Source organism: Pyrus communis, chromosome 2 (assembly GCF_963583255.1).
Source record: "Pyrus communis chromosome 2, drPyrComm1.1, whole genome shotgun sequence".
NCBI lineage: Eukaryota > Viridiplantae > Streptophyta > Magnoliopsida > Rosales > Rosaceae > Pyrus > Pyrus communis.
Genome location: NC_084804.1, coordinates 882238 through 1010000, shown reverse-complemented (window position 1 = coordinate 1010000; position 127763 = coordinate 882238). Strand labels below are relative to the sequence as shown.

Genomic DNA, 127763 nt, shown 5'->3' with positions numbered 1-127763 from the left:
CCATCATTCGCTGCAAGTTTTCATGCGATCGCCTCAGTTCTTCAAATTCGTCTAGTTGATAAATATTTTCCATGAGAGCAGTTCGCCTACCACGATTTGCACGCCCTCTCACCATATTGGTGGAGAAGCAAAACGTGGCTTTGACACCACTTAAGGCAGGGAAGCCAACAGAAAGAGTGGAGAACAAATACGATCGTAGCTCTGGGAATCACTCAACCAGGCAAGAAACTGTGGGGCTCACTCAACCAGAAAATAGAACGAGCAAAGTGTTTGCTAGAAGTTTTCAATTACATTCAAAGTCTGACTGACAATCCTTTTTTAGCATAAGAATTATAAAGGCTTACAATATTAAAAGACTCCTACTTTCTATGAGACTCTTACAATCTCCAACAATAACTTGACAATTTCTAAGGGACAACTTTAATTAAACCTTGTACTCCCAATACACATGAACTTGGCATTTAAAGACTGTCTGCTGCATCATTTAATATAATTTCTTCTGCATGATTGGATGGGGCAACATGAAGAACTAAACAAGTCATTAATTTAGATGAATGGAATCTCTCCACTTCCTTTTATAATCTAAAACTTAGAAAAAAAAAAAGGACTCTAGCAAAAGCACTTTTTGTACCTAAACCATATAAGCACTTTAATCAAATAGGTTTTCGGCAATGTTGGGGAAATGTTTAACTACAAAAAATTATTCTCATCTCATAAGTGCTTTTATTAGAAGCAAAATTTTACTTAAAACAGCTCTTCCAAATGCTTTTAAAGTCTTCTTGACAATCAAGAACTTACGACTACATTTGACTAAAAATGTCAAAAGTGCTTAGGAATCATAAAGCACTTTCTAGAGAAGAACACGTTATGCGTTTCTTTTTCTTCAACAAGAAACACTTCAAAGTGACTTTCCAAAAAAATTACTTTATATTTATAATAAAAATTTCAAGGTGTTTCTAGTAAGAGCTCTTCTAATCAAGCGCTTACGAAGATAAGTACTTCCTACAAAAGCAATCCCATACGGAGCCTTCCAAACAAGCTCTCATGGAATAGAACCACTACTTTTCATGTTAACCAAACTCCTCAAAAGGATGTGCCAACTAACAGTAATTAGACCCTACAAAATAAACTATTAAGCATCATGATTACTGGCTCGATTAACTAAAAGAATGTTCCCCATTTGCCTTCTTGCATTCACCAACTCATCTATTAAAATGTTGTAAAACACAAGACACAATCATGATTAACAAACCCCACAAATGCCAAGGGTGCATAAATGATTAATTTGGCACAAAACTTCCTTCAAAGCTCCAATTCAAACCATGTCTAAAACGAAAGCCTCCTCCAAGAAGCAACGGAGAATATGCAAGGCATTGTGCTGCAGCACCTGCCGGCTTAGTGTGTCTTCGTCTAGCTCGGAGGAAGTAGCCAGCTCTAGTTCCGATAGGTACCCTTCAATATCAAGCCTATCGCATGCCATGGTTCAAGAGAGACTCGACCAGATGATCAGGGAAGGGCAGGAGGGCTCGAGGCATGTTGATCATCGGAGAAGAAAGCAGCGAGCTGGTGATGATCATGATCAACTTCAAGCAGGAGGAGGGACTAAATTTGCTGTAATGGTTGCGATGGAGATGTGTTCTTATGATCCGAGGGAGGATTTCAGGGAGTCCATGGCGGCGATGATAGTGGCAAACCGAATACAAGAGCCTAAAGATCTTCGTAGCCTCTTGAATTATTATGTTTCGATGAATTCAGATGAGTATCGTGGGCTCATACTCGAGGTGTTTCATGAAGTTTGCTCTGATTTTTTCTTATGTAAATTCCATTAACTGAGGAGCATATTCTAATTATCCAATCCAATCCAATCCAACTATGGAAAAGCGGCTTTGAACTTGAGTGCATAGAGGGAAACACACCGCTCTTTCTAATTTGCCCATAGTTTAAATTTAAGACAAAAACAAAATTGTGACATTATATTGGGGAGAAAAGAAGACGAACCCATATGAAATATTCAAATGATAACTACAAATCTAACAATAACTTATGTTGCAAAATTTTGAATCTGCACCACATATTCTGCCGCGACGAAAGTTTATGTGATTCTTGCCCTTTATTGATCTCCTCTTGGGAAGGCCAAGAAAGCGGAGTAAGGCTTTGAAAAACCAGGCATCAATTGCCTGAAACATGACTTTGGAAGACTGATACATATGAAATTGAAGCAGGCCGAATAGAGGGACTGGGAAAAAAAGGCAATAGGGTAAAGTAGAGACTTTGTCCATTTCATCTCGACGCGAATCAAGAGCAAAATGGTGGCGGCAAAGGCGAGCATGGTGGTTGCCATGGACAAGAAGAGCAAGACGAATCCACTCATGACCTCGCAAGGAAGGCTGCTGCTGAAAAGCGGGTACTCGGGTGGAGAGGAGAGGGCAGAGAGAAAGAAAGCCACAGAAGACAACGAGCAGGAGATGGCCACAACGTCCATGCATGTGAAGAGCAAAAATAGAGGATTGTAATGGAAAACAGGACGGACACTTTGGTGATTACCCCCAGGATAGCGTGGGCGGTTGCAAAGTCCATAGTGGCCACTAGCACCGCCACGGTTGAGCACGACTCCGCCGTTTCTTTTATCCATTCTTGCACCGAGTTCAAAAGCTCGTTATGCTCATGATGGTAGAACAGCTCCTCCGCTGTCTGATCCTTCTTGTTGTGGTACATGCCGTAATGAGGTGGTAGGATCTCTACCACACGCTGATAAAATCAAAGTACATATTTACCAAGTCGATCTCATACTCGGTAACATAAATATCTGTTTGACAACGTAAGTCTTTTATCATGTCAACAGGCTTAATTAGTTACATAAGCAGTCGTCTGACAACATAGGTCTTTTATCAAGTCGAGAAACTTAGTAGTAGCATAAGTATTTGTCTGACAACGTAAATCTAGCAATGGAACATTACCATAAACCAGCGCAGCTCTGCCTGCAACTGCATGGCAGGACCCATTAAATTCTAAGACAATGTTATAGAGTGGAAACTCATATCTGCAGCATGGTGCAATATAGTGTTTCCATCGCAGTTGATCCTCTCATTCAGCATTCAAATACAGTTGGTTTGCTTTTGATAAGCTTAAGAATTGGTTTCTGATGGTGCTTAATTGCCAAATGAAAAACGTTGCGTTCGTTATATATAGATAACGTGCTCGACTGCCTGAGGATGCTGCTCAAGTATCTCCTCCACAATGGGCACAATTCCTGTAATAGTTGGCCGAGGTAGCTGCTTAATTAATATAGGATAATGTGAGGGAGATCAGGGAGAGGTGATTAAAAAGAGAAGGAAGGTGACTTCTGACATGGGATATGCCGCCATATCCCAGGCCATGCATCACCTTCTTTCTCTTTTCAATCACCTTTCTTTGAGTTCAAATCTTTTGCCCTCATTAGTTGTTGTTAAATTCGTTTAAACTTAAGATTTGTTTCTTAAATTAATTAAATCAAAAATTTTAATGGTAACCAATGAGGGGTGAACAAAAAATGCATTATTTCATATATTTTTCTCCTTTTCAACTGAGAAAAACATTATGAAGTCGCCATGCTAGGTGGATGGGTAGACCAAATTGACAAAAGCATTGACCTCCGCCACTGCCTATGAGGTAGCCCTATGGCCAAGTATAATCACTTAATTATCATGGATATGTGAGTGTTGGTGTAGAAGGGAAGCAGATCAGTCTAACCACTTGATTACGCTTAAATATGATTTATTTTTTATTTATCAATTTTACTGCAAGTGATATTATTATCCACCAAAATAATCCATCACTTGATCAAAGATGACATATAAATACAAATAATGATTACAAATCAATAAAACCATGCAAGAGACATAATCTTTAGCATACAATTTTGGACTAGCCCTTATTGCCCATACTTGTAAATGAAGACCCAATAAAAATGTGAAAATAGGAGAGAATATGAAAAATCCAAAATATTGAAATGATAACAACAAATAAATACTTGTGTTGCAAGCCTGTGAATCTGCACCACATAGTGTGCTACGATGAAAAGTTTATGTGATTCTATATGCCTTACTCAGTGCCCCATATTGATCTTCTCTTGGGAATGCCAGTAAAGCGAAGTAAGGGTTTGAAAAACCAGGCATGAATTTTCTGAAACGTGACTTTGAAAGTTTGATACATAGGAAACTGCAGCAGGCCGAATAGAGGGACCGGGAAGAAAGCAATAGGGTAAAGTAGAGACTTGGTCCATTTCTTCTCTACACGAATCAAGAGCAAAATGGTGGCAGCAAAGGCCAGCATGGTGGTTGCCATGGAGAAGAAAAGCAAGACGAATCCTGTCAAGATCTTGTTTGGAATGCTGTCAACGAAATATGGGTACTCGAGAGGGGAGGAGAGGACCGAGAGAAAGAATGCCACAGAAGATAATGAGCAGGCGATGGCCACAACGTCCATGCAGGTGAAGAGCAAAAAGAGAGGATCGTCCCGAAAAACAGGAAGGCCACTTTGGTCATTAGTACCCCCGGGAATGGCGTAGGCAGCTGCAAAGACTACAGTGGCCACTAGCACCGCCACGGTTGAGCATGCCTGAGCCGTTTCTTTTACCCATTTTTGTGCGTCCTCCAGAAGTTGGTCATGCCAATAGTTGAACATCTCCTCCGCTGTCTGATCCTTCTTGTTGTGGTGAATGGTGTAATGAGGCGGTACTATCTCTCTTACACGCTGACACAAACACGTACGTACGCATTAATCATGGCCACGTATACATAGATTTTGTAATAGAAGTATTTGTCTAACAACATGAGTCTTTTACCAAAGTGAACAGACTTAATTAGTAACATAAGTATTTGCCTGACAATATAAGTATTTGATAAGATTGATGGACTTAATCGGTAATATAAATATTTGTGCAACAACATTAGCAAGAGAACATTACCAGGAACCAGCGCAGCTCAGCTTGCAATTGCATGGCAGGGCCTATTAATTTCTGAGACAACGATATAGAATAGTAACTCCTATCTGCAGCATGGTGCAAAATGGTGTTTCCATTGCGGTCTATCCTCTCATTCAGCTTCGACTTCAAAGTTGGTTTGTTTTGAATAAGATTAAGGATCTCTGTCTGACGGTTCAGAATGGCCAGATGCAAAATGTTCTGTTCGTCGTTGTTAAGGTGCTCGACTGCCTGAGGATGCTGCTTAAGTATCTCTTCCACAATGGGCATAATTCCTTTGATAGTTGCTATAAGCAATGGGGTAGAGTTGTAAACTTCAATCTTCGCCCCCTTACCCGATTTGGTTGCTTCCTTTCCTATTTCGCCACCGGAATCACCATCTTTATTCACTGGCCCCACAGAAACAGCCTTGGGCTTTGCGTCCTTGTTAGTAATGAACCAAGAATGGTCATCCTCAACGAGCAATTCGATGAGTTTCTTTAGTGATTTTTTATTTTTCTTGTCCTTCCATATCCTATATATTATGCCGCCCTGCAGGCCTCCTTCTTCTATTTATCACATGATCAAGCATATGTATACATTAGTGTGTCATAATTAGACAGTTGTTATTGGCACTCCAACGAAGTCATCATGCACTCTTCTTTTTCTATCGTAAAATCATAAGAAACAAGTGCGTAATGACTTTTGTAGAGTCCCAGTAACAAGAGTTCGCCTGGATAAAAATACGCTGAGGCAAAGGCAGAAAGTAAACAAACCTTTAGCAAGAGATTTCTTTAATGAATAGTAAGCCTTCACAACAACTGCCAACCATTTTATGCAAGCAACTTCGTTAGGAACATTGAAAAAATCCAACTGAAGTAAACGATTTAGCTAGGTAGCCGTTTAATTATTCGATCAATTAATTAGATGACCTGCAAACTTGTTCCGAAAGATGGATTGACGGGGATGGTGGCTATCCGTGCTGCTCTCCACATCATCCTTCTGATTTGGTGTGACCACATCACCTCCATCAGGAAGGCCTGCATATATAACAATAATTAACTATAAGATTAATGCTTTACAAAGAAAAGGCGCGCACAATCATACTCTTGTACATAGCAGTCGAGTAAGGATACGTACAATGATAAATGAGCATCTTCCATTGGCTTTCTTGAAACCGTGGCTCAAGGGCAGTTGGCATTTGGGCTAACAACTGAAGGCTTGTCAATCCTTCTGCGTCTCTCTTTTTTCCTAGATTCCTGTACCTCTTTAGCAACCAATAAGCAGTCTCTGCATTGTGGAAGACAAAAGAGCAAAAGTTATTAATCTGCATCTCTCCATATATATTACGTGTTGTGAGTCAATGTATGCATTTTTGAGGGAGAGAGAGACCAAAATGTTGGGCGATGACAGCAATATGAAGAATGGAGATTTTGTCGGATCTCTTGAACTGCTTCTTAATTAGATTGTCCGGACTTTCTGCCTTCAGTTTGTCACAGTAAAACTTGACCAATTTAGTGTGACCGAAAGCAGCCGTTCTGTACAGTGGAGTTTCTCCTAATTTGTTCCGAGTCCACAGCAGCGGCTGCGTATCATTCTCTTCATCAGTATGACAAATGTCTGGGACAGGGTCGTTGTATTTGTTCACCAAGAACTCAGCCGCTTCCACACTCCCGGACACGGCCACCTGGTGAAGAACATTGTTTCCGTCATTATTCGGAATCCTCAAGGAACAACTCATGTTGCTGGTTGAACCGCTGCATATATCAGTAAGAAATTTGAGGTCTCTTTGACAGTTGCTGCTGCAAGAAGCCGCAAGGTGAAGTACATTGTTCCCGTTCAGCGTCATTGGCCTGAGCAATTTTGCCGGATGCCTCTCATAGTATTTCTTCACGCCTTCCCAGTTACCCTGTATGAAATGTTCATAAGGGATTTTCATGTCTTCTAATCTTGCTACCTTATTCTTTAGGTCGTCTTCCTCATTTTGACATGGTGGAACAGTGGGCGTTCTCTGGGACTCCATCTGAGTACTAGCCAGCTTGGTGAGTTTAATGTGGTGGTTTTCGGTTTGATTTATAGTCCATCTGAGTAAAGCTTAAAATGATCGAATATTTAAAGTTACCATTTTCTAGCTGGATATTTAAAGTTACCATTTGCTGTGTGTTTTACTTAATTAAGCAACAAAGAATCTTGAATAATAAAGCATAAAGGAATCGAAGAGTTAAGGTTACTAACGTACTGTTTCTTAGCTCTTTTTTGGAATCGCAAAGAGATGGAGAGGATCGCGAAGAGGCGGTTAAGCAAAGGCATTTGATACCATATGAGAATTGTGAATTGTTCTGTTTTCATTAATTGAAAGAATCTTTACAACTGTGTATATATACAACTGTCAAAAATGATTAGCACCTAATCAAGTGTAACTAATTACATTAAGACTACAATTAGTTACACAAAGTAAACAGAAAACTATTATGATGAGCTGGTTTGTGTGTCAATAATTGTTTCTTAGCTATATGTGCAATCACCTCTTAGGGGGCCATGCATGGTTCCTGAAGCGTGCAATGGGACTGTTGGTTAATTGCCTTTCGATGTAGTTTGTACTGTTAATTCGGCGGTACCTGTTGAATCCCAGTTTTTTTCTTAAAGGCTCGATCGAACTAAAATATTGGTCTCTGGCATAATGAATGAAAAGGATGCCGCACCTGATGTGCGAATTATTTTATGAGAATTTTCTTTTAGTGAAACATTTCCAAGCATGCCCAAAAGCCAATTTATTAAAGTGCTTGTATGTGGTTTAAATACAAGTGCTTATGCTAGAGTCTCCTTTAAGTTTTAGACTGAATCGATTCGATTATCTCCAATTCCGATTTCATTCTCCAATTCCTTATGTAGAGATTCCATCCCAACTTGTTTAGTGCTGCAAGTTGCCTTGTCCAATTATTCAGAAAATCAGACAAAGATATTTACACAGCCGATGACGGCAGCCTCACACCCTTCAAAGGTTTACCCATCTCGAGTGGCAATGCCCGGTCGTGGTTGCTTACAATGTACCTCGACGGAGAGCTCCAGATTATGAGGAGAGGCAACGGCAACATATTCGTGCTACTCAAGGAAGGCCGCAACCCCTCCTGACTCCCTGATCAAAGCTCACCAGAGCAACTTGTATCGTGTGTTATATATATTTACGTACGTGTTCAAGGACATGAGATGAGATGTAATTTTCTACATAGAAAATGATGAACAAACATCTTTGTTACGTTCTGTCGGTTGTTTCTGTTTTGTTTATATTATACTAATACATCCCTCAAATAAAACAATTAAATATATATATATATATATATATATATATATATATATATATATATATATATATCGAGGCATGTGTTGCATGCTTTCAAAGGTAGTTGCTTGTACGGATAAAGCATATTGAAAAGGGAAATGGATCTTCTTTCAAATCCCTTCCACCAAATCCATTAATCTGGATCCTTGAAATTTAATTCAATGGCCAAAAATAGGGAGTTTCATTGGAAGTTAAAATAATTTTAACCGTTAGATCAAATTTTAAGAGTTCGAATGGATGGATTTGGCGGTTTTATGCTTTCCAACATTCTTTGTTAATTAATTAATTAAGCAAAGCAAAGCAAAGCATATATTAAGTACGTAGAAGCAGCAGTAGTAGCAGCTAGCCGGGCCTAAAACCTTGATTTATTAAATCAAAGCAAAAACCACCACATTGACATTAAACGCCGCAAAGCTAGTAACCTTGACTCTTCGATCCTTTGTGCTTTATTATTCAGCATTCTTTGTTACTTAATTCAGCAGCAGGAGCAGCTGGCCTATAATCAAAGCAACAAGCCACATTACATGCCCCAAGCTATCTGGTACACTACGAATGGAGTATCAGAAAATGCCAACGGTTCGGCCGGAACAAAACGTGGTCCAGCCGGATCAGAAAGAAAGAGAGGATAGCTTAAGGAATATGAACGAGTTGAAACTTTTCCCTATGAAGATGTCATGAGGAGAAATTGTTAGTGTTTGAGTTACCTTTTGAGCTAGATTTCTCTAAGTAATTGTGATTAATTCGACGAGAAATTGAAATGAATTTGTAGAGGGAATAACAGAGATGAACTTTCAAGAAGGATAGTACGTTGCTTTCTTTGAATTCACGTTGGATTCGATCCCACAAAAATCACCTGCAAACTCGGCTATATAGCTGTTGTAATTACATCAAAGCACCGTGACTATGATCACGTGCAACACACATGCTTTCACTTAATTTCTAACTAACTGGACACGTGGCAAGATACACACCATTAAGATGTTTTAATCTTGTCTGTTCAATACACAATTTGATTGAACAATTTCAAGCTTTTTCTTCTTCTTCATTGCTGCAACCTTGAATGATTGAACCAGCTGCCATGCTTATGCTCCAATACTCCCTTCTAAGCTGGTAGCTAGTTTAACTTCGAGCTTCTCCCTGAGTGCACAAAAATGATCTTTGGGAAGTGCCTTGGTGAAAATATCAGCAAGTTGATCTTCTGATTCGCAGTAGATCAGTTTGATAATGTTTGACTGCAATGCTTCTCGAATGTAGTGATACCTTCTTCCAATGTGCTTTGTTCTTTGATAGAACAATGGATTCCTTGTCATAGCAATGGCAGATGTATTATCACAGTAGATGGGGGTAGCTTTAGCTTGTTCTTCACCAAAATCTTGGACTACAAACCTTAACCACACAGCTTGAGTGGTTGCTTCAGTTGTACTCATGTACTCAGCTTCAACTGTTGACAAAACAACACTATGTTGTTTAACCGAGGCCCAAGAGAAGGCCCACTTCCAAATGAGAATGTATATCCAAAAGTGCTTTTCATATCAGTTTCATCACCACTCCAATCACTGTCATAATAGCCTATGAGAATTGATTCTTTGCCTTTCTCATATTTAATTCCATAGTTTAATGTGCCTTGTATTATATCTGAGCACTCTCTTTGCTACTCCCAAATGCTTCTTTGTTGGTCCATGCATGAATCTAGCAAGTAACCTGGCTGCAAACATGAATATGGTCTGGTTGCAGTTAGATATAGAAGACTTCCAACCAATTGTTTATAGACATTTTCATTTGTTTTCTCACTCTCATCATCTTTCTTGAGTTTGTCACTCACCACCAATGAAGTGCTAACAGGTTTGCAGTTCTTCAACCCAAATTTTTGCAGTAAACTCACTGTATATTTCCTTTGGTTAATGAAAATTCCAGATTTAGATTGAAGAATTCCCATTCTAAGAAAATTATATAGTAGTCTGAAGTCTATCATTTCATATCTTCTCATCATGTCACACTTAAATTCTTCCAACTACTCAGTGCTACTACCTGTGTAGATAATGTCATCTACATAGATAAAGACAATAATGCTTTCATTTTCTCCTATTGACTTCATATACAATGTTGCTTCACTAGGACTTCTGGTAAATCCATAGTTATGCAAGTGAGCATCAATTTCTTCATACCAAGCCCTTGATGCTTCTTAAGCTTGCAGACCTTATCTTCTACACCTTGCACAACATAACCCTCTGGTGATCAATGAAGACTTCATCTTGCAATACACCATTTAGAAAAGCTAATTTCACATCTAATTGATACAACTTCCACTTCTTTTGAGCTGCTAAATCTATGAGTGTTTTGATGGTATCCAATCTTGCAACATGAGAAAAAGTTTCATTGAAGTCACCCCTGGCTTCTGTGTATACCCCTTGGCAACTAGTCTTGCCTTGTGCTTCTGAATTGTCCCATCCATATTTAATTTGGTCTTGTAGATCCATTTCACTCCAACAAGGGGTTTGCCTAATGGTTTATCAACCAATTCCCAAGTCTTGTTCTTCCCAATCATCTCAATCTCAGCATCCATTGCTTTCTTCCAAGCTATATCAGTGGCAGCATTAGTGAAACTCTAGTTCAATCATGTTTACATTGTATTTAGCATAGATTTCACTCAATGATCTCTCTTTGACTGGTGTAGCTTTAGTTGTGCTTGATTCACCACTATCAAATTGAGAATCTGTGAACTCATGTGTTGTACACTTGCTCCCTTCTAGATGAACTCCATGATCAATCTCAGGTAGATTGATATTAACAGGAAATGTTAGCTTGTCATAATTCTATGCATCCCAATTCCAAGTACCCTTCTCATCAAACACAACACTTCTTGACAAAAAAAATCTTCTTGGTACTCAAATTAAAAATCCTGTATCCTTTCTCCATCTTTCCATATCCAACAAATATACCTTTCATAGAGGCTTCATCAAGCTTCTATATATCTTAATTGTCCAGGTATATGACCAAAACAAATACTTCCAAACACTTTTAAGTGTTGAATACCTGGTTTTTTGCCACTGAAGGCTTCAAAGGAAGTTTTGTGTTCCACAACCTTGGTTGGACACCTATTGAGAAGATACACAGCTGTGTTGACTGATTCTCCCAAAATTCATAAGGCAAATGCTTGTCATGAAGCATACTCTTAACCATTTCAACAATAGTTATATTCTTCCTCTTAACATCACCATTTTGCTGTGGAAAATAAGCCACTGTCAACTGTTTCTCAAGCCCCAAATCTTCACATAACTGATTAAATTCATGAGAGTTGTACTCTCCACCTCTGTCACATCTTAACTTTAGACTTTTGTAGCCACTCTACAATACAACCATGACTTTGAATTTCTTGAACACTTTGAACACTTTTGATTTGTGATTCAGAAGATAACCTAACACATTCTAGTTGCATCATCAATGAAAGTCAAGAAATATATGTTTCCTCCAATTGTTGTGACCTATATTGGTCCACAAACATCTGAATGGATTAATTCTAGAGGCTTGCTTGCTCTTCAAGTCTGTGCTTTACTGAAGGTATCTATGTGCTGCATTTCTACAATGCACCCTTACTTGCTTGAGTTTTATTAGTCCCAGCACCATTTCCTTATCTAATAACAACTGCAAGTTGTTGAAATTTAAATGCTCCAGTCTTTTGTGTCATTCCCGAACATCACCTTCACAACTAGTTTTTAGTGCAGAACATATCATCCATGAGCAGTGGAAGACACCTATTGCTAGTCATTTGTACTATAACAACATGACTCTCCAAACTTCTATTGATGGATGTAGCTGTATAATATAAACTAAATGGAAACAACCGCAGAACGTAACAAGGGTGTTTATTTATCATTTTCTTTGTAGAAAATTACGTCTGATGTCCTTGAACAGGTACATACATATAAACAACTCATGATACAAGTTGCTCTGGTGAGCTTTGTCCAGGGAGTTAGAAGGGGCTGCGGCCTTCCTTGAGTAGCATGAATATGCTGCCGTTGTCTTTCCTCGTAATCTGTAGCTCTCCGTCGAGGTACATTGTCAACAACCACGACTCGGCATTGCCACTCGAGATGGGTAAACCTTTGAAAGGTGTGAGGCTGTCACCGGCTGTGTAAATATCTTTGTTTGATTTTCTGTATAATTGGACAAGTCAGTTTGCAGCACCAAACAAGCCATTTTAGAGGAATGGAATCTCTTGACAAGAATTGGAGAATGGAATCCGTTCACTTAAGGAATGTTAAGAATCCCACATTGGTGGGTTCAAAGAAACCTAATGGGTTTAAATAGGATTATCCTACTTTAACTGATATCAAGGTCTTTTGTGGTAAAACCCCACACCTTACGGATTGGACATGTGGTAAAGTTGGGGACTATATCGGTGTTAAGAATCCCACATCATTGGGTTCAAAGAAACCCAATGGGTTTAAATAGGATTACCCTACTCTAACTAATACCGATGCCTTTTGTGGTAAAATCTCACACCTGACAGATTGGGTTTAAATAGGATTACCCTACTCTAACTAATACCGAGGCCTTTTGTGGTAAAACCCCACATCTGATGGATGGGGCAGGTGATAAAGTTGAGCACAATATTGGTATCGTTAGAGTGGGGTGGGCCCAGCAATCGAAAATTCAACATGGTATCTGATAGGATTAAAAACACACCACAAAGTATCACACAAATGTCCTATTGATTTTCCTTATTAACATTAAGATTTGTCAATTGTAGCATTTAAAATGTCACAAAAACTGGGTTGCTGTCCTTACTGATCAGCCATCGAAAATTAATTATTAGAACCACTTACACTTATCTAAAGTGTACAAAATTTTATATGCAGATACTAAACACACAGAGATACTCTCACACAAATTTTTGGGATTTTTGGAGTTGCTTTGCTATTTAAATTAAATCGAACAAAAACATGATAGAAACATATTTTAAATAATAAAAATAGATTGTAGTTCACAAGATAAGAAAACAAGTTAGGGAAATTGCTATCCACCACCAAATAATCATGCAAACATGTTATGTTTCATTCAAATTCTTTTTATTTCTGGATGAAGATGTTCAAGTTGGCTCAATGTTAGAACTCAACCTATTACTCTTTCTTATGTAGTATGTTAAGAGAATGATGTTTTCAACTTAACTTAGTCTCTAACATGCAATCTAGAATGGCGTGTTCATAGATTTAACAAGTAGAAATCATTAAGAATGAAAAGAGTTTGAGTCATCACATGGCATCGTAAGTACTAGCATTGTCTACTTATCCTAGAAATTGGTTCACATGTTAATCGCAATTAACAAGTACTACTCTAGAACATATGTAGGTCCTCATTCGACAAGGGCAAACACACATATATTCATAACGTTAGAATCCTAGATATGCTTACTAAGTATGCATTCGTAGAAAACACATAAAAAACTCATCACTGACATAAGTAGTGAACCAATTTCATCAATTCATAAAAGTAATTCAAACGAAATGTCATAACAAACTTGCAATCATATTCGGGCCTTCAAAACGGCCCCTAAGTACTAAAAATTTAGTTACACATAATCCTTAAATAAAACCAAAAGAAAGACATGAGTTTGAGAAGATAAAACCGAAAGAAGAGAATGCCAAGATTTTCTCCTTCCTTCTCTATTGCTTTTTCCGTTAGCTCCCCTTTTGTTTCCCTTTTTATTTTTGTTCTATTTTTTTCTATCCTTCCACCTTGCCGCTGCAACCTGCAGCCTATTTCCCTTTTTATTTTTGCTGCCTCATTTTCTTCTCCTTAACTCACCCAGTAATAGCCATTTAGTGATGACAATAAGTGAGAGGAAATGGTAACACAATTGTAACATCCTCATCTTTAATTCCATTTTCTCTGATAATTGAATAGGTATCAGTTGACTTGTTCTTAGCTGCATTAGTTTTGGCTGCTAGATTTATTGGGTTTATTGCTTTCATTGCAGTTACAAACTGCTCAGTCTTTTGTAAACCTTTTAGTGTTAAAATGACCATAACTTCTTCTAGAAAAATGATATTAACAATCCGTGAAATGTTCCAAAAAATAGACATTTGTAGCTTTCCGAGCATATAAGGCTCATTCTCTAATTCATTATGAGCTGTTCGTAATTTGCTTCCAACGTCAGCTGATCTGCACAGGCAGTTTTGACGAATTTGTTATTTAAAATCTCACTTGTGCTATTTTTCTTTTCTTTGCTTGACAAATCCTACAAAATACGAAAAACAAAGTAAATAGCTTAAAAATATAAGGAACTAACTTAGAAAAGACAAGTGAATTTGATGTAAAATATATATATATATATATATATATATATAAATATGAGCTGATCATTATCAGAGCCCACGGTTGCGCCTGTGCAAGCCAATGAGCTTGTGTGCAAGCCAACGAGCTTGTCACCCATAACACAATAAGTCTGAACTCTTGATATAGAGACGACCACTGAGTTCCATTGAAAACAAGTGGGCCCAACGTGAGCCGACCTCTGAGTTTCAATTACCGATGTAGATCTCTACGTGTGAACCACTAAATGGTGTTACACGTGAGGGGGAGTGTTAAGAATCCCACATCGGTGGGTTCAAAGAAACCCAATGGGTTTAAATAAGATTACCCTATTATAACTAATACCGAGGTTTTTTGTGGTAAAACCCCACAACTGTACACCTGATGAATTGGGTAGGTGGTAAAGTTTGAGACAGTATCGGTGTCCTTAGAACAAGGCGGATCCGGCGATCCAAAATTCCAACAAGGAATTGGAGATAATCGAATTGATTCAATCTAAAACGTAGGAGACTCTGGTGAAAGAACTTCATATTTAAACCATATAAGCACTTTAATCAGTAGGCTTTTGGGCATCCAAAAAAAAAAAATTCGCACATCAGGTGCTGCATCATAAAAAAAAATTCACATAAAAAGAACTTATTAGCTAAAAAGAACTTATTCACATAAAAAAAACTTATTAGCTAAAAAGAACTTATCAGGTGCTGCATCATAAAAAAAAAAATTCACATAAAAATTCACATAATAAGTTCCACTAAAAAGAACTTATTCACATAAAAAAAAATTCGCACATCAGTTGCTGCATCATTTTCATTCACTATGCCAGAGACCATCTTTTAGTACGATCGAGCCTATAAGATTAAACGTCCCATTGGCTAAGTTATAACTGGGGCCAGTTACATGATGTACAAGTCCATGGAAGCCATGAAATCGGCTGCAACTATTGCACACTTCAGGAACCATGGATGGCCCTCTAAGAGGGGATTGCAGTGTAAACAAAAACAGACACTGATTCAAGACCCAAGACAGGGAGCGTTACAAAATACACACACACACACACACACACACACATACGAGTGTGTGCACATCAATGCGGTTTAAACTTGTATGCTTATAAGAGCACTTCCACCCCTAACAAATGTGCTAGCCCAAAGTCTATTTTTAAGGCCAGTCCCCAAAAAACCCAGTCCACCCCACCCAATAGGCTAGCCCAAAGTGAAGGCCAGCTTTGAGTCTAGCACATAATGGATTGAGCAAGAGACCGGCCTACATTGCGCTAGGCTGATGTTAGCCATGTGATTTTTTTTTTTTTTTTTTTTTTTTTGCAATTGGCATGTGGGCGTGTGTTCTAGCATTAAGAAAAAAAAATATTGCCAAAATCTTACCGTGGGCCACGTGTCCACTTTGGACAGTTGGATTTCATTTTTTTTGAAATCCAACGGTCTAGATCAATTAACTTAATAAAAAATTATTTAAAAATACAGAAAAAAAATATTATATATATAAATACCTAACCATCTTTCACAAAATTGTACTTCAGAAAATGACACGTGGTGTAACAAGATTGGTTAAAAATTCTATCCGAAATTAAAAATAAAAATATTTTTTATTATTTTATAAAATTTTTAATAATATTTTAATACAAATTGACTAGACTGTTGCCTAGCTCATTTTTTAGGGGTAGAGATGCACTTGGCAATTACCGTTCATTGGAGTCAATTACTATTCATTTGGGTGGATTAAATAGATTTTGGGCCAGTTCATTTTTTAGGGATGGAGTTGCTCTAAGAAGCACGCATATATAGATTATGTAACATTACCTGTAATTCTTCGTACAACAGGTTCAATCCAAGAGTCTAGATTAATCTAATCAACTTGATTACGCTTAAATAAGATTTATATTTTATTTCTTAATTTTATTACAAGTGATATCATTATTTAATTTATGTGAAGAGAATAGGGTTTGAACCCGGGTAGTGATGATTACAAATCAATAAAAGCATGCAAGAGACATAATTTTTAGCAACAATTTGTGAAAGCCTTTATTCTTCACTTATTGCCTGTACTTGTGAATGAAGACACAATTAATAACATTGTTAAAATAGGAAGAAAATAAGAAAAATCCGAAATATTCAAACGATAACAATAAATAAAATATTTATGTAGCAAGATGGTGAATCTGCACCACATATTGCATGTGCTCCGACGAAAATTTTATGTGATTCAATGCGCATTAATCTTCCTCCAAATTAATTTCTTCTTGCGAAAGCCAAAGAAGCGGAATAAGGGTTTGAAAAACCAGGCATCCATTATCTGAAACATGATTTTGACAGATTGATACATGGGAAACTGAAGCAGGCCGAATAGAGGGACCGGGAAAAAAGCAATAGGGTAAAGCAGAGACTTGGTCCATTTTTTCTCGATGCGAATCAAGAGCAAAATAGTGGCAGCAAAGGCGAGCATGGTGGTTGCCATGGACACGAAGAGAAAGACGAATCCTATCATGACCTTGCGAGGAATGCTTTTAACGAAATTTGGGTACTCGAGAGGGGAGGAGAGGACCGAGAGAAAGAATGCCACAGAAGATAATGAGCAGGCGATGGCCAAAACGTCCATGCTGGTAAAGAGCAAAAAGAGAGGATTGTTCTCGAAAACAGGACGACCACTTTGCTCGTTGTTACCCCCAGGAATGGCATAGGCGGCTGCAAAGACCACAGTGGCCACTAGCACCGCCACGGTTGAGCATGACTGAGCCGTTTCTTTTACCCAATCTTGTGCGGACTTCAGAAGATCGTCATGCCCAGCATTGAACAACTCCTCCGCTGTCTGATCATTGTCGTTGTGGTGCATGATGTAATGAGGTGGTAACAGCTCTTTTATACGCTGCCACAAACACACGTACACATTTATCATGTCAACGTATAGATTTTGTAATAGAAATATTTGTCTAACAACATAAGTATTTATAAGGTCGATAGACTTAATCAGTAATACAAATATCTGTGTGATGAGATAAGTCTAGTAAGAGAACATTACCTGCTTCCAGAGCAGCTCTTTTTGCAATTCCATGGCAGGGCCTATTACTTTCTGAGACACTGCTATAGAGTAGTAAGTTCTATCCGCAGCCTGGTGCAATATGGTGTTTCCATTGTGGTCTATCCTCTTATTCAGCCTTGACATCAGTTTTGGTTCGCTTTGGATAAGATCAAGGATATCTTTCTGACGGTTCTTAATGGCCAGATGCAAAATGTTGCGTTCATTTTCGTTAACAAGCTCGGCTGTCTGAGGATGCTGTTCAAGTATCTCCTTCACAATGGTGGAAAATCCTGTGATAGTTGCTATAAGCAATGGAGTAGATTTGTTAGCTTCACTCCTCGCCTCCTTTTTTGATTTGGTTGCTTCCTCTTCTTTTTTACATCTATCCGATACGGTTATCTCCCTGACCCCAGAGAGATGCTTATCTGCGGCCGCCTTTCCTTTTTCACCTCCTTCATCACCATTTGTCTTATCCGATTTGGTTGCTTCCTTTTCTTTATCAGGTTTTTCCCCTGACCCTAGAGAAATGGTCCTGATATTTGGTTGCTTATTAGTAATCAACAAAGAATAGTCGTCCAACTTGACGAGCAATGGGATGAGTTTCTTCAGTGATTTTTTGTTTTTCTTCTCCTTCCATATCGTGTCGATTACATCTTCATGGGGGCCTCCTATTCCTATCCATCACATGGTCAAGCAGAAGATGTTATCAGCACTCTAAATAAGTTATCATGTACTCTTCATGTTGTCACATAAAATTATAAGGAATAGGATGAACTGTCAATTAGTCCTTGAATTATCATCTTAGTAAAAATTAGATCTCTAAACTATTTTTTCAGAAAAATCATTCTTTGAATTATAAAAATATGCCAATTACATCCCTAATATTATAGTCAAGGCAACTATATTCAATTTTCCGTCAATTTAAGTCACGGTACTTGCAAGTAATATACATTGGAGAGTAGATTGATAGTTTTTCATAAAGAAATGGTGTAAGTAGTTAACTTTGAAGGGTAAATTAGTAGTTTTTCATAAGAAATAGTGTAAGTTAACTTTGGAGATTGAATTAGACGTTAGATTCGCAACCTATATGAAATGTTAAGGGTTTATAGGCGAGAAAATGACGGTATTACACTCTAAAGTGTGTCAAGTGATTTAAGTTGACAAAAAATTGGATAAAATAGCTTTGAATATAATAGTAGGGATGAAATTAGCAATTTTTAATGAATTTAGGGACTTATTTTACCAAAAAAATAATTCAATGACCTAATTTTTAACGAGGTGATAATTCAGGAACTAAATCGGCACTTCACAAATAAATAATTTTTTTTTTTTTTAGAGTTTCAGTAACAAGAGTTTGCCTTGATAAAAATGAGGCGGAAAATAAACAAACCTTTAGCAAGGGTGTCCCATAATGAATGGTAAGCCTTCATAACAACTGCCAAACATTTAATGCATGCAACTTCGTTAGAATAGTGAAAAAAATTCCAATTCGATCAATTAATTAGATTACAAATTTGATTACCTGCGAGCTTGTTCCGAAAGATGGATCGACGGGGATGGTTGCCATCCATGCCGCTCTCCACATCATCCTTCTGATTTGGTGTGACCACATTTCCTCCGTCGGGAAGACCTGCATATATAATGATATTAAGTATGAGATTACTGCTTCATTAAAAAAAAAAAAAAAAAAAAACATGCTTGGACCTGTGTATATATAGCATGCGTACGTGCGCACACATAGCAGTTTGTAGAGTAATGGTACGTACAATGATAAATAAGCATCTTCCATTTGCTTTCTTTAAATTTTGGGTCAAAGGCAGTTGGCATTTGGGCTAGCAAATGAAGGCTTGTCAATCCTTTATCTTCCTTAAGGCGCGCTAGATATGGGTATTTCTCCAGTAACCAAATAGCTGTCTCTGCGTTGTGGAAGATAAAGAGCAAAAGTTATTAATCTACATTGCGAGTTCTGAGAGAGAGAGAGAGAGAGAGAGAGAGAGAGAGAGAGAGAGAGAGACCAAAATGTTGCGCAACGACTGTGATATGAAGAATGGACATTTTGTCATCTCTGTGGAAGTGCCTCCAAAGATTGTCCTCCTGATCCTGTAGTTTGTCGGCATAAAACATCACCAAGTCAGTGTGACCGAGAGCAGCCGCCCTGAAGAGCGGAGTTTCTCCTAAATAGTTCCGTGTCTCCAGCAGCTGCAGCGCATAATTCTCTGAATCCCGACCCTCCAGATCCAGCAGCTTCCGCGCATAATTGTCTTTATCAGTACTACTAGTACTGATCATCCTGACCTCTTCTGGAACAGGCTCGTTGAATTTGCTCACCAGGTACTCTGCCGCTTCCTTATTGCCGGACACACTCACCTCGTGGAGAGTATTGTTTCCGTACTTATTAGGAAACCTTAGAGCCTTTATCTTTTCATTGGTTGAATTGAGTATATTGATAACCTTTTCGAGGACTTCTTTACCTGATTTGCTGCTGCAAGAAGCCGCAAGGTGCAATACAGTGTCCCCGTCCACTGTCATTTCATCAAGCAGTTTTTCCGGATGATTCTCGAACTTTTCCTTCAGCCGTTCCCATTCCCATTCCTTATTCATGGCATATTTATAGGAATCTTTCAAGTCTTGCATTTTGCTTAATCTCTCTTTCTGATCCGGCCGACAGCTATCCACTCTCTCTTTTATCCGATCCGGCCGATCCGTTAGCGTTTTCCAGTACTCCATTTGTAGTGTACTAGATAGCTTGGGGCATGTAATGCGGCGGTTGTTGCTTTGATTTATAGGCAGCTACTACTGCTGCTGTCATATGCTTTACTTAATTTAGTAACACAGAATATTGAACGATAAAGCATAAAGGATCGAAGAGTTCAGGTTACTTCCTGCTTTTTAGCTGTACGTGCTTTATCCGTACAAGCATCGACCTTTGCTTATAATATTAGGTTTTAATTATGGCTAATGTTACGGAGATCAAATTTTGAAACTCAATTTTGTAAACTAAATTATGTAGTTGTTGATAATTTGATTGTATATAATGTTAAAGAGACTAAACTTTTAAATCAAATTTACAAATTAAATAATGTATTACAAATAAAAAATAAACACGTTAATTAATACTTAATATCCAATCACCAATATCCAAGTGTGAAACACGTCTAGCTATAACGTTACCTTCAGGTATAAATTGTTTTCACAAAGTGTGAAACACGTCTAGCTACAATATAAATTTATAATTTTATATATTAATTCGAAAGACTGTTGGGAATCGTAAAGCATACAACGATCGAATATTTAAAGGTTAATCGCCATTTAATAGCACCCCTTTTAAATATGCTTCATCCGTACAACCATGTACCTTTGCAAGCATGCAACACGTGCCTCGATTAAATATATATATTTTTTATTTGAGGGATGCAGTAGTATAAAAATAATATTATAGAGATTAAATTTATAAATTAAATTATGTGTCATCAATAAAGAATAAATTTTAATAAGAAATAAGCACATTAATTAACATTTAAATGATAATCATATCATCAATTTTTATATCATTTAATTTACAAAATTTAAAAACTCTCTCGCATCATCCAGTAGTATAATATAAACAAAATGGAAACAACCGACAAAATGTAACAAAGTGTGTGTTTATCATTTTCTTTGTTAAATTTACACCTCATGTCCTTGAACAGGTACATACACATACATAACACACGATAAATTTTACACGATAACAAAAACAATAAGGAAAGATTTACCATACCCTGTCTCCTTTCCACGTCCATTAATGAAATCAATGCCGTTCCGCCAACCGTCCATTCTTCCACAGGGGCATCCAAATTCCCAACCTGGATCCACGTCACGAAAAATAACATGCATAAAAAGACTTGATATTAAGAAATAATACAAGTATGACAATGGAATATGGAACAGCAACTAATACAAGCCTAATTAAGAAAAAATATACTTTGGCACACTGAATAAATGAGATAATGGATAGAGGTACAAACTGATGATATCAACCCAGTTTTTCCACTCTGAAGGAGAGCTCCAGCGGCATAACCCAATGCATAGCAGTATAGGTAGAATCGAAGTTGGTTGGTAAACCACATCTTTCTTCATACCTACAAAAAACAAAAAAAAAAAAAAAAAAGACAACAGGTGAACAAAATTAGGGATGCGAACATTAATCAATATCTCCGATACACAATCACTAAACCCGTATCCTGATCAATCCATGCCAGCGAACGAATCAGTTACCCTCAAAGCCCCAACACATGGGATGGACGTATTCTTAATCATTGAAACCACATTTAGCCGAAGGATTATGTCGTTAGGTTAAAAATTAAGTACCCGAAAAAGTGAGACTGTCCTTGGAACTGGCCATTATATGAACCTTCCTGCTTCCTCTTCTCCAAGTCTGTCTCAACCATTTGAATAAGCATCTTCTCTGTTTCTATTTTGGCAACCTAGTGGTAAAAACAAAGATTAGCATGCATGCTGCATTGATGTGCCCAGAACATCCCCGGACAGATTTAAGTCAAATTGGAAAATGAAAAATATACCTGAACATTTCCATGAGGATCTCTTTCAAGCATCAACTGCTCTTGGATTGCTTCAGGTAGGAAATCAAAAAAGCTCTAGAGATTGGCTTGTAAGTTTCTTTTTCCACAGCCCATCTTCATCTACAACCTCATGGGCCAGAATTTCATTCAATTCAGCAACAAGTTGCTGCACCTGCAAACGGAAAGGTTAAAAACATTATATGTTAGTCAATGCAGTTATTTGAGTGTGCATCTATGTGTGAAACAGTAGAACACTTGCTTTCCAAGTAAACAAAAGAACATGAATAAAGAAGGGTTTCAAGTTATTATATTAAAGATCAAGAATAATACCTCAGGACTGCAATCAATTAGACCCTCAGGGATAAGTATGACACCATAGTTATAACCCAGCTCAGCACGCTTCAAGATTACATTCACAATGTGGTCAGTGACATTTTTCAGTGTCAGCTTCTTTGCAGCAACCTGAAGAAAGATATGTCAGATGCATTCGGCAAGTGGATATCTTTTGGTTGCACCAATAGATTACCTAGCACCATATTACTTTCCACAAGAAAACATAATGAATATTAGAAAATAAGTGTCAATCAAGTTGTGACAGAGACACCAATGCTTAATGTGTTAATAATCCCACAACACCAATTTAATAAATAAAAAATCGATATAAGCAATTTGAATATGAATAACAATATAACCGAAGGACCTCTTCTCCAATAATTGTAATGTTGGATGAGTTTGCAAAGCACATTCTAATGTAATGTGTGAAGCCGCACGCCCCATAAGTCGTACAACTGCAGACAGATACACAAGATTTTATTTTATACCGCAAACATAAGCTTGAAAAATTTAAATATGTATCTGGTAGACATTTGATTTACTTACAATGATAATATTTTCCAGTTGACCGGGCATCTGTCATGACATTGCCAATCATTTCTGCATATATCTGCATAAATTTTTTAACAACCTATTACAATTATGCTAAAATAAAGGATTTTAGCTAAATGTATCAAATAAGGTGTCTAAATGCTCATTGACCTCCCGTGGTTAGGAAGAATTTACACGTGACACTTTAGGTATAGGAATTAAAGGTGCTTTCCTGTTTGTGATAGGAAGATGAAAATTAATAACAATACAAGCAGCGGCCCGCCCCTACTGCCATACATTGTGCTTCCTTTGGCGCGGTCTTGCAAGTAATCTAACACCAAAACACCGATCGAAATCAACCAAAATTCGAAAAGCAATACAAAGTTTACGAAACATATAACAAATTGATAATTAAGACCCTCACCGAAAATTCCAGAAATCACATTGTGCCCTCCGGGTGCTTGGCCTCCAGATAAAACAACACCGATCTTCAACTTCTGCTCCGGTAGACCCGAATCGGAATCGCTTGGCGCCAGGACCGAAAACATTAGGAAACAACTTCGCGATCTCCTCTGAGAAACCGAAACGAGAGACGATCAAATACGGAGTAGAAAATCCAAAAAGCACAAATTCTACAGTCTTCTCGCTAAATCTAATCGACTAAAATTGAACTTCAAAATTTCTCCGAGATCAAACGCTAGAAACACGCATGGCTCCGAGCACAAAGCGGAAGAAGAAGAAAGAATAATAAACTGACCTGGATTGCCGGCGGCGGAGCTAGCGGGACCGTCGACGACCTTGAAGGGCATTCTGAGCACGGAAGGGAGAGGTAGTGCATGGTCGATAAGACTGGCCTGGACCTCGCTGTAGACGGAGACGAATCGGCCGGTGACAGGTGCTGGAACTAACTCAGCACCGGCAGCACCGCCGTTATCAACGAGTGATGGTGGAGCCACTAAAAACTAACACGCACAAACAGTGTCTCCGAGATCTTCGAGTGTTTAGGTGCGACTGCGAACGGAGAGTGAAATCTATCGAATCGCGTTTGACTCCCGAGAGTGAGTGTGGGCGTTTAAACGAGGAGATGAGAAGGGTAGGAACGTCATTTCAGGTCATTGGACTTCCGTCGTGGAGCGGGATGTTAGGTGGCCCGTTGGATGCGAGGGTGTTTCGGGAATTGGACGGACGAGATTTGGCGATGTGGTGGTGTATGGTCTGTTATGGTGGTCTAAACCGCAGCGGTTGTTGGTGGCGGGTTTTGCGTAGGTGGACACCTTACCTTCCCGTGGTTGGTGGGCGCCAGAAATCTAGACGCGATTTGGCATATTCCGGAATCACGGATCTTTCGTTTGCGTTCGAAACAGGGGCGTTTGGTGACAAGATTTGATTGGCAATTGGGTATCAAACTATTAGGCCCAATTGTTTGGCCGACATTTGAGTTTCCAAATTGTAGGCCCAATTCAAAACCAAAATTAATGGTTCACAAGTCATAATTATGTGTCCCCTCACTACAAGCGTGCTAAATGAGAATCGGGCTAGTTTTTTACATCCACGGTGGATAAGGCATTTCTTTCATCTTACTGCGTTTCAGATTCAAATATTATCCTCTTCATTCAGTGTAAAGTAAAAATTGTTTGTAATCAGAACTAGATGGTTTTTCAAGTAGAGCTGAATTCTCTCTCTTCCTAATTCTCCTTCCTCTCATCCCCTTATATTTGAATGGTCTATTAGGAGCACGTACGAAAAAAATCAAACAAAATTTAGCAAAAGCGAATGAACTAACAAGTTAAACTACGAGCCCCTTCATCGAGTTGACAACTTTAGCTCCCATGAGGCAAAAAGCAATAATTAAAGTTTCGTGTGCATAGAAAAACGCTATTAATCAATTAAGCTATAAAGCTCTTGTTTGACGACTTTAGCCAGCATATCACTTTAATCTTAGGCTGCTATGCTTTTCTCTTTGCTTTATTAGTTACTAATGATCATTATCGCAACATCATCGACTCGTTTTAACAACTTGATTACCAGTAAATGATGCTTTTCTACATATGGATTAAAGATGATCATCCATATTAATCCAAACAATGTGTTAATGATGTAATTTAATTTAATTTTTTCTGCATAATTAGATAGGGCAACATGAAGAACTAAACAAGTCAGTAATTTAGATGAATGGAATCTCTCCACGTCCTCTTATCATCTAAAACTTTAAAAGAGATATAGCAAAAGCACTTTTTTGTACCTAAACCATATAATCACTTTAATCAAATAGGTTTTCGGCCATGTTGGGAAATGTTTAACTACAAAAAATTATTATGATCTCATAAGTACTTTTATTAGAAGCACGTCAAAATTTCACTTAAAAAGTTCTTCCAAATACTTTTAAAGTCTTCTTGACAATCAAGAACTTACGACTATATTTGGCTAAAGTTGTTAAAAGTGCTTATGGATCATAGAGCACTTTCTAGAGAAGAACACGTTATGTGTTTCTTCTGCTTCAAAGTGACTTTCCAAAAAAAATAAAAACCTTTACCCTTTTCTCTTGTATTATGAGGAATTAGGTATATGTTCCCCGCGGATACTTTCTACAATAGCAATCCCATACGGAGCCTTCCTAACAAGCTCTCATGGAATGGAACCACTACTTTTCATGTTAACCAAACTCTTCAAAAGGATGTGCCAACTAACAGTAATTAGACTCTACAAAGTAAGCTATTAAGCATCATGATTACTGGCTCGATTAACTAAAAGAATGTTCCCCATTTGCCTTCTTTCATTCACCAACCCATCTATTAAAATGTTGTAAAACACAAGACACAATCATGATAAACAAACCCCACAAATGCCAAGGGTGCATAAATGATTAATTTGGCACGAAACTTCCTTCGAAGCTCCAATTCAAACCATGTCAAAACCGAAAGCCTCTTCCAAGCAGCAACAGAGAATATGCAAGGCATTGTGTTGCAGCAGCTGCCGGCTTAGCGTGTCTTCGTCTAGCTCGGAGGAAGTAGCCAGCTCTAGTTCCGACAGGTACCCTTCAATATCAAGCCTATCGCATGCCATGGTTCAAGAAAGACTCGACCAGATGATCAGGGAAGGGCAGGAGGGCTCGAGGCACGTTGATCATCGGAGAAGAAAGCAGAGAGCTGGTGATGATCATGATCAACTTCAAGCAGGAGGGACTAAATTTGTTGTAATGGTTCGAATGGAGAAGTGTTCTTATGATCCGAGGGAGGATTTCAGGGAGTCCATGGCGGCGATGATAATGGCAAACCGGATAGAAGAGCCTAAAGATCTTCGTAGCCTTTTGAATTATTATGTTTCGATGAATTCGGATGAGTATCGTGAGCTTATACTCGAGGTGTTTCATGAAGTTTGCTCTGATTTTTTATTGTGTAAATTCCATTAACTGATGAGATCTTGTCAACTTTAGACTTTTTTTGTTTTTGTCTTTTGTACTTAAAAGCTGGTTTGGTATTGCTGTGATTTGAAAAAAAACTGCTTCTACTGTGCTGTGAGAATAAGCAGCTATGAAATAAAGCAGCAGAGTGTTTGGTAAACTTTTTTGTAAAAGTGCTTTTGGAAAGAAAAAAATAGTATGATAGTGTTTGGTAAACTTTTACGTAAAACAGATGTGACTGTATGAAATGACAAAAAAGGGTATAATACTATATTATTATTATGATATTTTATTTAATATTATTATTTTTGTGTGGCCGTGGGGCCCACATCCTATTTCCCTTATCCCCGTGTCTTCCTTTCCCTCTACATTCCTGAACTCTCTCGAAAACTCTCAGCTCTCTTTCTCTCTCTCTGCACTCTCTCCTCCACCAAGACAACCCCACACACAAACCTTCGATCTCAGACCATCTCACCACCAGATTATCATCATCTCCACCCCTACGAATTTAACCCCAAGTTTGGGTTACGGGAATCATGTTTTGGGTGTTGGGGATAAGAAAATTTGAGAACTCAAATCCCTGAGCTCTTCGACAAGAATCAAACAAAATCAGTCCTTTCCATTCTGCCCATTTCCCCCCATCTCTCAGATTTCTTAATCCCCAAACACCAAAACAAACCCACCTCTTGGATCTCATCGCCCCTCCCTCCTCTACATATCCCTCCCCCACCATTCTCATTCCCCTTTTAGATCCCACCTACCCATTTCCCCATTTCCCCATTCCCAATTCCTATCTCACTACGGGAATCAAAACGAGGAGCTCACTTTGGTTTTGCTTTGCTTCACCGCACACTCCAATGGCTTCCTTCACTGTCCCTTGTCCCAAGGCATGAGGCCTTGTTACCCGCCTCGATTCCTCCGCCCACCTCTTGGATCTCATCCCCCCTCCCTCCTCTGCATATCTAGCGAAATAAGAATATCAACTATGAAGATTCGATCTTCAACCCAGCAAGAAGGAGAAATGGAGGAGAGTATATTTGAGATTGTGAAAGTTTCATTAAATTCTACTGTTCACCCACTTCTTGAAAAAAAAAAAAGATCTGGTTTTGAGAAGCAGCATTTTGCTGCTTCAACTTTTTGCCATTTTTTAGCTTAAAATGTGACATCCCACATCGCCCTGGGAAGTGATCCTTAAATGTATATTTTCATCCCTACCTAGCACGAGGCCTTTTGGGAGCTCACTGGCTTCGGGTTTCGTAGGAACTCCGAAGTTAAGCGAGAAGAGGGCTAGAGCAATCCCATGATGGGTGACCCACTGGGAAGTTGCTCGTGAGTTCCCAAAAACAAAACCGTGAGGGAATGGTAAGCCCAAAGCGGACAATATCGTGTTACGGTAGTGGAGCGGGCCCGAGAAGTGATCCGCCCCGGGCCGGGATGTAACATAAAATGATAGTGACTTTGAAAATAAGCAAAGTTACCAAACACAAATTTTACTCTAGCTTTTTTTCATCCCTACTTTTTTTTTTAAGCACCTCAATGCCAAACCAGGACTAACTCAAATTATTGTATCATATTCTAAAATCTAAATCCAACCCAAACTATGAAAAGTGGATTCGAACTTGAGTCCAGAGAGGGAAACACACTGCTTTTTATAATTTGCCCATAATTTAAAATGAAGACACAATAAAATTGTGTTATTATATTGATGAGAAAAGAAGAAGAACCCAACTGAAATATTCAATTGATAACTGCAAATCTCACAATTTCTTATGCCGAAAGATTGTGAATCTGCAGCACACATTATGCCGTGATGAAAAGTTTATATGATCCAATACTCCTTACTCCCATATTGACCTCCTCTTGAAAAAGCCAAGAAAGCAGAGTAAGGGTTTGAAAACCCAGGCATCAATTTTCTGAAACATGACTTTGAAAGATTAATACATAGGAAATTACAGCAAACCGAATAGAGGGATTGGGAAAAAGGCAATAGGGTAAAGTAGAGACTTGTACCATTTCTAGCAAGCATGGTGGTTGCCATGCACAAGAAGAGCAAGATGAATCCGGTCACGACCTTGCGAGGAAGGCTGCTAATGAAAAGCGGGTACTGGAGTGGAGAAAGAGAACAGAGAGAAAGAGAGCCATGGAAGACAATGAGCAGGCGATGGCCACAAGGTCCATGCAGGTGATTAGCAAAGAGAGAGGATCATCCTGGAAAACAGGACGGCCACGTTGTTCATTAACCCCATGAATGGCGTAGGCGGCTGCAAAGACCACAGTGGCCAGTGGCCACTAGCACAGCCATGGTTGAGCATGACTCAACCGTTTCTTTTATCCATTCTTGCGCAAACAACAAAAGCTCGTTATGCTCATGGTAAAACAGCTCCTCTGCTGTCTGATCCTCTTTGTTGTGGTGCATGCCGTGGTGAGGTGGTAGTATACTGCCACACGCTGACACAAACACCATGCACGTTTATCAGTCGATCTACATATTCTGTAACATAAGTTTTTGTTTGACAACATAATTTTTGTTATCATGTCAATGGACTTGATTAGTAACATAAGTATTCGTCTGACAACATAGGGCTTTTATCAAGTTCACAACTCAGCAGTAGCACAAGGGATTTGTCTGGCAACATAAATTTAGCAATAGAACGTTACCATAAACCAGCGCAGCCCTGCTTGTAACTGCATGGCAGGACCAATTAAATTTTGAGACAATGCTATGGAGTAGAAACTTCCATCCGCAGCCTGGTGCAATATGGTGTTTCCATCGCAGTCCATCCTCTCATTCAGCCTTGACAAATACAGTTGGTATGCTTTTAATAAACTTAAGAGTCGATTTCTGGCGGTGCTTAATTGCCAAATGAAAAATGTTGCGTTCGTCATAGTTAACGTGCTCGACTGCTTGAGGATGCTGCTCGAGTATCTCCTCCAAAATGGGCACAATTCCCCTGATAGTTGCCTGAGGATGCTGCTTAATTAATACATATATTATGCCGCCCTGCAGCCCTATCCCAGGCTACGCGTCACCTTCGTTCTCTTTTCTCTCACCTCACTTCGAGTTAGAGTAATGTTATTCTTACCATAATTTTATACTATATTTTTTTTTATCATCATAGATGACAGATGAGTTGGACAAGTTACATCATTTAATTTCAATCTTTTTATTAATTAAAATACTTAAATAATCTTAGGTGAAAGAATGAGACTTCTCATATCACAATCATCATTTAATTAACAATCATTTTATTAATTATCAATTAACATTTTGATTAAATGCTAATTAATTTAGATGATGTGGTTGTCCAACTCATCTGCCATCTCAAATGGTAAAGAAATGTGGTATAAAATTGTGGTAAGAATTGTAACAACCCGTTCCGGAATTTACGTGAGAAAATGGGTATTTTTATATTTTCACTAAGTTTGAAGGATACCTTCCTTTTTAAAATTGTTTTTGAGTTTGGTGAGCCCAAGGGCCACCACCCTGTTTTGTCCCCGGTTCCCTTTTCCTTTTCTTTTTTTTTTCCTGAAAAAGTCTCTTCTCTCTTCTCTCTTCTCTTTCTCCTTTGTGATTTCTCCATCCCCCCTCTCGGTGCTCTTTCCTCCGACAAGAACACACACACACACACACACCCGTGCCCACACCTATAGCTCTTTTCTAACCCCGTGGTTGTGTTTTGGACGTCAAACCACGAAGAAACCACCTCGGAGACATTTCCCAGTTTTCCGGCGAGCACCGCCCCTTTCGAGGAAATTTCCGGCCAAACCACGGCGAGTTAGCCGGCGTGCAAGGTATCAATCTCTTTGTCTCGCTGAGTACTACAACTTTCCTTTTTGTTTCACCTAATTTCATTGAGTGTTGAAGAAGTTATGCTCATTTGAATCTTACCCAGTTCCGACGGACACCCGTGGCTTCCAGGCTGTTTTCCGGCCAACTCCGACCACGATGACGGGAACCAAGGGTATATTTCGATTCCTTACCTTCGGGGCTTCAATTTGGTATATTGAATGACATGTTTTGGTTGAGTTTTGAGCTCCATCGGAGCTTGGGAATTCTCCGGCCGAAATCCGGCCTTCTCCCACCTGGAATCCGGCGAACACCCAAGGCCTTTGGGCCTTTCCTGCCAAGCCCAAAACCTTGGTTGCAGCTCGAACCCATTTCCCCTTTTAAATTAGGCCTTGGGCCGTGAGATTCAAAAACCCAAACCCATTTTCTGTTTTTACCCAAACCCAACCCATTTAAAACCCTAGCCCAAAACCCTAACCCAAAACCCTAAAGCCCTGACCCGTGACCCGTTGACCCGTGACCCGTTGACCCGTAACCCTGACCCGTTGACCGTTGACTGGGTCAACGGTCAGCGTTGACTCTGACTTTGACCGGTCAACGGTCAACGTTGTTGACTTTTTGGGTTTTTGTGCGAGACCCCTCCTAGGCTAATTTCGACGTTCTGAACCCGTTTTCGATTTCCGTTTTCCCAAATTCAATCGTTTGAGTAGAGTTTGACTAAATGTACCCTTTATGTGCTTAGGGGCAACTATATGTGGCGTTTCCTTCTTCGCTAGATGGCGTGGCTTTTCGACGGCGAAGTACTGTGAGTGAACCCCTTCTAAAAATGCATGTTTTAATGATAGAATTGCATACACAGAAAGGCATGACTTTACGATTATGTTTTATGAAACGTTTTGAGATAACACGCTTACTGAGGCTAGTTTGAATTATTACTATTTTTCATATAACCCATGTTCTTATAGAATATCTGATGGATGACGATATGATATTTAGAACATGTTTAGAACACTTCTTTATAGTATAGATGATGGATGACTTTATACTATGAAGTTGATTTTCAATATATGTATGTTCACTGGTTTTGTACTTACCTAGTGGTCCTTTCCGCTACGGGACGTAGGGATAGATCCGGTCCGTCCCGGGCGACGGTTTGGTGTTGGCATAAGGCCTAAAGTGTGTTTTCCTCTGACTGTCTGCTCAGAGACGGGGAGCCGGCAAGGGGCCTGAAGTGTGTTTTCCTCTGACTGTCTGCTCAGAGACTGGGAGCCGGCATGGGGCCTGAAGTGTTATATCGAACATTCACTAGTGTTTATTGTTTATGCGAATTATGATTTGAGACATTGCACGACATGTTAGGTTTCGGAAAACCTATGTTTATCATTATATTTGTGTTTTCATAAAACCTGGGGGTTAGACATTGCACTCATGTTTGTTTTGCGCCCCCTTCAGGACTTAGAATCGAGGCATACAATCCCGACGTCCAGACACTTCTGCATCGACATCTTCGAGTCCTCTCGGTGTAGGACCCACTCCTTGGTTTCATTCAATTTTATATTATTTTCTTTAGTATTCTAGATTAGAGGTGTGCTCTGAACACGGTCCTTATTTGCATATTAATTATTCTTTTATATTTATAAACCTTATTTATCCCTTGTTTTCAGCATTTGCACTCAATAAATGGCTTTCGTCACCTTCGGGTGTCGGCCAGCACGTGCTTATCCTGGTATTCGGGGAATATCGGGGTTGGGGCGTGTCAAGAATAACATTATTGGAGTTCAAATCTTCTTATCTTATTGTTTATTGCTAGATTAATTTAAATTTGAGATTTGTGCCTTAAATCAATTAAATCATCAAATTAATCTAACGATACCCAATGAGGGGTGAATATCAACCCCACTTTATGGGGTGAGCAAAATGCACTCACTATTGCAAATATTTTTCTACTTTTCAACGGAGATAAATATTGTGAAGTCGCCATGCCAGGTGGACCGTCAGACCAACTTCACAAAAGCATTGACCTCCGCCGATACCTATGAGGCAGCCCTTTAGGCCGGCACCCAGCTATATTATTGGCCAGGCACCCAGCCAATCCACTCTAGTAGAGTAGATAGGCTGGCACCCAGCCCAAGCTGGTCTTAGGCCGGCTCAGAATGTGCTGAGCTCTTGCCCGGCCTACATGACGTCAGGCGATACCGTCATCCTCCCTCGACCCGAATTCGATTCCCTGGGTGTGGAGCACCTCCTTGGTGAGCTCCAGCGAGGAGACGACGAAGAAGCAGAGAGTCCAGAGAGAAGAAGAAGAAGGGAAGAAGAAGAAGGGCAGCGTGATTCTCGACCCCGAGCTCAGCAGCAGCGGCGGCACTGGCGGCGTCGAGGCTGAGTCCCAGAAGCTCCCTTCCTCCAAGTACAAAGGCGTGGCCCCGCAGGCCAACGAACGCTGGGGTGCCCAGATTTACGAGAAGCACCAGCGCGTCTGGCTGGGTACCTTCAACGAAGAGGACGAGGCCGCCAGGGCCTACGACATTGCTGCACAGCGCTTCCGTGGTCGCGATGCCGTCACCAACTTTAAGCCCTCATCCGTCGAAAAACTGTGCTTGACCGCACAGTTGGAAAATCAAGGAAGAAAGTGGGAAAAGTGGGAAGGCCGAAAAACTGTGCTTGACCGCACAGTTGGAAAATCAGGGAAGAAAATGGGTCAAGCATAGTTGGAAAATCAGAGAAGAAAGTGGGAAAAGTGGGAAGAAGAAAAAGAAAAAGAAGAAGAAGAAAAGAAGAAGTCATAAATTTAAAATTAAATTATTATTTTATAATAAAAATAATAATATTTTAATAAAATGGACTAGGTTATTTTTTTTAGTGGTGGAGATGCTTTGACCTATTACTGTTCACTGTGGTCTATTACTGTTCACTTGAGTGGACAAATGTGCTGGGTGCTGGCGCAAAGTCCTTAGGGGTGGAATTGTGGCCAAGTATAATCGCTTAATTATCATGGAGGAGGATGCGAGTGTTGGTGTAGAAGAGAAGCAGATTAGTTTAACTAATTTGATTACGCTTGAATATGATTTATTTTCTAATTTTATTACAAGTGATATTATTATTTTATTTTATACAAAGAGAAAGGGGATATGATCTAAACCCAAGTTGAAGAAGAATGTTCAATCTACCAAAGCAATCCACCAATTACTTTTTTTTTTTTTTTCTTTTCTTTTTTTTTTTAATAAAATCCACCACTTACTTAAGGATGACATATAAACACAAATGATGATTACAAATCAATAAAAGCATACAAGAGACATAATCTTTAACATACAACTTGTGACATTCTTCACTTATTGCCCATACTTGTGAATGAAGACACAATAACACTGTGAAAATAGGGGAGAAAATAAAAAAAATCCAAAATATTCAAACGATAATAACAATAAATACTTATGTTGCAAGATTGTGAATCTGCATCACAATGTGTTGTGACGAAAAGTATGTGTGATTCAATCCGCCTTACTCTTGCCCCATATTGATCTCTTCTTGGGAAAGCCAAGCAAGTCGAGTAAGGGTTTGAAAAACCAGGCATTAATTTCATGGAACACGACTTTGAAGGAATGATACATAGGAAATTGAAGCAAGCCGAATAGAGGGACTGGGAAAAAAGCAATAGGGTAAAGTAGAGACTTGGTCCATTTCTTCTCGACGCGAATCAACAACAAAATGGTGGCAGCAAAGGCGAGCATGGTTGTTGCCATGGAAATGAAGAGCAAGACGAAACCTGCCATGATCTTGTTAGGAATGCTGCTAACAAAAAGTGGGTACTCGAGAGGGGAGGAGAGGACCGAGAGAAAGAATGCCACAGAAGATAATGAGCTGGCGATGGCCACAACGTCCATGCAGGTGAAGAGCAAAAAGAGAGGATCGTTCTGGAAAAGAGGAAGGCCATTTTGGCCATTAGTCCCCCCGGGAATGGTGTAGGCAGCTGCAAAGACTACAGTGGCAACTAGCACCGCCACGGTTGAGCATGACTGAGCCGTGTCTTTTACCCATTTTTGTGCTTCCTCCAAAAGTTCGTCATGCCAAGAGTTGAACAAGTCGTCCGCTGTCTGATTGTAAAGGCTGTGGTGGATGGTGTAATGAGGCGGTATTATCCCTTTTACACGCTGACACAAACAGACGTACATATTAATCATGTCCACATATATAGATTTTCTAACAGAAATATTTGTCTTACAACATAAGCCTTTTACCAGCTGAACATACTTAATTAGTAAACATAAGTATTTTCCTGACAACGTAAGTATTTTATAAGATCGATAGACTTAATCGGTAAAATAGATATTTGTGAAATAACATAAGTTTAGCAATAGAACGTTACCTCAAACCAGTGCAGCTCTTCTTGCAATTGCATGGCCGGGCCTATTAATTGCTGAGTCAATGATATAGAGTAGTAACTCCTATCTGCAGCCTGGTGCAATAAGGTGTTTCCTTGGTAGTCTATCCTCTCATTCAACATCGACATCAAAGTTGGTTTGCTTACGATAAGCTTAAGGATCTCTTTCTGGCGGTTCTTAATGGCCAGATGCAAAATGTTGTGTTCCTTATGGTTAATATGCTCGACTGCTTGAGGATGCTTCTCAAGTATCTCCTGCACAATGGGTACATTTCCTTTGACAGTTGCTATAAACAATGGGGTAGATTTGTTAACTTCAAACATCGCCATCTCTTTCAATGCCGATTTGGTTTCTTTTGTAATTGCCTTTCCTGTTTTGCCTCCACCATCACCATCTTTCTCAGGATCTTTCCATGACCCCAGAGAAATGGTCCTGCTGTTTTCTTCACCAGTAACCAGCCAAGTCTCGTCCCTTAGGACGAGCGATTTGATGAGTTTCTTTAGTGCATTTTTATTTTTCTTGTCTTTCCATATTCTGTAGATTGTGCCAGCAAGGCCTCCTGTTCCTATCCATCACATGATCAAGCATATGTATACATTAACTAACATGTCATAGGAAGATGTATCGGCATTCTAAAGAAGTTATCATGCATTCTTCATCTTCTCATGTAAAATAATGAGGAATGAGTAAATAATGTTTCTTTTTTAGAGTTCCAGTAACAAGAGTTCGCCTTGATGAAAATGATCTGAGGCAAAGGCGGAAAGTAAACAAACCTTCAAGGGAGTCCAGTAATGAATAGTAAGACTTCATGACAACTGCCAAACAGTTTATGCATGCAACTGTGTTAAGAACACTGAAAAAATCCAATTGAAGAAACGCTTTATCTAGGTAGCCGTTTAATTATTTGATCAATTAATTAGATTACAAATTTGATTACCTGCGAGTTTCTTCCGAAAGATGGATTGACGGGGATGGTTGCTCTTCATGCCGCTCTCCACGTCATCCTTCTCCACATCTTCTCCATCCATCTCCACATCTTCTCCATTAGGAAGGCCTGGATATACAACAACAATCAAGTACGAGATTAATGCTTCAAAAGGAAACGTGCATGCACACAAACATACACGTGTACTTAGTGAACAAATTAAGTTGAGGTTTCACCATAAAACCAATTGGCAATATGGGGAGTAGCCCAACCTCTTATAAGCCCATGCAAGTTTCCTCCTTCCATTAATGTGAGACTCATTCTCAACACATAACAATAGAGCAATGATACGTACAATGATAAATGAGCATCTTCCAATGGCTTTGTTGAAAATGTGGCTCAAAGGCCTTTGGCATATGGGCTAACAATTTAAGGCCTGTCAATCCCTCCTCATCTGGCATTTCCCCCAGTAAAGTGAAGTTCTTGTGCAACCAATGAGCAGTCTCTGCATTGTGGAAGACAAAGAGCAAAAGTTATAATCTGCATCTCTGCATATATATATATATATATATATATATAATAAGTGTTGTGAATCAATGTATGCATTTTTGAGGGAGAGAGAGACCAAAATGTTGGCCAATGACAGCCATACGAAGAGCGGTCATTTTGTCATGTCTCAGGAAGTGCTGCCAATAATCTTCCGGCTTTTCTTCCATGTAAAACTTGACCAAGCCATTGTGACCGCGAGCAGCCGCTCTGTAGAGTGGAGTTTCTCCTAAACCATTCCGAGTCCACAGCAGCTTCCGCGCAGGGTTATGTTTCTTTTCATCATCAATACTAGGGTAGTTCAGATTGGGAATACTTGGATCTGCGATAGGCTCGTTGAACCTCCTCACCAAGAACCTAGCCGCTTCCACACTGCCGGACACACTCACCTGGTGAAGAGCATTGTTTCCGCCTTTATTTTGAACCCTCAAGGACCATCTCTTGTACTTATCGGTTGAATTGCTGTCACTGTCATTGACGCATATATCAACTAAACATTCGAGGACTTCTTTGCATTGTAATTTGCTGCAAGAAGAAGCGGCAAGGTGAAGTACATTGTCCCCCTGCAGCGTCATTTGGCGGTGCAACATTCTTGGATTCTGCTTATAGTATTCCTTCACCTCGTCCCATTTATCCTCTAAGACAAATCGATAGGGGGTTTTCAACTCTACAATATCTTCAAATTGGCCTGAATTATCCTCTTCCTCGTCTTGATCTGGCTGACCAGTGTGCGTTATCTGGGATGCCATCGGAGTACTAGCTAGCTTGGCGAGTTTAATGTGGCGGTTTTCGGTTTAATTTATAGTCTAGCTGCCGCTACTGCTTCTACTGATATGCTTTGCTTGATAAATTAACAAAGTATGTTTAAACCAATAAAAGCTTAAAATGATCGAATATTTATTGTTACCATTTTCTGGCTGGATGCGCTTTATCCGTACAAGCAGCAGCGGCAGCTAGACTATAAATTAAACCGAAAACCGCCACACTAAACTCCCCAAGCTAGCTAGTACTCCGATGGCATCCCAGATAACGCACACTGGGACATAAATGCCCCCCAAACAAAAAAGTTCAAAAACTACCCAAAATAATACAGGGGTAATTTCGTCATGGTACTTTTTTTTTGTCATAGATTTTTTATTTTTTTAAGTAGTATCCCATTATTACGTGGAATATCCAATGGGTTTCTTTTAGCATGGTCTAATATTATTCATTTAGTTCAAACCTTCTCACAATGCAACAAGATTGTTTCATACTTTGTGTAATTAAAATTGATCCCTTAATTCAAAAATGAGACGCTTGCCAAACATGTGGTTTGGACTTTGGACATACATAAAAGATCTTTAGGGGTGCGTAGCACCCGTAATAAAATGTGTAAGTCACGCGTAGCGAACCTTAATTCAAAAAATGTCTTTTGCACCAGTGTGAGCCAAGGTTCTAAAAGACGCTAGGCGTTAGTCGGACGGAGGGCTGGGGCTTAGCATCTAGGCGGCTAGGCGAGGTCTAGGTAGGCGACTAGGCGGACTAGGCGGATTTAATTAAATTTATTATATTTCGTGTAAATAAGTATTTGTTTATACTTAAAATATATATGATTCCATCATAAACCACAAAATAAAAGATATATATATATATATATATATATATATATATATATATATATATATATAGGTAATGTAAGAATTTTAAGTACATAATTTGAGAAAAAAGAAAAAGATAATAATATACAATATATTTGTTTAATAGTGAAGTAGGTAACTTTTTTTTAATATAGTTAATAAGCTTAGGAAATTGCAAGGCTTTGGAAATAGATAATAATATATAATATATTTGTTTAATAATGATGGAAATCTATTTGACAGAGGGGAGTCATTATTATCGTTTCCAGGAGTGGTTTTTGAAGCCTTGGAAATCGGCAAGGCCTTGGAAATATATAATGATATATAATATATTTGTTTAATAATGTTAGAAATCCATCTGACAAAGGGGAGTCATTGTTTTCTTCCCCGGGAATGGTTGAAGGCTTGGAAATCAACAAGGCCTTTATTTCGGGGTTTCTCGTTTCCTCTCCCTTCCATTCTTCTTAAATTGCTTCGCTTGATTTCCCATCTTCTCCGCCTAATTTCCATCTTCTTGCTCTGTATAATTTCCAACAAACTAATCATGAGTCTTGTCAAATTCCTCAAGCACAGCGAAGAAATCTTCTCCGGCAAAGAAATCTGAAGCTTCCAGGTCAAAGTTCTCGTTTTTATGCAATTGTGCTATTATTCTTCTTCCTTCTATAGATCTCTCTCACGCTTACTCTTCCCTCACCTTTCTCTATTGCTCTTTTCAAATTTTATGTCGTCACCCTCGCGGTGTAACGAAACGATGAAAGTATAATATTTTAACAGAACCATCGCGGAGGTCGCATAGCCTGGCGCCTAGCACCGCCTAATACCCTTGCCAATTTGCTGAACGTTTTTGAAATAATCGCGGAGGCGGCCTGACGCCCAGCGCTTAGGCGTCAATGGGTCTTGAACCATTTGAATTTACTAGGACGTGAACCCCACCGTCGACTTAGAGTTGACTTTTGGTCAATAGGTGTTGAACCATTTGAATTACTAAAATTAGTATTACTAGAGACTTAGTGAGGCTTTGCAGACTTGTCTTGGTGAGTGACTTTAATATATGTGATATGGTTATTACCCTGTTTTCTTATATTAGTATCCTTTGTGGATATGACTTGGTTTTATAAATGTGTTTTCTATTAAAATGTGATTTTTATAATTGACCATCGATCTATTATATCAAATGTGATTTGATTCATGGATTGGAAATATTTGGGAAAAATTGATTTGAAGTGCATATTGAAATGTTTGTTAAACTGAGGGCTAGTAGGGGACCGTTACCCTAGTGTCACGGGGTTAGGTGATACCGAGTCTGCACCATGTAGCTGTGGTACATGGATGGTCTTGCTTGGTTAATCCATGATAGGGGACCATACTATTTATGGATCGCGCTTGGTTAATCCACGATGGGCGATCCTTATGGTCATGTATACTTAAGAGTGATCATGTTTGGTTAATCCGCGATGTGTGATCACTACCTAACCATTCTGTAGGTGTGACTTTGCTTAATCAATCTACAATGGGAGGTCACTACCTACTTGGTTATCTTGACCCTGCTTGGTTAATCTGCAATGAGGGGTCACTAGTGGTCCTCTTTGGTTAATCCATGATAGGGGACTGTATTATTTATGGATCGTGCTTGGTTAATCCACGATGGGCGATCTTTATGGCCATACATACTTAGGGTGATCATGCTTGGTTAATCCGCGATGGGTGATCACTACCTAACAGATTCGTAAGGCTGACTTTGCTTGGTTAATCCGCGATGGGGGGTCACTACCTACATGGTTACTCAGGGGGGCTCTGCTTGGTTAATCTATTATAGGGGGCCACTTCCTGTTTGGTTACTTATGTAGGCTTCGGCCGAACTGCGTCCCTCTAGCCTAGTTTTTAATGTACATATGAACAATGGTTTTGAAAATCTTGTGGTTTGAATTAGAAAAACCGTTGGCTGTCTAGGTGACTTCTTCAGAGTTTTCAGCGACTTGATTATGATTTCATAAAGCATGATTCTATACTTGATGTTTATAGATTGTGATCGATGGTCTGTTTTTATTAAATATCGCATACTTGTATTATTGTCACTCACCCGAGCCTCGCAACTTATCTGAGTGCTTGATTTGCTCAGTGTACCATTCCTATAATGTAGGCATTGATTTTACATGTGACAGGTTTGGGTAGACTACGAGAAACCGCTTGATATTTTGGTTCCGTTGAGTGGTCTGGAACCCGATGTAGTTGGATTCCATTGAGTGGTCCGGAATCCTTGCTCTTGCTCATTTCCATAAGTTATCTTAGAATCCTAGATTCAAGTGAATGGGAATTACCCACAATAGTCTTGTGAATTTATATACCATGTTATTACTCAAAATCCAAGTAGGGAAGTATATAGAGCTTTTTAATTAAATTCGTGAAATGATTTGTTATCTCATTGATTGATTAACAAAGTTAAAAGTCAAAATCATGCATCTTTGATTCAAGAATTGATTAAGTGATGGGATTGTGGAATGACGTTGGATATGATTGTTATTAGTATAATTATTTTAGTTGATCAATGTGGCTAGAAAATAATATTGTGCTTGTTGATTCTTTAATATGTTACATGCTATGTATTGTGATTTTATGTGGGGAAACATTGTGATTTATATGATGGATGAAGTGGAAATCTTGATTGTCATGTGATAATTGATTAAGGGATGATATGCCTGTATGTTAGAACGTACTATGATAAACGTCGGAGTATAGTAAATGATGAACTATTAATGACTTGCTTCCGTCTTAAGGTACGTAAGCAGTCTAACAAGGAAATTAGATGGATCCATAAAGTATACGAAAAATTATTATGCATTTGGTTCTCCGGTTATGCTTTGCCCATATCCCGTAGGTGCGGTATGTTAGATATATAGATGCTTGGTGACGTTAAGTGTCAATCCTGGCCGTATGTCGGGATCGGGGCGTGACCGTTTTTCTTTTTCACTTTGTGGATGTAGGATTGTTTTGACAAACGTTATCCACCTTGGGTAAATACCGTCTGCAAGGTAGTATGACCCGTCATATGTATGGCCATTGACTGAATATTTTACTCTGGGTGCTTTTCCTTGCAACACTTCGTCGAAGACTGGAGATTGGGTAAGGACATTTAGGTCATTCTGAGCTCCTGGAACACAAAAAAATGCATGTTAAATCCATGTATCCAATGAAGCCACCGCTTCCAAAATGATATTTTTGGCTCATTTTCTGTCGCCATACGCTCTTTGCCATGCATTTGATCAGTTTTTCCAGGTCTAGTGCATGCAGTCAATGCTTTCAATCATGCCAGGGAAACCTCACATCTCACCATTCCTCAATAGCCTTCACAAATCCCTATGCATAAGTTTTCGGAGGTACTCCTTCGTATAGAGGGTTTCGATTGCGAAGCAAAATTGCATTGGGGACTCAAGAACAGTTGATTTTCCCATCCTCGTTATCTCATTCACTTGATCTGCAAATGCTTGATCTACAGATGCTCCATATGCAAGCATCCACAAGGCAGCAACAACTTTTTGCTATGAAAAAGACCTAGAATATGAAAAACATCTTTTTTTTGCACAAATTATTGATCATGGTTGCAAATAGCACTCATGATTTTGTCAAACAAACTTCATTGCATTCTAAAACGACATTTAAAAACATGATCAAGGAATACACAGTTGGGGATAAAATAATCTTCCAAGAGATTATTACCTCATATTTCCCTCTTTCTATTGAAGTTTGCAGCATGTCTGGGTTTGGATATCTGACCCACAGCTTCCATGACACGGCGGGAATGTGAAGCCATCTGCCTTCTATGGTCATCATCCTCATTCTTTTCCATTGCAAAAGCCTCATCTTCACCTCCATCTTCCTCGAGATTGACCAATTCTTCCTGTTGTGCCAACAATCTTTTCTGTTGCTCCTCAAACTGTTTATACACTCTCCTTGAAAAAGACATTGTAAGGATGGATGTAGGGATAAAGAAGGATTCTGAGCTAAAAAGAATGATTGATTTTGGTGTGAGGATGGATGTAGGGATGTAGTGTTTATATGGACAAAAAAAAAAAAAAAAAAAAAAAAAAGAAAAAAAAGAATGAGGTTCTGGTTAGGTGTTTTTTTTTTTCACACAAAAAGTATATGAAAGCTTTGGTAGAAAGTGTTGAAAATATTGAAATATGGTGTAAGGTGAAAGATAATGGTTAGGTATTTATAGGACAAAAATAACAAATAAATTTAAAATTTTTTCTGTATTTTTAACAATTTTTATTAAGTGAATTAATATAGACCGTTGGAATTGAAAAAGATTCAAATCCAACAGCCCATAAGTATGACATGTGGCTAACAATCACAATTCTGATTGTTAGGTTTTTTTTTTTTTTTTTTTTTAAGCCTAAAAATCGTGGACTGTTGATCTTTGGATTGGACGGCCCAGAACGCGCCACGTCATCTAGCCGTTGGAAATCCAACGGTCCAGAACTGGCCACGTGGCCTCCCCATCAGATGGGTGAGTACGCTTGCTCATGCGGGCCCTGCCTCTGTTTTCTTGTCGGAGACTCGCTCCCAGTCGCGCCTACTTCCCACGCGTTTGGCGCAAAAAAAAAAAAAAAAAAAAAAAATTAAAATGGTCTGTGACGTCAACATGATGTCATGTAGGCTGGGCCTTGGCTCAGCACATTCTGGCCCGGCCTATAGGACATCTTGGTCTGGAAGCTTTTAGCTAGGTGCCGAGCTGTTTGGGGGGCTGGGTGCCAGACTATCAAACCCCGGTGGACTTGCTCCAAAGGAAGGAATTCTTTTTTTTTTTTTCCTAGCTGAATGTGCTTTATCTATACAAGCATTTACCTTTGCTTTGTTTATTAGTTTCCTATTGTAGATTTTGTTCACCAAGTGTGCAACACATGCCTATATATGTACATTATTAGGCATTTTTAAGGGAAGAAATCTTTATTTTTTTCTAGCTGGATGTGCTTTATACAAGCATCTACCTTTGCTTAGTTTATTAGTTTCCTATTGTAGATGTTGTTCACCAAGCGTGCAACACATGTCTATATATGTATATTAGCAGGCATTTTAAGGGAATGGATCCTTATTTTTATTTTATTTTTTGGCTGGATGTGCTTTATCCGTACAAGCATTTACCTTTGTTTAGTTTATTAATTTTCTATCATAGATTCGGTTCACCAAGCGTGCAACACATGTGTGTGTATATATATAGGGTAATGCTAGGGAGACTAAATTTGTAGACAAAATTTTGAAAATTAAAGGATATGGAAGTTGATGATTGGTTTATTACTCAAACGTTGATAAACGTGCTTATTCCTATTAGTGACACATCATTTAGTTGCAAATTTAGTCTCCAAATGTAGTTTTCCTAGCATTACCCGTGTGTGTGTATCATCTTTTATATATAAAGCCGGTAGCCCTTTTTGGGGTCATAGGCTTCACCAAAATAATGGGACAGAAATGCCCCCCTAAACAAAAAAGTTCAAAAGCAGCCCAAAATAATACAGGGGTAATTTCGTCATGGTGGTTTTTTTTTTTTTTTTTTTTTGTCATAGAAAAATTTGTTTTTTTTTTTTTTTTTTTAAAATAGTATCTCACTATTACGTGGAATATTCATGGGTTTCTTCTAGCATGGTCTAATATTATTCATTTAGTTCAAAACCTTCTCACAATGCAACAAGATTGTTTCATACTTTGTGTAATAAAAATTGAGTCCTTAATTAAAAAAAATGAGACGCTTGCCAAGCATGTAGTTTGGACTTTGGACACACATAAAAGATCTTTAGGGGCGCGCAGCGTGCCGTAATTCAAAAAATATCTTTTGCATGCGTATAAGCACGTGTATGAAGGCTAGTATGTATATATATTAGGCCTTTTAAGAGAAGTGATTCTCACTTTTTTTTTTTTTTTTCAAATAAGGGGATTAGTTGTGGACTCATTCCACATAGAACTTCAACAATCTGAATTGTCTATTTTGCAAGTCTCGATTCATAGATCATATATGCAAAAAATCATTTCAATTCGAAACCATTTACCTAGCTAATTGTCACGATGAAATTTTAATATCTCTTAGAACATAGTGTTCGACAATTTCTTTAAACTCAATTAGATGCCTAGAATATTTTCGATTTGGCCAATATCTTGCAAGGATAATCTATGAGGTGCAACTTGAAAAATAGATGGTTCAAATCGTCAAAGTTCGATGTGATATAGGCCCCAAAACTAATCCAATGTTAAAAAAAATGGGAGTCCATTCTCTTAAAGAATATGTGTGTGTGTGCGTGTGTGTGTGTGTGTGTATTAAAATTTTTAATTCAAGGGAAGTTTTAATCTAATCAAAACAATAGAATAGGAGATTCAAATTTGAGTGTAGACTAGTCAACTTTGCTAAGTCTAGGTTTGTCTTTTCTACTGTATTAATTTTCAATAATGGGAACTGTTATTAGCACTCTACAAATCTCATTCTACATTTCTCATAAATGTATTTTTCTTTATAATTATAGAAAATTTGAAGTACAAAATGAGATTTTTGGAGTGCCAATAACAATTTCCTTCAACAATTGCACAACATTATTTCTCCAAGTCTTGTAGTTCTACAATTATTATGTATTCATACCATTATTTGTACCGTCTATAGGGCCCCTAAGAATAGGATTTTCGTTATTTCTCAAGAAATATTCAGTTTTTGTAGAAAATTACATTTCATGTCCTTTGAAAAGGTGTCGGCTGGAGATTGTCTGCAACAGATTAAGCAGTGTCTTTTGCTATATGGTTTGAAATAATAAAGCTTAAACTGATCGAACATTAAGGTTACCATTTTCCAGCTGGATCTGCTTTATCCGTACAAACATCTATGCTTCTTTTTTTTTTTTTTTTTTTTTTTCATTTTTTGTCTTTCGGTCATCTACCTTGCTGTATGCTTGCTTAATTAACAAAGAATGTTGGATAAAAAAGCATAAATGATCGAAGAGTAAAGGTTACTAATTGTTTCTTAGCTATATGTGCGTTATCCATTATCCAAGCAAGCATCAACCTTTGCTTAGTTTATTAGTATCCAATTATAGACTCTTTTCACGAAGTGAGCAACACATGTCTCGCTATAATATAAAACATATTTTTACACTCGAAAGATGTCCGAATCTAAGTCAAAATAATAAATTACTGAAAGGAGATTCCAATTTAGATGTAGACAGTGACGAAGCCAGAAATTGTCGACGGCAGGGATGGAATTTAAAAGGATAAAAGGTCCAAAAATTTTTTAGATGACCAAATCCTTCTAGATAACTACTCGGAATTTTCAAAGAAGGATTTGGACCTACTGTACTATTTGAAGGATGATTTAAACACCATTTCTTATAGTATTAGTCCATTACGGTACAATGACAGAGGAAAAAAAGGTCTTAGTCTTAGAGTTTAACATGTTCACTAACATTGTTCAACTAACATCGTATTAATAAAACGATAACATATTTGATTTGCCTAGCGAATAGTATGTGTTAGATACTTGACAACAGAAAAGTAGGAGTTATACATATTTATTTTGGAAAATCTTATTTGAACCCATATAATCTCACTTTACACCCAACTTAAATTTTAAATATGAGATATCTTTTTTATCATATTGCATAATTACCATCAAGTACAAGATGAAATTAACAATAAAATTAAAATTTATCAAAGTGAACTGTTATTAAGACTCCAAAAATCTCAATATACACTCCTCACAAGTGTATTTTTCCTTCTAATTATAGAAAGTTTGGAGTGCAAAATGAGACTTTTGGGGTGCCAATAACAATTCTCTTTATCAATAAACCCACTAATCAATAAACCATTGAGGGCATTAGGCTCATTTGAATTGAGAAATCTGAAAGAAAAAAGAATGTTGGATAAAAAGCATAAAGGATCGAAAAGTGTGTCGCTATAATATAAAATATATTTTTAAATTCGAAAGATGTCCGAATCTAAGTCAAAATAATAAATTATTGAAAGGAGATTCCAATTTAGGTGTAAACAGTGGCGAAGCCAGAAATTGTCGAGTGCAGGGGTGGAATTTAAAAGGGTAAAAGGTTCGAAAATTTTTTAGATGACCAAATCATTCTAGATAACTATCGGAATTTTCAAAGAAGGATTTGGGCCTACCATATTATTTGAAGGATGATTTAAACACCGTTTCTTATAGTCTTAGTCCATTAAGGTACAATGAGAGAGGAAAAAAAAAGTCTTAGTCTTAGAGTTTAACATGTTCACTAACATTGTTCAACTAACATCGTAACGATAACATATCTCATTTGCCTAGCGAATAGTATGAGTTATACACTTGACAACAGAAAAGTAGGAGTTATACACATTTATTTTGGAAATTTTTATTTGAACCCATGTGTCACATCCCGGCCCAAGGCGGATTACTTCCCGGGCCCGCTCCACCACCTTAGCACGATATTGTCCGCTTTTGGCTTACCATTCCCTCACGGTTTTGTTTTTGGGAACTCACGAGCAACTTCCCAGTGGGTCACCTATCATGGGATTGCTCTAGCCTCCTTCTCGCTTTACTTCGGAGTTCCTACGGAACCCGAAGCCAGTGAGCTCCCAAAAGGCCTCGTGCTAGGTAGAGATTGGAATATACATTTAAGGATCACTCCCTTGGGCGATGTGGGATGTCACAATCCACCCCCCTTAAGGGCCCGACGTCCTCGTCGGCACATTTCCGGCCAGGGATCGGCTCTGATACCAATTGTCACATCCCGGCCCGAGGCGGATTACTTCCCGGGCCCGCTCTACCACCTTAGCACGATATTGTCCGCTTTGGGCTTACCATTCCCTCACGGTTTTGTTTTTGGGAACTCACGAGCAACTTCCCAGTGGGTCACCCATCATGGGATTGCTCTAGCCTCCTTCTCGCTTAACTTCAGAGTTCCTACGGAACCCGAAGCCAGTGAGCTCCCAAAAGGCCTCGTGCTATGTAGAGATTGGAATATACATTTAAGGATCACTCCCCTGGGCGATGTGGGATGTCACACCATGTATCTCACTCTACACCTAACTTAAATTTAAAAAATGAGATGTCTTTTTTATCCTATTGCATAATTACCATCGAGTACAAGATGAAATTAGCAATAAAATTAAAATTTATCAATGTGAATTGTTATTAACACTCAAAAAATCTCAATCTACACTCTTCACAAGTGTATTTTTCCTTCTAATTATAGAAAGTTTGGAGTGCAAAATGAGATTTTTAGAGTGTTAATAATAATTCATTTTATCAATAAAGCCACTAATCAATAAACCATAGAGGGCATTAGGCTCATATGAATTGAGAAATTTGAAAGAAACAATTTGGATTTAAGAAGGGGGCTATCTTTCTTGACATCTTCATTGAATGTAAAGAAGGGAGCTATCTTTTTTGACACTCAAGTCTACTATGTACTTTCAATCTTCTTTCACCTACCTAATTTTGCAGTACTAAAATTGTTGCAGTCAAAGAACAACAAATGTGGTATATCCTTCTTTGTCGACCATGAATATGAGCGGAAGTGGCAAAGGTCGAGAAAACACGCCATTTCACTCGACCAGTTTTTGTTTTTTGTTCATGACTTTTTTTCTTCTAGATGCTTTGCCATTGTTGAAAGGCTTTTTTTCTTCTAAAACTCTATTAGATTAACTTGATGGTGAACTAAGCATCTTATTAGATTAATGTATGGATTCATAAGCTAGTTAAAGAGCCCTCACTATTCTGGTAAGAAGGAACAAGAAATGTGCAGGCAATCACAATGGATATATTCATGGAAATGCCACTCAACAATTATTGTCTAGACGAACTCATGACACTAGCCCTAATACTAGCTTAAGCATTTGGGCCTAATAAACATTACAAACCAGACAAAAGAATTCATTTTGGGGTTAATCTTAGTTTACTATCTTAAAGTTTATTGATTTTCAACATTTCATACATCATCATGTTTTTTTCGTTCTAGTATAGTACCTAAAGTCATAATTTTGGGACACTTTTATACATCCATTAAGTTTTCGTCAGAACCTCTGTTAACTGATAATGTGGCATCCACGTGGACAATGACTTGGCGTCATGTGTCAATATAGGTCCACATGAAAATTAAAAAAAATTAAAAATTAAATTAAGAAATTAAAATTAAAAATAAAAGAATAATAAAAATTAAAAAAAAAAAAAATCCTAAACCTTATTGCCTTCCTCACAATCGCCTTCCTCACCACCACCGCCCAAATCCAAGCCCCTCATCCTCCTCACCTGGCCTGGGTCTCACCCCTCCCTCCCTCCCCAGTGCTCCCTCCTCCTCAACTCCCACTCCGCTGAACCCGACAAGTGGACCTATTCCTCGACCTCTTCATCTTCTTCGTTGATCAACAGTCGGATGATTTTGCGCTCCTGCCCTCAGCCTCCTCGTTCTACAACTCGGGAGGTGGACTCGGGTCCCGGTCCATGACGCCAAGTCATGACTGCTTCGATTCAATGCAGTACGGTTCGGTGGTTACAATGCTCACTCGCCGGTCAGGTTCAAATTCTTAGCACTAAGAAAAAAAATTAGAAAAAACCTTTTTTCTCCATCTGAGGATTGAGAAAAACCCTCATTTTTTTTTCTCCCTTTTGTGTTTCCCTCTTTTGGTATAGAAAATCGTTGAATTTTCCATCTCGGTTTTGGAGAAAAACCATTTTTTTTTCTCCATCTGTGCTTCATTAATGCTTCCTCCTTTAATGTTCTTTTTCCTTTCATTCCTTGTACTCTTTGTTTTCCTAAAAAATAAAAATTACAAAATTTGCCCTGAAGAAGTTCCACTGAATGATTGATTAATTTAATTCCACTCATTTCTCTCACAATAATGGTAGTGGCAGTCCTTTGTCTCTGATAATTGGAAGGTAAGAGATGAAGAAAGTTTGAGGTTACATCATAAAACCAATTGGTAATATGGGGAGTGGTTTAACCTCTTAGACCATCCCTAATTCTTGGAGTAAAGCCTAAAATTTTTAACCCAGAAACAGTTTTTCTGGTACAACCATTTTGGCTTAAAATTTTAACCCCAGATTATTAAAAAATGAATCTAGGCTAATTTTTTTTTAGATTAACTTTAAAAAAATAATTATGTAGACTATCCTAAATTAATTTTATGAACATTTTAACTTAAAAATATTTAAATTTCGATAACTGTTGAAAAATCATTAAATCGACACATGAGTTAAATAATTTTGGATGAATTTTGAGTTAAAATTATTTTAACCGTTGGATTTAAATTTGGGCCATTAGATCTTTTTTTTTTTTTTTTTACCGTTAGATTTGATTATATTCGATTTCAGCATTTGGATTCAATAAATATATATAAAAAAAATTTGAACGTGGACCGTTGGATCAACCAACGGCCCATTTAAATGTGACCGTTGAATCAACCAACATCCCATTTAAATGTGGCCGTTGGATCACAAAAACTAGCCGTTAGGCTATTAGGCCATCTGACACGCGGGGGATATGCCCACATGGGTGAGGTCCCGCTGGTTTTGGCCCTAGCGCATTGAGCGCATCCGAGAGTAGGTTTTGGGCATTTAGGTTTCACATTAGTTTTTTCACTCTCACATTTGGGCTCAATCAGGTGTTTTGGGTTAAATTTTGGGGGGAATTTGTGTTTTTTTTTTTTAGGTTTTAACACTTAACTTAATTTTAGAACATGAGTTGGAGAGAAATGGGGGGAATAGAAGGAAAATTTAGGACTTACTCCAAGGTTTAGAGTTGGTCTTATAAGCCCATACAAGATCCATCCCCTCATCAATGTGAAATTTATACTCAACATGCCTCCTTATGTGTGGCGAATTTTCAAGCCTAACACGTGAACAACATCACGGGGTGACGTGGAGCACGTGTGGCTGTTGAGTTTCACAGGTGAGACAACCTACTTTGATACCATAAAGAAAGTTGAGGTTTCACTATAAAACCAATTGGCAATATAGGGAGTAGCCTAACCTCTTATAAGCCCATATAAGGTTCATCCTCTCTTCAATATAAGATTCATACTCAACAAGAGTTCCCTTTATTTTATTCTATTTTAGCATATGAAATTTAGGTCCTTGATGTTTGAAGTTTTGGGTCTTCTGGTTTGTGGGATATGCAATTTGCGTGAACTAAGGATACCGAAAACTCGTTTTCCATTAGTCAGATAAAAATGTTGTGTTTTAATTTCTCATTGCAGTCTTTGCATTAAACATCCAAATTCATTTAGGGGAAGTGAGAAGCTTGATGTGTTCATATGTTTAAGCATGACAGCTTGAAGCTTTTTCATCTGGGTTTGAAACTTTTACCTCTAATGCCAATTAGGGGTGTCCAAAATGGCGAATCTTGCGTCTGAACGCGGATGTGTGGGTTAGGGTTCGCATGGGTCGGTTTTGCCTGGGTTAACTTGGGGAAAGAGAAGGGAGGGGAGGTGAAGAGGTTAGAGGAGAATGAGGAGGTGGGTTGGGGAGTCGAAGAGGGAGGGGGAAGTTTGGGATTTTTTTTTTTAAATTTAAAATTTTTAAATTTTTAAATATTCATATGGGCTTATATTGATTGCAACCCAAAAAAGGTTGTGAAGGCGCAACAGCAACGCCGTGTGCAGTGCATGTTCAGTTTAAAGAAATCAAAGGGGCGGATTCCTTCTCTTAGGGTTGATTTCCGACGACCATCTATGTAGCTTTGCTAGGGAATGCAGACTAGCCAACTTGAGTACGTCTACGTCTGCTATGTACAACATTGTTTATCAAGACATATTCAATTTTATTTATTCATTGTAGAAAATTACAGATAAGGATCCTTACTGGATCCTTTTTGTGAGGATTCTAAGGATCTTCATATCTTTAGAATGTGAGGATTTTTAAGGATCTTCATAGGATGTGTGGATTTCTAGGATCTCACAAAGAAAATCCAAATGGGATCCAAATCCAAAGGGGATCCAAATCTGAAAATTACAACTCATGTCCTTGAACAAGTACATACATATTAACACACCATAAAAGTTGCTATGCCGAGTTTTGTTCAGGGAGTCAAGAGGGGGCTGCCTTCCTTGATTAGCACGAACACACTGCCGTTGTTTCCCCTCATTATCGGGAACTCTCCGTCGAGGTGCCGGGTTAGCAACCATGATTCGGCATTGCTACTAGAGATGGAGAACTTAAAAGGGTTGGCTGGAGATGGTCTTACAACAGATGAAGCAGTGGCTTGGATAGAGTTGAATCAATAGTTTCATAATTAGTTTCCAACGTCCCAAAGAACCCTAAATTGAATTATGTTTGTTCTTTCAAAATTTAATGAGCTACCTAGCTTTCAAGAGGACATAAACACTTGGACAAAAAATTGTTCTGATCATGCAACAACCATTTCATATTATTCTACCATGGTTCTGTAGTTTACTAGTTGTTAAAAAAAGCTTGGTTCCGTCAATAAAATAGCACGTGAGTGATAAATGTGAGAATAATTTGGGGGTTTTGGAAAGTGTAAAAACATCTCACATTTGCCAAACCCACCATGCACCCACCCTCCACCTCCTCCTCCGCACCCACTACCTGCAACCCAGAAAAAAAAAAAAAAAAAAAAAAAACTCTCCATTTCCATACAACCTAGATCCCGTCTTCCCCAATGAGTGTGGATTTAAGGAGTGGGGTGTGTAAAGGAGGGAAGAGGGTGCGCTGGGTTTTTTTTCTTTTTCTTTTTTCTGAGTTGCAGGTTGGGCTCAGGTTGGAAGGGGGAAGATAGAAAGATGGGTGTGCAGAGGAGGTGGAGGATGGGTGTGGATGAGGAGGTGGAGGATGGGTGCGAACGACAGATAGAAGATGATGAGGCTCCGACATCGCCCCGAGGGGGGGTTGACGGGATCTGGGTTTTCTATTTTTTTTTTTTTTTTTTGGGTTGAAGGTTTACGTATGGGGGGTTTCACCGAGGGAGGGGGGGAGGGGTGGGGGTGATGGGATCTAGTTTTCTAACCTTTTTTTTTTTTTTTCTTTTTCTGGGTTTGGGGGTTGGGGGTTGCAGGGAGAAAAGAAGAGGATGAGGGGGATAAGGTTTCTGTTTTTTGTTTTGTTTATATATATATATATATATATATATATATATATATATATATATTTAGAAGATTTAGGTTTATTTAAAAAAAAATGAATTTTTTTTTGCCACGTGGCAGACATTTGGCAGCCACGTGGCATATATGTGGCAGCCACGTCAGCACTGAACGGATCAATGAATGGAAAATGTAACGGAGATATTATTTTGAAATAAAATAGTACTTAAGGTATGAAAGTGAAATGTTTTGAAGATGTTGTAAGGAATTGAAATAGGCCCCAAACCTGAGGTACGAAAATGTAATTTACCCAATTCTTTTTCTTCATAGATTTTTCTGGTACCTGCTCTCTCAATTTTTTTTTCATAGGCACAACTCTTTAATTCTTCTGCTTCTTCGTCATACTTTGAACTTCATTATGTTTTCAGCTTTGAATTCTGGATGACAAGCTATACATAAGAAGGTAAGCTATTTTAGTTTTTTGTCCATATTCGGAATATCCCCACTTTTGGAATTTTAGGGATATGATTCATTTTCGTGTTGCATGTTTAACGTTGGTCTGGGTGATGATCATTTGAGGATATACGAACTTGAATGGTTGTGAGTATACTTGAATGTGGGCAAATTTGGGTAAGAACTGTGAAACTCCAATCTTAATTTTGTCATCTTTTGAATTTAAAAGCAAAAATTGGTGTCTTTATACCCTTTTTGTTGTGAATCATGCAAATTAAGTGTCTTTGGAGGTATTATGGGTATTTTCTTGGAATTAGGGTTTAGGGTTGATGAATTTTGTGTTATGAAACTTGATTGTGCCTTCTTTTCGGTCCTTGCTAAAATTTATTTTTTCATATCTCAAATAAAAATTGTATTTGCTTATTTTGTTTTTCAAGTTCAAAGGAAAACATAAGTTCTGTCGGTGTTAGTCCAACTGGGCCGTTAATTGACACAAAAGTATGGCCTATTACAGAATGGCCACAAAGGTTATGATGTGACTCAGATCTAGTTTGGTACCGAGATGATTCTGAAAAAAACTGGTATAAAAAAAAACTGAGAGCTGTTTTTATGTTTGATAAACATTCAGCTTCAGCTTTTTTTCATAGTTTTGGGTGAAAAAAAAAAGGCAAAAACAAGAAGCTGCAAAACCCAGCTTTAAAAAACCAGCTTTTTTCATATCTGTTTTATATAAAAGTTTACCAAACATTATAATACTGTTTTTTTTTTTTTTTCAAAAGCACTTTTACAAAAAACTTTACCAAACACTCTGTTTACTTTATTTCACAGCTGCTTATTCTCACAGCATAGCAGAAGCAACTTTTTTTTCAAAGCACAACAATACCAAACCAACCCTCAATGACAAGCTATTAGTTGACAGGCCTATCTGGAAGTAATTTGCTTAAAAGGATATTAATCATACACAAAAATATAGATTGTATATTTTATACTGTATTGTATCTAGATTACAGTATTATACACTGCAAGTTTATTTGTATAAAAGTCATTCAACTAGTGATTCAAGTAGTATATTGCTTATTTTATTTTGTTTGTATGTATGTTTGAGAGATGCTCTCCCTTCACAAGAATAAGACTTAGGGAATTGGTGAAGCTACCTAGAGGAAGGAAAGCAATTGGCTACAAATGGGTTTATGCAAAGAAGGATGGAGAAGATGACAAGAACTAGGTGAGATTTAAAGCTAGGCTAGTGGCTAAAGGATGTGCTTAGAATGAGGGAGTAGATTACAATGAGATTTTTTCTCCTGTGGTTAAGCACTCCTCCATTCAAATAGTGCTTGCCCTAGTTACACAATTCAACCTTGAATAGGTACAACTAGACGTAAAGATTGCATTCCTTCATGGTAATTTGGATGATTCATGCATAATCCTGGAAGAGAGCATTAGAATGCTGCTAAGTAGATACTAAGGTATTTACATGGAACAAGGGACAAAGGTATTTGTTTTGAAAGATGTGAGTTCTCAATTGGATATGTAGACTCAGACTTTGCTGGAGACTTCGACAAGAGAAGATCGACGACTGGGTACGTATTTACCATGGCAAAAGGTTCAATATGCTGGAGATTAATATTACAACCAACGGTGGCACTATCAACCAAAGAAACAAAATACATGGCGATCGCTGAAGCTATCAAAGAAGCAATGTGGATTGGGGTTGTTAGGAGATTTAGATGTAGAACAACACCAGTTGGATGTATATTGTGACAACTAAACTGCCATTTATTTGGCTAGATATCAGGTACATCATGCTATGACTAAGCACATTGATGTACGATGTCATTTTGTGAGAGAAATGGTAGCTGAAGTTGAGATTCGTCTAAAAAAGGTTGCTACATAAGATAATCTAGCTGATATGTTGACAAAAGTGGTTGATGCAGCTAAGTTCGAGCACTGCTTAGATTTGGTGCAGTTGAAGCAAGTTTGATCTTGCAATATGGTGGAGCGACAGAAGTTGTTGAATGCCTCGATTTGGATTTCATGCCAATGTGGAGATTGTTTGATTTGGCATTAAACCAATATGCCTAAACTAAAAAAGATTAGGATATCTTGGACGCAAAATATTTGGATTTGTGTTTCCTAGTTGGTTTAGGATTTGGTTTAGTATAGGATTGGGTTTCCTATATTCTAGGGACTTTGTGTAAACCTATGACATCTATTAGTATAAATAGATGGATGTGAGATAAAGTTTTGAGTGAGTTTTGAGAGGCATAAGTTTGTATACTTTAGAACATTTTGTGTTTGTGAGTTCTCTTGTATTTGTTGGTAATCAATAAAGTTTTCGTTGTTAGAGATGTACTCCTATATTGAAGGAACTCTGAAATCGTTGTGTTTTTTTTATTGCTTGATTGGTTTTTAGTTTAGTTTACAATAATAGGAAGAGTAAGATTGCAAACAAGGGGAAGATAAACATAAAGAAGAAAACAGAGAAGAACCATGAAGTTGCCACTAACCCCAGCCACAACTAGGGCTAGGGGCATGAATTGGCAATAGTTGAAGGCCCTTACACGCAACGATGAGAGACTCTCACAAAATGAGAGAAGTTACACATTCAATTCAAAATCTGCAATGGATTTCGAAAAAAAATTACGTAATGAATTGATAAACATTGTTGATTTCTAGATATCTCGCTTATATTTGGTGAATTTTGCATTTCACCTTTTTTCATATCAAAATTTTTTATTTTTCAGATATTTAATTTAACAAAAATATATACGATTTCGTGAATATTTTAAATAATGATCTAGTGTCAACATCAGTTGACTTGGTCGTTGTGTTGGGCATGCAATGCGTGTATGTACCAATATCATTCATGAATCATTAAAAAAAAAAAAAAAAAAAATCTTAGTCGCGCATGTATCATATATAAAGAATGAGGATCCTCCCTGGATGCTCTTTGTGAGGATCACGTGGTCCTCTAATCATTTATCTTTATCGTATATTGTGCGGTCAGTTTTCGTCATATATTATTTATAGGAAGTGTTATTGGCACTCAAAAAATCTCATTATACACTCCTCACAAATGTATTTTTCTTTCCAAATGCAGAAAGTTTGGAGTGTAGAATGAGATTTTTGGAGTGTCAATAACAATTCCCTTATTTATTTTTAATTTTAAATAAAAGATTTACAATTATTTATGACCGCATGATATACGATGAATAAACGTGATTAAAGGATCTTTGGGATCCTCACAAAGAAGATCCGGAAATAATTCTCATTCATATATAAATAGAAAAATATGAAGGGCACTGCACGTATGTCAAAAGACCCAATATATAATTGGTAGAAAATGAATACAAAATTATGTATTGAATAATGAGGATTTCACCAACCATTGATGACTAATGCTAACAAGAATACTATAAATATATTGTTGTCAACGAATATTGACCACTGGAATTACAAACTAAATCACTAGGATTAACAAAATTAAGAACACTATCAATGCCCATAATCCTTATAATTAAGAGATGATAACCGATGGTCGAGCGGGACCACTTATGCTATGTAACCAACGGAGTCCGAGCAATACAGAGTTGCGTGAGTCCTCTACGTTGCGAAATCACGTTATTAAATTATTAATCACACTATTACATTAGCCTTTGTTATGATTTTCCTCCAGCAATAGGGCTAATCAGCATTATTATTTACTTATTAATCAGCAATGATGTGCTTTGCAAAGTTGTTCTCAATTGCAAACGTGTCTTTTGAAGCGCAATCAATGCAACGAGCTTCAGTTGTAGAGGGACAAACTTTTAGTAGGCACATCGTTTCGCATATCTAATAATGATTGAACTCCCAGGAACTTCTTTTTTGGAAATCTTAGGGATTCTGTGAGTTTGATAGTCCATCGTACATCATGTGTTAGGTATTATTTATATTTAATTTTATATTTTATAATGATTTCTGACAGCACGATATACGATAGACAGTCTGGATCACGTAGAATCCCAAGAAAAAGAATCCAGCGAGGATCCCAAAAAAAAGAATCCGAACTCCCACCAGCTTCACTTAAGATCAACTCCAGCGTTGGAGCCCTCCCCCCTGGCAATACACTATTCAATCCACCTAATGAACAGTAACTGCCCTTAATGAACAGTAAGTAGCCCTGGCAATAGAATTTGCATCTCCACCGTTACACTTCAATAGCCCTGGCAATAGGCAATAAAATATTATTTTTTTATTTTTTTATAAAATAATACAAAATAATTTTAATTGTAATATCGGATAAGATTTTTAATCGTTCTCGTTGCGCCACGTGTCATTATCCGAAGTATTATTAAATAATACAAAATAATACAATTATTGGTGATGGATTTCTGATAAGATTATTAACCAATCACGTCGCGCCACGTGTCATAATCGGTTCACAATCTGTGAGGATAGATTTCCATCAGATTTTTAACGAATGACGGCATGCCACGTGTCATAATCTGTTTACAATCTTTGAGGATAGATTTCCATCAGATTTGTAACGAATGACGGCATGCCACGTGGCATTATGCAGAACCTAATCCTTTCTGAATCCTCTATATAATCCACCATCCATCCTCACAAATCTCACACCAAAATTCTCAAGATCTCTATCATTATTCATAGTTTATGCTTCCTTATTCACAAAAATTTGTATCATTATTCATAGTTTCTGTTTCTTTTTTTCAATGTCGTCTTCTTCTTCCTCAAGGATGATGTGGGAATACAATCAGGAAGAGGAAGAATTGTTTAACGAATCTGAAGCAATCTTCAACCCAGCTAGTACACAACGCAACATCTTCAATAAGCGACCAATTCGTACCTACACCAGTGGTCATTTTGTTGAAAAAAAATGGATTCAAACTTTGAGACAAAGAAAGGAATGTGATTGAAAGTAGTTGAGAAAATATGAAATTGTTGTGTAAGGTAGATGATAATGAGAAGGTATTTATAGAAAAGTAAAAACAATTTTTTTTACAATTTTTTTCAGATATTTTTTTGAATTTTTTACAATTTTTTTTTAAATTTTTATTCAATTACTTAATCTCTGCCGTTGGATTTAAAAAATTTTGAATTCCAACGCGCCAGATTGTGCCACGTGTCACAACGGTAACTTTTCAGATTTTTAAAACTATTTTTTCATTTATTTTTTAATTTATAAAGCATTTTAATATCCACCGTTGATCTCAGATTGAACGGTGGATATTAAATCTGATTTTTTTTTTTTTTTTACCGTTGAGATCTAACGGTTCACATTAAGTGACCGTTGGGATCTAACGCACCGTGGGAAGCCACGTGGCTTCCCAACGGTAACTGACATTTGTTTTTTTTTTTCTGACTTTTGTGTCGGGACGCGCCCCCACGCGCGGGTGGGGTGCACGCGCCTGACACAAAAAAAATAAAATAAGGCGCTAACGCCACCCTGGCGTCAGCATTGCGTCACCCCCACCTCGGGCTCAAGGGCTGGCAATCCCTCACGGGCCCTTTGCTCGAGCTTCCCCCATCCACCGGGCTGGGTCACGCTGGACACCTTCCACCGGCCCTCGGGCCATTGTTTTGGAGCCAGTCCCCCGAGTAATTCCCAACGGTGGGAATGCTCTAAGTCACCTTCCAATTTTATAAGAGATTTTATTCAAGAGAAATGTTAAGATGACTTTTTTTAAAAGTGCGATTTTTTATGAACTAACCGTCACCTCACAATTAATGTTAATTTTTGTGCCAATAGTATAAAATATTATTGAATAAATTGAGATGGCAGAGAGTCGATTGAGAGTTTTACTTTTAAAATAGTCAAATTAGCATTTCTATTTATAGAAATATTTATGGGTTGGGGTTGACCTTAATTTCCCCCTTTGTGATTAAATTGCTAAGCATACGTATTTGAGCATTAACAAGTTAATGATTAACTTGTAGCTCCAAATGGTATCGAACTTTACCAAGTGCACTACGTTTATGACATTGTGCTGTTTTTGTTTCAATCCAGAAGTAAATATAGAAAATGAATTTACTTTGTTTTTGTTTCCATCTTGCTATAAGCCACCATTTTTGCTTTCTTTCTTTTATTCTTCTTCTTCTGCTTCTATTTTGTCCCTTTATCTTGCTTTTTTCTAACCCCAAAATCTTTTTTTTCAACGACAGAGCTGGCGCTCAGCTCGCATTTTACATAACCCAGTTTTCAGAATCCCGCCGAATCCAATTTTGCAGTCCTGCTTTTCTCAAAAGTGCTTTTGTTCTGTTTGTTGAAGACGCTCACGGGTTGTTCATGGACAGAGTCGGACTTGGACCCCTCCATTTAATCCCAATCTGTACGTCTTTTTTCTCTCGGCAACAATTCTTTCTCCGAATATTTGTCTTTCTTCTTCTGGGTTTTTGTGGCGGGTTTTGAATCGTTTGTTTGAAGTATGAGTCAACTAAGTCTGATATTGCAGGAATCGGTGCGGAGGGAGAGGGCGGCAAGGACGGTCCTCGAGGTTCTGAGAGAGCAAATGGACGACGCGGATGGTGCGAGGGGGGTTGTGGGCAGGCGGAGCTTCAAGCAACGGCTGAGACTGAGCGTGTTCGGATGCTGTGGGGCCACCTGGGGATTCGGACGGACGTCGGCGATTGGCGCCAGAGAGGATGAGGAAGATCAAGAACCGCAAAATCTTCCGCCACAAGAACGAGTGGTTATAACTGTGGGCCAGGCTGGACCAGTTAATATTTGGGATCCGGGTTGCGTGGCTCCGGTTTCGCACGGATCGGGTATGAATTTGGCTGCGGCGCTGGCAGCCGAGCGACAGTTGCGGGCTCCTCAGGATCCGGAGGGAGAGGGGTCGGTGGGTCCCACGGGTAATGCAATCGCGGGAACGCCGATGAGAGTGTCGCTGATGAGGCTGATTGAGGAGACGGAGAGGGACGGGTGCGACCCGTTTGGCGGTGGCGCGACGGCGTTGAGCGAAAAAACAGCGGAGGGAGGGATAGGGAGCGATTCGGTGTGCTGCGTGTGTATGGGAAGGAAAAAAGGCGCGGCTTTCATCCCGTGTGGGCACACATTTTGCAGGGTGTGTTCGAGAGAGGTGTGGTTGAATCGAGGATCCTGTCCCCTCTGCAACCGTTCGATCCTCGAGGTCCTCGATATATTCTAGTGATCGTCGGATTTGATTGGATGATTAAGAAAAAAACAAAAAAACCAGAAAATATTTGATGTGATTGTTTGAGGGAGTAGTCCTCGAGATTCGTGACAGTGTTGAAACTTTGATGGTGGAATTTTCCATCACTAGAAAATTCAATTCAATTTGTTCACATGCAATACGGACTTCTTGAATTTAACTAGTCTTTATAGAGTAATATTATTCATATTATATTTTTGTACCATATTTTCATACTATTTTAAGTAGTATTTGATATGAATAGTCACATTATTTAAATTAATTTGATTTTTAAATTTAGTTCATTATTTAATAAATTAATAATTAAGAAAAACTAATAATTATGTTTACATTACCTCCATATTTCTGCAACTTGAAAAGTACAATGAAGCTGCCTTGAATTTTGTTATTTTTGGGGTATATTTTAATGGGTAATTTTTTTTCCCTTTTTCCAGTAATGTTTCTTATGCATGCCATGCACTTGGTTCTTCGAGTTGAAGGTATCTTACGTTGTCAAAATAATTAAGCACTATTATGAGTTCAATTTTCTTAAATAACAGTAAATGTTAGCATGTCGTTGTATAACGAGTTTGAACTTTGATCAGTACACTTCTACTAGTTAAAGTAGAATATTACCGGTACATGTGATAATGTATGATTATCTGAAAATATCGTCACAATCGTACCAGAATGCCATGTTAGCATAGTCGTTATATAATGAGTTTGATTATCTTCACAATCGCACCATAATGCGTGTACACAATCGCACCATAATGCATGTACAAGGAAGCTTTTGTTAAAACAAAAGCAATTGTCATTTTTTTTTATTTTTAGGAAACGATATCTACATGAAGGGGAGGTAGAGGAGTGAGCTAAGCCTTATATTGGGCTAACCATAATAATGTGATTCAAATTCGTCTTTAGCGAGAATCGAACCTAAGACCTTTCACCAAAGCCGGAAGAGAAATACTATTAAATCGTAATACTGAGTGTTATTAAAAAAATAAGCTTGAAACGTTGGCTTTTGTTTCTCTTGTGTGGTTTTATGGAATCTTGAAGAACACTTGGGGTGGGTTTGGACCAACTACAGCCACTATCAACCTATATGTGGGCTCAATGTGTTTTATTTTTTACAAACCCATACAAAAAAGTCCAATGCTGTTTTCCTATTAAGAATGCGTACCAAAACAATGCAAATGATGGTTTTCTTGCTCAACATGAAGTTGAGTACTCCTTCGTATAAAGTTATTGATTGAACCCAAAATGAAGTTGGGCCTAGGTCCTTCGGTTCGATCATATTCTAAACCACTGTTGAGGATTCAATGAATTAAAATTAACTCCAATACGCATAAAAAGGTAAATATTTAAGTTACACATAAGAACAATAATTGTTACATTGCGTTAGAGGAAACAATCTAACACCTATTGTTTTTATGTGTAACTGAAATATGTGCTTCTGATGTGCGTTGCAAAAAATCTCTAAATTCAAACTGTCAACAAGCCATTATTAATAAGTTCAATACGATACTGTCTCGAAATTAAACTACTACACATCATCGAGGGATTATCTTTTGATACCATATCAAGATTCTGAGAAGCGAACCAACATTGAACAACTAGTTTTCTCTACCATCTTTACTATTTCCAACTCGATCACATGCTAGCGCGCATATATAATAGATGTGTGGTTTTATGTCAAAATGTCTGAAAGTTAATAATGGTGGAACTTTTCATTTACGAATAGTAATTTACTGGCCTAAACGACTTATGATTAGCACCAAGCAAGTTGAATCTAGCAATTCGAAAGAGATGCCCTTTTTTATTTATATTTTTATTGAAAAACATATCTTTCTTTTTTTTTTTTTTTTTTTTTATCAAAGTAGATGCCTTTTTTTGTGTGTCGTCGTTATTAATTTGCTCGTGCATTCCTTGTTTACTACATTATTCTGTGCGCTTCATTTGTGTGTGAGTCAAGAGAGGTCGGAGAGCTTAATCATACAGTGGCTTAAAAAGTGGTCACTATTGCAGAAAAGTATAAGCATGAGCAAATCCACTTCAGCAAGAATATAAGTAAAGAACCCATGATATATCAATCTGCATGGCATACATGTATCAAAAGATTCGCATACACAGTTTACATAAAAAATGGGCATCATATTCATGCACAGCATAGATATGTTATATGGATTATGGAGAAGGATTTGTATAATTATTGTTCTAAAAATCTCTCCCTAGCGCTATTTAGGTTCGCTTAGACTCCTAGGCGCTAAATCATTGCCCACCTAGTGTTTAGTGCCTAGTGCTTTTTAGAACATTGTGCAGGACACAATTATCTCGTGTCAATAATATAAGGACATGCGTTAATTTTTATCTACGTGTCTTTTCATTGATGAAATGAATGAACGTCTATCATGTTGCGTGCAAAGTGTCCACAATCTACATTTCCTTTTTATATGGAAGTGCAGCGTGACAAAGAGAAAGCTCCGAGTTCGAGAAGTATACATTATTCAATCAATGGCATCAAAATTCCACTTTTGAGAAAAGAAAAGAAAAAAAATAAAGGGAAAGCTTCCTCTTCAATTGGTTCCAATTAATAATGTGGTGCTTTTTTTAAGCAGCGGGACAAAGATATTCTGCATGCAATATAAAATTCCATTTCGATCACTTTCTACTTTTGTTCGATGTTGATTCATTCAAGATGCTCTGGGTTTATTCTTTTTCAGTTTTTGGCATGAGAGAGAGAGAGAGAGAGAGAGAGGACTGGTAACTAGAAGAAGTTAAAATCCAAATGCAACCCTACATTTCTAGTCGCACGCTTTCCCTATGACTTTGTTTGCAACCAGAGTTTTTTAATGTGTTCGGAATACAGTGCAGTACATTATATAGTTTAATATACACATTATATAGTTTAATATACATGTGTAGAGATATTTTTTTTTCTAGTATTCATGCACTTGTATAATGACATATAACATACGTGTCCATATTCAAAATCTCTCGTTTGTAATCCTACATTTCTCCTACACGTGTGTGTATATATATATATATATATATATATAATCACGTGACATATCACCTGTACGTCTACGTGATCATATAACCCTATATGATCATACCCTATATTTTAAGTACTTAGTTTTAGAAACACTCTTTTTTCTATTGCTTTTGTTTTAGTGTGATGATTTCATTATCATAAGATGTTACTAGTTTACATATTATAATATTAGACAACATGATTAATCATAGGGTATTTTCATATTATAATAATAGAGCCAAACATCTATATGTCTCTTATTATCATGTCATTTATCCATGAAAATATTTCAAGTTAGAATAATGTTAGTGATGTCAAATTTTTAAACTATCTTTTATAAACTACATGATGTAGTAGTTGATAATTGAACTTTATTTATACCACTCACATGTCACAAGAACTTGTAAAATATTTGATTAATGCATTCTACACATGGCAAAGCAAAGTGATCACAATCTTGATGATATCAAATTTTTGTTGTTGTTGATATATATTAATCTAGTCGCCCATAACATTGCACGGTGGATCTACCCCATCTATGACTTATCCAAATTCTCAATCACATGACCGAAAGAGCAACCGGTCAAATATTTGCACGATCAAGGAAGAAAGAATCTCCTCAGCGAGGGTCCACTTAATTTTGTATATATATATTATATGTGATCAACTGATATATACTACATCACATCAGAAATCTTAAAACCCGTTTAGATGTAATTTTAAAATAACTAAAAGTATTTTTAGAGAAAATGTTTTTGAGTTTCAAAAACACTGAAAGTGCTTTCTGTAAGAAGCATCAATTATGTGCTTCTTCCAGAAATCATTTTAAGTACTTTTCCAGGATTTACTTGTATTTTTACTAAAGATTAGATCTAAAAATATGTTCATCAAAAATATTTTTCAGTTATTTTAAAAGCACATCTAAACAAACTTTTAAACTAACAACCCGATGGCATTTGATTTTCACACGTGAGGTTCATAGAAAAATAGTAATATATCGGATCCCGAATAACAGGTTGCCATGCATGAGAACATAAATGTGAGTAATGGACAACCGATAGAGTTAATCGAGAATGCTGGATAGGGAAGTAGGGATTGAGAAGTCTATCATATGACTAGTGTCTATAACTTTTATATTTTTTTAGAATGAACTGGGAATTTAAGCCTTGAATTATCACCTCAATAAAAATTATTTTTTTAAATTATTTTTTTTCTTCAAAAAATCAATTATTGAAATATAAAAATCTTACATTCCTAATATTAGATCTGAAGCTACTATATTCAATTTTCCGCTAATTTAAGTAATGTTACTTGCATGTGATACACATTGGAGGATAGATTTTTAATTTTTTTTTTTTTTTTTTTTTTGTAAAGAAACAGTGTATGAACTTAACTTTGGAGGGTAAATTAGATGTTAGATTCACAATTTATATGAAATGTTAAGGGTTTAGAGGCGAGAAAATGATGGTATTACACTCTAAAGTGTGTCAAGTAACTTAAGTTGACGAAAAATTAGATAAAATAGCTTTGAATATAATAGTATGAATGAAATTAGCAATTCTTAATGAATTTAGGGACTTATTTTACCAGAAAAATAATTCAGGTACCTAATTTTCATTGAAGTGATAGTTCAAGGATTAAATCGAAGCACTTCACCCTATTTTTTATTAATTGATGTTGTGAGTAGTGTTCAAAATTTTTTCAGTATAGTTGATATTATTGGAGAAACTCTTAAATTTTGGCTAAAATCGAGATATCTTGAACATGTTGGTTAAATATTGACAAACTGCCATATGACATTCACTGTAGTTTCATTTTATATTTTCACGTTTTTCAGCAATTTTCTATCATTTTCGTCGAAAACAACCTACGTCGATATTAATATCAATATATTCATCCATATCTCTATAAATTTATATATCGATATCAGTATCGATAATTATAACGCTGATTGCGAGAAAGATAAAGAGATATAACACTAGTTGCACTCAATATTCTGCACACGAGAAAATTCATCTGCAATTTATTAAGTAGGTTTTCTCTATCCTCTTGTGGAATGATGAATATGCTTTTTGCTGATTAAAATAGTTTACATGCATTAGGGTTAGTAACGTTACTTATTCACAAATTTCATTCATATTATTCGAATACAATTAAACAACTGAATTGACTAAAATAGTACATAAATAAATGTAAATTGTTGTTTATTATAAGGCAACTAGCTAGTTGAGTGCCAAGAGGAAAATCATTCTCCAACTGAAGGGAATTCAATCCATCTCATCTCATTGATCCGATCCAATTATTCTAATAAGCTGCTTAGATTTTCAAAACCATAATGCTTATTCTTTGACATTCTAGCTCATATCTTATATTCTAATTCTCACCTTGTAGATTGACAGATCCTACGAGCTCTCTTTATATATCTAGTATTAATTTTTCGTTGGCAGTTTAACTAAAATAGTCTCTAAAATTGGCTTAACTTCTTACTTTGGCCCTTAAGATTTGAAATCGATAAAACTGGTTTCTGAGTTTGTCCGCCGTCAGTCATCTTGGCCCTTCCGTGAAAATCTCCGTTATGCCAATCTCATGAACCATTTTGGCTAAAAAACCTTTCTTGCTTCTTTTTGTACGTATTATATATATGTGTGATGTATAGGAATTTTTGTTAATAACTTGCTTCTTACCTCTAAATGATTTCCTGTAATGCACCATTAAATACAACTAAATTGACACATGATGAAAGATAAGTTGAGATTAATTGAAGTGCAACATAAGAAAAAAATGGCGTTGTAAACTAATGATGCGACATTTTGTGAGTAATTTAGAACACTAGCATTGTGCACTGATTAGAGACGCCAGGGACATCTCGAGGGTGTAGATATATTATTCATGTATTAATAGCTCAAGCATAAAAATATAATTATGAATTTGCTAATGTTGTCTATTATTTTTAGTGGAGTGTGAATGCTTGTATGCATGGATGATGACTTCATCAAAATGAACCAGCCAAGAAATTGCATTACTAATTTGAAGATTATAAGACAATATATAGGTAAAGCCAACAAAGAAAAAATACATGGAATATGGAACTTGATCCAAAAACTAACAAAGTGAGCGTCACATAGATAGACATATGAAGATGGATCATGTTCTAGTTGTATATGCATGTGATTTGCTTTGCTCCCTTAATGAAAATGCATGAATCCTTGGCTCGATCAAAAAATATATATATATATATATATATATATATGTATGTATGTATGTATGTATAAGTTCTGCACTTTTTTAGTCACGTGGTTTGTGCGTAATCAAGTTCAATTAACATATATTTGAACTAAACGACTAAAGCGATAAATCAATAAGACCAAACTTTCTATATTTTGGGGTGCATGCAGTCGTGCAGATTTAGAACAATTTTCTAAGATGACTCGTATACTTAAGGCTTAATTAATATGTTATCCTGTGAAAGTGTTCTGAGTTTCACATTTGCCCTTCAAAAGTTATTTGATTTAACATGACTTTTAAATCATTTTTTATGTCCTGTTTTACTTTTGCGTTTAAGTTTGTTAAGTTTTCCGTTCAAGATGCTTAAGTGGCTAGAGATAAAGTGAAATCCGAAAACATGATTTAAAGTGAAAGTTAGGTCAAAATGACAAGGGAGTGAGACTCGCAAACTTTCAGAAGGAATAAAACAATAATTAAGCTTATCAGTACTTAATTACTCAATACCCATAAATATAATGCACAACCAAAATTTATTTATTTATTGGTTGCATGCATACACACGAACCGTTGTATTTGTAGGGCTCTGTCAAAGGTGGGAAGCAGACTAAAAGAAAAAAACAAGGGGCATTTACTTAAAAACAAGGATCACAATCTTGTTAAACAATTGGCAGGCGGATCCAACTTGGGATATGGTGGGTTATAGCTGCCCCTTACCCCTAATTTTAGAAATTTTTTATGGAAAAGTTGGGTGTTTCCTTTTGAAAATCTGAGATGCTCTTGAAAGTTGCTTTTCAACTGCTTGACAAATTGCCTCTATGGGCACTAGACAAGATAGCTGCTAGCTTCACGCCTTTGTGCGTTGTTATGGACATCTTTCGATAGGTTCATTTGGCATATGTTGACATCTATCGGCATTCTCACTCAAAAGTTAATGACATCAGTCGACGTGCTCACTCAAAAGTTGTTGGTATATGTCAAAACTGGCATGTAATATGACTTAGCAAATGATCTTAGACTTACTAAGACTTGATGAAATGTCAATTTACATGTTACTCCGTCCAAAAAAACAAAAATTCTGATTGCCCGAACTATTCTTATTTACCCCAACAATATTTTCTGAATATGCCACTGAATTTGCACGTAAAACTAAACCAAGTGATTACGACACTGCTATTAACTAAGCGACAGGTTTACAAGTCGTTATGTTAGGTTAATTCCAACAAAGAATAAATAGGTTGTGGCAGTGACACATTTACTAAGCGACATCATGCATGTGACTAAGAGACCGAAAGTTGAAAACTGATATTTCTCTGAATGGTTTTCATTAGTCAGAATGTTGAAAGTTGATATGGAGCCATCGTTGGAGGAGAAAGAGGGTCCAAACTTCGTCAACTTAAATTATTTCATAGCCCATAGTTTTCCTCTAGTCTCTGGTTGAATCTTAAAAGCCCCTTGATTTTAGGAGAAATCTTTTTAAGAGTACTGGGTTACTTGAAACACAAATTATGTAGTGAATATGTAAGATATATTTAATTTGTTATAATAAGAGTATAGGACATCGTTGATGCGTATCATATCCCAAGTATATTAATAAAAATAAATTCACATTTTATAAATTTAAGGCTCGTTTGGAAGTGTTTTAAAATGACTGAAAGCGCTTTTAGATAAAATATTTTTGGGTTTCAAGTCTCACGTTTCACTTATATTTTTACTAAAAATTGGTTCCAAAAATATTTTCATCAAAACACTTTCAACCATTTCAAAAACACTCCTAAACGAACATTATAAGTTAGAGTGAAATAACGTCATATGGGAGCCTTCATGGAGGAGAAAGAGGACCATGGCTTCGTCAACAAAATCAGTTTCAATGTTTCTTAGCCCATGGCTTTTCTCTCTAGTCTTTGGTTGAATCTTAAAGCCTCTTGGTTTTAGGAGAAAATTTGATGGTTACCGGGTTATCTGAAGCACAAGTTATGTGGTGTGTTATTTAATGTGTTATAATAAGGTAAATAACATGATTGATGATGTGTATTGTATCTAGAATATATTCAATATTTAAAATATCGATATAGGTGAAAATATTGATATGCAAATTTATGAAAATATCGATATACAAATTTACAAAAATATCAAGGAATATATCATATAAATATTGATATCGGTTGCCTATGACGGAAATGATGGAATTTGCAATGGCGTGGGTGTTTCAACTCATTCAGATTTAGTCGAAATTAGAGAAAAATTTCTCAAAAAAGTCTAAAAGTTTAAAATCTGCAATGGGTTTTGGCATATTTCTTTTTGCAAATTGATAAATATATATCATTGATATTTGTTGATTTTCTTAGATCTTGCCGATATAGGGTGAAGTTTGCATTTCACCCCCTTTTATATCAATGATTAATTTTTCTGATATTTCGACAATCAAAAATTTCGTGGATAACATAAACATTGTATATTAATAGAAAACAATTACGCATGGTATACGTTGAACGTTACATATTTGTGTTTCTGAATGCAAGAAAAAAATTCTACTTGTTTTATCTTTTGAAAAGGAAAATTAACTACCACATCCAATTTCAACCACCAGTAATTACTAATTAAGTAGCCCACTCTCTCCGACATATATGAAGCCACGCTCAAGAAGTTCAAATTATAAGAAAAATAATAAATAATTAACACGAGAGTTGAATCTTTCATTGATTAATTAAAGTTATAAACCTCCTCTGGTTACGTGTTCTTTGTTTGAAGATACACGATGTTACTGTTCCTTCTCATTGCATGAAAGCAATCTTGTCAAGCAATGCATTTAACAAATGATATTAATTAATTTGCTAAGTACTAGTTCTAAATCCTGTAATCTATTGTTTAACTAGCAGGTTATCGATCGAAAGCTAGATGTTGTTTGGTAATGATTTTCACTAATTTGCGCACAACGTTTTTTGCTTTTCGACTTCTCTTTTTTTTATGAATGATGAGAAATGCCTTTTGTGGCATGCCTTAGTTTTGTCTTTACTGCTTAAGCTATAATTGCCAATATTAAGAAAAAGAAAACAAGGCAAATGACAATATTATTAATTCGCATATTCCAATATAAGTAAAGATATAGTCGATATTTCTTGGATCTAAAGCTAATACAAACTAATTAATAAATACATGTATATGTTGTAACATATATAAATAAAAAGACAGCATTGCGTAATGACGTGACAGACGAACAGTAATTAAAAAATAACATATGTGCGCGTGATCTCTCTCTCTCTCAACTTATTAGCAAAGAAATTTGGGACATGCATGATTAATTCGTGCACCCATGAGACACTTTTCCTATTTCCTGGCTTTATGGTTGGGTGATTCTAGCTTCTTTAATCATTCAAGTGAGGGGTTCGTGATCTCTTTGAAAGTTGAAAAAGGAAGTACTGCTCCGATAAAATTAAACTACAGTAATGTTGACAGATAGCCAGGGCGAGTGTATGCTTGCATGGGGAAAAAGTAGCCATAACTTTGGGTTCGGTCATGTCTGGAAGAATAGCTAGTTTATAAACAGAAACTGTAACATACAGAAACCCCATAACAAAAATAAGCATGTAAAAAAGACGATAAAAAAGAAAGATGATTCAACAGCGCATAGATTGTGGCCATTGGCTACAGCCTCAGGACAAGTTGGTAGGGGTCCATCAGGACGTGGTTGCATACTCCCACACAAGTCCTGTTCTTTTTAAATTTATCTTATTTCATTTTCTAATTTTATTTTCTAATTTTTCATGGCCTTTTATAATTTTTAGATACAATAATAAATAAACTTGTTTGGAAACAATCAACTTCAACAAAAATATTTTCAGTCATTTTAAAAACAATTTCAAACGAGCCTAGTAGTGATTGATATTATTTCCTTTTATAATTAGATATATATTTTTTTTTTACTTATATATACTTTTTCTTTAATTAGTGTGTATTATTTTCCTTTACGTTGAATCTAAATACATTGTGTCTAAATACAAATGCTCATAATCCTAAACATCATAAAATATTTTTTTCGATTGTTAATTCTCTACCATACATATTTTGATTTACATTTTAATACTACCATGCATATCACATCCCGGTTCAGGACGGATCACTTCCCGGGCCCGCTCCACCACCGTAGCACGATATTGTCCGCTTTGGGCTTACCATTCTCTCACGGTTTTGTTTTTGGGAACTCACGAGCAACTTCCCAATGGGTCACCCATCATGGGATTGCTCTAGCCCTCTTCTCGCTTAACTTCGGAGTTCCTACAGAACCCGAAGCCAGTGAGCTCCCAAAAGGCCTCGTGCTAGGTAGGGATGGGAATATACATATAAGGATCACTCCCCTTGGTGATGTGGGATGTCACAATCCACCCCCCTTAGGGGCCCGACGTCCTCGTCGGCACATCACGACCAGGGTTAGGCTCTGATACCAAATTGTCACATCCCGGCTCGGGGCGGATCACTTCCCAGGCCCGCTCCACCACCGTAGCACGATATTGTCCGCTTTGGGCTTACCATTCCCTCACGGTTTTGTTTTTGGGAACTCACGAGCAACTTCCCAGTGGGTCACCCATCATGGGATTGCTCTAGCCCTCTTCTCGCTTAACTTCGGAGTTCCTACAGAACCCGAAGCTAGTGAGCTCCCAAAAGGCCTCGTGCTAGGTAGGGATGGGAATATACATATAAGGATCACTCCCCTTGGTGATGTGGGATGTCACAATCCACCCCCCTTAGGGGCCCGACGTCCTCGTCGGCACATCACGACCAGGGTTAGGCTCTGATACCAAATTGTCACATCCCGGCTCGGGGCGGATCACTTCCCAGGCCCGCTCCACCACCGTAGCACGATATTGTCCGCTTTGGGCTTACCATTCCCTCACGGTTTTGTTTTTGGGAACTCACGAGCAACTTCCCAGTGGGTCACCCATCATGGGATTGCTCTAGCCCTCTTCTCGCTTAACTTCGGAGTTCCTACAGAACCCGAAGCCAGTGAGCTCCCAAAAGGCCTCGTGCTAGGTAGGGATGGGAATATACATATAAGGATCACTCCCCTGGGTGATGTGGGATGTCACAATGCATATTTGAATTTAGGTAAAATCACATTTAAATTGAATTAGTCGATTATAAAAAGTTATATAATAAATCCAAACTATTTACAGATCTCCACTCCTTTAGAGCCTATAAATTGCAGCATATAGCTGGAAGTACTCCACAACTGAGCAAGTGAGCATACTAACTAAGGCCGGTTAAGCTTGTGAGAAAGAGAGAGAAAGCGAGAGAAAACTAGAGAGAGAAGGAAATACAAAGAAAGCAATCCAAAGAGAAATGGCGACTTTCCCAGTTGTTGACATGAGCCTTGTCAATGGTGAAGAGAGAGCAGCAACCTTGGAGAAGATCAATGATGCATGTGAGAACTGGGGTTTCTTTGAGGTACGTAACCCAACAAAGCTTTGGGATATTTTTTTTCTTCCTCAAGGCACAAAACTCCGTCCCTCGTGTGCTCAGAGTAAATCCGTCTCTAATCATATGAGAGTCGGAAAACAAATACGCCGCCCTAGTTGCTCAGTTTTTTTGGTACTGCCTTAATTTCTGTAGAAATATGACAACTCTTTGTTTTGTGTATAAATAACTGAAGTTGGTGAACCATGGGATATCAACTGAGCTTTTGGACACTGTGGAGAAGATGAACAAGGATCACTACAAGAAGACCATGGAGCAAAGGTTCAAGGAAATGGTGGCAGCCAAAGGCCTCGACGCTGTCCAGTCCGAAATCCACGACTTGGACTGGGAAAGCACCTTCTTCTTGCGCCACCTTCCTTCCTCAAACATTTCCGAAATCCCTGATCTCGAGGAAGATTACAGGTCACACACTAATTACAACAAACTTAATTAATTTCCCACTGATTTGGATTTAACCAAGTTAGCTAAAGCACCTTGCGGCCCCCTTGCACCTAAGTTTGGATCTCGGTTTTGTAGACTAGATTGTATTAGAATATCATATTGATTTCTTGTATATATTTTGAACAATATTTCAGGAAGACCATGAAAGAATTTGCAGTGGAATTGGAGAAGCTAGCTGAGAAGCTTTTGGACTTGCTGTGTGAGAATCTTGGACTTGAGAACGGCTATCTAAAGAAGGCTTTCTATGGATCCAAGGGTCCGAATTTTGGGACCAAGGTCAGCAACTACCCTCCATGTCCCAAGCCAGACCTGATCAAGGGACTCCGGGCCCACACCGACGCTGGTGGTATCATCCTGCTCTTCCAGGATGACAAGGTCAGTGGCCTCCAGCTCCTCAAGGATGGTGAATGGGTGGATGTCCCCCCAATGCACCACTCCATTGTCATCAACTTAGGTGACCAGATTGAGGTATACCAAATTACCAGTTACCCATGTCTTATTGACCGGACATCCGATGCATCATCAATAATGTATTAATATCACTGTCGTCAACAAAACGTACAAACATGTTACCGATACATTTCAACGCTCAACCGTTTTATAATAAAGAGGACGTCATACACAGATAATTTTTACTTTTACCATCAAGTTTACTAAATGTTAGACTATAATTATGTGATGCAGGTGATCACCAATGGGAAGTACAAGAGTATAATGCACCGGGTGATAGCTCAGTCGGACGGAACCAGAATGTCGATAGCCTCGTTCTACAACCCGGGCGACGATGCGTTTATCAGCCCGGCACCGGCATTGCTGGAGAAGAAATCTGAGGAAACCCCAACTTATCCCAAATTTTTGTTTGATGATTACATGAAGCTGTATTCTGGCCTCAAATTCCAAGCCAAGGAGCCAAGATTTGAAGCTATGAAGGCCAGGGAAACCACCTCGGTTGCAACTGCCTGAGGTCTGAGAGCCGTCCGATGGGACAGGACAAAAAGAAATCAAAATTAGGGTTTTGGGTTTTATCGTTTGTGCTAAATAAAGTTGGGGAGGAGAAAGTTAGGGTTTTACTTTTTTCTCCACTGTTTTTATAGTTGAAATCTATCTATATAAAATACAAATTATTATATTCCTAATCTTTGAGGGATCCACGTTCTTCAAAGTTAACTCACCCTCATTTGTTAAATTAAATTTGTAGGGGATCAAATCTTTGCGCTCATTTTATGTGTGACATCTATTATTAATTGACACATGTTAAGTTTATAACAACAGTTAAGAAGGGTTAAGTAAATATTGTTGATCGCCCTAAACCCTAAACCTTAAACCCTTTAAAGAGGCCACAGCCAAAGTGAATACGGAAGATTTGAACTCAATTTGTACTAAGTTGTTGGAGGCGCTAAATATATATTGTGGGTTCTCATTCTATGTGTTCACCCACATTATAACACATGGATTAGTAATACATTGTTGGTTCTCATTCTATCTGTTCACCCACATTATAACATGTGGATTAGTAATACCACATGATAATGATGCGATAACACGGATAAAGTGATAAGAGAGAACGAATTGTGCATTCACAACTGAAATTGAAACCCGATAATACACGTATCATAAAAACAGAGGTTGCATTCATAGATCACACTCCAACATGATTGAAGCCGCAAGCGAAATAGCAGGGCTTATGCACGGAGACTTGAAACTCATCAGTAATGCGACAAATGTCACTTTGTAAAGATAAAGATTGCAATTACATACCATGCTGCACTGAATCGGAGCAGCAAAGCTCAATATCAGACCCTACGCACATAAAGTCGATACTAAAAAACTAATCAACATTGCGAAAAATGTGTAGAACATTGCCCAAAATCGTTTTGGTACACAGCTGCAAATTCCGGCACCTGACCTTTTCAAACTGAATAAAAAGTATTCCAGAATTCCAACATTCAGTACAGAAAACCAACGCCTCTTCTCTCCGGTTATTCTCATGATGAACAAGCAAAGAATGTAGATTTTCATGGAAACCACTGTTAAAATAAATGATCCTAGTTCCCTGAAAGAATATCATTGTCTTTGTCGGCTTCAACAGGCGCGTCACTGCCTAGAACCTTTTTCTCATCCCCCTCCACTCCATCGACATTGGAGAAATGATTCTTCAGAACCATTGAAATGTCACCCTCAGAAGCTCCAGCAAGCTTAAAGCGCTCAACAGCAGCGTCCAGGTTTTTCTTCCAACCATCCAGCCCTAATTTGCATTCGACCTGGGATCGCTCAAAAAGCATGTTACCCCAGAAGAGATGGATCTGTGATCTCATAACAGCTGCCTGTTCTGCAGCTTCATCTGCTGAATACTCACCCTGACCAGATGCCTCACCTTCATTCCCGGTACCTTGTTTTTTCCTTTTTTTCAACAACTCTTCCCTCTTGGCTGCACTTGGATCCTTCAGTTCCTTTGATCTCTGCTCCTCCAGCTTCTCCCACATCTCAGTTGCAACTTTCATCTTCTCCTCTGCACTGTCAAAAAGTGTCAGCATTTCTGTAGAATCATAGGTCGAGAGATCTATTTTCCTAGCAAGTGCAAATGACCAATGAAGTTTGGCCATTTCAAATTGTTGCTGCCCCAGCGCCAGCAACCCCTCGTAAAAGTCTGGCTTGATCACAAGTGCCTCCTCGTACTTCTCTCTGGCCAAGGAATATTTGTCCCTGACCCAGTCATACGCCGTTTGAAGCTGCGTTGCCACGACCTCCTTTCCAGCAGACTCATCTAAGGGAATCCGCTTCCTTGCCGCACACATATAAACATTTCCCCAATTAAAGAACGCTAATGCCGCCACCTCCTGGAACTTTGAGGCAGCCTTGTCAAAAAGACTCTGAGCTTCTTCACTGGTAACTGCCTCTTCAAGAGCCTCCGAACAAAGCTCCATTCCTAGTTCATGCAAATCAATATGAGCGTCTGGGTCAATACCAACATGGCTGCGGAAAAGCTGAGAAAACTCAAACAACCAGTCATCCATCTCCAATTCCTTGCACTCGGGATCTTCTGAAGCTCCTGGTTTCTCCTTTGGAGCTTCTTTCTCTGACTTAACAGTTTCATAATCAGCAGGCTCCAAAACAGATTCACCAAGTGATGAGTTACTTTCATCTTCCTTGACACCCTCGCTTTCTACTGGTTTTTCCTCCTCTTCTTCCAATAAAGGCGGTTCCTGTTCAGGAGTCACGTTCACGATATGCAATCTCAACATCCCAACTGAGACAGCTTTATCTATTTCAGGCTCTTCTGAAATGACCTTGTCAGCACAAGACTCAGCCAACCTAAGTTCATCTGTAGAGGTTATAGTCACCAGATCACCATCATTATCCTTATACTTGACCAAAACTGACTTTGATGATGGAAAGCGCTTCGTCACAACTTCCCTCAACCCTCTGAAATTGCTATTCACAGGCATTTGGGCAAGCCTTATGTCATGATCATAAATAAGCTTCAATGGTCTCCAACGAGTTGCAGCCTCTGAAAGCTGCCCATTCATGGGCAATGAAATTGATGAAGACGACGGCTCCTTCAGGATACCCTTCCCTGGATTAGCAGATTTTGAAGGACCATTGGACGGCTTCAATGTGAGCTTTGGCATTTGGGTTTTGTTCTCAGGTCCATTCACAGCCGGTAAACTTGTTTGTGGCTTCTCAGTCCTATTAATTGGGGATATAACAGAACCCCCAGCTGAAGCAGCTGCCTTCTTTAGAACCGGCCGGGCTGGTAAAGAAGGCCCCAACCCACCAACTGGAGCACCGCGAACAGCAGAAGCCCCAAGAGCAGCTGGTGACGGGCGGCTCTGGAGGTCCTGCTGAACCTCCTGACGCAGCCCAAGCGCTGTCCTCAACCGCAGGGCAATCTCCAAAGCATCCCTGTGATTCGGGTCAGCACCCAATAACACCTGAACATCCTGCATCGCCATTTCGTACTTCCCTATCGCCTCCAGCGCCCTTGCCCTCCGAAGCAGAGCCCTGACATAACGGGGCTGCACCTGGAGCGCCATGGTGCACTCAGCAATGACAGTCTCATAATCTATCGGCTTCACTTGCATTAAACAAGCCGCCCTATTGCTATGGAAAACGGCGCGATCGGGGTGGTTCTTGGGAGTGAGCTTAAGAGCATTATCATACTGGTCCAGAGCACCCGCATAGTCCTTTCCCTGAAATCTCTTGTTCCCTTCTTCTTTGAGCTCGTGGGCTCTTTTCAAAAAGATTGAAGAGTCCAAATCAACACTCCCGTTCAAAATCGGAGTCGAATTCGCATCCTTCGGGGCCTGGTTCGAAGCTCCCTTCTTCTTCCTACCCCCTGATTTCCCCATATAACCCTCTCCCTCTCTCACACTCTCCCACTTATATACACAAAATCTTGTGTATATATAATCCAAAATTGATGATACAAAGAATCAAAGCAGCAAGCTTTCACTGTTTTCGACGAGAATTGAACGAAAAATGGAGAGACAGAGAGTGAGAGAGAGAAATGGGGGCACTTACCGATGAACAAGCTCGAAAAGCATCAATCTTTGACGCCAATGGTTTGAATCCGAGTGATGGGGTTTGGATTGGATGAAATCCAATCGGAGAAATGTTCGGAGGAGGAGGAAGAGCATAAAACCCTAGGCACCTGGAAGCAACACTGAACTCAACAGTCTCTCACTCTTGCCCTTTAGGATGTCTCAAACCCTAGGGAAGTGGAGGTATCTGCAAATGAATTCCAGCGGGGTTTAATATAATCTGAGGCGGGCCCCACAGACACGTTCATCTTCCACCGTCGATCTTTCTTACCTTGGATTACACTTTTGATGCAAATGATAATGTATATTAAGGGAAGGGTTTGAATCCGAGACAAATGATTTGAAAAAGTTATCAGAGCAATCTACCATTTATGTCTTGTGCTAAACTTGGCAAACCAAGTCGTGTTGGTCCAGTTCATTTTTAAACCGGCAATTCTTGTGCTGGATCCGGGTCGACCCGTTATGTTGTACACTACACCTCCTTGAGTTTTGATAAATTCGTTGCATCAGATGAACAGATACAAGCCGATTGGTGCCATTTTTATTTTATGATGGAACAATTTAATTTCCCATATGCGAAGGATTTTTTGAGGCCTCGTATTATGCGAGTTCCGGGTTTAATATTCTTCGATCAAATCTTCAAGTGTACAGGTAATATGGGGAGGGGGGGATTTATTCGATTGAATCCAAAACCTCAAAAATACGAGAAAAACTTTTAAACAACTAAGTTACAAGCTCCGTTGCATAAAAATGAATTTGCATATCATTAAAATGTGAAAAAATGGGGATTGTTGATAAGTGTATAAACACGTATAGAAAATCCAAAATTTAAATTTTGTATTTAATATTTATGTACAAAAACACCCAAAACATGACAGGGACTTGGAGTATTTGCTCTCTCTCTCTCTCTCAATGATCTTCTCCAGGGAGGAGTGAATGACTCTGCACTCTGCATAATGATTCTGCTATCTTTTTGAACACGAAAACGACATTGAACAGTTCTTGAAGCTTGAAATATCAAACGCTTCGATGAACCTCTGATCCGAAACTCGAGCTTTTGCAGCTGCAAACCTCTGGTACTCATCAAAGATTGAGGTCAGGCACCATCTTTGCAATCTTCTTAAGCATCCCACAAGACAGCCCGTCCGGTGCTGCACAACATTAATAACAAAAAGCACTCGTTGTCGGAAGATGAAGCCCAAGATTGTTTGAGAAAACGCAAAAGTGGGAAATCATAGAGTACCTTCCCTCGCTTGCAATGGATCAGGAGTGGGTGGTTTCTTACATCTGGCATATACACAGGCAAGCTAGTCGATAAGCAAATCGTAAAACAAACAAGCCGTGTCCTAATATTAAGAACAAAAAAGAGGCTTTAAGTTCAAGGGGGTTAGTGATACCAAGGACAACTCTTAATGCTTCACGAATTGTGTGCTCCGGGATTTTCACGTACGGTTCCTGTACCGAATATGTTAGCACATGACTGAAAACATCAACTGATATCATTTATAACTAGCTCAAAGCAAAGTCCTAAGTTATAAACATCAGTGAGCTCAGACAAATCCGTCAATAAGTCTTCCAGATTGAAGTTACTGTAAATAGAGAAACAGTTTAAAGCATCTTCGAACACGTGTAGGGTGGTAAGTTGATCAAAAGCAAGATCTGATCATCAGAAGACCGGTATCTGGAAAAGTAAAATACAATCCAATGAAACAGCAGACTAACATTTGGAAAAGTAAAAGACAATCGACGAAAAGTTGAAAACCAAGAATGGCCATTTAAGAGATAACGGCAGAGGACTTATTGGCATATTTTGAATAAGCCAGAGTACAAAGCAAAAGCCAATGAAAATCTAAACTCATTGCTAGCTGACAAAACACAAGGCAACTGAAATAGGTAAAGTAAACCAACAAAGCACAGGGAAAGCAAAACAACCTAAGGCTAAAGGTGGACGGCGACTTCAAAATGGAAAATACGTCATTAGCGAGTAATAATCCATATATAAAAATCCAAGTGCTGAGTAGGATTGTCAATATTGTTTGTCTAACCACCCAGCTTTCATGTATTTTTTAGAGCAACAGATAAAGCAAGAATAAATATGCAATTCACAGGTGTTGGGGAAGCCAATCAATCACCTAAAATATGTGTAGATGCATATAGTGGTGCTCCAGACTTTTAACTTGCAGTTCCATTCAAGTTTAGTATTCACGCAAGGCAAGCCACAACGATGCGTGAAAGGTTTGGGTCACTGCCACCTTTGGCGTCCCCATTTCATGTTAGTGACCAGTCTCTCTTGCAAAGCTGAGGTTTGGCAGAAAAGGGGCATCATAAATTCATAGTGTGAATAAAAATACAATGGGCAAAGGGCTTGCACAAGGACATAGTGGGAGTGGGACACAGCAAGGCCAAAAGCCTCATCCAACTACCACTTGAGCTAATGAAGTGAAGTGATATAGACATGCAATTTGGCATCTCTCTTTCTAAAATGGGTTGATGGTGAAAATTATTTCCAAAATCTATCAACTCAAACCCGAAACTCTTCACTCCGAAACGATTTTCTATCCCATAATATCAACAAAATAATCTTTTTTTCCCCAACCCCTCATATGATTTCTACTAAATTCAGGCTTTTGTCTAAGCAGTTCAAATCTTATCTACGAACATTTGGTACAACAAACAGACGACCAACGGGCTCCTAATCATCAATGATAATGTCCCTCCTCAACCACCCGCACATACTAGCGGGTGCGGACTTTACATTCTTCATCAGAGAAGGGAACATCCCAATTTGAAAATACACACGATTATAAAGCAAACACTATAATCTTATTCTCCAATCCCAACTTCCAAGCAATCCAAGCATAACCCCGACACAAATTGCAGAGTAATTATGTCAAGATTAATATAATATCTGCAAAATAAATCCAAAAGAAAACGAAACCTGAGAGCCATCGATCCCAAACTGGAAAAGCCTAATCCCATTTGCTCTCAAAAACTCTTTGTTCTCCTCCGGATACGGCTCCGGGCACAAATATCTAACCCAATCAAAACAAGGATCAGTCGAAATTCCCCAAATCTAATCAAACCAAAACCAAATTTGAAGATAGATTAATCAACAGAAACAAAGTTCACTGGAATTTGACTCACATGACGGAACGGAGGCCTAGGGATTTCAAGAAGCTGAAATTGGGGGAATGAGGGAAGCCGGACCTAAACACGCCATTGTCGACCATCGCGAAGTTCAGAGGCGGCACGAACGCCTCTCCGCACCTCTCATTCTCGTCTCCGATCTCCGGAGCCTTCGCCACCGGCGACGCCGTGGAGACCTCCTGCTCTCCGCAATCTATTTTCATCGCTGCCTCCTATTTTTTCGCGCCAAATAAAATGTGAAAGCAAAAAGAAGAGAATATTTATTTATTATTTAATATATTCGGAGGTTCTGTTAGGATGATCAGAGCGAGACGGAGGAGAGAGAGGGATTCTGAGAATCTAAGGGGAGGAGGAGGATCCGTATTTATAGGAAGAGAGAGAGAGAGAGAGAGAGAGGAATATTAGGATTGCAAGAGAAAGATCTTGTATGGGATGCGCTGTGGTGGCTGCGTGGGCGGACGATGACCCGTGACTGGGATTAGACTTGATGGAGACATGGAGAGGAGAAAATTTTGCGTACGGCCGATCTTATGCGGCTTTCCTCCTAAATAGTGGGGCCCGAAGTAGGAGTCGGTGATAACCTAGAATTATGGCACGAAACACTACGAGGACGACGTGCTAGCATGAACTAATCGAATGAGGGTAAAATGATTCTCCTTAACCTTATAGTTTTTGCTAGAAATTATATTTTACTTAACAGTGTTAGGTCATATTTTATATCATTTTTGGATCAAAAAATTCAAATATAACCATTTGACAAAAAATCATGTTCAATCGACAAGGTCAAAAGGCTATAGGTCAAACATAATTTATTATTTTAATTAAATTAAACTACTATATTAAAATAAAGTTTTCGAACATATTTTGAATGCCACTTGTTTCTAAATGAATAAGCTTCCGTATTTTTTATTTTTATATAATCTCAATAATTTTTTTTGTAGGATTTCGATTAACACGTATCGCTAAATTGAGTAACTCTCCATATTTCATATCTTTATGTAATCTCAATAATTTTTCGAATAGGATTTTGAGTGACACGTGTCGCTAAAGTGAGTAACTCTCCAAATTTCTTATCTATATGTAATCTTAATAATTTTTCGGATAAGATTTCAAGTACTACATGTCGAAATGTAATTGATTGTGCAAATTTTAGATAGAATTCTTATCTATGTGACACTTATTATCTTCAACTTTCAATGTTGTAGGAATGGTGTAGTTATTTATAGGAAAAAAATTAGAATTTTTTTTTTTTAAATTCATCCAAAAAATAAAATTCAAATTCCAACGGTAACCTGACGGTAGCATGACGTTAGTTTGCCGTTGCTAGCTGGCGTCATGTTAACGCCAGGTAGCCATTCGCATTCAAATGGGTTGAGCTAGAGAGCTAGCAAAATGTCAAGCCTGACATTCTGGAGCTGGAAGGCTAGCAAAATGTCAAACTTGACATTCTGGCGCTAGAGAGCTAGCTCGCTAGTTAGAAATGGCCAGGCTGTTGGCTTGATTTGAGGGTTTGGCCCCGGTGGGGCCCACAAGCCTTTTGGCCTAGACCTCAGTTGGAGACAGTTTTCGTGTCATTCCGAGCTATTTTTAGCTCTATGATCCTTTGGCCGGATCGGTTGGAGATGGCCTCATTATCCAATACAGCTTGGCACCTTGATGTCTACCATACCTTGTTCATTTGCAGATGCGTTTCGTACTTAATACTTGTTTGTACTGTATCATTAAAATTAAAAGTCTCAAAGTACAAGGAAGTCGCCTTTACTACCTACTGTTATGGCTTTCATTCGCTCTTCCCTATCTCACTGAGCCGCCTAACCCTAGTAGCTGTCAGTTGTTCTATTCTATCATTCCATGCATGGAATGTTCCTTCCCTCCTAGGTACGGTTGTCAAAGAAATTGGAAAGTAGAAACAACCACGTCGTCTTCTTCCTCAATGTCAAGAGAAAACTAGAAAAGCAGTCTTCATTCAATAACCAAATACTTCTTCAGTAATTAGATCTATACTATATGATCATTCTTCTGTATAAAAATTAATTTCCTTCACCATTCCCTAATTCCTAATTTTCCTGTTCTTCTCTTCTGTCGAGTAACCATCTCTTTGCTGGCATTGTTGCGATGGATGTCTTTATGCAATCCATAATACCTTCACAATCTGTTTGAGGAACAACGCAGGCAGATTCATCTTCTAAGGAGTCTTCTGTGCGTGCGTGAGGAGACAAGAGGTTCCCATGAGTCTGGCAGGCCTTCATCGTCTTACAGTGTTCAGCTTCATCGTCTCTTATGTTCAGAAACGTGTCGTACAAATTCTATGAAAAAAGAAACATTATTAGTACAAACTAGGTCATATATGTGCACAATCATTATGAACTTATTCCCGCTAATGTTAACAGTTACTGTACAAAGCTGAGCGAGACTATTTTAGGACAGAAACTAACACGAAGTATAAAAAATGATCAAACTCCTAGCATGTCAATCTATGAACTGCCATAAAAAAATCAGAACTGAAGACTTACCTATTTTTGGCCTCCGAGAATTGGGAGGTCTTGAAGTTTGAAATTCATATGCATAAAATTCGGGGGGATTGTTAATTCTTCGATTATTACCCTTCGGGACACAAACAAAGACTGAAAAATAGACAAAGCTTACCAAATAAGTACATGTCACCACTAGTGTAGTATTTCACAGCAACCTCAGGAGCAGGCATCTTTTTCAAATCCTTTACAACAGAAGAAAATACCATGTCAAGATAAGTGAATTTGTATTTGAGGTAAGTGTAAGATGGTGCATTGTACAACTGATCAATTAAGATCATCACTTGGATGTTGAATGCTTAGAATATTCGATGTGATCCAACAAACACCTTTTTGTAATTCTTGGTTTTAAGGCATCAAGTCCTGAAAAACTCTAAATCATACCTCCTCGGGCCTTGATAACCTTGTCATAGGTTGAATATGCATGGCTCTCTACACGTTCAGAGAAGCGATCTGCACTAGCATTGAACAAAATAAATAAACACACATTTAAGGATGCAGGATAGTTCTCCGATCACCTATTTCTATAGTGTCATTTCAAGATGAACTTACAAACTTAAACAGAAGACCTCTTAATGCAACTGTTGTTAAATTTAGGAAGGGATTTTAAGAAAACAAAATTCTGACCAAATGTGTCTACTCCTAAAAATGGCTTGATATTGATTTCAATGGACGATTTTCTTCTAAGTTAGTAACCATTAAGGATAATGCAGCAAACACGACACTGGGAGGCAAGAGAGACGATAAAGCAGAGGAATTATAGTACATTAAAAATTAGAAACTCATACTTACAAGCCATCCTTGGGCTTATACATAAAGGCTGTCATTGAATAATAGAAGACTGCAATGTGCTGAGCAAGAAAGCGGTCAAACCACCAAGCATTTCCCCCCAATTCCTGCATTAGATCCATATTCTATTGTTAAATCAAGCAAACCATGTAGATGATATTACAGATAGAAGATCCTTACTTCCATGATAAGCAGATAGTGCATCTCATTCCAGCTCTCAGCAAAATGCACCTTCAGATAATCTGCCCTTCTCCACCAACCCAAACTTTCATACATGTGCAGAACAGACATAAAAGCTGCCACAGATATACCACAAGGACACGACTTATAACTTGCAACTGGGACTCTGGGAGTTGACAATTAATTGGGAAAAGAAGCACACAAGAACATGTTCCTAAACAGGTTATACGCACAATTTGAGAGAAAATTAAAAGGAACATATAGGCACATCCTTCCATGAAATCATCGCTATCATCTTGACCTCCAAAACATGATAATGCAAAGACAGCTCTGTATGTCATATGAATCATAATTCTAACAGAAAATAGGGCCAATTTATGTTGTATGTCAGGACATGCATGATTGGATGTACATTTCTTGACATAAAATGCCACCAAATGAATTGATAACTTGTCCTCGCTCATTTCAAGATTTCCTCTTGCTTGAAAAGGAAGTTCTCTGCATCTCATTACACATACTATTTTAGAGAACTGCAGAAAATTCAAAATTATTAATAAACAAAGTTTAGCACTCACCGAAGTAAGGAACCCTTGCAATAGTTTCCAGTACAAAGAACCTTGCATAATCTCGGTCGCAGTACACAGTATCAAGTACCTTTATGACTGTATCCTAGAATGGTAGTAGAACGGAATTAAAATCTAAACATCAATAACAACTGCCAGAAACAAAAGCTCATAAGCATAACCCCCAAACAATCAACAAAAATGATTAACATCTCTTCGACAATGACATTGGAATTAGGCAAGCAAAGCAAAACGATTAATTTGACAATGAGTAAAGATTTACCGTAAGGAAGATGTTGAAGGATTGTTCACACTTGAAGACGAACTCTCAGAGAGATTCCCGCTGCTAGCTTTCAATTCATCAAAGGTAGAAGCCTTGAACTCAAAGGACTCCTCCACTACCACCTTCTCTTCATCTTCTTGCAGCATAGTTGCTCGAACTCTACACAATTTTTGTTATCGAGTGAATAAAAAGCCCACAAATTGGAATTTAGAATCCAGTTCACAGATCCCATGAAGCACAGACAACAAAACTTCAGAAATTCAGAACATAAAATACCAAAAAAAACCCAAAATTAAAGATCCCATTTTTCGACGTTTGAAGTGGTGGAAAATTAACATACCTGGGAATCGACGGACGAGCGGAAATGGGATTGTATGGAAAACGATTCCGGGATGAAAAAGCTGAAGTCTTGAAGCTCCTCCTTGCTCTGAGAGACGAAGAAGAAGAAGAAGAGGAGGAGGCGGAGATTGCAAACACCGGCGAAGACAGAGTCGCCGCTGCCATTCTGCGTGGTTCAAAACTGGAATTTGGTATTTGGATTAGTCAGTTGGTGTGAAGGGAAATTGTCAACCGCGGGAGGGAGTGGAGAAAAATGGCATTTTATTTCATGTTTTGTTGGGGAGTAATTTGTGTCGTCTTGCAAAGTTGTAAGTTCGCAAATTCATAAATTATGTAGGTTTATCGTATATTAAATTTGAATACAAACCTTTTATGATGAAAACTATGTAAGATGGCAGCTTGGGTTTTTGCTCGATGCCCTTTAGATACACGACACGAATTGAGAGGTTATTGTTTTGGTTTTTTTCGTTTTAAGTGTCAATAGCAACTCAAATAAAAAAAAAAAAGTTGAGACAGAGCTTACGATTCGCAATCAATTTTGGGGTCGAGAGGAACGGGAAGGTACACACGGCAGAAATCAGGAAGCTGCTTGAGTCTGTCAGGGTTGATCGGCATGCCAGCAGCTGCTTTCTTGAAGCATTCACAGAGGTTCCTCCGACACTCTCTGGTGCTAGCCGCAGTATAAACGGTTTGCACACCACTGCAACATGTAATCGGAGGAGTCCCGGGGCCAGACCCGGTCAAGTATTCCTTACATGGCATCAAATCCATCAAGGCCTGTTGGCATGTGATGTCGCCATTGGCAGGACTTGCATGGTTCAGAACCATAACCATCATCGGCCCCAAAAGGATCACCAATTTCATCTCCATTTTCTTTTGGGACACAAAAACAAGGCAAATATTTGATTATATATACTATTTAGCTTGGATATGCAGAAGACTTGAAGATTTGAGTGTGACTTGGAGCATGAACTGCATCCTCTTTTTATAGGGAGTCGCCGGCTGCTTTTTAGTGGCTCATTTTACGTGTATAGGTGCAGTCAAGATTTTTTCTCCTCCTTAGACCAACTCCAGTGATGGGCTAAAAGTCAAATTACCTCCCAAAATTTCCCCCCAAACACACTCCAACCCAAGGGGAAATTTTGGACTAAATGCTAAATGCTAAACCAATGCCAAATTCCCCCCAAAATTTAGCCCAGAAATCGGAGTGGACTTCACCCAATATTTATCAGAATTTAAATTTTTTTAGATTAAAATGTTTATAAAATTAAATTACGATGGTCTACATATTTATTTTTTTTAAAAAAAAATTTAATTTAACAAAAAAAAAAGTAGTCTAAGTTCATTCTTTAATAATTCCGAGCTAAAATTTTAGGTTAGAACGGTTGGAGCAAAAAAACTACTTCTGAGCTAAAAGTTAAATTTTTCGGACTAAAAAATTTGGTTTTTAGCCCAACAATTGAAGATGGTTTTAAGAGTTACTTCTTTTTTTTTTTTCCTTAAACAGCTAGTTTTTACTTAAAAGTGAAAACTATGTCAGACCAAAAGAAAAACAGGTTGAAAACTATGTAACAACCACAGGCGCCAACTAATCGAGGACATTGCAAATACCATTAATAACCTGTGTTTCTTTTAGGGTTTTGGTTTCATAATATTTTGCTTCTTATTTTACCGCATTTCTAACAGAGCTCTTAGCTAGCTCTGTTGAGCATTCATTATTGGATATGAAGTCTCAAACCCTTGTTCAAGAACAATTCAGAAATGAATAAAAATAACAAAAATTGAAATTCTAAATCTTTATTACCGAAAAATACTTGCAATACAGAATGAAATAACAGAAATAAATATAAGAATTAAAATGGTACTAACTTGATTTACACAGATAGAGGCTAGTGCAAAAACTATGTCCTTTTAATAGTATTTCCGTCCCACTCTTGTGCTTGTGGTTCTATGACGTCTGCTCGACCAGGATACAACTATTTAATTCTAGAACCCTGGATTATAGAATTCTGGCGAATTACTTTGTGTGTTTACTCTCTGTAAGGTTTTGTAAGGGAGAGATAGAAAGGAAAAAGGTTTTGTAAGGGAGAGATAGAAAGGAAAAAGATGATATCGATGAAACTGAGAGTCTTCAGTTATATAGGCTATTTCATACATTTTCAAATACCTTTGACTCTGATTAATTTTAACTTCATAGGAGGCCAAGGCCCTTGTCTTGATTAATTAATATCATAATATTGATATTATATTAATATTATGGTATAATTATCACAAGTCCAATTTCACAAAATTAGTGGCTCAAACCTCAATTCTCATTCCAAATGATCCAATACCTAATCACCAACAAAGGTGACTAACCTAATATAAAGACCTCTAGGGAACTTGAGTTCCCCGACGTGGGACTAAAGGAGCTCAAAACTCCAACAACCCTAGATATCACTTGTGTGAAACAATTCGAAAAAGGCAAAACTAAAGCAAATAAAAGTTGCACAAACAACTAATAAAAATCTCCACAATGACCGAAATCTAGCAAACTCCGTATGTAGATGGATAGTGTAATTATAATTTAATTCTTTATTTTTTAAGTTTAATTTTGGGGTTCAAAAGATTTTTCATGTAGATTGTGGAGTTTGAATTGGGGGGCATTTTCGAAAAAATCATATAAACAAAACAACAACTAGTTTCCAGTTGAGAGAGCGTTATATGATCTGTGGCAGCTGGTTTTTAATTTTATGGAGAAGAAACGTTTTATTTGCTGGTAAAACGCTTTATAGGCCAGAAATATAAAAGAAAACTGATCAAGTGAAAGCATGCTTGTATTTCAGTAAAATCCAAAGCTAATTAAGCCGTTCAGGATTAAAACGCAGATCTAATCTTCTACTGCTCAATGGAACTCGTGAGTTCCTTGTGTTTGTTTGCATAACCACGTGTTTGAACCAGTGCATGCGTTGTATATTCCATCAGTACCCCAAAACAAAAACTGCACCCGAATGCATGCCTGATGTACTATTTGAATCCAATTCTCAGGATGTAATTAGTCGGCAAAGAATTATTGAAAATTTGATTTTTTGCTAACAAAGAAGAAAAACCAACTCGAACAATCCCGGGTTCGTTTGTCTTCCTCCTTAAAAACCCTAGCTAACTAACACCCAACTCAGAGTACGTACTACATACGTAGGTCAAGTTTATGAATTATGAGTTATGACGGATACTATATCATTATACATAAGATTACGCTGACATTGTATATTATTATTAAGAGTGTCTCCCTATGGGGAGTGGCCGGTGACCTAACTCTTTATAAACCCTGTAAAATTTCATTACTTAGTTTACGATGTGAGACAACACTTCACATTGTCAAACACCTTGTTACGTGTACATATGATGACACTCATGTCAAATAAGTGAACAACATTTATTGGGCAATGACATAGAGCATATGTTGTAGTTGGGCTTCAAAAAATGACCAACATGCTATGATATATACTATGGAGAAAGTTAATATTCTATATATATAGCTAGGAAAAATTAGAGCAATGGTCCTTAAATTTTGATACAGGTGAAGCTTTGGTCCTTAAATTAATAATTTGTGGGTATTGATTAATCTTTGAAATTATTATAATATGGAGCAATTAATTAAGGGTTGGGTGGTCAAGGTCGGAATTAATATTTAAAGGCTTGGTGGGTAATGTTGGTTATGATGGCTGATTTTCAGGAAATGCAAAAACTTGAAGATTTGAGTTTGGCTTGGACCATGAATTCATTTTTTTGGTAGCTCATTTAATTTGGAGTGTTTTTTATTTTTTTTATTTTTATTTTTTTTATTTGTTTTATTTTTAAAGAGAAGTACGATATTCATTGCAGTGAAATCAGAACACGTACAAACTGAGGATAGTGTGCATAATGAGCCTCGATAAATCTTGCTGGAGCTTTAAACCCGGTCGAAGGGAAAAGAGTGTCCCGCATGACATAAGGGACCTATCTTCAAATGACAATACATAAACAAATTACGAACTATCTTCGAACAAATATTCCTAAGCAAATTTGTTTTTACTTAAATTAAAAACTATCTGACAAAAAAAAAAAAGTGTAAAACTATAGGCGCCAACTAAGAGAGGTGCTCAAAAAATTTGAGGTTCCATCGTAAAATTAATTGGTAATATGAGGAGTAGTCCAGTTATTTATAAGTATATGCAAGGTGCAATGTCCCTAATTTCTCCGATATTGGATTGATACTCAACGCGCGGCTTGACAGGGAGCAAATTTTTAAGTTTGGTACGTGAACAACACAAATCAGGTGACGTGGAGTAAGTGTGGCTGTTGGGCATCACAAGCAGGACAACCTCCTCTGATACCATGAAAAAAGTTAAGTTTCTACCATAAAACAAATTGGGAATATGAGGAGTAGCTAGCACAGTTACTTGGGCTGTCTCCAACCGAAAGGTCCAGAGGGCCAGATGCCAAAAATAGCCCGAAAACCGTCTCCAACCGAGGGTTAAGCCAAAAGGCTTGTGGGCCCCATAGGCCAAAACCAGCCAATCAGGCCAACCCACTTTTATTTATTTACTTTTTTTTTTTTAAGTTCTAATTTTTTCCTACACCATTTCTCACATATTTTTCACCATTCCATACTATCTTACCTTATTTTATTTCAATTCTTCACATTCCATACTATAGCCCTTTAGCCCTCGGTTGGAGATGATTTTTTGTCACAGAGCCATGTCTGGCATATGGCTCTCTGGCCCCTCAGTTGGAGATGGTAAGAAATATGGCATTGCACTGTTCATTAAAATATTAATTTCTTGGAGGACTAGAGGGCTAAAACAAGCCCTCTGGCCCTCCTTTGGTTGGAGATGGCTTATTGAAGGGTCCAGAGGGCCGAAAAATGCCCGAAAACCGTCTCCAACCGAGGGCTAGGCCAGAAGGCTCGTGAGCCCACATAATCTAAAAGGGCCAATGGGTTAACTGTCTGGCCACTTGCTAGCCAGCCCCAATTTCAATTTTTTTTTTTGTTCTTTTCCATTAGCCCAGCCCTTTTTTTTTTTTTTTTTTTTTTTTTGTTCTTGTTCATTGCCCAGCTCGCTTTAGGGTTTAAGGCTTAGGTTTTTTTTTTTTTATGGTCCCAGCCCACTTTTTGTTTTTATGCCCAACAACCCTTTTTTTTTTGACATTTTTTATTTTTTATTTTTTTATATTTCTAATTTTTTTCTACACCATTTCTCACATATTTCTCACTATTCCATATTATCTTATCTCATTTTATTTCAATTCTTCACATTCCATACTATAGCCCTTTGGCCCTTAGTTGGAGACGGTTTTTTGTGACAAGGCTAAAACGAACCCTATGACCCTTTAGCCCTCTGTCACGCTCCGATCCCAACATACGTCGAGAATCGATACGTGACAAGGAAAATAACGTTCGTTGAATACGGTATGAGCGACTGAAGGAAATACTTTAAATGATAACCCAAATTAATATGAAGATAACTAAGTTCACCACTTGATATTTACAAATATGTACATTCCAAAAAGAAGTACAACCTTCGCCAGACCAAAAACAAGTTCAAGATGCTCAAAAGAAAGTCCCAAAATAAAAAGTACAAGAGTGAATCAAGGGTAACCTAACGCTCCAAGTCTCTGATACCACACTGCTACCCCCACCTATGACCGTCTCGAAGTCCACTCAACCTGTCACCTGTAAGTTCAGTGCCTACACCATCGAAATGGTACATCGGCAACCATCCACACAATATAAGCTGCGTAGTTTGTGTGAGTGACAATAATACCAAGTATGAGAGACAATTATTAAAAATCATCCATCAAACATAATTTATAAACATTGAATGTAATTCCTTGATAACAATCAATACCAAACCTTTGAAACTCCAAAGGAGTCACCCGGACATCCAAAAGTTCATTTGAAACAACTATCACATCTCACACCCATTTTCACATACACACAATGAAAGTAAAATTAGGGTGACACAGTTTATCCAAAGCCTACACCTTTGCAACTATCTCAACCCAAACTCAAGGAACCAAGGTGGATACAATCCCGGACCATCACTCAACGGGATCGCGGGGTAAGAGGGATTTCGGACCATCTCTCAACGGAATCCGAATGGTTACGATTCCGGACCATCACTCAACGGAATCGCGGAGTATGAGGGATTCCGGACCATCTCTCAACGGAATCCGAATGGGTACGATTCCGGACCATCACTCAACAGAATCATGGTAAGCCAACACCCATAATGTACAACGGTTCAAAGAACTGAGACCAGCACAAGTTACTTCATTTACAAAAGCTCAACTAAGAGAAGTAAGGCATAAATACTAACTTTTAGAATGGATCAACGAATCGTAAATGAAACAATATCAAAACAGCAAATCCCCAATGGGTTAATGACCCACCACTAGCCCTCACATTTCATCACATCATGCCAATCAAACAATTTACATCATATTTCAAAATGTAATAATCAAATCTCATTCCATAATCTTAAATCAAAACTAGGTATTAACATAATAATTCAATAGAAATATATTTATAAAACTAAGTCACACCCTCACAGAGTAATAATTACAAAAGCAAGGTAATCACTAATATCACATATATTGAAGTCACTCACCTGGAACCCACGCTAATGCACCTTAGCACGAGAGTCAAGGCATCACGTTCTATCACCTCCTGAACAAAGCACAAGTCCACATTTAGATTTCCTTCGATAATTCACATAATCAAAAACTCTTATATGCCTCCCATAACACATTTAATAAGGGATCAAACCATTGTTCTAAGGCAGGGTCCATGATCTTACATCATTTACTCCATAAGACCCAATCACTAGATTTTCACTACTCCAGGTATCGTTATGACCTATTACCAGAAACAGAGTGATACCAAATCCTTTAAATATATATAAACTTGAACATAAACCACACTTAGATGGAAAAGTTCCAGCAATTACGTAGTCGAAAAGTAGGGATTCCAGCGGCAATACTACTAAATTAAACAATTGAATTAACTACTTGAAACGTAGGTGCCCGGTATCACACAGTCTCCTCCCCACCGGCTTCCTTAATCTCTCCCTTCCTACAATCATTTTCTTCATACTTTCCCTCAAATACCCAAGAAGCAGGCATGAAAATACAGTCAAATGCCCATTATAAATCAAGGCAGTAACGTAAGGCTATTTTCTAATGTAATTGAACACATTAACATAAAGCATCCGAATGCAGACTTAGAATTACAAAATGCATGAAAATTCACATTCCAATGTCTTATTCAATCATCAACATTTCCATAACACCAATGTCACACAACAAAAAAATTCGACCCTTTTTTTTTTCCCAAAAAATCTCAAATTTTACAAGAGCAAATATCTCAACAAGTAGAATAAACTTTATACCTGGGGCCGAGTCCAATTTGGCCGAGAAGGCCCTCAAATTGGCTCGCACCCAACGAAACCCTAAGGTGGGTGTTCTTCAATTCGGTTTCTTTGGTGTTCCAACGCCCCAATCACCAGTTGGGTCATGTTCCTGGGTCCAAGGGAAGTTGAATAAGGGTGATGGTGAATGGTGACACTCACCGGAATGACGAATCGCCGTTGAGAATCACTGGGTTCTCCGGTGGAGTTCTACCTGAAGTAAGCCTCAAACAAACTTGATTTTTGGTGGAGATGGAAGGAAGGAGATAGTCAAGCAAGTTACAAGTGAAGTAGACAAGAAGGTCAGCTGAGAACCGGAGGAATTGGCTTGAAATTATGCTGGTGAAGCATACAGGTCACAAACTAAGGGGGGGGAATGTCCCCTTCTCACCTCCCTCAACGTCTTTTTATAATCCCCAAAAAAAAAACTGATTGTTCCCTTAAAAAAACTAACTTAACCTTTACCCACTTGTGGGAATTTAATAATTCCCACAATCTAAAGTTCACAATTCAAACGTCCGTAACTATACCGTTATAATTCGGACTCGCAAACGGCTTTCGCCTATGTATTTGTGGGTTCGAGATCTATTAAAAAAAACTAGTTGTAAATTCCAAATGTCAATGAGAGATAAAGATTGATTATGAAACTTCCAACTCAATGCCAAATCAATTTCCAAACTTAAAATTAATGGTATTAAATTAACTAATAAAGATCACGTAATCACGAAATACGAATTTAAAATACGGGGTACATAATGCATGGTGAAATTCCGGGGATGGGATTTCACACCCTCAATTGGAGATGGTAAAGAATATGGCCTTGCACTGTTCATTAAAATATTAATATCTTAGAGGGCCAGAGGGCTAAAACGAGCCCTCGGACCAGCCCTCAGTTAGAGATGGCCTTATAAGCACATACAAGGTCCCTCTTTTCCATGATGTGGGATTAATACTCTCACAGGTGCAAATATTTTTAATAGGGTAATGCCATGAAGAACAACTTTTTAACTCAAATTTTGCAAACCATATGACATAATTGTTAATAATTTGATTATTACTTAATTGTTAATTAACGTGCTTATTTCATAATGCTAGATAGACCAACTTTTTAGACCACATTTGCAAACCATATGATATGTCACAAATGGAAAATAAGCATGTTTTTTTCTGTTTTTTTTCTTTTTTTTCTTTTCAATTCCGGTTATTGGGTATATAATTTTTCTTATTTTGTTATTCTTTACAATATAATATTCATGTTCATAATGTACTATATTTGTTTCATTTCCCCATGAAAAAATATCCATGGGAAAATTACACAAATATATATATTAATGAAATGAAAAAACATCTATAGAATGGTTAGTACTATTCACACACTCCCTTTTATATCTGATACTCTTGTTAATTTTTTACCTTTGATCTTCTTTAATTCGTTCGATCTGACCACTGAAAATTGATAGGGGTATATGAGAAGTAAAAATAGTTGTATGGATAACACTTTTCGGGATGATAATGTTTAACTTGTGTGAAAATTCCAACATTGAAGAGAAGATGCGCACGAAGACGCGCAAAACCTTCACTTTCATCGGAGCCATGGCATATGCTTGTTCTCTTGTTCTTGTTTGTTTTGTTTTTTCAAATTTTCACCAATAGGAGGTTTTTTAAGAAAAACTTGAACTTATAGTAAGCTAGCAAACAAATTAATACACTCTTGGTCAAGAGCTTGAAATGGTTTAGACGCTTAGAAAGCCTTGTAGCCATCGGATGGGCAATTTCCTAAGGCACGTCCATGTCCCCAACCTTTCTTGGTGCTCGAATCCCGTACGGAATATATTTTTTTTTCTGAAAACAAGGAATCGGATATCAATCGTTCTCCTTCTTTAAGTTTCGTCATCCCCTTCACTTGTTCTCGTTCTTCTTTAAGGACTTATTTCTGCAATACTTTATCCACCCAATATTATGGCCGTAAGTCATTTTCTGTTTTTAGTATTGAAGTTCTTAGTGTATGTTATGCTTTTTTCAGTATTAGAATTTGACTAATAGCCACTAACTGTGTTTTTTCATTTTTTGAAGAAACTGATTATGATTTATTTCATACACACACACACACACATACATATATTATGATTTTAGGGCATATATACTCTCTGGGTTTGTGATGATTGGTAAATTATTTCATTTTCTTAAGGAATATCAATGTTTTATTTGATTAATTCATACCATAATGATGGATTTGAAGTGATAAATGTAGATGTTTGTCTTCGTTGATTGGAGTTTTGCTCTCCTAAGGTCCTCATGTTGAAGATCTGACATGACTTTGTTTTGTCGTCGGTCTTTAATCATATGTCGTTGATATTTAATCGATATGTCTTTGATATTAAGTTTTAGTTAGCTCATCAATTAAGTTTTTTATTTTTATTTTTTTTATCATTTTAGTCAAGTTCCTTTTCTTTACGTGGGAATAATATGAAACCTTACCTACAATCGAATTGTTATTTGTATATTATTAACTTTATTGAAAACAAAGAAACCTTCTTAATTAAAGAGATTATTTTGTTGCAGAAAAAATCCCATGTCCCAAAATTTGGGGACTGGGACAGTGATGAAAGTATATCATACACTGCATGTTTTGAGACCGCTCAAAAAAATGAAGGGAAAGGAAATCCAAATGACCCCGAAGACAATCCAGAGGCCATCAAAGGCATGCTCAAGTCCTCCACCGCACAACCTCCTAACAGCGCCACGAGTTCGAGCAGCAAGCCACGAACCTCAAGCGAAAATGTACGCCAAACTGAGGGAGACACTAGCCACGGTGCGCTCCGGCCAAATGGCGTTGTGCATGAGCGTAGGGTTTCTGGAGGGAGCTTCAAGAGTTACAGATCGGAGTCTGGTGGCGAAAGGAGCAACTCCGATTATTCTCTCTTGCAGCAACAACCGAGACACCGCCGTGCGAGGTCGGAAAGAAAGAGCAGATTGGCTTCATCAGGGAGTGGTCGCAATCATAGCATTCGTAGTCATAGCATTTCCAATTCTCCGAGCAAGCCTAAAAGTACTGACAGTAGTACTCATCAGTCTAGTAATCTTAGTCAACACGATACTGTAAGTTATCCTTCTTCATGTTTCTGTCTAATTATAGCATAGATCTGAATTCTTTCCCTTTCCTCCCTTCCTATTTGAACGCTGAAGATTAAACCACATTATCATCTTATTTTACCTTCTTTGTAGATACACCAAGTGTCATTATACAATTGGTTAGAAACTTGGGAAAAAAAATTCAATCAATTGTACTATAACACTTGGTGTACCGAATTATATTTCCAGCACATTGAAAGAAAATTCAACAAGGGAAATAATCTAACTCCTTATAGCATAAGGTTTATTAAACATATTAACAATGAAAAGAAATGAAAGTGTAACAATCCCACGTCATAACACGCGTATATCTATTTATTGATAGTGTTCTTTAATTCATAAAACAACAAATCTCATATCTACTCATATTATAACACGTAAAGTGTGATTGTCATATAAAAAAAAAAATTATTTGAACATAGATTTCATTGGTAAAGTGTGCAAAATTTGTACTGTGACAGCATACTAGAGTATCTTCAATACCCAAATTTGGGGATTGGGATGAAAAGGACCCCAAATCTGGTGAAGGTTTTACTTACACATTTGAAAAAGTGAAAGAAGAAAAGAAAATTGCATTAGAGTTCCCAGTTGTGCCTCAACAACCAAACAACAATCTCAACAGTGCGAACGAACGTGAAAAATCTCCGTCCAAATCAAAGGTAATTTTGCGGCCAAACCGAGTTTTGTGATTATATATTCTCGATATTCTAAAATATCTTCGATGAATTACTTCTGATATATAAATTTTTGTGTTCTTGTGCAGAGATGGTTCTGCATATTTTGAACCGAAAGACAGTGAGATGGATAGTATTTCACATGTTTAATATTTATGTAAACAAAGGATTTCTTGCATTTCATTTTGTTAATGGAAGTATATTTGAATTTTTTTTAACAAACGATATTATATATGTTAAAGGAGTAGAAGGGTAGGTTAAGTCTCACAATGAATTAGCCATAATAATATAGTTCAAGTTCGCTTTTTGACGAGAATCGAACTAAGACCTCTTACTTACAAGTAAAGAGAAATATTTAAATTCAGTTTGTTGACATTGCTATTCAAGTTCTTTCTTTTTGAAGTGAAAACAAATACCTTTTGAATTTGAATAAATTTTTTCAGTGTACCAATAACACGATCTGGTACACCAATTGTCATAATATAAGTAGTTAATTTTTTTTTTCAAATATTTAACCACTTATATTATAACATTTAAATGTTCTTGATCGTGTTTATAGCACATTAAAAACATTTCATTAGAATTTAGTTGGTGCTCGAAGAGAAATGTTAAGGAGATTCTCTCAAAATTGGATTCTCAATAGATCTCTACCAACTCATATTTGGGATAGCAACAATGTGGTTCAAATTCGTTTTTGATGAAAATCGAACATAAGACCTCACTTACAAACACAATATTTTACAATATTGATACCAAAATTACTATTAAACTATAAGTAACAGAAAATTCATGAAGAATCTCACTTCACATGATCTCTTAGCATTTTTTAGTGCTTGGGTTTAAAGTTCAAAACTTCAAAATTATGTTATCGTTATCGTTACCCAAACAAATAGAAGTGTGCTATCCACACACCTTATTTTACTTTTCACACACCCCTTGATAATTTTTATCCGTTGATCTTCTTCGATTCATCCGATCCGACGATCAAAAATTAAAGGGGTGTGTGAGAAGTAAAATAGGGTGTGTGGATATCACCCCCAACAAATATTATAGCAAGTCTGAATTCCCTAAGGAAGCGCCCACATATTATGCTGTGCTCTATTACTGCAACGGCCCGATTGAAACCGGTTGATCCCCGCGGGGGCCCGCTTTCAACATCCGACCATCAGCATGATTATCACATAGCCCAGCTGTTAAAAATCATTCAAAATTGATCAATTATGATTTAGTAATATTCTTTCACTTAGAAGTGAGATGTTTTAAATTTGAATTTTATAAATAATGAATTTGATACCAAATTAAGTTACTCATTATGTGGCTTAGGTGAACAATTTTATTCTTAATGTGAAAATATTGATGTAATAAAAAATAAAAATAAAAGTCATTCAAAATCATCCGTAACGTTCCACAGCGACGCTGGCCCCACACAATTCCAATGCGATGCCGTTTCACGTTGCCTTGGAATAAAACCCGAGCGCCAAATGCTGTTAATAACATATGGAGTTGAAGTAAATGGTTAGAAAATTCATCCAACTTTTTTGGGAATATACTTGTTATAATCTTGTACTGAAGTCTTCGTTGGAAATGATGTAGGAACCGCTCAATTTCAACCATCTGTTCAGCGGTTTGGTTCAAAATCAGCAAAGAAAGTAAGATCAGATGTCCATTGTGCCATTGACTACTGCTGTATTTTTATACTTGTCATTCGTTTTTTCATGAGTTAAACAATCTCCTTAACAAGTTTCTTTACTTATTCGATTGAAACATTTTATCTTTTTTGTCACCTATAGATCAACTTGTTTTTACATATTAATGGAGGGATGTCTTCTCTTTCCTAATTGCCTGACTATTTAAAACATTTTTCTTCAGCTCCCCCTTAATGCTGTGACATCTATTGTTGATGGCTTGAAGAGAATGTACAATGAGAAGCTAAAGCCCTTGGAACTTGCATATCGTTTCAACGATTTTGCATCTCTATCGTTGGTGAGTGGATTTCTATATGTTTGGATGTATATCCTTCAAAGTGTGTTGGGGAATCAAATATTCTTTTGCTCTTCTTTGCACTGTTTCGTTCAGATACTACATTTGCTAAACCTATGGATGATTTATTTCTTTGCAGACTAATTGTGATTTTGATTCTAAACCCATGGTCATGCTTTTGGGTCAGTATTCAACTGGGAAAACAACATTTATTAAACATTTGTTACGATGCAACTATCAAGGTTGGTTAAGTTATCTCTATTTTATTTTTGAAATTATTAATTGACAACCTCAGCGTTGAAGGGTTTAACATTCACTTGTTGGAACAGGAGCTCACATTGGACCAGAACCTACTACAGATAGATTCGTTGTAGTGATGGTATAATTGCTAATCACCTGGTTTCCTTCTAAAAAGTTTACCAAGTTTATTTCTTTGTACTTTCTGAGGTTTATATTGTATGTTAAATGTTTTTGGTAATGCTAATTGTTGATTGCAATTCTGTTCTCAGTCTGGACCCGATGAGAGGATCGAGTATTCCTGGAAATACTATAGCTGTTCATGCAGACATCCTTTCAGTGGTCTAACAACTTTCGGAGGTGCATTTTTGTCAAAATTTGAGTGCTTACAAATGCCACATCCAGTGAGTTTTGAACTTTTTATAATCTTCTATTTATATAGCATTTCTGCTGATTTTGTCACCATAATCTTCCTCTTGGATTGTGTTAATCTTCCTTTTTCTATGATTATAGTTGCTAGATGAAATTACATTTGTAGACACCCCTGGAGTTCTATCTGGAGAAAAGCAACGAACACAAAGGAGCTACGATTTCACTGGTGCTATATCATGGTTTACAGCAAAATGTGATGTCATTCTTGTAGAAAAAGGTACGTAGGCTAAAAAATATATTTGTTATTGATACGTGAATGTGGAAAAATGGAAGAGAATGCAAATGGAAGAGAATGCTTTTATTTTTTCATTATATTTCTCTACAAGATTACAAGGATATATATACATGATACAAATGTGTAGGTAGGACAAGGTAGCCGTCCTAGTGTGTAGGTAGGACAAGGTAGGACGGCTGTAGAGGACAAGGTAGCCGTCCTAGTATGTAGGTAGGACAAGGTAGGACGGCTGTAGGACGGCTAGTGTGTAGGTAGGACAAGGTAGGACGGCTTGACGGTTGTAGGACGGCTTATTCTTCCAATAATAATATTATATACAATTACACAAGGACTCCAACCATATTCCTTATTTGTCTAACAATTCTTCTTCTGTTTGATCCTCATAAGCTTGACATCAGCGATGAATTTAAACGTGTAATTTCATCTCTGCCTGATCATGATGACAAGATTCAAGTGGTCTTGAATAAAGCTGATCAAGTTGATACTCAACAAGTGAGATGTACCTCTGGTTTATATTGAATTCATTATACATTATGTGGAAAGAAATTTTCAAGTTATTAACTTTTTGTCTACATACTGAAGCTGATGAGAGTTTATGGGGCATTGATGTGGTCGCTTGGAAAAGTTTTGAATACTCCAGAGGTTGTGCGTGTTTATATCGGGTAGGCTTTCTGTTTCCAAAGTGGTTAATCCCTTAGGATTGGATGCATAATTGATTTGATCGAATATTGTTATTTCTTCATGGCTTTGCAGCTCATTCAATGATAAGCCTGTCAACGAAGGAGTTGTTGGTCCTATCGGCAAAGAACTGTTTGAAAAAGAACAAGATGACCTCCTATCAGATCTGGTTGATATACCAAAGAACGCATGTGATCGCCGGGTAAGATCTGTCTCATTTCGATCTTTCTTGATTTTGTTTTGGTTGATAGACAAAAGAAGACTTGGTTGCTGTTCCTGTTTGCATTCCGTTTAATTCCCTTCACCTATATATGTCGTATGTTGCAGATCAATGAATTTGTAAAACGTGCTAGAGCTGCTAAGATTCATGCCTACATAATGAGTCATCTGAAGAAGGAGATGCATGCTATGATGGGAAAATCTAAGGCTCAGTGAAAACTCATCGGCAACCTCGAAGAAGAATTTGCAAAGGTCTATCGATTCTTAAACAACACTCGTTGATCTTTACACCTATATCGTTGCAGGCATGCTTACTCTTGTTAATTTTTCCAAAAACAGGTTCAGAGGGACTTCTATTTACCAGCCGGCGACTTTCCAGACGTGGAGCACTTCCGGGAGGTGTTGGGCGGCTACAACATCGATAAATTCGACAAGTTGAAGCAGAAAATGATTCAAGCTGTGGATGACATGCTTGGCTATGACATCCCTGAGCTCTTGAAGAAATTCAGAAATCCCTACAATTGATAGTGTTACAATTCTTGGTTTATGCCAAGTTACTATCAGATATAAGTAGATAGAGATTAATATTTGATTGTTGCAATTTATTTTTAGTTGAATACTGTTGAGATTTGCATTCTCCATGGGCATGTAACTGATGATTTGAGCTTAATAATCTAAGTTTTAGCTTTTCTTAAGCTAAAATAATGATGATTGTACTACTCTTATTAAGAGACTTATAGTACTAAGTGAAGATGAATACCACCAGTGTAACAACCCGTTCCGGGATTTACGTAAGAAAATGGGTATTTTTGTATTTTCACTAAGTTTGGGGAATACTTTCCTTTTTATTATTGTTTTTTAGTCTTAATTGGTGAGCCCAAGGGGCCCACCCCCTGTTTTTGTTCCCCGGTTCCTTTCCCTTTCCCTTTTCTTTTATTTTTTTTTTCTGAAAAGTCTCTCTCTTCTCCCTCACTCTCTCTTCTCTACCCGTGCTCTCTCCCTTTCCCCCCCTCTCGGTGCTCTTCTCTCCGACAAGAACACACACACACACACACCCATGCCCACACCTATAGCTCTTTTCTAACTCCGTGGTTGTGTTTTGGACGTCAAACCATGAAGAAACCACCTCGGAGACATTTCCCCAGTTTTCCGGCGAGCACCGCCCCTTTCCGGCGAGCACAGTGCCGAGATGGATATTGAAGATGAGCGAGAGAAAGGTGAAGCTCAGATGATGAAGATGATGGTTAAGTCCTCCTGATGGCTGTGTGTGTATGTTTGGGGGTGTGTGTGTGTGTTCTTGTCGGAGAGAAGAGCACCGAGATAGGGGAGTAACAGAGGGAGAGAGTACGGGTAGAGAAGTGAGAGTGAGGGAGGAGAGAGAGAAAGACTTTTTAGAAAAAAAATAAAAGAAAAGGAAAAGGGAACCGGGGGACAAAACAGTGGGTGGGCCCCTTGGGCTCACCAATTAAGACCCAAAAACCATTATTTTAAACAAAAGAAACCCAACCAAAGTGAAAATACGAAAAATACCCTTTTTGTTCCGTAAATTCCTGGACGGGTTGTTACAAAAGTGATGAGAAAAATATTAATACATGATAAGCGGGAGAGGAGTTTTTAAGTTTGAATGACAGAGTAAGAGCACTTTTGCTCATATAATATTTGATATAGAGTATAAGTAGTATGAATGTATGTTGGATATTATATATGTATATTTTCTTCAAAGATAACGCGTGTATATTATTTAACTCTAGTCTGCAACTTAACAAACGAATTACTTGAGTGGAGGCATCTGCCCCCAGTGAGCCTTCGTTGGCTTCGCCCATTCATACAATTCAAATGATAACAATAAATAAATACTTATGGTGCAAGATGGTGAATCTGCACCACATATTGTGCGCAGAAAGTTGATGTGATTCAATACGCCTTACTCTCCCTCCAAATTGATCTCCTCTTGCGAAAGCCAATAAAGCGGAGTAAGGGTTTGAAAAACCAGTGAAACATGAATTTGAACAATTGATCCATAGGAATGAGCAGCAAACCGAATAGAGGGACTGGGAAAAAGGAAATAGGGCAAAGTATAGATATGGTCCATTTCTTCTTGACGCGAATCAAGAGCAAAATGGTGGCAACAAATGAGAGTATGGTACCAACAAAGGCGAAGAAGAGAGAGACGAATCCTATTATGAACTTGCGAAGAAAGCTGTTAACAAAAATCGGTACTGCTGAGGGGAAGCGAGGACCGAGAGAAAGAATGCCACAGAAGATAATGAGCAGGCGATGGCCACAACGACCATGCTGGTGAAGAGCAAAAAGAGAGGATCGTTCTGGAAAACAGGAAGGCCACTTTGGTCATTAGCACCCTCCGGAATGGCGTAGGCAGCTGCAAAGACTACAGTGGACACTACCACTGCCACGCTTGAGCATGACTGAGCCGTCTCTTTTGTCCATTCTTGTGCGGACTTCAGAAGCTCGTTATGCTCATCGTTGAATAGATCCTCCGTTGTCTGATACTTTTTTTTTTGGTGCATGATGTAATCAGGCGGTAGTATATGCTGACACAAACACAAACACACGTACGCATTTGTCATGTCAACCTATGGACATTGTAACATAAATATTTGTGTGACAATATAAGTATTTTATAAGGTGGATAGACTTAATTAGTAATATAAATATTTGTTTAATAACATAAGTCTAACAATAGAATATTACTAGATTCCAAAGCAGCCCTGCTCGCAATTGCATGGCAGGGCTAATTGATTTTTTGAGACAATGCTATAGAGGAGTAACTCATATCTGCAGCCTGGTGCAGTATGGTGTTTCCCTTATGGTCTATCCTATTATTCAGCTTCGAAATCAAAGTTGGTTTGTTTTGCATAAGATCAAGGATATCTTCCTGACGGTTCATAATGCCCAGATGCAAAATGTAGCATTCGTTATAGCTAACATGCTCGACTGTCTGAGGATGCTGCTCAAGTATCTCATGCACAATGGGTACATTTCCTGTGACAGTTGCTATAAGCAATGGGGTAGACGTAAAATAGCGTAAGATTATATTTTGTGAAAGTGATTTTCTTCAATTGATACCAAGACATTTATACAAAGAACTCTTGACAGAGAAGTAAACTAGCCTACATTCTAGGTATACAACAGGAACATAAATCTATACAAATCAATTACAAATTTGTTTCCAAAACTAAGCCAAGATATCAGGAATGATATCGTTGACTTCTCTACACTCCCCCTCAAGTTGGAGAGTGGATGTCAAGAACTCCCAACTTGTGTATAATAGTCAAGAAAGTTTCCTTCCCTAATGCTTTCATGAATACATCTGCAAGTTGGTGTGAAGAGGGAACAAATCGTGTGGCAACAGAACCATCTTGTATCTTATCTTGAATAAAGTGGCAATCCATCTCTATATGTCTAGTTCGTTCATGGAAAACTGGATTAGCAACAATATGAAGGGCTGCTTTGTTGTCACAATGCAATAAGGCCGGTTTTGGATGCAATAAACCCAAGTCCCTTAGAAGATATCGAAGCCATGATAGTCCACAACAAGTTCCAGTCATGGCTCTATATTTGGCCTCAGCTGATGACAAAGATACGATCTTTTGTCTCATTGATCTCCAAGAGATCAATGAAGAGCCTAAAAAAACACAATACCCTGTAGTTGATCTTCGTGTCGTAAGGCATCCTACCCAATCTGAATCACAATATGCACTCAAGGTCAAGTCATTTTTAGAAGAGAAAAACAAACCTTGTCCAAGAGTACTCTTTATATATTTCAAAACTCGGAGAGCTGCTTCCATGTGTGGGCGGCAAGGTTTATGCATAAATCTACTTAACACATGCACTGAATAAGTTATGTCCGACCTAGTAATCGTTAAATAAATCAATCGGCCCACCAACCTCCTATACTTTGCCGAATCTTTAAGCAACTCACCATTGTTTGAAAGCTTAAGATTTTGTTCCATGGGAAACTCAATTGGGCGGGCTCCTAAGAGACCACCATCCTTCAAAGTCTCTAAAGCATACTAGGTTGGGAAATGAAAATCCCATTCTTCGAACGTGACACTTCAATGCCTAGAAAGTATTTCAAGTCACCAAGGTCCTTGATTTTGAAACGATTGTTAAGGAATGTTTTAACAGCATCAATTGCATTAGGGTCATTACCAGTGATCAAAATATCATCAACATAAATCAAGAGTGCTGTAAAAGACTTGCCTCGCTGCCGTGTGAATAAAGAATAATCAGCCCTTGATTGGACATAACCAGTAGATTGAATAGCTTCGGAAAACTTTGCAAACCATTGACGAGATGCTTGCTTCAGTCCATATAGATTAAGGCGACAAACTAAATTCTCCCCCTGTCGTCGGATACCCAGATGAGGAATCATTTATATTTCTTTATGAAGATCAGCATGAAAAAACACATTGTTGACGTCAAGTTGATGGATGGACCAGTGACGGGAAACAGCAAAAGCTAAGAGGCAGCGAACAGTGATCATTTTAGCAGTGGGAGAGAAAGTATCATGAAAGTTAATACCTTCAAGCTGTGTATAACCCTTGGCAACCAAACGAGCTTTATAAATTTCAATGGAGCCATCTGAACGATGCTTGATTTTGTAGACCCAAAGGCAACCAATGGGAGATTTGCCAACATGAACAAGGGTGAGAGTCCAAGTATGGTTAGCTTCCAGAGCCTGTAATTCGGAAGCCATGACAGCCTGCCAATGAGGAGAAGCAGCAACTTTGACATAAGTCTTGGGTTCAACCTGTTGAGTAATGGTTGCAAGAAAAGATTGTTGTGCAGGTGAGAAACGATGATAAGTGAGATAATTAGCAAGTGGATAACGTGTACTTGTAGTGTGGCCAGACGATGGAGAAGCTGATTGGGTAGGCTTGAGAGTACAGTAATCGTAGTCCCGTAATTTTGGAGACGCAGATGAATGATGGCCAGAGCAACGGAACACCAATGCAGGAGTGGTGAGGGGCACAAACGATGCAGAAAATGGCTCTGAAGGTGCTGCAACAAGAAGTGGAAGAGAATCTGCAGAGAGATAAGAGTCTGGGGAAAACTTGGGCTAAATGATGGCAACATGAGAGTCACTAGGCATAGGTGATAGAGAAAGAGGGGATGGTGAGACACAGGTTGGTAGGACAATGGGTGGTGAAACATGTAGGGGTGAAGAAGAGCACGGTAATGTAGGGTTTGGAAGTAGTGGTGATGTAGGTGCATGCAAAGAGGGAGTAGGAAAGGAATGAATGATGTCAAAGGATGATGTAGGTGTTGATGCAGTGGTGGGTGAGGTTGAAGATGGAGAAGAATGGTAATGAAAAATATGTTCATGAAAAACAACATCTCTGCTAGTAAAAAATTTGTGAGTGGTAAGATTGTAAAGCTTGTACGCCTTTTGACCAACGGGGTACCCTAGAAAGACACATTTGTGAGCCAGGGGGGCAAATTTGTGAGAGATGTGTAGGTCGGTTGCATATGCAAGACATCTGAATACTTTAAGATGGGAAAAAGAAGGTGGTTTAGAATACAATCGTTCAAAAGGCGTCTGATGGGAAATGATTAATGTAGGGAGACGATTAATGAGATGAATAGTCGTAAGGACACATTCACCCCAAAAATGAAGTGGAAGATTAGCTTGGAAACGCAAGGCACGAGCAATTTCAAGTATGTGACGATGCTTGCGCTCGACGACCCCATTTTGTTGAGGCATATAGACAGAAGAGTGTTGATAAATTACCCTATGATCTTGAAAGAAACCACGAAGTGAAAAAAAATTTCCACCATTGTCTACTCTTATTTGGCGAATGGATGTATTAAACTGAGTATGCACAAAAAAGAAAAAAAATCCTTGAGGATTGTGTTTCTGATTTGTGTTGCATGAGAAAAATCCATGTCAAACGGGAATAATCATCCATTATAATTAAGAAATATTTTGCTCCAGAAGTAGAAGCAACTTTATAAGGACCCTAAATATCGCAATGGATCAAATCAAATGGTTTTGTAGTTGTAATGGAATTGACACCAAAAGGTAAACGACTTTGCTTGGCTAATGGACAAATATCGTAATCATTATTTGACTTAAAAGGAAAATGCAACAGGTGTTTCGACATGAAATCTAGTCTAGAGGGTGATAAGTGACCCAAACACTGATGCCACAACTCCGTAGGTGAGAGAACAAGGTTGCAGATAGACCTGGAATTTTAGACCCGACCTATTAAAATGAGTATTCCGGTGTGTGTTTAATGGGTCGGGTGGTTAACGGGTCAACCCGTTAAGCACCCGTTAAATAACGGGTCATTTTGAGTGAACTCGCGAAACCCGTTAACCACCCGTTAACACCCGTGATTGAGGGCTTTTGTGTAATTTCAATATTCAATAATGAAACCCTCACTCTGTCTCACATGTTATGGAATCTAGCTCCCGTTCTCTCTAGTGTCCCTCATGATTAGGGCCTCATTTTCTTCCTCAGAAATTACCATTCTCTCTAGTCTCCTGCTGCAGCATCTTTAGCTACCTGTAATCTCAACCACACCAAAAACTTCCTCTCCTCAAAGTCCAAACCCCACTTCAATTCCATCTCTGGCTCTCCCTGCACCTTCCCTGCCAAATCTAGATCATCAACAATCGTTTCCATGGTGCCCCAAAAGAAGGTAATTATGTTCACTCTTGCTCTGTAACTTCTGTTTGGCCATCAAGAAAGTATCTTTATATAAAATATCGAATACCGTTTTGTTTTTTGGTTAATTTACAAATACCCTTTTGTTTGTTTGCTGAGAAAATGTGAATTTCATAAATTTCTAGGTGAACAAGCTCGACAGCGACTGGGAGAAGAAGTGGTACGAAGCGAGAATCTTCTATGAAGTGGCGGAGGAAGTGGAAGTTGACGTCTTTAAGAAGCTGGAGAAGTGGAAAGTCCTCAGCAACGTCGAGAAGGCTTAGCTTTTGTCCAACGCGGAGGAGCTCGGGGTCACACTGTCATCGATTGAAAAAAAAAAAAAGTTAACAAGTGAAACAGGTGACATGTTAGCTTAACGGATTGGGTTTGGGTGACTCGTTAACTTAATGGGTTGGGTTTAGATAACCCGTTAAATTAACGGGTTAGATTAAACTCGACCCAAACCCAGTAAACCCGACCAGTTTACAGGTCTAGTTGCAGACTCGGCGTGGGCTACCAGATGTTATGGGAGCCAATGCCACCAAATAATAGAGCCATCCGCGTTGCTTACCCAAACCAATCACCGTCTTCATCGTCAAGTCCTGCATAATACACCATAAAGGAAAAAAAGTTACAAAACAATGTAATCCACTTGTAATTCGACTCACAGACATCAAATCTACTTTGAAAGTAGGCACACACAACACATCTCACAACAAAAAAAGTAGAACTCAAAGGAACATTCCCAGTGAAGACTATGCGAGCTTGTTTTCCAATTGGTAATAAAATTGGTGACAAATTGGTGTTTTTGACACCATCAGTGAGTAAATCTAGTGAGGAGGTTATATGATCCGTTGCACCACTGTCGATTATCCATCGACCTAAGGGCAAAGGGGATTTCGACAAACTTGTCTTCATGGCAGCATCATTAGCTTTTGGAGGAAATGATGCATCACTTCCTTTATTATTCATTATGTAAAGGATTTACTGGAATTGGGTGTCAGATAACCCAGACATCACCAACTTCATCTCCTCAAAAGTGGCACCTTCTGAAACTTGATTCATAGAGGAAGAAGAACTGTCTTCCTTTTTAAAAGGCTTGCTTCTCTTTTGAGGCTTGAATTTGTGAAGATAATGCCTCGGTGGATATACATGAAGCTAGTAACAAGTATCAATTGTGTGAAAGTCATGATCACAATGAGTACAGTGCAGGGGCTTGAGATTGGAAGACCTAGACGATCGCAAACCACCTTGTCGAACAGCCATAGCTGTTGTCTCAGTGACTCCACATGAGGCATTAAGAGATATTTGCTTCTCTTCCTGGGAAATTGAAGCATAGACCTGACGAATAGTGGGTAAAGGGTTCATCAGCAAGACTTGCCCTCGAAATGCACCATATGACTCATTGAGGCCCATAAAAAACTGCATTAACTTGTTCCTTTCATTCTGCACTCCACATGTGCAGGAAGTGGAGTCACTGTAAGACACCAGTTCATCCCATAATTTCTTCAACTTCGTGTAGTATGCAGCAATAGATAGTTGGTCTTGGGTAAGAGAAGTGATGTCCCGTTGTAACTGAAAATCTGAGGAGTATTGCTTTGTGAATAACACTCTCGCAATTCTTCCCAAATTACATGAGCATCAATTATGTAGAGGATACTAATAGAAATTTCTGAATCAATGGAATTGATAATCCACGCAACGATCATGTCATTCCATTTTTGCCATGTAGCATGGTCGTCTGGTTTAGTCTTCTCGGAAGGCTGTGTGATAGTACCATCAACAAAGTCGAACTTGTTTTTGGCACTCAGGGATATCCTCATTGCACGGGACCAGGTAGAGTAATTGTCCCCATTAAAGGGCTTCGAAACCAACATCATAGGTGGGTGATCTGAATGATGGATAAACAATGGGTTTGAAACATCAACCTTGGCATCATCTGTGGCATATTTTGAAATGTCGTTAGTGGCCTTAACGGTCGATCGAAAAGGTTATTGAAAAATAGCAAGAAAAAAAGGCAAGCGGCAAGAACTAGGGTTTTAACCTAGCTCTTGATACAATGTAAAATAGCGTAAGATTATATTTTGCGGAAATGATTTTCTTCTATTGATACCAAGACATTTATAAAGAGAATAACTCTTGACAAAGAAGTAAACTAGCCTACATTCTAGGTATACAACAGGAATATAAATCTATACAAATCAATTACAAATTTGTTTCCTAAACTAAGCCAAGATATCAGGAATGATATCGTTGACTTCTCTACAGTAGACTTGGAAACTTCCTTCCTCGCCTCATTTTTCAATTTGGTTGCTTCTTTTTTTTTTTTTTTTTTTTTTTTTATATTTTTATCACCTTCATCATCACCATTTGTCTTATTAAATTCGGTTTCTTCTGTGGCTGCCTTTACTTTTTCGCCTCCGTCATCACCATCTTTATTAGGTTTTTTCCATAACCCTAGAGAAATGGTCATGGTGTTTCCTTGCTTGCTAGTGTTCAACCAAGTACGGTTCCAATTGACGAGCAATTTGATGAGTTTCTCTAGTGATATTTTATTTTTCTTGTCCTTCCATATCCTGTAGATTATGCCGCGTTGCGGACTTCTTGTTCCTATCCATCACATGATCAAGCATATTTATACATTAACTAACGTGTTATAGGGAGATGTTTTTGGCACTCTAAAGAAGTTATCATGCACTTTTCATCTTTTCATGTAAAATCATAAGGAATGATTAAATAATATTTCTTTTTTAGAGTTCCAGTAACAAGAGTTTGCCTTGATGAAAATGCCCAACGTAAACCTTGGACCCATCGTCGACTTCACCAAGTAGGATGCCCAAGATGTAGACTTCCCACATGACGACGTTGTGATGTTTGGACTATGGTAGCAGCCATTTGGGCTTTGCTGTGCCTACACGGACACCAGGCCTTGCCCTGGTATAGGTTACCATGAGCCTATTCATGTTGGGCCATGAACTCTTGGGACAAAGCCCAACAAACATACACATGTACATAGCAATAGAGTAATGATACGTATAATGATAAATGAGCATCTTCCATTGGCTTTGTTGAAAATGTGGTTCGAAGGCAGTTGGCATTTGGGCTAACAATTGAGGCTTGTCAATCCATAGTTGTTTATACGAACAATAAGGTCCTGGAGTGAAATAGTTGAAAAATGCATAGAGGCAAACACTTGTAGTAAAACATTTCCTCTATGACTAACCACTATGATCGTTCTCCGATTCGGGAGGTATAAGATTCAAAACCTATATTAGAAGAACTATCAGTCTAACCACTCTTTCAGATAACGGTTACCACTTCAAACCATTCACATAAATTGTCCAAACAATCATAAGGCTCGGAACCTACAATTCTACCTTCACCAATTCCTTACTAAAAGACGGCTCAATCCTCAAGACCACTTGGAATTCTTCTTGGTAAGTATGGTAAGCTTGCGAAAAGGTTATGTTCGTAATGTTCCTGTTAGAGTCAATATGAAATTGGGCACACATTTCAACCGAGTCGATCCATTGTGAATTCCTCACGGATTTAGCAAGAAACCATGACGATAAGGCTAAAAGAACACTCAAGAGTTTAAGGGTAAAAAAAAGTCCATTAAATCTAGAGTACAAGATATCTTGATTGAATATACAACTCCGATGCTTGAATACGTGTAAATACTTAACTTGATTACATGATAACAATTGAAATGGTTGAACGCTAACTCAACTTGAACGATAATCTAATGAAAATTGACGAACGGAAACTTAGATTTTTGCTCAGCCCAAAATTTACAACAATTCGTTACAACGGTAGCTCCATGAATATTAAATCACCAGTGGTGAAGATTCGCTCGATATGGTGTTGATTGGGTGATTGAAGGACTGACGATCTCAACTAAAAACTTCAACGTTGGAATGGTCATCCTGGACAGTCTGTCTACTTCAGAAATGATATGAAGAGTAGTAAGGTAACCCAAGATTGACTAAGATGTCTTTTAGTACTAGGAAGTGAAACTGAAATTACAAATAGAGTCGATGTGGACCAAAATGTCAAAAAGCCTGAAAAAATTAAGAATGGGGAATTATGCCCAACTGTTCAAAGTATAGTCCTCATGGACAGATAGTACGCTGAGTGAGTTGGTCGACAAACATCGAATCATCACGGTTGCCTCCTCAAAGAGGTGTTATTAGGTTTTCAAGTAAGGGTGGTAGCCGTTGACTAAAGGTAGTAGATAAGACGATTCACTTCATGCAATTCCAACATCGAAAAGGCACAATCATGCTGCATCAGTGCACAACTACACATTTAGTAAAACATCACCGTAAGATTTGAAATTGATTGACATCATCGAAAGGTGTAAGAATAACGATCGGGTGAGACAACACTTCAGTTGTCGGAATTTCATTCACAAACAACATTTCAAACAGATTTGGTTTACTTTTTGCCAAAAATGGGAATAAGATTATGGTCAAATAGTCACGAATAACTGTCGATAGAATCAACACAACCAAGGGTATTTTGTAATTCACTACAATTGAGAGGATTTTCGATTTCTAACCGTCACAACCTTGGATTTGGTAAGAATATCTTCTGCTATGCTCACATCTCCCAAAAAAGGTATGAAATCAAAGCAATGTTGATATTTGAGGAATTTGGTATAAAGCTGGCTGTGGATGTTTATTAAACTGACCTCCTGATTAGAGTAGACAAGGATATTATCGGTAAGACAATCACTCAGAACAGTAAGCCCGAGGAAACTGATTCGGTCTACGCCACAAATACCTACTAACTTCGCCTACAACTAGTGCTTTCTTAATTTTCTCCAACACGAACTTTGGATGTTTTGTTCCCACAAGGATTGAATGAATAATTTGGATTTAACCTAATTTTTATTTAACTATTTAAAACAAGATTTGAAAAAGATTGATTTTGGAATTTAAAATATTAAAAATGAATTTTAAATAAAAACAATTTAAGAAATCAACTAGAAAACAATTTAAAGAAAATCAATTTGAAAGGAAACGTTTTGAAATAACAACAATAATAAAAATGCACTAGGGTTCTGTCATTATCTTAACAATCCTATATAATTTTACCAATTACTTATTAATTACACATGCAACTTTGAATGTTAGGTTTTTCTTATGCAATTCCCCTCGTGATATTAAGCAAGAACGTATATCTAACATGCAATCCGTCTGTGATATTCAAATCAAATGTAAATATGCAAGACTCGTTAAGTTATATGAACACACTTGAAAAATCATGCAACCCCTAAGAGCATGATATTCGCCTTAGATGAAATTACAATTATTAACCACAACAAGCAATACTCAATCCTCTGGTGATATTTCGACCGAATTGCATACAATTACTTATCTAAACATCCTAATGGCAGCTGAACATTAAGACATAAAGACTGTTTAAACATATTGATTAATAATTCAAAGTATGCATGAATAATATTATAAGCAATTAAATAAAGACAACATATTCAGTACGAACAATCATAACACAAAATGAATTTTATTGAAATAAAAAATGTATAGAAAACACCTTGAAAGAAAAATACAAATCGTCAAAGCCTACTCAAGTTTTCCCAATTGATGCCTTTATTATTATTATTTTTTTAACCCTAATGGCTAAATAACCTTATTTATACTATTATAAAATAAAATCCTTCCTAGAAAAGGTCTTCTAAAAACTAGGAAACAAAATAAAATAAGATAACTAGGAAATATATTCCTATTTTAACTTTGAAAAATCTGCCGAGCCACAAAGAATCCTACGTTTCTAGATGTTGAGAGCTCCAAAACAGGCCCAAAACAACTTGAATTAAAGCTTGAGATGTCCCATACATAATTGTAGAAGACCATGAACCCAAAAGACGTCATCTTGAACACCGAAAAGCCCAAGTAAGCCCAAAACGTCAATTTGACAGCACTGTGTGCGCTGATCCTTTATTTCATTGGCATAAAAAAACCACTTGGTAGAAAAATTTGAAATTTTGACGCAAACAAGTTGAGAGACACACGAACATCCTCCAACTAGAATCACTCCAAAATTCATCTGTTTGATCATTTTTTTCTCCAGATAAAGTCGAATGTCCTACATTAGAAATATAATTCAAAGTATTAAAATCTCACAAAATAACCAATAAAATTACTTTAGTCTAAAGGAAGGTTTTCAATTGGCACTATTCAAATGAACAGTGACTTGGGAGTGGATTTTGAGTTATTTACAAAAATACCACTGCTCTTCAGTTTCATATTAAAATTTTCAATTTATTTATGAAATTGCCACCCTTCAGCCGTGCACGTGTCGACCATCATAGAAAAGTTGGGGGATGGAATCATGGAAATGCACTTGGTCTTCCGTTTGCTTCCTGAAACCCGAAGCTTCGATTGCATCCTTAAACCTACTCCAACCATGGGCTATTTGCCAAATTTCCCCCAAACACCACCCAACCCAAGCTAAAACATTGGGCTAAAAGTCAAATGCTAAAGTTGAGCCAAATTCTCCCCCCAAATTCCCCCCCCCCCCCATCCGCATGGACTCGCTTGAAATTGGGCCACTCGCGAACGCGCCCCACGGGCCTGCTTTGAATCTACTCCTGACAGAGTAGGGGCCCACTGTCAGGGCCTTGTCGGCCACTTCCCCTGAGCCTAACCACTATTTTCCCCATTGACGACCATCATTTAAGGACCATTGGATCATCCAATGGTCCAGATTCAAATTTCATTTAAAAAAAAATATGTTATTTTAAAATACATTGAATCTAATGGCTGAGATCGAATATAATCAAATCTAACGGTAAAAAAAAAAAGATCTAATGGCCCAAATTTAAATCCAACGGCTAAAATAATTAAAAAAAATTATTTAACTCAAAATTCACCCAAAAACTCTATAAATACCTATGTATTTGTTCAAACATCCACACAAAACTCAAATTTCTCCTACAATTCTTCCAATTTATCTTTCTACCATTTCTTTCCATTTCCAAATTGTTCAACATGGCAAGAGAGCATATTAAAGGTCGTAATTGGACCTGTGAGGAAGATGTTGCTTTATACTTGGTATGAGTTTCTGTTAGCGAAGATGATGTAGTTGGCACTAATCAAAATAAAAAAGTTGTGTGGGATAAAATCATTGCAAAGTTTCAAGAAAACTGCAACGGTGGCGGGCGGGATGATGGTGGTGTTTATGATCGGTGGAAGACTATTAACAATGCATGCACTTTATGGAAGGGAAGTTTGGAGAGAACTGTGGTTGACATGCCTAGTGAAAGGAGTGCCATAGAAATTTTGAGTTTTGTTATTGATATTTTATTTGTCATGTACATAATATTAGTTTGCAACTAATTATTTTAATGTATTTTTATTGTCATGTACATAATATTAGTTTGCAACTAATTATTTTTATGTATTTTTTGCATAGGGTGACAAAGCAATGGAAATTTACAAGACAAGAGTAACACCAAAAAAATCAAGTTTTTAAGTTGCAACATGCTTGGGACATCCTCAAGGATTGTCCGAGGTGGGAAACCGATGCGGACCAACAATGGGGAAGATTATTTCAAAGTGAAGCCGCACATACAAATGCTGAAGATGAAGGTGTCGATGAAATTACCCCATCTCCTTCTTTTGCAAGGCCCCCGGAAAGAGATAAGCAAAAGGAAGAAAAGAGAAAAGGGAAGTCCCAAAATCCGATGAGTGGACACTTTACTACCGGAATTGCAAAATTGAACGAAACCCATAGCGCTTGCCAAGAAGAAACGGCCCGAATGCGTTTGCAAATGAAGGAAATCTCAGATAAGGAGCAAGATAGGTTTGAAATTAATTTGATAATGAAGGACCTCAGTAAATACACTCAAGAGAGGAAGAAGTTCTTACGTATCAAGCAAAAGGAAATTTTGCGAAAGTCTGCCTCAAGGAGTATGTTTCAAGATGATGAATCCTCTGAACCTTATATCCCAATTCAATCACGAAGTCCATCACCAAGTGAAGATGGTGGATATGATTATTAAATTTATATAGTGTTTGAATTATGTCTTTATTGATTAAGTTTATTAATTTTCGTTTGTATTAAGTTTATTAATTATGTGGTTTATTATTGATTGTATTAAGTTTATGATTTTTTAATATTTATTGAAATTAAAAAAAATTTAATTAAAATGTTCATAAAATTAATTTATGATAGTTTACATAATTTTTTTTAAATTTAATTTAAAAAAAAATAATCTAAGTTCATTATTTAATAATTTTGAGCTAAAATTTTAAGCCAAAACATTTAGAACAAAAATACAGTTTCAGGATTAAAAGTTAAATTTTCCGGGCCAAACTGGCTTTTGGCCCAACTGGAGATGGTGGAGAGTCAGAGTTTCTCTCTACAACTCCTCTCCCACGGGCCTAAACCTCAACACTATGGAGGGAAGCTCGCTTCTCTGTCCCAGCTGCTTCTCTTCTTCTCCCCATTCCTCCAAAAGCCTTCCGTCATTTTCATTTTCATCTCTTCTCTCACCATCTGAAGCGCCCAAAACAGGCACATTCCCAATCATCCTCTTACTCTCAGCCCTCACTGCTTCATCACCCTCACTCCTCACCCCTCCATGTCCAGCCCCGGCATCCGGCTCAATCTCAACCCCTTTACTCGGTTTACTGCGACCCAGAACCGGGTCGATCTCGATTTTCAGAGAGGACCCGCCGCCCCGCCTCACATCAACACCACTGTCTGAGAGTGCAATTCAGGCTTCGGCTTCAGCAGATCACGATTCTCGGCTCTGTAAGATCTCGATTGATCTCCCTTTTGCTTTAATTCGTACTAATTTGTGCCATCGTTTCTTGAATTTAGGGTTTCTATTATGTTTGCAGCTTGCTGCTTTCTTTATGTTATTCATAATTCATTTAATTTTTCTGGGTGTGGTTATTTTTTAGTCATTTTTGTGACGTTTGTTTTCTTGTAATTTCTTCTTGAAATGATTTGGAATATAATGTTTGTGCAAGGTTTATTATTTTGAAATTCAGTATAATGTTAATGGACTGTTTGGTTGCTGAGAAATGGTAGGAATTGTAAAGAAACTAGATTATAAATTTAAACTATTTTTTCCAGTTTTTGGGTCTATTGTAAGGGATATCAAATAAATGAACAACCTTAGGCTTCCTGGTTTTTATTTTATTTTATTTTTTTTCCTGATTGATTTTGTTTTCTTTTTTATGAATTGTTTGCGCACGTCGATTTAGCTCGATAGAATATCAGTAGTGTCCATGAATGAGATGCAATACTAAGATTTTTGTCAGATTATAAGAGTATAAGCAGTTTAGAACAAACACTCTTTTGTGAGAAGAGAGGTATTGTAGTTTGAGTGATATTTTCATAAAAATTTATTGATTATCAGATGACATAGTTAACAACTTCTGTGATTTTAAAACACTTGAAGGTGAAATTTACATAATTAAATAGTCAATTGAAAAATTGAAATGAGATGTTAGTTTTAGCTGACTGATTTCTTTGTTGGGTTTATAACTGCTCAATGTTATGAAAGAAAATTGAAAGAAGCATCAAAGTAATTAAATTTTAGTTAAAGAAAGTGAGTGAAAGAGGGAATTAGGATTTTTGTTAGTTAATGTGTTTGTTTGTATCATAAGTAATTGGAAATTCCTCTGCTTTCATAATAATGTGTTAAAGGTTGCAGATTTCAGAGTGGCTGAATCAGAAGGGGATATGTATATTTTCGCCAGTTGAGCATGCTGTGCTGCTGGATTTGATTGGGAAGGTACGCGAGTTTGTTTCCGCAGAAGAATATTTCAATAATGTGAGGGACGAAGATAAGAACATCAAGACGTATGATGCTCGTTTGAATTGCTAATTTTAATTTATTTACATTTGTGACCATTATTAACTTTTGATGATTTTTTATAATTTATTTTTTAATTATTGAAATTTGAATCAAAACCGCAAAATTGGGGGTTTTGATTTTTGATAGGTATCTGAAATGGGGTTCTCTACCCTGCCTTCTGCAATTTGCTCTACCGTGGCAATAACTTTTGTGTTTATCTTCCATGCGTAGAATCCACTAGATTTATTGTCTGAGTCATTGTGATAATCTTCCAAGGTAAATGACTTTTGTTTGTCTCGGTTGGTCTGAGTTTCAAATTTTCAGTTGGATTGTTTGTTTTGGTTTCATTTGCTTCGCATGATATGAGCTTCAAAAGATTCAAATTCAAATTTATGTATAAATTGATAAGTGTGGGTGTCGACACCCAATTATTGTAAGCTTTCAGCTACTTAAAAGGCTAAAGCATCTTTCTTTTTTACTATCTGATTGCTTATTTTCACCAAATTTACAGTTTCTTCTCTCTCTATATCTCTTAGCTAGATCTTTGACAAGAGGAAGTACAGAGGGATGCATTTGGTTCCCACTTTTGAGGTTCCTTCCATGAGCAGGCACCCAAAAACTGGACTGGTGAGCACAAAAAATTGATTTTTTTTCTTAATTTGATATAAAGTTTGGAATTTGAATTGTGGGTTGGATATTAATTGTTCATTTAATTGTTCAGATTGAAATGATATGATTATTTTAGCAATGGTGAGAATTGAGAACTCAGAACCCGTTTTTAATCTTTTTGCTAATTGTTTTAATGCATATGAGATAGGATTTCTGCTTTCGAGGGTCCGTTTTTGATCTTTAGAGACTGCTCGATTTGGTATTGTCAAATAGTATATGGATTTCCATGTTCATTGTGTCAGCATGTTGTTGCAGTAGTTTAATTGGATGCGATATAAGTTGAGGTGTTCACATGAAACCAGACACAAGGAGGTGTCCTCGGTTTCTCGGGATAAAGTCATAGTTTGATTATGTTATAATGATGAATCTTTGTAGTTTGTACGTTAAAATTTTGATTTAGGAGATTCGAACAGGGTCACGCTCAATTCCTATTGAAGGGCAAAATGATGTTGGTGATTTTGAAAAGGGATAGTTTCCTAAAAGCAAAGTAATGGATTAACATATAAGATATGTTGGTTGATAATAGCTTACTGTTGGATTTGGAGAAATTTTGTACCCAGAAAAGCTAGCGTTTCCTGTGAGTTTTACGGCTTTCTCAATATAGGTGTTTCAATTTCTTTTTTGTGATTTTGGATTTGTAGATGGGTTTTCTATTCAAATTTCTTTTTTGCGATTTTGGGGGTTTTGTTTGTACCCTCGGATCCTGCGTGTGGGTGTTTAATTGGGCTGCATATGGATGTTTAATTCGGTTTTGTTTTCAGTTTTAGGGGACCCTGGATTTTCGTTTTTTTTGGGGCTTTCGTAACTCAAGGTGAGCAATTTCAGCTTCTCTCTTTGGGGCTATTGTGGAACCAAATTTTTAATTTTTATGATTGTGAAAGTTGAATATGACACTTTGTTTAGTTTCCATTTAGTACATTAATGCATAACTCTGTTTTTCTCTCCTCCTTAAATTCATACATGGAAATAGGAAGTTTAAGAATCTTTGTTCTTGCTAATAGGTTTAATAATAGTGATGTTTGAATGATCTTTGTTTCCAGGAAACTAATTTTAAAGAATGGTAGCTGGTGATTCAGGAAATAGTTTGATTTTTCAACTACATGTTTTATGAATATCAGGCTTTGAGATACAGTACTGTTCTAGGCTGTCATCCAGATTCCCAACTACATGTTTCCACGACGGTTGTACTGAGCAGCCACCATCCTAATAATTAATAAGGTTAGGCATTGAGGTTTTTCCTTAACTTATTTTTCTCTTGGAATATGAAACCATATGATTTTCCTGCATGTTGGTGCATGTAAATAACACAATGTTTCATAATCTTTTATTTAGATTTTTATAAATATGATAAAAGTGGATATAATTTTGACAATAACCTAACATGGCTATTTTTGAAGGTAAGAGCGAGCATCGTTCTCTTGGTCACTAGATCCCTCAAGAATTTATAGTCACTCACCCAATTTGGGATTTGAGTAATCATGAATAAATTGATTTTGTGTTACCATGTGCTGTGCTGGTGAGAGGACTTTGGGATGGGAGGGAGGACTAGAGAGAGACGTTTGGATTTGAGAAAAGCAATTGGTATTGAAAATTGAGATACCATACAGTGTATACCATGGCATGGTCGGTTCCAGCTTTTTATCTTCCTTGGTATGCATTATTTCTCCCTCTCTCTTAATTAATTTTTTTTTTCGTTTAATTTATTTGTGCAATTTGTGTGTGAAAATTCTTGAAGTTGTTGGTTTTCTATGTTGGATTTCTCTTCAATTTTGATTTCCCATTTAGAACAATGATCATTTCGTTTCCTTTTTTCTTTTTTCTTTGTTGGTCTTTTCAATTGCGATGTTTTAATTTGATTTTATTTATCTGTGATTTGGTTCCTATAAAAATAGAACCATTTCCTGTATTTTCTGGATAATTCTTTTATCCCCTTTCTTCTGCGTTTAATTTTCTTAGGAAAATTTGTTTTGGAACCGAAGGTGTATGTCTCTTAATGTGATTAAATTCTGTTAACAAGGATTTTGGTCTCTAGATTTTTCATAGTGGAATTCTTATGGTGATAATTTTCTGCCGATGTCTTTGTTTTTGTACTTAAATTCAATGAATTGTGAAATTTTTGGTGTAGTGTATTCAATGAATTGGCCAAACGGATTGATAATTAACAATAGTAATAGTTGATTTCACTTTGGAAAACTGTTGCTGGCCAAAGAGAGGTCACAATGTGCCATTTTGTATGAACTATATATGAATAGTGATAGATTGTAAGGTGATTGAGGTTTATGCAGGTAATTACTATAAATACAAATGGATGGTGCACTCAAATTGCTAAAACTTCAATAAAAAATAACAGACCCAGATACCAATTCACTTCAATCCCCAAACACCTCGATCGGTTCCAGCTTTTTCTCGTCCTTGCTATGCATTATTCCTCCCTCTCTCTTATATTTTTTTCGTTTAATTATTTCTGGGATGTTGGAACCTGAATTCCAAAATTATTGTGATGTTGGAACCCAAATTTGGGATGCATGTAAATTGAAAGTCTTATATATTTGGATGATTTTATATGCATGATTGGGACAAAGCTGGAAAGACCTATTGACGTAGATAATGTCACCACTGTCCTCAAGCTAAAAGCTTGGTCTCTTCTTCATAAATTAATCTCATTTCTTTGCCTTCTAAAGCGTTGAGTCATGTTTATGACAGATACCTTTCATTTTTCTTAGAAAATTCATCTTTGTTGTTACAGTCCCTACTTATTGGCTTCACTAGATATGAAGGTGGGAGCACAATAATACTTGGATGGTATCGCAGGAAGATGAATCTCCACTATGTAAGCCTTAATTTCCACCTGTTTTTTGGCTTTATATTGTTTACCAAAATGATTGTGGAAAACATGATATGATAGATACTGCACTGAGAAAAGATGGTATATTATGTGGTTGATGTCATTTTATAAACATCAAACAGTTTGATTTTGTGAAATTAGTGTCATTTCAGGTCGAGGATAATATGATCATCGAATCTGTTGTCAAGACATACTATATTAAGGATCTTGCAATCATGAATTGGGTTGAAATGACTATTAGTACTGATTGAAGTGTTTAATCCTTTTGATTGTGGAACGTTTAATATTTAAAACTATTTAGTAATTATTCTTAAGATATAAAGTGAATAATGAAGGCAAGCGAATTGAGGTGTTTCTAATTTGTATCAGTTGAAGCTCTAAAAAAATTAGTGTTTGTTTTCGACAATGTTTGATATTTTCTATTATTTTATGCCGTACATGAAGTGTAATGTGGTATGCATGCTAGGTAGAATTTAAAAGTAAATTAGGACCTCTTGAGATTGCAGGTGTTAACTTAGTTCTTAGATTGTTTGTGTATCAAGGTTATAGGTGTAATCATTCTCAATTAAATTCTCTAAATCCTACTGTTTTGAATTCATTCTTCTGTTTGCTTCATTATATGATATGGGAGGGCATAACTTTTTGTTTTGTTTTGTTTTTTTTGTTTTTAAAACTTCTTTTAAGGTTTTCCAGACACCTTACTTTTGAACGTGCAAGTCATCATGAAAAAAATCAAGAATGTAAGCTCAACAAGGTTTTATTTTTTGGAAGTCCATCACATCGTTTTCCTGCTAAAGTCAATTATTTGTATCTCAAAGGGAAAAATACCTAGAGGCATATGAGTCTTTTTCTAATTTTTTGCTCTTATTATGATTTCCACTATGTAACAATTGTATCTTTCTCCTAAATTACCTATGAATTATCAACTTGAAGGGAAATTATGTTGCATAAGAACATAGTCTATTGTGTTTAGTATTTTTTTGTGATGCATATTTATACAATAAAAAAACCTTGGGATTAAAAACTTAATTTATAAGTCGTGAATTTTCTCAAGAATTTTTATTTTTATTTTATTTTTTATTTTTTATAATCATAGTGAGTGGAAGAATTTATTTATGAGTTGAGAAACTAATTATTTTTGCTTGAAGAATCTAATTAACATTTGTGATCGTTTCTGTCATTTTTTTTTTAACTTAATTAAACTGTCTGATTGCTTAGAATTGTCTAAATTATTCATTGGCCTCATATGAAAATTTACAGCTTTAAATGTGGGAGCATGGTATTTAGTAATACATTGCCACCACTTTAGGTGTTAACAATAAAGAGTGCAAAAGCGCTGCAGCATGAAATTCTGATGTATGTTAACACCATTATCTTTAAATATGGTTTTTTAACGGATTCTACTCTTAATTTTCCGCTGCTCTTTTTTCGCAGAAGTTTCTCTACTTACATAAATGCTTTTACGAATTTCAGTTTTTATCATCTGATTATCTTTTGCAGAGGTTGTATTAATTTTGTTTTAACTGGAAATTTGGGGGTTTCTTCACTATTGTTACATTTTATTCATGCACGTTGGGACTAGATTTGGCTATATAATTGTGGCATCCTTTGGCTATGTATAGCTATGATAATGGTGGAATGTGTAATTGCTGTCTCTTAAGTTGGTATGTTAATGGTTTGAAGATGCTTAGCAGACTATCAATAAAATTGCTATCAATGAAATTGGGAAAGAAACTTGGGGAGATAATGTTAATAGTTTGCAAATGCTTAGGAAACTGCTTAAATTTTATATATTGAGTTGCATAAAGTCCACTAACATACGCAACCAGAGTCATATTACTACCCTTAGTTGGTGGTACTATCTTTGCAATGGATTTAAAGTGGGGATTTAGAAAATCTAATAATAAAGCTGAATTATATGTTCCATGCTTTTCTTTTTCATTTTGGGTTAAAAGGTTGGAGCTTTGGATTGGGATTTTCCTTTATTAAACTATAATTTTGTGCTTAGGAGGCTATATGAAACTGGTTAATTTTTTTTTAAACAGGAACTTTTTTTTTTACTGTAATCTGTTTTGTTAAAGGTAATGATAAAGATTTATCAATTTTGTTTGTTTGGGGGGTTTATGATCAGAATCCTGATGAGACCTTCAGTGTGAAAGGCCTTTGGTTTCATAAGTGACAACAAAATTGAATACCAAATGAATAAAAATCTGGCCATAAATGCACCACTTCTTTACTCCGTATTTGTGCACATATCTCCCAATATATATGCACTGATGAGACCTTAAGGAGGTTACGATATGTTTCCCAATTATTAAATAAACCGAGATAACTTAACAAGTTAAGTCCGATATCAGGCTCAATTGTAGGTTGCCTTTAATTATTATATCTTTATAAGAAACATTAGCTTATATGTGCACTAAGTAAACTAAGGTCATCTATTATAAGTTTCCCTATGTCTTCGATCTCTTCAGTGTGTTATTTGTGTCTGATTGGTTTTTCCCCTATATTTCCCTATGTTTTCTATCTCTTTATATGTGCACTAATTAATTTGATCAGCGTCTCTGTATTATTTGTCTAATTGGTGTTGGGTATTTTCCAATTTGGGGTCTTTATTTACTTAGTGTGCAATCCAATGTCTTATCTGGCTAGAGAGAACATAATGTTTGACAATAGGATGTCTGATATCTATAATCCAATCTGGTTCTGTAGATATGTTGAATAAGTAAGGACTATTTGCTGATTTAGTTGCATATCGAGTATCTAGAGATTATCTGCAAGTAAAACAATGTTTCGTAATCTTTTGTAAGTACTTTTGTCGATCCAAAGCCACAAGAAATATCTTTCAAAAGGGACTCAAGAAAAGAGATAGTCGCTGGAACTGAATATAAATGGTTTCTTATAGCATGCACTAGCAGAAATGCCCGCGCTTTGCTACAGGTTTTCAGACCATGAATAATATTCATAGAAAAATTAACTGAAAATGCTACCAATACAATTGCATTCATAAATGTAGCAAGTCAGAGAACGCATGTTTTACATGAGTAACGCTCACAAAACCACAAAGAAAAAGCAAGAAATGGGTGAATTGATCCATAAAATAAGCAATTGAATTTACATTGCTAACTATATTAAGCCGACATCGAGAGTCAATATACTACAAACACCATAAAAAATTTGAGGATATAGCAAAATTTGACGTCCGATTGTCTGATTTACAGCGAAGAAAATCCCAAAAAGAAGGGGTGAACCCTTAAAATCCAAGCATGCATAAAAATTTTAACATAATTACAAAATTGCTATAAATGAATATACCTGAAAAAGTCAAAGTTCCAAGTGTTCCTTGCGAGTATCTAAATTTCTAAAATTCACAAACATAGCAAATCCGTTACCACTAACCTTGTAACAGCAACAAACCTCAAAATTTTCCCTAAACAGTAAAGGCCACAAACTATAAAAACCAAAAACAACCACAAAATGAGGAACAAAATAGCTCTCTAATCTCAACAACTACAATCTGATATTAAAAAAGTTTTTGCAAGAGACGATGCATTCTCTAGGCAACATCTCATCACGTGAATAATAAAAAGAATCAATATATCAATCAATCATATTTATCAAAGTACATGATGCAAAAACCTAGTTTGGTTGGATCAATGATACCAAGAAAAGAGTAAATCAGTATTTAGAAGTTGGAAAAACCTCTTCCGAAGACAATTATTCAAAGTCCTAAATTAAAACAGCATTTAGAAGCACTATAAACTCAAATTACAAAAAGCATCATCGTGATCAACTGTTTGGTTGTGATAACTATCTATTTTTGAAGCACAAATTAAGACACGATGGGCAAGCACAATTAGAACCTCTAGGTAAACTTGAATTTAGGAGACAGTTTCTGATATGAAATTACATCGGAGGGTATGCGAAAGTTGGATTGTGGTTTATTTGGTTCTACTTCTGAATTTCCTCTTCATTGAACAGTTTACTTACCTGCTTTTAGATGTCTTTACTTATAAATCTATTTGTTTAGAATGAAGTTAGAAGATGTTCTAGCACCAGAGACTATTAGAAGTTGGAAGGATATGCCGATGCAACGGTTTGACAACAGTTTGGGAAAATTTGGGTAGGAAATATGCTCGCAAGGAAAACCGACAATGGGTGGGTATCACTCTCAAAGCTGGTTTATGTCTAAATTAGTGAATTACCATAATCTTTGCTGGTTGGTTTTCACTCTTGACCTAATTTAGTGTGTAAATGCTGAATGTATTACTCTTTTTGCTTCATCCTGAGAAACTCTTACACCCTTACTACATTGTTACCTTTCTGATCTTTGAAGAACGAAGACTTATCTGTCCTAAACTTTTCCTAAATCAACCTAACTGTGTCTAAAAGATTTAGACCCGACGATGTAGTTGTGTTTCTGGCAATTCTATTTCTCTTTTGCCTTAATCGAACCTCTGGTTTACAGATGCATGATAAAATAATTGAAAAGCCACAGTTTATCACATGGTTTTTTATCCTAGCCATAATAAGAATAATGTGATTTATACCAAGAGACTAATGTGCTTTTTCACATGCTTTTTTGTCTCAAAATTTATAGAAATACAAAAATGATCATCACAAATTTCAACTCCTGCATTAACCGAAATTAAAACAATTATTCAAATTCCTAAAATTAAAACAGCATTTAGAAGCACTATAAACTCAAATTACAAAAAAACATCAACAACATGGTGAGAATGAAGATTTATTTTATAGAAAATGAAAAATCTTTCTCAACCAATATGCTAAAAATGTTCACCACCAGTATATAATAAAAAACAGAATGCCAACTTCATCACACAGCACCAACTTTAAACGCATCTCCTTCCAAAATTAAATTAAGAATTCACATGCCACTAATTAAGAAACTGATACTAACTAAAGTTGTATATTGTAAAATGCAACTGCTTTTAGAATTCCTAAGTGATATTAGTTAGCAAGAAACCCATACTCAAGTTGTATAGTGTAATAACACAACTACAAAAGACCAAGCTTCTGCTGCTAAAAAGCTTTTACAAAATCATAAAACTCTTAACAGTTTAAACCCTACCAGAAAGTTTATATGAGTTGAAGAACATCTATACTTAAGTGCAGCAAGATCATAACCTCTTGCATATTCTCCTCCGCGTCAAAACCACTCGCATTCCAAATTAAGAAAGATTCAATGCCATATCAAGAACAAATTAGTAATAATTTAAACTGAAATCCCTAATTATTGTTGCAGAGAGAAGTCATATGAAGATTAACTACATTATTTAATTCGAATGGAATCCAAAAGTAGCATAAATATGAAGGGAAAAAAATTAATAGCAAAAGTCACATTTCAACAACAATTAATAGCAGAAATCAGAGTTTAGTGGCAGGGACCAAAACAATTTCAGTAAAAAATTACAAAAACTGCAATGACTAACATATTTACATACATGTGAAAATCTATTCACAACCACATTTACAATGACTAACATATTTACAATAACTTACATATATATAGGTGTCCAAGTGTTTATCGGTACTACTGTCTTTCAAATGGATCCTCAATTTCTGAAATCACAGAAAAGAACCACCTGAAAAAGTTATGAAACAAAAAGTTCAGCTGTGTACAGGCACCAAAGAAAATATTTTTTTTTTCTAAGATTTATTGATTTATGCTCGAGAACATGTGAACAATAAGCAAGAGCCACAACTGCTGAATCAGATAACACATCAATAGACGATCCAACATCTCACCACTTCCTTAATTAAAGGTGGAAACACAGTTTACGAAAACATGATTTTCAATTAAAAAAATATAAAGAACACGTTAAGGGCTTGAATTGCAGGTGCACTCTCTCAGTTAGTAGCAAGTAATATAGTTATGCTGCTTATAGTTATACTAAAACAACCATCACCTAAAAGGCCACACGTTTATGCTTCATTCAAAATAGCCACCATAAACAATTTGTAGTCCAAAGGTCCAATAATTCAAAGCTCATAAAAAAAAACTGAAGGTAACTAATTAACCACCATCACCTAAAAGGCCACACCTTTATGCTTCATTCAAAATAGCTATGATAAACAATTTGCAGTCCAGAGCTCCAATAATTCAAAGCTCATACAAAAACTGAATGTAACTAATTAACCTTAAAATAAAGCAATTTGTTCCAGCAAAAAAAAAAAAAAATGAGAACTCTGAGTAAATACAAATACCCCTAAAGATTCTAAAGCAACAAAACCCTAGTTCTCAAATTACAGAACACTAAATTAGATACTAAGTTTTTACTTCTGTTATCTTTCGGAATGCATGGTTAATTCATTTTTATTAATACTCTATTGTGAGTCTGAATGGTAGCTTCTGATGGACTGGTAACTGAATGCAAGGGATTAGGATGTGAGAACTTAGGTAACGGTTTGATATAATGACATTAAATTTTTAATTTTCTTTTAAAGAGTCAATAGTTTAGAGCTTAGCCTCAGCCTTTAACAGTCAGTCGATTTGTAACTATATTGAATCGCATCATACTCTCATTTACTTTTTCAAGATGCTCAAAATGCTATGAATGACTTATCTGGTAAGGATGATGTTCTTCCTATTTAAACTTTGTTTTTCGACAACTTCTCAAGAACTAAATCATTACCAAGATTCAATTTAATTAGTTTTCTCATCTTATCTAAATTATATGCAGTTTATATAATAACACAATCATCTTCAAAGACCATTTCAAAACCAATATAACTTTAGTCCTAAAAACAAATTCACAAAACACTCACACAGACACATACAACAACTAAATTGCAATTTCAAAACAAAGGTAACTTTTGTTCTTCAAACCAAGAACCACATATGCATAGCAAAATGATGACGCTGCGATGGGAGTCCAAACTAAACAGCCAAAAAATAGAGAGAATAAGAGTAAGAATTCGATCAGAGTTCATGTGTTTATATTGTATAAATGACTCTTAGCTTGTTTTGTTTCTTGCAGGCTTATGGGATTCAGGAAAAATGTGTTATTTAGTTCCTCTCGTAGAACTAAAGAGGTGTTTTTTAGAGACCTTGAATATATGTGATAAGCTTATATTTATATATATTTTATATCAAATTCACTTGTCTTTTCTTAGTTAGTTCCTTATATTTTTGAGTAATTTACTTTGTTTTTGTGTTTTGTAGGATTTGTCAAGTAAAGAAAAGAAAAATAACACAAGTGGAATTTTAAGTAATAAATTCGTCAAAACTGCCTGTGCAGGTCAGCTGACTTTGGAAGCAAGTTGCGGACAGCTCAGAATGAATTAGAGAATGAGTCTTATACGCTTGGAAAGCTACGGGTGTCTATTTTCTGGAGCATTTCGCGAGTTGTTAATATCATTTTTCTAGAAAAAGTTATGGTCGTTCTAATACTGAAAGGTTCCCAAGAGGCTGAGCAGTTTGTAACTGACAAGAAAACATTGAAAGCAATAAATCCCATAAAACTAGCAGCCAAAACTGATGCAGCCAAGAACAAGCCAGCTAACACCTATTCAAATATCAGAGGAAATGAAAAATTAAGTGAGAGTAATGGGCATAAAGGCTGCACAAAGAGTTACAATTGTTTTAGCATTTCCTCCCACTTATTGTCATCACTAAATGGCTGTTAGTTGGGTGAGTTATGGAGAAAAAAATTGTGGCAGCAGAAAAGAAGAAAAGGGCTACAGGTTGCAGTAGCAAAGAGGGAAAAAAAGTCTGAAAAAAAGATAGAAAAAAAAGAAGGAAAGCAAGGAAAAAAGGCAAGGCTGTTGCGTTGGGGAAGGAAGGAAAGAAAGGAGGAAATCTTGGCATTTTCTTCTCTCGATTTTATCTTCTCAAACTCATGTCTTTCTTTTGGTTTAATTTGAGAATTATGTGTAACTAATTTTTAGTAGTTAGGGGCTGTTTTGAAGCCCCGAATATGATTGCAAGTTTGTTATGACATTTCGATTGAATTACTTTTATGAATGGATGAAAATTGGTTTACTATTTGTCTCATTGATGAATTTTTTATGTGTTTTCTACGGATGCATACTTAGTAAGCATATCTAGGATTCTAATGCTATGAATATGTGTGTCTGCCCTTATCGAATGAGGACCTACATATGTTCTAGAGTAGTACTTGTTAATTTGCGATTAACATGTGAATCAATTTCTAGGATAAGTAAGACAACGCTAGTATTTACGATGCCTTGTGATGACTCAAACTCTTTTCGTTCTTAATGATTTCTACTTGTTAAATCTATGAACACGTCATTCTAGATTGCATGCTAGGGACTAACTTAAGTTGAAAACACCATTCTCTTAACATACTACATAAGAAAGAGTAATAGGTTGAGTTCTAACATTGAGCCAACTTGAGCATCTTCATCCGGAAATAAAAAGAATTTGAATTAAACATAACATGTTTGTATGATTATTTGGTGGTGGATAACAATTCCCCTAACTCGTTTTTCTTAATTTGTGAACTATTTAAAAATCTGTTTTTGTCCTGTTTTTGTTCGATTTAATTTAAATAGCAAATCAACTCCAAAAATCCCAAAAATTTGTATGAGTGTAGCTGTGTGTCTAGTATCTACATATAAAATTTCGTAGACTTTAGATAAGTGTAAGTCGGTCTAATAATTGTTTTTCGGTGGCTGGTCAGTAGGGACAACAGCCCAATTTTTGTGACATTTTAAGTGGTTAGATAAAACAATCTTCTGCGGAAAAGACCCTTATTTTCATATGCTACAATTGACAAATCTTATTGTTAATAAGGAAAATTAATAGGACATTTGTGTGCTACTTTGTGG

The 127763-nt window shown here is 37.3% G+C and overlaps 8 protein-coding genes, 2 long non-coding RNA genes and 4 pseudogenes across 10 annotated transcripts; 4 read left to right on the top strand and 10 right to left on the bottom strand.

Moving 5' to 3' along the window:
* Nucleotides 1-1322: 1322 nt before the first annotated feature.
* LOC137727049 (probable transcription repressor OFP9) lies at nucleotides 1323-1829 on the top strand. The gene has a single exon (XM_068465992.1). It carries the CDS (start codon nucleotides 1323-1325, stop codon nucleotides 1827-1829), a length of 507 nt encoding a protein of 168 aa, XP_068322093.1.
* Nucleotides 1830-16598: 14769 nt separating this feature from the next.
* On the bottom strand, nucleotides 16599-20351 carry LOC137727046 (uncharacterized). The gene is made up of 6 exons (XM_068465989.1): nucleotides 19640-20351; nucleotides 19391-19540; nucleotides 19147-19254; nucleotides 19015-19059; nucleotides 17625-18298; nucleotides 16599-17471 (listed from the first exon to the last, which is right to left on the bottom strand). The coding sequence occupies exons 1-6, from the start codon at nucleotides 20349-20351 to the stop codon at nucleotides 16812-16814; spliced, it is 2349 nt and encodes a 782-aa protein (XP_068322090.1). The 3' UTR covers nucleotides 16599-16811.
* An 839-nt stretch (nucleotides 20352-21190) lies between these two features.
* LOC137727041 (pyrophosphate--fructose 6-phosphate 1-phosphotransferase subunit beta-like) lies at nucleotides 21191-26113 on the bottom strand (annotated as a pseudogene).
* Nucleotides 26114-33560: 7447 nt separating this feature from the next.
* Nucleotides 33561-35057, bottom strand: LOC137723189 (ankyrin repeat-containing protein NPR4-like). Its single transcript, XM_068462362.1, has 2 exons — nucleotides 34604-35057; nucleotides 33561-34388 (listed from the first exon to the last, which is right to left on the bottom strand). The coding sequence occupies exons 1-2, from the start codon at nucleotides 34946-34948 to the stop codon at nucleotides 33729-33731; spliced, it is 1005 nt and encodes a 334-aa protein (XP_068318463.1). The 5' UTR covers nucleotides 34949-35057; the 3' UTR covers nucleotides 33561-33728.
* Nucleotides 35058-35391: 334 nt separating this feature from the next.
* LOC137725207 (uncharacterized) lies at nucleotides 35392-36044 on the bottom strand. Its single transcript, XR_011067474.1, has 3 exons — nucleotides 35900-36044; nucleotides 35557-35673; nucleotides 35392-35434 (listed from the first exon to the last, which is right to left on the bottom strand). It is a non-coding gene; the product is annotated as an uncharacterized lncRNA (long non-coding RNA).
* A 22290-nt stretch (nucleotides 36045-58334) lies between these two features.
* LOC137723866 (uncharacterized) lies at nucleotides 58335-59429 on the top strand. The gene is made up of 2 exons (XM_068463007.1): nucleotides 58335-58543; nucleotides 58667-59429. The coding sequence occupies exon 2, from the start codon at nucleotides 58724-58726 to the stop codon at nucleotides 59360-59362; it is 639 nt and encodes a 212-aa protein (XP_068319108.1). The 5' UTR covers nucleotides 58335-58543; nucleotides 58667-58723; the 3' UTR covers nucleotides 59363-59429.
* An 11432-nt stretch (nucleotides 59430-70861) lies between these two features.
* LOC137725627 (1-aminocyclopropane-1-carboxylate oxidase 2) lies at nucleotides 70862-72705 on the top strand. The gene is made up of 4 exons (XM_068464380.1): nucleotides 70862-71063; nucleotides 71269-71495; nucleotides 71669-72002; nucleotides 72219-72705. Exons 1-4 carry the CDS (start codon nucleotides 70959-70961, stop codon nucleotides 72495-72497), a joined length of 945 nt encoding a protein of 314 aa, XP_068320481.1. The 5' UTR covers nucleotides 70862-70958; the 3' UTR covers nucleotides 72498-72705.
* Nucleotides 72706-73148: 443 nt separating this feature from the next.
* Nucleotides 73149-76267, bottom strand: LOC137725608 (protein CLMP1-like). The gene has a single exon (XM_068464351.1). It carries the CDS (start codon nucleotides 75881-75883, stop codon nucleotides 73580-73582), a length of 2304 nt encoding a protein of 767 aa, XP_068320452.1. The 5' UTR covers nucleotides 75884-76267; the 3' UTR covers nucleotides 73149-73579.
* Nucleotides 76268-76888: 621 nt separating this feature from the next.
* LOC137725970 (inositol diphosphatase DSP1-like) lies at nucleotides 76889-79656 on the bottom strand. Its single transcript, XM_068464815.1, has 5 exons — nucleotides 79220-79656; nucleotides 79014-79107; nucleotides 77473-77530; nucleotides 77319-77362; nucleotides 76889-77226 (listed from the first exon to the last, which is right to left on the bottom strand). The coding sequence occupies exons 1-5, from the start codon at nucleotides 79423-79425 to the stop codon at nucleotides 77041-77043; spliced, it is 588 nt and encodes a 195-aa protein (XP_068320916.1). The 5' UTR covers nucleotides 79426-79656; the 3' UTR covers nucleotides 76889-77040.
* A 2212-nt stretch (nucleotides 79657-81868) lies between these two features.
* On the bottom strand, nucleotides 81869-82832 carry LOC137721250 (uncharacterized). Its single transcript, XR_011066616.1, has 4 exons — nucleotides 82723-82832; nucleotides 82546-82649; nucleotides 82138-82206; nucleotides 81869-81938 (listed from the first exon to the last, which is right to left on the bottom strand). It is a non-coding gene; the product is annotated as an uncharacterized lncRNA (long non-coding RNA).
* Nucleotides 82833-83244: 412 nt separating this feature from the next.
* Nucleotides 83245-84077, bottom strand: LOC137727029 (ubiquinol oxidase 4, chloroplastic/chromoplastic-like; annotated as a pseudogene).
* A 349-nt stretch (nucleotides 84078-84426) lies between these two features.
* Nucleotides 84427-84777, bottom strand: LOC137727025 (non-specific lipid-transfer protein 1-like). Its single transcript, XM_068465972.1, has one exon. It carries the CDS (start codon nucleotides 84775-84777, stop codon nucleotides 84427-84429), a length of 351 nt encoding a protein of 116 aa, XP_068322073.1.
* Nucleotides 84778-91478: 6701 nt separating this feature from the next.
* Nucleotides 91479-99449, top strand: LOC137727024 (EH domain-containing protein 2-like; annotated as a pseudogene).
* A 1655-nt stretch (nucleotides 99450-101104) lies between these two features.
* LOC137727017 (uncharacterized) lies at nucleotides 101105-108070 on the bottom strand (annotated as a pseudogene).
* Nucleotides 108071-127763: the final 19693 nt, after the last annotated feature.

Bases quoted from the DNA above. Each gene is read 5' to 3' on its own strand.
- LOC137727025 (XM_068465972.1), bottom strand. From the start codon at position 84,777: ATGGAGATGAAATTGGTGATCCTTTTGGGGCCGATGATGGTTATGGTT.
- LOC137723866 (XM_068463007.1), top strand. From the start codon at position 58,724: ATGGACGACGCGGATGGTGCGAGGGGGGTTGTGGGCAGGCGGAGCTTC.
- LOC137723189 (XM_068462362.1), bottom strand. From the start codon at position 34,948: ATGGCGATGTTTGAAGTTAACAAATCTACCCCATTGTTTATAGCAACT. The intron at 34,389-34,603 runs GTAACGTTCTAT...TGTTTGTGTCAG, and splicing joins AAGAGCTGCACTGGTTTGAG to CGTGTAAAAGGGATAATACC.
- LOC137725608 (XM_068464351.1), bottom strand. From the start codon at position 75,883: ATGGGGAAATCAGGGGGTAGGAAGAAGAAGGGAGCTTCGAACCAGGCC.
- LOC137727046 (XM_068465989.1), bottom strand. From the start codon at position 20,351: ATGGAGTACTGGAAAACGCTAACGGATCGGCCGGATCGGATAAAAGAG. The intron at 19,541-19,639 runs GTCTCTCTCTCT...TCCACAACGCAG, and splicing joins AGTCGTTGCGCAACATTTTG to AGACAGCTATTTGGTTACTG. The intron at 18,299-19,014 runs GTTTGTTTATTT...TGTGATGGATAG, and splicing joins ATGGGACACCCTTGCTAAAG to GAATAGGAGGCCCCCATGAA.
- LOC137727049 (XM_068465992.1), top strand. From the start codon at position 1,323: ATGTCTAAAACGAAAGCCTCCTCCAAGAAGCAACGGAGAATATGCAAG.
- LOC137725627 (XM_068464380.1), top strand. From the start codon at position 70,959: ATGGCGACTTTCCCAGTTGTTGACATGAGCCTTGTCAATGGTGAAGAG. The intron at 71,064-71,268 runs GTACGTAACCCA...AAATAACTGAAG, and splicing joins AGAACTGGGGTTTCTTTGAG to TTGGTGAACCATGGGATATC. The intron at 72,003-72,218 runs GTATACCAAATT...TATGTGATGCAG, and splicing joins ACTTAGGTGACCAGATTGAG to GTGATCACCAATGGGAAGTA.
- LOC137725970 (XM_068464815.1), bottom strand. From the start codon at position 79,425: ATGAAAATAGATTGCGGAGAGCAGGAGGTCTCCACGGCGTCGCCGGTG. The intron at 79,108-79,219 runs GTGAGTCAAATT...TGATTGGGTTAG, and splicing joins CTAGGCCTCCGTTCCGTCAT to ATATTTGTGCCCGGAGCCGT. The intron at 77,227-77,318 runs GTACTCTATGAT...AATGTTGTGCAG, and splicing joins TCCATTGCAAGCGAGGGAAG to CACCGGACGGGCTGTCTTGT.